At 37.5% G+C, this 121,896-nt stretch overlaps 1 protein-coding gene across 4 annotated transcripts; it reads left to right on the forward strand.

Moving 5' to 3' along the window:
• Positions 1-6,045: 6,045 nt before the first annotated feature.
• On the forward strand, positions 6,046-116,641 carry VPS41 (VPS41 subunit of HOPS complex). 4 transcript variants are annotated; one of them, XM_064705052.1, is made up of 30 exons: positions 6,090-6,156; positions 9,900-9,938; positions 29,138-29,182; positions 29,670-29,777; positions 32,853-32,930; positions 52,754-52,828; positions 58,352-58,414; positions 59,550-59,615; positions 68,760-68,879; positions 72,331-72,477; positions 73,688-73,754; positions 80,296-80,393; positions 82,784-82,913; positions 84,615-84,730; positions 86,143-86,199; positions 88,396-88,457; positions 89,349-89,430; positions 94,776-94,868; positions 95,371-95,498; positions 96,386-96,530; positions 97,760-97,801; positions 97,909-97,959; positions 99,169-99,306; positions 102,174-102,228; positions 103,256-103,396; positions 104,838-104,974; positions 112,306-112,405; positions 113,182-113,226; positions 114,677-114,756; positions 116,283-116,641. In XM_064705052.1, exons 1-30 carry the CDS (start codon positions 6,136-6,138, stop codon positions 116,361-116,363), a joined length of 2,610 nt encoding a protein of 869 aa, XP_064561122.1. In that variant the 5' UTR covers positions 6,090-6,135; the 3' UTR covers positions 116,364-116,641. The 4 variants fall into 4 exon arrangements, with proteins under 4 accessions (XP_064561123.1, XP_064561122.1, XP_064561119.1 ...); XM_064705049.1 differs by lacking the exon at positions 6,090-6,156 and adding an exon at positions 9,556-9,669; XM_064705053.1 differs by lacking the exon at positions 29,138-29,182 and having other exon boundaries at positions 6,046-6,156.
• The last annotated feature ends 5,255 nt before the right edge of the window (positions 116,642-121,896 follow it).

Below are 121,896 nucleotides of genomic sequence, written 5' to 3' on the forward strand. Positions count from 1 at the left end.
CTGAGTGTTTTGGTGTTCTGAGGCAAACCTGTATCATTTGTGTCAAAGTAGGTTCTGGCTCAGGTGGTAAAGAACGTGGAACCTTTTGCACTCTGGGTTGGCATTGGAGACAGATAGCTTTCTGAGTACCTTTCCAGCAAAATTTGTCTTTTGACTGCAACTTTGAGTCTATCAATAAATTCCATGTAGGGTTCATTAGGCCTTTGTCTGATGTCCACAAAGTCCAGGTTAGGGGTACTGTTATTGAGCACCTGCATAAGGGCCTTTCTGGCCACATCCTTGATGTCATTTAGGACAGGTCTAGGGAGGCACACGGCTTGGTCATTGGGTTGGGTGTGTGCCCCTTCTTCTGTGAGGCGATCTAAAGTTAAATTTGCCCATGCTTGGTCCCTAGCATAGTCTACTTTCCTTCCCAAAAGGTGTATTCTGTAGGGGATAACAGCATGGTCATTATGTACTGCATATCATGGGGCATTATGTCATGTGAGGTGAAAGTAGCCCAAATTAAGGTGTTGAAGTAAGGTGATCCCTTCCCATACTCTCTAGCAGCCTTACACAGTTCTTTCACCTGCCCATAGGCCATTGGCTCCTATATTGGGTTCACATTTGCCCTCCTTTAATAGCACACCTTTAAGAGCAATGATAAATTTGGAGACTATATCCTAATTCCCCTCCTTTACTGCAGTCTTCTTGATCCTTTCCCATGGAGCCTCAGCGTCACCAGATCCAGAAAGGCTGAGATTTTCCTCAGAGGAGGAAGATATGAAAAGAAGCAGTCAGGGATGTGTCTTCTAACACCTCTAATTCCATGCCTGTAGATGATAGGATAAGACAAGGGAGTGAAGCTCAGAGGTATATGCTCTCCCCAGACTGCATCCTATCACCAGTATGGAAGACCAAGAGAGATGCAACGCTGCTTTATTTCTTTTGTATTCTTGATTTTTCTAGCAGTGAGTATAACTGCTCTTGAAATGATTTACCAGGAGTGCAGGGACTTTTATGTAGTTGGAAATGTTATGTCAAGGTATGTTTTCTGTTTTAAAAAATGGTACAAAGAATAATTAATTCAGGTAAATCTCATGGCCAATGTTAGGGAGGAGCTCAGATTAAATAACAGCACTATTCCCATCTGGCTTCATAATCTACAGATCTATGACGTTTTCTCACAGCACAATAAATTTTCAATTTCAGACTTGATCCTTCTCTACAAGATCCTTTTTATATTCAACTATAAGTTTTTTAGTAGGATCCCTTACTACCTGCCTTTCCCTTTATAATAGCCCTTGTTTATCTTTAATAAATGGCTTTATGTTGTTTACTGTGCTTCACATTTTTTCATCTTCTTTGTGTGTTCTACACAGCACAAGTAGGTATCTTTCAATAAAGACTGCCTGAGAGCAAAGACAAGGAAAGTGAGCAAAAGAAAGACAGATGGGAGGGAAGGTCAGAGGAAGAAAGAAAAGACTGATGAGAATGTTATTCCTGAAGGATTTGAAAATAATTTACTGCAATTCGAGAAAATCTTTAAATGTCAGGGAATAAAGTTCAACTATTTTAAAGAATTTGTAATAATCTTTCTGATTTTGTTACCACTCTCATTTTAATAAAAATCACTGATCATTTAAACTTAATTTTAACACACTGCAGTGGTGGAACACAGTAGTTATGCATAGTTCCATTTCTTACCTTGCCTTCTTGATGATATTGTAAATTTACACTGGAGTTATCAGTTGAAGAAGGCAGTTACTATGAAGGCAGTTACTATGATGGCAGTTACTATCATGTTACTATGAGTTACATGTTAACTACATGTTACTACTATGTTTTAAATTTATAATTGATTTTTTTAAATAGTCATTGTTAGGATACTTATTTCACAAAGAAATGTTGTAAATAAATTTTAGATATGGATTAAGAAGAAAAAAGTAAGTAACTGCACAACACTATATTGCTAGCAAGTCAAACAGGATTGGTATTAAAGTACAAAGTTCCTGAACATATTCAAGATTCTAATTATGTAAGCTATGGTATAAATTGAAAGTGTCTTACAGAAATAATAATTTCAGTGCAGGGATAAAAAAGAAAAATCCTTGTAAATTTATTTCTACAAACAAACCAACAGAAAGAGGAAAATCTTTGAACTTCCATTGTATTGACAACTTTATCTATGTTTTATACAGCATAGTGTTTTTAAACACTGTTAACTTAGAGACAACACCACCTTTTTTTCTTTTAACTGAAGAAGTGGGGATGAGACAGGTGAGAGATAATCCAGCTGAATATTTTGTTGGATGAATTAGTTTTACTCGAATGCAACTGAGAGCTCTTGGAGACTGAAATACAGTAATATACCAAAGGATACTTGCTACTTCTTATGTTTCACAGTAGTCTCTCACAGAGAAAAAGTGTGTTAAAGCAAGACAGAAAAATTTTAATACTATTTGAACTCTGAATGTTGGTCAAGGTTCAAGCTTCAATGCTAATTCTGATTTCTGTGGCAAAAAAATAAATCAGAAACTCCTGACAGACATAAATTTTTAAAATTCAAACTGGCTGGTATGTCATCATCCTGTTAGAAATGTCCTGCAGAATTCCCATCCACTGGAAGCTGTGCATTAAAATAGGCACTAAGAACATTAAAGGCATTATGGTATGGCTAAAATATTTATTTAGATACTTATGAAGAGCGCTATTTTTGGTGAACCAAGTTAAAACTAAGCGATAAAGTACAGCCACCTATCATTAGATGAATCTGAGCCAAAATGCTCTACCTCAAAGCATCTATAATCTCACCAGATATCGCAAATCTCTACCTCTAGTACAACTAATTTAAGCCAGACTTCAGTTCTATGCTGGCAGACAGAGTGCAAGTAGGCTTTAAGGTTAGGACAGAACATTTACTTCCCTTAGGCAGTGCCATATTTCCCACTTATGCTGAACTATGCTTAAGCTTTTTATCTCCAAAGGTTGACTGTTCTCAGGCCCAAATCTGAAGGATGCTGAGTACTTTGTGGGAGGGGCTGAAAGGTTTTAAAACCTATTGATGGCATTGCTTGTAGATGACTTTCAGCTCTTCTGGAGGGCAGATGTGGAAGGGGTGGCAGAATCAGATGCAAACATGTTAAATTTTCCTAACATAATGAAAACCTATTATAATGGCACATTGAATTCATACCATAAGTCTAAACAACAAAAGAATTAGTTTTACACTATTCTGCCAGAAATGAGCAGCACACTATAAGTAAATCACATTGTTTATACTACTTATTCTGTGTGCAATGAAAACAAGAACAGCTGTTCCTTGACGGCTCAGTTTGTGAAAAATGAGCAAATGTACACCCCTAGCTGTTATAATAGCAAAGTTTACAAGATCTGCAATCCTTTCCCTTACATTCTGTTTTTCTTGGCACTTACAAAGTCAGTTACTAATGTTCTTTCCAGTTAAAAAAGTGCCACAAAATACCTGTTGATGTAGAAAAAAAGGAAAAAAGGGGGGGTACTGGGGAGGGGTTTTGGTCAACCTATTGAGAGGTTTTGGTTTTTCCCCTGAAAGTAGGGAAAAACCTCATTGGCAAAATTTCCTTTTACAAGATATACACAGTGTCAAATAACAGAAAATATAGCTTGTGCATTACATATTAAAGGACTAATCCTGGCTCCACAGACAGCAATAATATATTCTTTCACTTGATCTGAACAGGACTAAGATTCAAGAAGGACTGAATGGGCCTATAATGTGCAGCATTCTGGGTAAGCCACACAGCTGTCAGCAAACACCTCTTACAATCTCTTATTTAAGTTTATTAAGTTTCATCTTGAAATCAGTTAAATTCGTTGCCAGCAAGATTCTTCTGAGGACCATGCATGTCTGACACATGGGAATCTATTTCTCATTTCCAGCCTAAATGTACTGAAAATATGACACTGATTTGATCTCATACCTTTTACTTTAATAGTTCTTCCTCTTCAGATCTCTTTTATTGCCAGACTGAAGTTGCTAAGCCCTTCTTTTTTTCCATCAGACCCTAAAAGTGGTCCTTTGGTCCCTTCCAGTTTCAATCAGGTTTTTTTGTAACAAAGGTGACTCCAAATTTACAATTATATCTCAACAATATTTTGCACAATGTCAAGCAAGCATCTCTTTATCTCTAGATATCCTATGGTTTATATGGCCTGGATGACCATTATACATTTCTTTGCCATGGCACTTTGACAGTCCATAACAAACCATAAAAAAGATAGTTTATTTTATCATTTTCAAATTAAATTTATTCAGGATAGCTATTTTTATATGTTCCTGCACTGAAACTGTAACTTTGATACCTCTCTCTCAACCCTGTGTACCACTTTCAGTGTGACTTTAAAGAACAGTTCTAGCTCTTCTCAGCCAAAATTCTGGCAATTAGTTTCTAAAGGTATAGCAATGATATACATTATTTTCATGACCAAGGTAATAGTCTCTTGCAATTATCTGTATGGCCTTAAGGTTTTGCAGTGTGGTATTATAAGATTTCTCTTTTATTGCCAAAGGTAAACTGCACTGCACATTCTTAAATTCATGGCTTTGAACTCAAGGATGCATAACACTGTAGCTCCACCTTAGATTCTAAATAGCTCCAAAGGCAAAACCCAAACTATAAAAGTTCTGCCTATTGCTTCTTAGCTTTGATTATGTTTTTAACACATAAAGAAAGCCGCTTGCGTACAACAAAGACAGTCAAGTCTTATTTTATGCTTTTAAAAATCAAGATACAGCAGCTTCTAGAATTGTAGAAGACATTTAGGCTTCTGAAATCCTTCTCCTGACATTAGTGTGGGCCATTTCAATACTCATGATTAAGTAAAAAGTACAGAGAGGACCAAAGCTGCTACATGTAGGCTCTGATGGAAACTGGAGGATATAATGGCAACCAGAGCTGTGCTCGACCAAGTGCTACTGAGATGGATGATGTGATAAATAGGTATGATTCATGCTGATAAAAATCGAAACAGTAATCAATATTGACACAGTAATTAATATTTGGGAATAATAAAATAGTTAAAAGTTGTAATGCCAAAGAAGAGAGGGAGAGGAGAGGCTCCACCCCCACTCCCAGCAGATGCTCTCAAGGACCACAGGAAAGAAGCTGAAGATACAGTTGCTAAAAATGAGCAAAACCTAGTTGGGTCCTAGAAAATGCTAATTATAAGGGATTTATTGCATTGTTATGTAGATCTAGTGATATGTTAGTCTTGGCTTACATTGTACTAGCTTGATGCGCATGTGTAACCCAAAGGTGAATTAAAGGACACAGATGAAGACTACGAAATCTTCATCAGACAACCCCCAAAGACTTGTGCGACCACCAAATTGAGTGGTGCCGCATGCATGGTAAAGGTGGTAATGAAGGCGGAGATAGAAGTATGATGAACCGAAAATAGGAGGAGATGGCATTTACACATAGCATAAAAGGGGGGAATCTTTACTTGGCAAGCTTGTACGTGATGTGGCAAGGGTCCAAGAGCCCTGCATTCTGTACCCTGCGGTTATCTTTTGCTTATGCGCTATTATTGGAACCAAATTATCCCTTATTTTAATCAAATTATATTGTATCCAATTTTATATTTTTTATTTTAACTATTCAGTTAAAATTGCTACTACTTTTAATATTGTTTGGGGTTTTTTTATGATGGGATAATTGGGCAAACATAACAATGACAATTAAAGGGCCCGGTCCGGGAGCACTGGCAGTGCTGTACACAACAGTGGCAGCAGGCAGGCTCTCAATGGCTCTTGGCTTCAGCTACACCCGAACCCTGATCGGGCGCCAGCTCATCACGCACTGCGGTGGCTGCCTTCAGTCTCATCACAGCTGGGTGTACCATGGAGCTGCGAGATCATGCTGCTCTCCCTCAGAGAATCGATGGATTTCAGCTTTAAAAAGCGTCTCGCAGCTAGGGAAGGTGGAGAGGAAACTTAGCTGGGGTGCGCCCTCCGTTTTGTACGGCGTCGCCACCACATCTCAGCTGGGCTGAGGAAGGAAAGAGAGCGGGTGAGAGGGAAGGAAACGCTTGCTTCCCGCCGAAACTACATTTCCCAGAGTGCCTCGGCCTCGCCGGCTTCCTGCCCTCACATGACAGCTGCCTGGCTGCGCCATGGCGGAAGCCGGGGAGAAGGTAGAGACTGTCAATGCACTGTGGCCGCAGCGCCGAGGAGCGCGGCTCAGAGCGGGACGGCGGAAGCGCGGCACCGGGGCGGGGGCACCTGGGAGCGGAGGGGCGGAGGGACAGTGGGACAGTGGGACAGTGCCCGTGCCAGGGGCAGAGGCCGGCAGCCAGTCCTGCGGGGTGCGGGGCCGTCGGAGGGAAGATGGAGGCAGCGGAGCCGGGGTCTGCCCGGGAGGGTGGGTTTAGAAGTGCGTCCGACGCCGCTGTGGAGCCAAGAGGGGACATAGAGACATGACCAAGTGCATTTCAACAAGGGAATTTATTTCTGAGAAAAAACCTGAGGATTTTGGTGCTGTTTCCTTAACTGGGTGTTCTCCTAAAGCTCCCCGTCCCTAGATTGCTCTTTCCCAAGAAAAAACTAAAATAAGGGAAAAAGTGCAGTTCCTGGCCTGTTCAGGTACTTTCTAAATGCTTCTTTGCTGAGCCAGTATTTGAACAGACAGCTGAGCTGTGCAATATTTGTCAGTCATAGATGTCTAAAAGTGAGAGAGTCTTGGAAATACTTCAAGGTAACCGGCCGTGAGAAAGTTAGAGCATCTGGTTTCCACCTTCCCTGCTGACAGAGTTTTGTTGGGAGGGCTTGGCTTCCTTGGGGGATAATTTTTTCCCCCGAGATTGATGAGTTTTAACTGTGGCAGCCTTTGGAAGGATGAAACAAACTTGGACAAGTCTTCTCTAACAATACAGTAGATTAAACTAGCCTATGTTTTGCTCTCTTTGGACTGTGATAGGAGTGTTACTTTATTCATTTTGGTTTATTTCCTGTGGGTAGCATGCACACCTCTACTGAAAGGGCTGTGTGTATGTTGTGCATGCGTTTCTGTAAAACTCAACTTTTGTATCTTTCAACTTCTGTCAGGTTTACATTATGAGCCTAAACACATAGTGGATTACATATGGTGTTTGTAAAACCAGGGGAAGGGAAAACCCTATACCCATCATACTGGAAAGCCCACTTTAGAGTATTTTGAGAAGTTATGTTGGATCTTGGATGAGAGATTATAATGGTGAGAGATTACTTCATATTTCTATGGTTTCCTGATCTGTGTTCCCTTACTTCATTCTTGGGCTACTTAAGCAACCGTGTTTGTCAGCTGCCTGAAGTGTACTGCTGATTTTCCCCTAGAGTCTGAGATTGCTAAAGACTGCTATTAGCAGTCTATATATAAAGACTGCTATTCCTACATGATTTTGGATTCTGGTTGTCTACAAATCCCTTTTTAGGGATTTCCTTTCCACAGTTACAAGGCTACTAAAAAGTGGAAGTGGAGGATAATGCTTTCAATTGATGCATTGGGAGGGAAGGCAAAGGAAGCTAACAAAGCCCCAGGGCAATCATAACTACAGTTTACTGTTTAAGTTTGTCTGAATAAGTGGGAAACCCCAGGGAAAAAGCTTTTCATAGTAAGTTGCTACGAAAGTGAGTTTGTAGGTAAGTATCAATTCTAAGCACCTTCAGTTAAGTTCTTGTCAGAGAACAAATACAATATTTGCATTGCTTTCCTAAGCCAAAGCTCCCTCTGATTTTTTCTATGTTATTTTCTGCAGGAAAACATAAATGCCATGAAGCATTTACCTGTATTAGTATGCCATTTATGAAATGTAGTATCTGATATTGCAGTGCCTTGTGAACACAGTAGGGATACCAGGATAGATGTCCTAAATAAAAATAGATAGACGTTTTCTTAGTTCACATGGATTGATTATTGGAATCAACTTCTGGCATGCCCTAATTTTATATGTCAATATCCTCTAGGGATGCCTTGCACGTAACCTGTGGCTGAGTTAAGTGGCTCAGGTGGGTGTGAGGACCAGCTGCTGTCTCAGTAAGTGAGCTGATAACTCCATCCTGCACGTGTGTTGGTCTGACAGCACGGTGTTAGATAGTGAACTCATCCTGAAAGTAAGTTTCTGTTCCTAGACAACCAGAACAACTGGAACCATGAGGGGCAGATGTAGTTGGTATAGCTGCACTAGCAGAAATGTCACTTGCTGTAATTCCTTTGTTTGGGAGAGATTTTTTTTTCCCACTCTTTGTGAATACCACAAAATACCACAACAGTAGTGCTATTAATTTTGATTTATTAAGGATTTGAGTAGGTTGCTCTTGGTATTCAGAAGAGAAAAGCATTGTTTTTTATAAGGAATCTGATGACGCTTTGTGTTGGACTTTGTGTGTTCTAGCTCATCCAGTCAGCTGGCAATAGTAGACCACACTGTTTTAGTTCAGTTCTCACTTGGTTATTGTTAAGATGCACAAAGATTGTATGTAACAAAATTGTAATTTCCTGAAAAGTTACAGCAGCTTGTGATTAGAGACTGGGAGATCAACAGACAAGCAGTTGGGCTTGCAAAGTACAACCTAAACTTCAAAGGATGCCAGGATTTTACTCCATCTTCCCTTGATTCCCATGTACTTTTAACTTGCAATTCCCAATTCATGACACAAGTGTAGACTACACTGATAACCCTTCTATGGGATGTGTATTTTAGAGGTGAGTCTGTCTGTAGTGTGTAAAATGGAGGAAATGGATGTCAGTGATTGTGATAACACCTTGCATGAAGCTTCCAGTAGCTTCCAGTAGTGCTGCTTTGCTTCTGTCCCACCTGCTGTGATGGTCATGATGGGCATCAATGGGAGCCTCCACTAATGAAAAGGAAGCCTTTGCTTTTGGTGTACAGGTCACAATCAGTGCATTATAGAAACATAGAAAAGAAATAAATATGAGAAACAAAAATTTACACTGGTTGTCAGTGCATTAAATTTTCTCCCTTTTCCATTTTTCTCTAAGCTGTTGGTAAGGGTGTAATTTATTTTTTTTTGGTCTGGTTTGGTGGAATTCTGTATCTATTAATCTTACTCTTCAAAGACTCCCTTCATCAGATTTGAAATGCTGCTTTCTGTCTTACTTGTTCTTTGTTGATATCATATTTTATTGTTAAAATGCTTACATTCACTGCTGGTGTATTAGTTGTAATCCTTTATTGCTATTGATAAAGATAAATACGTTAAGTAAATCTTCGTTTTGCTGACTTCTTTGCGGAGGCATTTCATCAGCAGATTTTCTCAGTGAGCAGATGAGAGATGAGCTGGAGTTGACTTAAAAAAATTTTTTTCCAGGGTAGAAAGAATCATCTTGCCAGAGAGATGTTTTAAAGGTACATTTGTTTCGAAGGCAGGAGAAAGCCACATCTTGCATTAACATCACATGAGAAGGAGAAAGTTATTGAATGCTGGATTTCTATGGAAAATGGTTTGAAATTATTAAAGTTTAAAATAAGCCTATTAACAGCTAAATAGTTGAATAGCAGAGGGGGCTTGTGGATAACTTGAAAATGCTGTTCTGCCATGAAAGTCAAGATATGGGCAGTTTCTTTGCAGAATTTACTACTGCTTCTGGAAGAGGGCAAGATAATCACAGGGACAGATTCTCAGATCGCCCAGTCACTCTCCCTTTTAGGGTAAGTGACAGCAGAGTCCCTGCTGCTCCCGAGTCTCACTGCGACACTCAAATGAGAGTGCAAGCACAAATCCAGTATGAATGACAAGGATGGAAACTCTGAACTTTGAGTTGCTTCTGCTTTGTCTTTCATTTCGTAGTAAGGATTTAAAAGTACTTCTTAAAGGGGAATACTGCTCGGTTATGTATATACGTAGCTATTTATGCCTTTGTTTTTTGTGTCCTTTTCAGGAAACCAGGTCTTATGAGGAATCAACGGATGAATCTGAGGTAACCCTTCTTAAAATGTTTCGTACTCGGATTTGTGTCAGTGTGGTCAGTGCTAGTTTTTTTGTCAATATGGAGTGAAAAATACTATTTCACTGGTTGTTTTTAGAAATTTGGCCAGTATTATGTACCAAGGATTGTTACTCTGATCTTAAATTATTAAAAAGAAGCTGTGAGTTGCTATTAGAAGCTTTATATTAAAAAAAAACACATTCACCCTATTACTGTAAAATTAATTATGTTGAGAGATAAGTTGAAGTGCATTTGCTTTGTTTTGGTAAAATGAAAAATTGTAAGTATAATTATATATGCAATAATACTACTTTGTTGTTTTAATAGCTTCACAATCTGAACTTAATCATGTCCTGTAGACGCTCTATTCTTGAGATGATGTTTTGTCAACAATTGTCTCATTTTCTGGAGAGGTCTGCCTACACTGCTGTAGGTGATGGGAAAAGGGGGGCCTGCAGTGAAGAGAGGAAGGAAGCTGGAGAGAGTTAAGAGCTTGTCTCTGAGCAGTAATGTTATAAATAAAGCTCTTAGGAAGATTTTGTTTTTTACCAAGGGACAAATCTCCATGCTGAGTTCAAGCGCTAAGCAGACAGAAATCCTCATTTCTATGACAGTGGATAGTGCAGAGACTGTAGTGGTGGATTCTGAAAAAATCTTTTTGCAGTGGAAGGTGGCTTTGTTTCTTGTGAGGTTTTTTTTTTTCTTTTTGCCATTGAGTGGTTGTCTTCAGTGGCACTGAATGGCAATACTGGTGAGAAGCAGAGGTTTTTGGCCCTTTAACATTGCTCTGTGGAACAGCTGCCCAGGCCAGACTTTTTTTGTCCAGTGTGAAATGCCTTCATTCTGAATAGTGCTTTGTGATGTGGAGATAAACAATCACTGGGCAATGTGTCAGTAGAATAGTAATCCTCTCAAGGCTTGACATTCACAGCATAGTGAGCACAGATACTTACCTGCTGAGGTGCTTTTTTTTATCTTAAAGCTTATTGCAACGAGAAAATGGCACTTTTAGTGGCCTTTCAAGATTTCAGCTTTAGCAAATCATTATTTACAGCGGAATTAATCATAAATGGGCTGCCAGGTTGGTGGAGGTTTACTCATTTTTCCCTTAAGAAAAATAGGCATCATGCATCTTTCACAAAATTTAAAGTCCTAAAATTTCAACTAGACCTATGTTAAAGTTGACATCTATTCTTAATGTTAATTTCACATGCAGAGAGAAGTGAAAAGAAAATTTATATATTGAGAATGCAGATATTGGGTTTAAAGAACACTTGTCATTCTACTGTCTATGAAAATGCTTTGCATTTTCCATCTTTAAGTCTAGTCTTTAGTATCTTGATCATCAGTATGAGAAATGACTCCTCACTTTTAAAAATTTCAAAGGTTCATTAAAAGCTTAACAAAATACAACAAATGAGTGAATAAGGAAGAAGGACAGCGCACTTGGAGTAGGTGACCCAGCAGCCACAGGCTGGCCTACAGAATGGCTGCTCTGTGTTTTACACCCCGGGGGTTGCACTGGACAGCCCTGTCCCCTCTTAAAGTCTGTCAGTCAACTCTTCTTCGCCGTTTGCTGGTGGAGATCACTTTCTTACAACTTGGTTGGAGGTCAGGTGTTGCCATGCCGTGTCTCCTAGTGACAAGCCTGCCCCCCTCCCAAATGCCCCTGCAAGGGGCACAGGCACCTGCCCTCCTTCCACATGTCCCCATTACCAAGGCCGTCCCTTGGCAACAGTACCGGGAGAGGAAGGGGACTACGGGGAGAACAGAGGACATCTAACCAACAAATCACAATAACATATCTATACATCAATAAAACTTCTCGTAACATGCACATAATAGTCATCTCTTTATTGTGAGAGCCACCCATCACATTACCCATCTATACCAATCAGAAAATAGCTAATGGAATGAAACGGATTAGACTGTTTCTAAAGATTGTTCAGATAAAACCAAAATGGTAAAAGCACAAAGTGCAAAAATGTTCTCAGTGCTTGCTTATATTACTTGAGGTATTGTCAGAGCTTAGATCAAACTGATGGCTTCACTCCTAGCTCTTGTGATCATAAAATTGTAATTATTTCTTTTGAATGGCCTATAGTTTGAATAATCAGGATGTATTTTATGGTGGTGGTTCTAGAATCAGACTCTGATTCTTTCAGCCTGTGTTGTTTTAGCTGCTAAAAATATATTTATAGCATGGACTTTATGACATCTTACCATAGCACTAAAAATTTTTACATATACAGTTACTCTTGCAATAAAATTAATTTAAATTCTTTGTATAAAGTTGAATAGTGTTACTAATTATTCCAGAGGGCACATTACACATATCCAACTTACATTGTAGATGTGCTTTCTGTTATGGAGAAATGAAATATTAAAATTTCCAATTTTGAGTAAATTATACCCCTAGATGTGTAAACAAAGTATGGATTTTTTTTTCTGGTGTTTTTACCCTTCTGTGCCATTATTTTAGCAAAGAATCAAATATACATTAATTCTGTTTCATGCAGCAACTCTCTTACTATCATTCCTTTAGCATCTTCTACCAAATAAGATTCTAGTGCTGTTTTGCTACCTGCTTGGTTTATTTTGAAGGACAGACTCTTTAACAATTGCCAGGATGCCCATTTGCACAGACTTGGTGGTAGAGCTTAATAGTAAGCCTCAAATGTGGAAGTCTACAAAAACTGTCTTGAATGTATGTCATCTGAAAGCTCATCAATGTAAGTTTGGTTCCAGCAATGGCTGCACAGGAAATTGAGTTCCTAAGGCTGCCCTGGTGTAAAATACTTCTCAGCTATTTAAGTCAGAGTGTGTAAAATGCAAAGGTATCAATGAGCAGAGATGGTGCATTTGTTTAGATCTTAAGTGGACCTTTCTTTCAATATAGAGATAGCGGAAATTACTAGTAAAATTTGTAGAACTGGTAGCACTTGTAGAAGTGCTATTACATTTCTTTCCTGGTAACTACAGTACAGCTGGCACTTTCCTATCATGTTCTTATATCTGATTTGGGGTATTACATGCTTTTTCTTTTCCCATAGTCAGACTACAATATATTATGCCAGGCTATGATGAGGAAGCTGTATATCTAATAGTCCTTTAATTCTTAGGGGAAAACCTCCTTCTTTTGTGAAGTAATTTTACTCAGTCTTGAAACACAGGTATTTTCTTTTTGTATGTTTGGCTTTAGACATTTGGTTTTGGTGTTTTTTGATGGCGTTTTGGGTTTTTTTGGGTTTTAAATTTTTTTTAAAGTATATTTGCATTACTTATCCCAACCTTGTCTAATCATCACATATGCAGCCAGATTTGAGGGTGGATCTGAGCAGGTTTGTTTGGCTGAAAAATCCTAGTTTCAATGTGGTTTCATTGGCTTACTTAATTTTATTTTATAGCACCTGAAGCTATATGTTTGGACTGTCACATTTGATGAGATCTAAAAAGTAGATAGCAAAGTAATCAGGCTTTTGGCTATTTGGAAACTGTGGAGGGAAAAAATATCCATAAATTATGTACAGCCTGAATCTGAATTTATTTTCAAATTATTTTTCTTCCTTGCAATGCATCTGTTGCTGTAAAATCTTTTCTCAGTTGAGCTGTTTTCTGTCAGACAGATAGTTATGTTTTGCCAACTAATTAGCAAAGAATAAAAGACTTAAAATTTTCTCCTTCATTCTAATTTACCACAGGGATTATTAGCAGATTGTGCTGATCCAGCATGTGACTTTTTTACAGGAAGCACCCTTTCAAGAACAAATGTCCCTGGAATTATAAATGCGTGCTATGTCCCAAGAAAAGGTCCTTGATTATGTAAGGCATAAGTCACTGTTTGTGGTTTTGTTTCTTTTTTGACACTGCACTACAGCAGAAATTTTTTTTTGCAATTGTTTCCTTATTAAACTACAAAAAAAAAAGCCACGTAGGTGCAGATGTTCTGCAAAGAGGTATTAGAATAGTATTTTTTAAAGATGGTACGCTGATATCTGTATTCTTGCGTTTTTGTTAGATACATCAATGTGTTAGTCATCAGTATTGAATATATTTTCATTCTAGAACTTCTATTTTTATATGTCACCTTAACATGTTTTTGCTGTTTTGATCACTGTTACCCTGGGAAAAGGTCATGTTTGTTCCTTTAGTTTCTTGATTAGTTATTTGAACACTATATTAGTAAATTCTATGAGAGTTTGTAGAGAGAAAGGTATTGTAGAAATTCCTGGTTAATCCAGTGCTCAAACTATTTCTGGTGGTTTAGAAATATCCCTCTCTGATACACTTTTACCACTGAGACTAGTGGTGGTTTGTTCTTTAGGGTTTTGAAAACGAATCAGAGCAGGAACACAGCTAGGAAAAATCGTAAGCCTTAAAAAAAGGCAACTAAAAAGCCTTGATATTTTCTTTCTCTTTTCAGTGCACTCCAAGTTTTAGTCTTGTAGATTGGGTCTGGATTAGGTCAAAGCAATTAAATCATTTCGAGTAAATAAAGCATCTGGTGAAAAAGGCTCCTTGTCATATTGTGTTTCCATCAAAGCGTTCTCTTAACATGGGGTGTGGAGCACTGGGCTGGAAGAGGTAAGCTGTTCTGTGGATAGTAGCATTTGAAGGGGCATCAGCATTGCAAGAAAAACGGATGCTTGAAAAGTAGATGTGGCTGCTGTACTTCACTCAGAGTTGCCTTTTTTTGTCTACGGTCTGACCTTTTCCAAAGTAATTATTTTAATCATGCCACTTTTCCTTATTACTGAGTAGTTGTACACTAGATTATTTTTTAAAATGTAAAACGGGAGAAAAATGCTCAAAAAATGTATTCTGTTTCATATATTGGACATCTGAAGAGAGATTGCTTCTCTCTGTATGGCTTTAAATTAAATTGGCCTTTTGGGCAGAATGGAAGGAACCGTTACATAAATTCCAAGTACTAAGTTCTCCTTATTGATGAGGAAATGTATCACGCAAATAATTTATCAATTTGAGTCAGTAGGGTGAGCATAGTAAAATATTTATTGAAGTTTAAATGGAATCTTTTCCTGCATTAATTTGAAAAACAAGTTTGCAATGACTAGTAACTAATATTATAATAAACATTATTAGAGGATTGGCTCGCAGGAAAGAAATGAATTATTGCAATATTCTTTAAAGATGTTCTGGTTTTGAGTGAAAATTAAATACTTCATTTAATGAGCTATTAATATTAACCAGAAGTGCCTGTTCTATTTGTGTTGTGGAATACATAAAAAGTAAAAATGCTGCTGTGCTTCCTACATAAATTAAAAGCAATTGCAAAGCTACTGTGTTAGCAGAGTATGCAGATGTGGCTTTCCCAAAAAATTAAATGTATTTCGCTGTCTGGAATAACACTCCTGGCTGCAAAAAGAAAGTAATGGTGAAATTCAGCTCTTCCCCAGTGGTGGGTAGGTGAGCTTCAAAAACTGCTGTTCTCAAAACCGCACTGTCAGCGTTTCATATGCAGTAGATCACAAGGTGGCAACCGGGTTGCTTGAATAGTGTTCACAGGGGAAACAAATGTTTGCCCAAGTTCCTTACTCAGCAAAAGGACAATAAAAGTAGAAATCCATTGCTTCATTGATATTTGGACTGAGTTTGGATTTTTCTGTGCTGGAATTGGATTTGGACATGGAAGATGAAACAGCCTACCCTGTGCTGCCTCTGTATAGGACACTTGTTGTGGATGGATGTATCCTAAGTTTTTGAACACCGAAGTGGATTTGGAAGTTTCAAGTGTTCTTTTTCATGCACAAAACCATCAGCAAAATAAACTGAGGTAGTTGAAATGAAACCAAATTATATTATATTGACTTTCTACTACTATTTTTTTTAAACATGCCATTTTATGAGGATTGGTCATGTACAAGTATGTCATCTCTGTGTTACTTACGCTTCGAAACTTGGCTGATGCCCAGCTCCTTCAAATCTGTAGGAGTAAATCTTCAGTTGGTGTTGTGCAAAAATAGTCTAATATTCTGTATGTCACAACAGTTTTGTGAAGAAATAAAATGCTCTCTGTTTTGTCTTTCATCTATGTCATTTCATACTGTAAATGCAGCCCATTTTGAGACATTCACAGGCAGCCATATAATCTTAATTCCATGCTCCTGGTGTATATCTGCATTTTCCCAGAGTATTAAATAAATCCCTATGGAAAATGCATGGTGAGAACAGAAAGCTGCTCTGTGAAATTTTACCATCCTAATCCATATATACCAATTTTACAGCTAGGTACTGGAAAAGCGTTGGTGATTGCCTTATGAACAGTTGTAAAGGAATGAGATCAGAGGTTAGTCATGTTTTTCACAGAACTACCATTACTGTATTTTCACCATAGAATTAGGGGAAAATATTTTTAGCAGCATAAGTCACAAAACATGCTGTCATAGTTTAAAAATTTCAGTCTTCGTGCCTTTTTTGTGTACCAATAGTTGCAGATTTCTTGTACAAGTTGAAAACTGTAATGGGTTTCTAGCTTTTATTCACTATTGCTCTATCTCCTTTTGAACCAGTGACTTCAGGATGAAATGCTCTTTGCTATTCTCATTCTTAAACCATTTTTTTTCTACTTTCTTTAAATTTTCCTTTAGGAACAATTTTATTTTAATGAAAGTAATGGAGGAAAAGAGGTTTCTGTTCTCTCAGTGAGCTTCCAGAGGGTCTGGTAAAGTGCTCAGGATTTAAATTCAGCACAATAAATAAAACAACAACTTGCAAAAAAATGGTATTCCAGTTTTGGTATTATCAAGCAGCTGGGTTAAAGGCCTTGGTCTGAGTTTTTCTTGGTATTCTGTTAATGTTAGAGATTTCATTGCATTGATAGAAATTGAGTTAGGATCCTAATTCTGAAAATAGCATAGATAGTCCCTTTATCACTGAGGTAGGAGCTGAAGTCTGGAAACCATATCCTAGGGATGGAGAAACGGTAATGATGAAGCTGCACTTCATAACAGTTACACAGTCTGTTACAATAATTGTCCTTGTGTGTTCTATGGCACTTGATTCTTCAGCAGTGGTGGATATATCATCCAAAATAGTGGGGGATGGAGTGCTTTTTTCTGCTTGGTTCTGGATTTTTTTTCTTCTGAAGGAAGGCGCCAGGTAAGACCTAGAAATGGCCAATCAGGGAAGCTGTGTTTGCATCACTTTAGAAGACAGAACATTTGTTTTTTCTTTTTAAAAAACAAATATGGGGACATCTACTTGAGGAGCTTTAATAAATGAGTTTGAGGTGTGTGATGGGTTGATGCTGGCCAAATGCCAGTGCACCTATGAAAATCATTTATTAATTTTTTTCTGCTATAGTTAAGCAGAGGGAGGGGAAAGAAAACTCAAGGGGTGAGATAAGGATTAGGAGAAAACCCTTTAAGGGCAAAACAGGCTTAAAACTCTAAAAGGTATAAAGGAAGAAAAATTCATTAACAGAATTAAAAGAGGATAATGAGAACTAAAATAAACTTTCAGAACACCTTTCCCCCCATGCACTTAATGAATTACAGGGAAACTTGTATTATTGTCCTCACCACAGCTTTCAGAAGAATTTTACCTCTGACACTTGGAGCACCTCCTCCTCTCCCTCCCTCTTTTTCACCTACCTTAGCGTTCTCATGCTGTCCTCCTGTGTCTTCACTTTTTCCTTTTATCTGACTCAGGAGAGAATTGGTGTTAGTCGGTGTGGTGGGTTTTAGCGCTGGTTAAATAGCAGTGCACTCACTAGAATATACTTACTTATTTCTTGTTCTGAGATAGGATTAGGAGGAAGGCAAAGTAGGCTCAAAACTTGGAAAGGGTATAAAGAAAACTTTATTAACAATAATGAAAAGAAAGAATAATAAGAATCAGAATAAAACTTTTAGAACACTTCCCCTCCCCCCTACAACCTTTTCTTTCTCACTAACAACATATGGAAACAATTTAGTCAGTTTATCACTTCTAGAATAGTCTTTCTTCAGTTCACTTAGGGAGAGAAGTCCCTCTTGTTAATTTATGGAGACTGTTCTACAAGAAAACAGTTCTCTCATGGCTTTTAATTTCCGGAAATCTGCAATTGTGAAGTCCCTCCCATTTTTCACATCTTTCCCTACAGCTAGGTTTATGGGCCATGTCAACTTATGAAGTACTGTTTTAAGGATGAGTTGTTCAAGGGCAAAGGTTCTCTTTATCTGTCTTTGAGATCATCTTCATCTCTGAGAACAGAGGTCTTCTTTCCCTGGGGCAGAGTGTCTTCATCACTTTTTTTTCTCTCTCTGTTCAAACTTCTTGTGGGATCACAGCTACTTCAACATTTGCTTACTTTAGCATAGAGGCTTTTGCTCATATCTACAGTTTGAACACTTAATCTCTCCATACTTGCAATGAGTTACAGGGATAAAGAGTCTGATGTATCAATTACATTCTTCTCTGTAGCTTTACAAGAGGATTTCAGCTTCAAGAGCAAGGCATTTTTTCATCCCTCCCATCTGGGACTTGACTCTTTCTTCACTGACCTTGGTGTCTTCATGTTGTTCTTCTGTGTGTTCTCACTCTGTCCTTTTTTCTCACTTGAGGGAGGATTGAAGGTCTGCGAGTCTTATCTGTGCACTGAAAGAGCTGGGGGCTTGCCTGGGGCCTGCAGATGGTCATGTGAGCCCAGCCAGGCTCGGTAGCTTGCGGCCAGAGCCATGGCTGGGCTGGGCTGGGCTGGGCTGGGGGAGCGGCCAGAGCCATGGCTGGGCTGGGATGGGCTGGGCTGGGCTGGGCTGGGGGAGCGGCCAGAGCCATGGCTGGGCTGGGATGGGCTGGGCTGGGCGGGGGGATGCGGCCCGAGCCATGGCTGGGCTGATGGCTGGGAGCGGTGGGTCTCCGCAGCAGCCAGGCTACTGAGCCTCCGCCGATGGCCTCCCCTGCCCTCCCCCTGCCCAGCACCTGATGGGGCCTGGCCCCGTGGCAGAGCCCACCCAGCCCCGCTCAGCTTAGATGGAGGCCAGGCTGGCCTTGTTTCCTGCTCAGGCCAGAAGCAAAAGAGAACTTCTTGGGATTTTTTTGTCTTTAACATATGTATTCACAGAGGCGCATGTAGCTTACTCACTGGTTTAACAGACTGTCAATTCTTAAAACTAATTACTGATTTTTTTTTGTCAGACACGGAGGAAACTGCTAGCAGCTTTTCTTAGGAAACTGTTGAGGCACTTCTCTGAATGCCTCCAATGCAAAACCAGCACAGCGGTTTCATTTGTTCTCAAGTTCTACCAAATGAAACAGTTTTTGTAGAATTCTGCAGTGCTGAAAGGTTAATCGTGTCCAGGCTGTGCAGTCAGGGAATTGGTTGCTGTGCCTCTCTCTCAGTTGGTCACATGGGCTCTGCCGGCGCTGTGCAAGCCGTGGCGACTGCCAGCTCCATTCTGTGCCTTTTCCTCATTCAGGACTCCAAAAAAGGAAAGGCTGCTGCCACTGCTTTTGTCTTTCTGTCTGCAGCATGGCTGATTAAAAGTTTCCAAGTAAATAAAGTCCATTACAAGCCATGTTGAGAGAGCTGCAGCCATGCCGGGGTCCAGCAGCCCCCTCTGGGAAAGGGGCCCTGTGGCCGTGTTCACAGGGGTCTTAGGATGAGGGAAGAGACGAGGATCTGACTCCATGTTTCAGAAGGCTTGATTTATTATTTTATGATATATTAAAACTATACTAAAAGAATAGAAGAAAGGATTTCATCAGAAGGCTAGATAAGAATAGAATAGGAAAGAATGATATCAAAGGCTTGTGGCTCGGACTCTCTGTCCAAGCCAGCTCACTGTGATTGGCCATTAATTAGAAACAACCAATGTGGGCCAATCACAGATCAACCTGTTGCATTCCACAGTAGCAGATAACCATTGTTTACATTTTCGTTCTGAGGCCTCTCAGCTTCTCAGGAGGAAAAATCCTAAGGAAATAATTTTTCATAAAAGATGTCTGTGACAGGGCCCCAGCTGGCCCCCTACTCAACTGTACAGAGCAGAGAGCAAGAGAGCTTCCTGCGTTTTCTTCATTCTTGAATGTGTTATTATAGAGGCGTTTCCAGCTTTTCTAATCGGCTTAGCATAGTGCCAGTTTTCCAAGTTAGCCAGTGATTGGTTTTGCCAGACCTGGAGGAAGTCACTAGCAGCTCCTCACAGAGAATCACTTCCACGGCTGACTTTTTCCCTCTTCACCAAAAATCAGTTATTGCAAAATCAGCACAAGGTGCTATCTTTTTAAGGACCAAATTAGATTCTAAATTATACTTAATGTATTTCTTGATTGTAAAGAGTAACAATCTTCTAGAGGTTTTATAACAATGAAAATTTAAAAAAAATTAAGTTTTTGTTGTGAATTTCCAGCTATGTTTTCAGAATTAATGATTATTTAAATTATTTCTACACTATAATATGGGTTCCAGTTGGTGTGAGAAGAAGCAGGATTTGGGCTAGGGTTTTTTCCTGACTTCCATGTCAGAATGGCAGGCAACAGGTTGTCTTGTGTGCAGTTTCTTTCAAAAGTGGCAGCATCAGAGGCAAACACCAAAGAAGCCTGACATTACAATGGAAGAACTTTGAGTAAATAGCTGCCTCCTTTACAATGATAGTGTTACATCCTCATTGCTCACCTCAGTAATTTGCATCTTTTGACAATTTTGACTTCGAAAACTTTCCAAAGAAAAACCTTTATCCTACCCCTATATTCTGACCAGTATTGGTCATCATCTTCAAATAGATTTTTCCCAGTGATGCTGAGGAAATATAAGACTCTACTGGTATGCACACGTTATGCAGTTAATAGTGGGTCAGATTAGTTGAAGTTGAACATGTTTGCTTTAAGAGTAGAAGGAAGTGGACAAATGTCCAGAAATATTCCTGGGTTCCTTCTGATAATATACCAATTTAATGTGTAGAGTTCAAAACTTCTACCCCTCATCTTTAAAGTACAAGTTATATTCTGATGCCTGCAGTCATAAGGCAATAGTAGGATTTATAAAGACCAAATGTTTTGTGACTGTTAAATAGGAATATAACAAGGAAGAGGGGGAGGAAGCAAATTTACCTCATCACAGGTGTAACCCAGTTGTTATTGTACTTAACGTTGTGAGCAAGGTAAGCATTTAGTAGGTAAAGATTAGGAGTTTTTCTTCATCTTCATGTTCTTAAAAAACAAACAAAATAACCTATTAATTGGTTTTACCAGGTAGTGCAGGGACTTTGACATGGTCAGGGGTGGAAGTCAAAGGGATCTCCCAACTGTGTTGTGACATGATGATGTCACTTCCTTAAATTCATCTACAGATGTTAGCAATTTGTTACAGCTTGCTGCTTAATATTTTCTGCCTTTGTTAGCCCTCCTGCATGTGTTAAGTCATGTGTTGCACCCATGTGATATTTTCACTTGCAGCAGGTTTTTTTGCTAGATATTTTTATTCATTTGCCGTATTCCCTTGTATTGCAAATGAGCAGTGTGTTCATTTGCAAATGTCAACCTTGAATTAGTAAATAAAATTCCTTTTTTCCTTCCATGTATTATAAGAACATCTGTGTTTTTAATATATGGAAAGAGTTCGTGGAAATACAGGATGATCATTTAATGTGTAGAGTTCAGTTGGAAAATTGAACTTTACACATTAATGGATTTGCATTGCCAAATCCATTTACTCAGTGGTCAGTCTTGATCTCTGTCCTCTGAATGTCTCTGAGCTCTGTGGGTCTGCTGCTGAGATGGGAGCTGTGGCCTGCCCTTTGTAAGAACCACCTATAGTATATTTGGTGAGCTGTTCATGCTGGATTCTGGTGTCCTGTGAACAGCTGTTTCATGTCAGGCTATAAGCAGTCATTAAAAACCCTGTATTGGGAAGCAATAGAGGGTTGCCTGGCTGGAAGTCAGCTTCTGACTGAGGACATGGCAGTTTTGGAGAGGAAGAAGATGGGGTTCCTGGCAGGCACACTGAAAAGTGTTGAAATTGGACTTGTAGTCTTATCTGAGAGGGCTTGATAAAGTATTTGAGGGAAGTTAGGATATCAGCAAAGATCCATCTGAGGATTACAAGGGGATGGAGCAGAGGAGAGTTGTAAGAGGGGGGCTTGGGGAAGACTTGTGAGCCTTCAAGACTCTGCAGTCTTAAAAGTGGCCCTTCATGTGTTTTGTATAATTGGATTATAGGCAGGTTGGATTGACTGGTACTGTGAAGGCAATCCTTCAGTCCTTTAACCTTCATAATATTGTGGTGGGGCAGAGTCACTGTTTTCGTTTTCCATTTGTGTCCCAAAACTGAGAGTAACCCTGTCAGCAGAACCAGTCCTACAGAGCTGTAGTGGAGAGTTGCTCTGCCTGCATCTTGTCTTGTTGTCCAAATCAGCAAAGTTGAAGAATTTGCTCATTGCCCTCGCTGACCAAGGGTGTCTAAACTGAAACGCTATTTCCAGGGTGAAGAAACTGTATGGTTTGTCAATTACTGTCACTAGATACAAGAAAAGTATGGCAAGTCTTAGTTTTTTAGCATACAGCTACTAGAAAATGTTTTGGTGTGAAATGTGGTAAAGAAGGAAGTGAGAAATTATGCACATGGATATTCACGGGGTGATATTGAGAATATAGAGGCTTCTGTCTGATTATCTGGATTACCAGATGGTCTGAGCCACATTTAGCCTGAATATAATGTGGGTAGAGAAAACTAGAGATGACACATAAGTGAACCTGCTTGTCTGAGGGACTTAGTGTTAGATATTTTCCCTGTAGATTTTGGGGAGTGGGATTCAGCAAATGTAAATTCAGATTCATCTGTAAATCCGTATCTCTTTACCTTGAATGAATGGAGATTAGTTGGGTCCTAGCAAAGGTCTGAGGCTGAAAATAGTCACAATTTCTTTATTGGGCCAAAGGAGGCATTATGACCCATTTGGTACAGCTCCCAGATATAGAAATGCTGTGAAGGTTTAAATAAAAAGCTTTATCTGTATCTTTTGTTGGGTAGTACTTGTCTCGTCATGGAAATCTTGTGGCAGTTAACCTTAAGTTTGTAAGGTTCTTGTTGGGCTCCCTTGTCCAAAGTAAGGTTTGCACAGCCATCCTGGGTGCAATCCTGCCTTTCCAAGCCATTCTGATGATGAAAAGGGTTTGCAGAGAGCCAGGGGGTGAGATGTTGGTGTAAAACCTCACTGATGATGTTCCTTTCATAGCAGTCTGGCTAGAAGTCATCCATTCTACTTCTCAGCCGCACACGAGACACTTGGCTAAGTACTCTTTGCTCCCATGTGAAATAGGGCATTTATAGATGAAAGATCATTTCCAGCCAACCTCACAGGCCCTCAAAACTAAAGCTGAGACAATCAGTCAGTGCCCTGATTAAGACATAATCTCGATTAAAAAAATTAGGATTTGGAGGTGGTTGTACCTTGGATCAAGTCAAGATGTCAAAACCAGGAACGTAATAAATGATGTTGGCAACTGTTCTGCTGGGTATTTTGCTGCGCTTTGAGCTTCTGCACATATACAAGAGAAATAAGGAACTATCCCTGGAGACTTCATTTTGGGGCTTGAGGTCTTTTTATGTTGGTTTCTTTTTATGTTTGTCATTGAATTTCTATAAGAAGTGGAGATGCCCCCAGTGGAGCACTAAGGAGGTGTTTATTCATTTTTGCATAACTTAAAATGTTCTGTGAGGTTTTATTTTAATTCAGAAATAATTTGAGTTGGTTTCTTTGGTTCTACTGGAGATTTTCATATAGTGTGTAAACTAGTAATTCTGGAGCTCTAATTAGTTTAATTTTTTTCTTCTCTGTGATAGTGATGACTATTTAAATAAAGTGCTGATGGGGTTTCTCAAGGTGTGACCTGTATTAAATGTCAAGAAAAGTTACTCCCACAAATTGCCAAGTAGTAGTTTCTTCTCACCTTTTTGCAGTAGTATTGGGATTGCACTTTCTGCAGCAGAATGTTTTTTGGTTTGGTTTTTTTTTTTTTTTTTTAATAAGATTTTATAATGTGTCCAAAACATTAAGTGTTCAGACACACAGAGGCAGAGCATTTGAATGACTCAGTAAGCTAGAGGGTGTTGGAATTTAGGAATAGTACTCCTTGCTTTAGGGCTCTCACTGAGACTCTACAAACCACATGCTTCTTGCTTGCTCCCCTCCTCCCCTTCCCCTGGGGTGGGCTGGAGAGGAGGAGACACAAAAGGGAAAGATGATGGGTTGAGATAAGAACAATTTACTGGAAAAAAAATGAGATAAGAAAATGAACAGTAACAGCACAGTACTAATAACTAAAGTGTACAAAAGAGAGAGAGTGATTCACATGTGAAAATACTCACCTGTACTCACCTGCTACTCTGGGTTGGAGCCAGCATTACCCAACCCATCCTCTGATCAACCAGAAGGAATCAGAGAAGGGGTTCCTTCTCCTCAGTGTGGGTTCTCCCCATACTTGGCAATGGCATAAGTGGTGTAGGATAGCCTCTCTGTCCTAGCCATGCCTCCCTGGGTTACTGCAAAAATTAACTCTGTCCTGGCTAGGAGGAAATGAAGTAATTCACCATTTTTCTTATAATCTCTGAAATCAATGTAAACTTGAAAGAAAGCATGTAAAAAAAGAAAATTAACTGTAGAGTTTTTGTTTATCTTGTCTTTTTTTCTTTTTCAGACATAGCCTTTTAAGAAGGCCTATGACACTAGGGCTTTGTTGGAGTAGGGTGTGTGTCCTTTTTGAAATTGCTTCAGTGATGGACTTCAGCTGTCTTTGTATTGGAGTTTAAATGCTTTTCAGGATCAAAACAAGGCTGGAATGGACATTTAGAGTAATTGCAATTTTATCTGGGACCGGACAGAAGATGTGCAGCAAAGGGGAAGGACACTTGCCTTATAATGTATGCAATGTTTATTTCTGTAAAGGCTTTGAAAAACTTCGAGGGCAAATTGTGTGGTAAGGATGACATATTGCTATCAGTACTTGTAACATAATTTGAGTATCTGTAATCAATAGAACAATGTTCATGTGACAGTCTGTCCTGTAGGCAGATCCTCTGCTCCAGGAGCAAATGTGGGCTAATGAAATAACTCTGGGAACTGCCCACAGGTTCCTTCTGGAAATTTTCTTCACAAGGACTGATTTCAGATTTTTTTTCTTTTTTCCTACTCATGGTTCCAGCAGAGCAGTTCCTGTAGGCAAAGCTAGGAAATATGGGGCAGAATATCTGAAGAAGGTTGTGAACCTGAGTTCAGAAAGGCTGGCGAGAGTCCCTTGCAGTGGTACTGGCCTGTTGAGAGAGCTTGTTGCACATGTGTAGCTTTTGTTAGTTTTGTAAATCCGTTCCAGAAGAAGAGTTGTTATTCCATAGGTACTGAGTGAATGAGAAGGAATTTGTTTTCGATTCAGGAGTGTTCAGCAATGACAGCTGGAAGAGCTCTCAGTATGAAGGAGTTTGTATTAGTCTTAGGGGCTAATCAGAGTACTTAATTCAGTTGGAAATGTGCTTTCAGTGAGAAATGTTTATGGATGCCTGTTCTTTACAGCATATTTTAGTGATATGCCCGCTATCTTTAGCTTTAAAAGGCAAGTGAAAAATCAAATGGAGTATGAGTTTCAAGTTAGCATTCCTGTTGTTGAAAAATGGTCATTATTTATTTTATCACATCACAAAGGTACCTTCTTCTTGACAGCTCTTTGGGTCTCCTTGCCTTTCAGAATTTAAGGCTGCCATGTGTGCTTTGCAAAATGTGCTTTACACATTTTGTGCAGTAAATATTTATTTTTCTCTTAAAACATTTGTCAAGAATATCAAAATTTAGTATTGTTATTTCAGATAATTTTAGGCATTAAATATTGAAGTAGTATTAAGTGTTGGTACAAAAAGCAGTGTTACAAAATTTATTTTCAAATTTTTAGAATCCTCTAGGAGGGTTTAATTAAAAGTGTCATACAGTTAGTAGAAATACGTGTAAATTCAGCAATTGATTTTTTTATTATTTTTTCCCTTAAAAAAGGAAAGCTGTGAGTTCCCTTGTATGGGGTAAATTTCACTCTGTTTGTATCTTAGCTTTGCTGCAAGTCAGGACTTGCACTATTCCTCTAGGTTGTCATAGAAACACAGCTAACTGACATCTCAACTCAGGCTGCTCATGGTTTAATTTGTGGGTTTTCAAGATTATTAAAATTTAACAAAAATTATTGATTTGCTTTTATTAACACTGGCTTGTGTTTACTTTAGAAGTTCAAACTGCATAAAAGCTTTTTCTAGTAGAAAAATACCTTTAAAATTATTAAACCCTGATTCTCTAAATAAGAGATCATCAAATTCATTTAATATATCAGAGTCTGAAGCAGTAATCCTGAATTTTTGAAAATCACCTTTTTATTTCATTTTGTTTACAGTTAAGTGCTCCAACCTCATTTCAATTCACCTTTTAGCTTGACTTTTATTTAACATACAAGATACCTGTCAAGAAAGCGTGAAATAAGTACATCATCATGCCTAATATTTGGGAGTTTTCATTTTATTTACTTACTTTGAAGCCATGGCAGAATGCTGGCAGAATGCTTTGGTGCACTGACTTTTGAAAGTATATATTTTTTGGATATGTATGTGCAGAAAAAATTACTTAGTTTTCACTCATAAATAAGACAGGTAAAACTTATTTACAGTAACTTTATTTAATGGTCCATGGATGAATGATTTTATGCAAACTACTCCAGAGACTAGAATTAACTTTTCATGTTGGTTGCACATTGGATGTCCTGGCCTCAGCAACATGTGAGATCTTATAAAAACTAGATGACTGGCGTTCAATTTTTACGTTTATGGATTTATTCAATGATTGCCCATGCATTTCAAGTGTAATCTTTGTAAGCAATGTATAAAATGCAGTAATGTGTTAATTGTTATAATGGACACATACTTCCTTACACTCTCCTTCCATCAAATGTATGCTTTTTACTTGACTTTACCTCCTCCCTCTACCTTGTAGCCATTTATTAACGATCTGTAGGCATGAGGAATTTGACTGATTTATATACAGACCTGTAATTTGACATTGTCATTCTGTCTAGTAACAACTTTGTTCAGTGTTAGATTTACTGAATAAAATTGTTTCTTAGTGGACATTTTGACATCCCACTTCATACTCCTACGTCATGCACTGCTGACATCCCTGTATTAATCTCATTTGTATTCTGTCATAAAACTCTCACGTAACATTTTAAAACACTCTCTTTGCAGCATATTTCTATAAGCAAGGGGCTAGGTATTGGGTGTCTCCATAGGTGTATATGGCTTTTTTGTGTTTTGTATGAGGTTATGTACATGTTACCATATATGATGGTAGCACACATAGTAAATGGCCGTACTATTTAACTTGGAAAAGACTGGCTTTAGTACTGCAAAAGCAATTTTAAAAAATGTGTTTTTTTAACCTGTTAACATGTCTCTCTTCCAAATTTATTTTTTGCATCGTATCTGCAAGAAAGTGCTGCACAAATACAGTTCTGCTGTAGGCTGATACTGTGCATTTTTAAGCATTGTAAGGCAGTGGTTGGTGGGAAGTCAAGGCACTCTTTTAACTAGAGCACTGCACTGGTATATTCTGGTTGCTTAAGAATGAAAGATGTTGTATATGGGAAACATACTTATTGGGGAAGATGAAACAGGAAAACCTTATAAATACAATTGCCTGGCAAAAGATTTTGAGAATATGGAAACTATAAGCAAGGTTGAAATGAAAGAAGCTTTGAGATACCCTAGTTACTGAACAACTGGAAAACAATGGTATGGCCAGATTGGGGGTAATCCCCTTTTGATTGAACAAGACCCTCTACTTGCAGACAGGTCCAAGGCTCAGAGCAGACCCTACTAGCTTGGCAGAAGGGGTCCAAAGAGTAGATTTAGGGTTTAAAATGTAACACAGTATGGTAATGTAATGATTCTTATAGGCTATGTATAAATGCTATAGGATTTGTATGTTGTACTAGATTGGTTAGTGAGAATTAGAATATTCAACACAGAAGAAGATTTATTGTATGGTAGCAGGAACCTCGCTCTTTACCTTCTTCCTCTCTCAGGCCTGCTCTGAGCTGTGGCTGGCAGCTCCCAGCAGGGCCCTGCACCCAGGCCCTTGGCAGTAAACCCCAAGTTCCACAACCTGCCTATGGAGAGCTTTGTGGACAGTTGGTTAGCTGAGAAAGGTCACGTAGACATAATGCCGCTGGTTAAGCTTGAAGGGGACAAGTATAGGAGTCAGTGGTCAGTGTCCAATGACAGGCAAGGACATTGTGCCCTTGGTACAGCAGTAGGATAGGGGAGAGCATCTTTGGCAGGAATACGAAGAAAAGTTTCAATAAAATATCCACAAGAATGCAGAAGTAGGCGTAGTTGCCTGATAAGTAACTAACCAATAGTGAGCTCGCCTTTGCAATATGTATGAGACTCATTAACACCAATATAAAGATGTGTACCTATCAATAAAGTCTGAGATTTGCTGATCACTCGTATTGCGTGCTGCATTTCTCCTGCTGATCCCAACACCTGGCTTCAAGGATCTCTCTTCTCTGTCTGTCCTGACTGTCCTGCCCCCCGTTGCTCCTACACATACTCAGTGTTGATATATTCATTATAGTCAATAGCAAATGTAGGAGAATATTATTGCAGGTACACTGTTTCCCAGTGAGGACCAAGGAATCTGTAAGGGTTTGTGTATGTCTGTGCATGTGTAAGATTAACTGAGACTTACTGAAGCCTGTGGAATCTCTCTGGCATTGTACCTCTGTACACCAGCTGTTGCAGATAGATGCCTATGACCAAAGAGCTGTTTTGCAACTAGGATTTTATTTTCCGAAGATATAAGCATGTGGGTCTTCTTTGAGCAATAAATTTGCTGCTTCGGGGTTTTTTTTGTTTGTTTGGTTGGTTGTTTTTTTTTAGCTTGGATTCCTTTCTCTTCACTCTTTCCCCCATGGTCCTTCCTTGCATTTAAGTAGTGATTGAGTGATAATACCTAACATGCATGAAAAGAGCGGAATGCTTCAGTATTTACCAGAAAAAGATCCTAACATGCAGAAGACAAGGGTGATTCATAGGAGTATAATGTGTCCTGATCCTCTTCCCAAAAAACATATTTATAGTACTTTTTTTTTACCATAAGCCCATTGGTGAATTTTATACAATTAACTTATTCCTAGTGGATTCTTCTTATTTTTGTTCACAGCATTTTGCCTCTATCCTTCCTACAGAGGTGCAGCATCTTGTAAAGGTTGTGAAGTTTCTTGTAATGTGCATGCTTCAGCTTTCAGTTCATTGTGGCTACAGTGGCACACTTTATTTTATCATCCTTCATTATCATATTCATCCTTCTTGTATTTACTTCTAAATTGCAAATTACTAACTTTGTGTAACAAAGTACACATGCACATTTTTTCCTGCTTTTTAGATATCAAGTAAGTGCCACCTACAGCTAAATTGACATGCTGCTATACAGACTTTGCTCTCAGAACTTTGGAGTAAAAAGAAAAACCAGTAACAAAAAAGCACAGCCCAAAGCCCTTCAGATGATTAAACTGTGAAAGTTTGGCTTTTAATTGTAATGGCTGTTGTGAAGAGATCGCAGAGATCCATCTTCGCCTGTTGCTGTGTGACAGTTTTGGGGTATCTTTTAATTTGTTTTTTATCTAAAATAAACTTCTAAGTATTTTTGTTGTTTTTCTCTCTTGCTCCCTTTCCTTATACTCCTAAAAATTTAGGAAGATGAGAGTGAAGAAGAACCTAAGCTCAAGTATGAACGGCTTTCTAATGGAGTGACTGAAATTCTCCAGAAGGATGCAGCCAGCTGCATGACAGTGCATGAAAAGGTATTATGTGACTTTGTGGCTGAGATAGCACTTCTGCTCAGTTTCATATATTTATCTGTCCTTATAGTGCATCAGTGTACTTTTGTGTAGAAGTGATGCCAAATCTAGAGTTGCACTGCAAGGCATCAATGACATAAACAAAATTTACCATTAACCTGTATTGAGAAATCCTCATTTTCTCAGTGATAAAACAAGTAGTTCACATGGTTCAATTAACAGCAGATCTCTCAGAATCAATTCCCTTCTTGTTTGTTTCAAGCATTTTTCAGTGATAAACACATTTTCTCAATGAGGAAATGAGGTGAGAATTCAAGATGCAGAGATTTGTTAGATGAGATGTTTACATAAGCTACTAGAAAAATGCTCACTCAGATTTAATAATGAAAAGTATTAAGAACTGCAATCAAAATACAATCCTAACTTTTCTTTATTCAGAAAGGAAGTTGGCATATACTGTGCTTATTTGTACAGCCATGTCAGCAAAGATCAACTTGATCATGCCAGGAAATTAGCATATTTTTGGCTGTGGAAGACATGTTAATGTGGTGGAGAAGAAAGTAAATATTGTGTTTTTTGTTTGCTTAGGCTTTACTTTTGGGAGGTGTCATACTAACACTTCCCTGTCCCCCTTCCCTGTATGTTAAAAAGAGAGGAACTGCACATGCTAGAGATTTTGGTGTACCAGAGGGATGATAAGGATAAAGACATATCTTAATAGGATGATACGGATAAAGACATATCCTAATAGACAATGCAAAATAAAGAAATTTTTAAAATAATTTATATTTTGTTCTTAAAAGAAATAAACTTCATATGATTCTTTAGTGATTTAAATAATTGCTTTTGTGTTTTATGAGTTTTCTTCTCTTTTATACATACTGTAAAACATGTTAGAATATTGAGGCATTCTGAAGTGCAGCTGAAAATATGAGTTAATGATTTGTCAACTACTAGTATGTAAAACACAGTAGCTATTTTCTGAATATATAATTTTTCACAGCCAGCAGCATCTCCTTAACAGTTATTGTTGAGGGATCTATCTTTATTATTTGGCTATATTTTTAGATTGACTTGTGCTATGTTTCTTTTCCTTAGAGGACTGTTGCTATGGCTCAAGAGGCTCTTAAGATGAAGCTTGTATTTTAACAGTGTGAATGAAAACAATAAGTCTTTTTAAAATGTTTTTGACAACTTAGAATTACACAGATATTTGGAAAATTGGCAAGCATTTCCTCTTTGTCTGTAGCCTGTTTCTGTTACCTTTTATTCCTGCATCTCAGGTAAATTTTGAAAGCCAAGAGTTTAACAGGATTTTTCTATAAGGATGTGCACAGATACAGCTTTTGCTATAGTGTCACAAAGCGTGACAATACAGGAAAACTGTTGAAGTATCCCAGTACTTTCAGTTTTCCAGCAAAATAGATACACTACTTATGAGAAGAATCAATATTGTTAGAAGCCAGGTACTGCAGTCTTTTAGGAATAGGTCTCTTGCAACAGAGAACTTAAAAATGAAGCTGGGTTATAGGTTTTGCAAGGGTATTTCTGTTTCATTCTTGTTGTTTTTTTCAGGATTTTTTTCCTGAACGAACAGGAAAAGCCTTGCTAAATGCTATCATTAGAAAAATTATGCAGTAATATGTAAAATATTGCTCTGATTAAAGCACTTTAACTTTGCTGGGAATCCTGAGATCTGGCTTCTGCATTCAGACTAATTTCCCCCCAGAATTTTTTTTTTTTTTTCATTTTTGCTGCTAAAGCATCATATTTTCACCAGGCTTGCTGTCTGCACTGGATGACTAATCGTCATGGCACCTGGTGCATTCAAGCAGGCCTGTGCAGTGGAATAGTCATACCTAGTTATGTCTGCACACCTGATGTTTTATTAACCAGTATTGATTTTTTTACCCGGGGGACTTTTTTCTTCCTGAAAAAAGGCAACCTTGCAGGAGTGAAAGGCATTGCAGGGAATGAATTTCTAATGAGCCCCTTCTTTCCCTTTCTTGCCTCCTTTTAATGTAGCTTCATATTTTAAGTGCCTGAACAGAAATTTCATTTTAAGCAATTCCATTTTGATAAATCCTTTTAAACCTTGACTTTCTGTAAGGTTATTTTTTAAAGATTGTGCTGCCTGACTGACACGCTTAGCAGTGCCTGTAAATTTGAGCATTTCATTATAGGTTGCAATGAAGCATGCTCACATGCAGTGAAATACAGAGAATTGAGTAGCCTAGACTATTTCAGTAATGCTGAAAGTGGGAGTGTGGGGGAGGGGGCAAATAAAAGAAACCTCTGTCATAAATCAAGTAGTACTGAAATTCTATCTTTTCTGTTTAGGTGTAGTTCACATGGTTCAATTAACAGCAGATCTCTCAGAATCAATTTCCTTCTTGTTTGTATCAAAATAAGTTTGTGATAGTATGGATTTATGTCAAGATTTCTTTATTTTGCTACTATTTTTTAGAATGAAACTGCTGAGATTTCCAAGGAAGTGTACTTGTCTTGGGAGTATTCTATTTAGGAATGTTACTATGTGAAGGAAAGCAATCCCAGGAGTTATCTGTGTACTTAAAGGCACTGTCATAGACCTTCCATAATTCAACTGTATTTTACCAGGGGCTTACAGTTGGCCTTTTGCTGTGTTTGAACACTTTTTTTTTATTTTAATAATCAAGAAGAATTAAAAATAAAGCTCAAAGGAAACATTAGGATTGAAACAAAGCTGCATAAAGGATTTAGGAAGTATTTCAGATCTCTGTTGGTTCTTGCTCTCACGCTGCATTTTTAATTTGCTGCCACAGTCCATCAGCTGGTGTATACAGACTGCAGACCCACCATTAGTTGTCAGTGGATGAGGGTCCTCATGACTCATTCTGACAGCTAACTTGCACTATCACAGCAATATGGGCTTGAAGCCCTGTTTTATTCTTTGGGTGCAGTTAAAATAACCTTTCTCTATAGAAAGTGGTGGGCTTTTTTCTTTTCCCCAGTGTTGCTAATCCTGGAGTTCATTTAGCATTGTAGTATTTCTTGTGGTGTCTTTGTGTTTATGTAATCAATCTCTTTCTTTCACAGTTTTTGGCACTGGGAACACATTATGGCAAAGTTTATTTACTTGATGTCCAGGGGAACATCACACAGAAGTTTGATGTTGTAAGTATGATATTATTCAGAACCCCTTTACAGGCATGTAAAACTGCTGCAATGTACAGTTAACACTCATGCTGCAGTAAGTCAGTTACACGTGCAACTACACTAATGCATTCCATAACATAAAAACCAGTGTATGGTCCTTGCAAAAAGAAGTTATGCTGGATGTCTTTGTGGTGAGCACATCTCAGTTTATATACAGGAAACTTCTTAATGTAGCAGAAGAAGAAATATATATTTATGATTGCAAGTGGCTATTAAAAATGGAATCTGGAAACTCATCACTTCCATAAGGCATGAACCTGTTCATTAGCTGACTACTGTCAGTTATTAGTTTGTGCACTGTCACCTTATCTAGTTGCCACAAATAATTGAAAAGTGATGACCTTGCTGGCTCAGTTTAGCAATTACAAATATATAAAGCTAATATTTTATGTAAATGTTTTGAAGTTTGAATTATTAAGGGGTTGTATAGATTGAAGGAAAAGAAGAAGCTTTTTTCCTTTTTTTTTCCTTATTGTGCTTTGTGGTATCAGACAAATAAAATGCTAAATTTAAAGCTTTGTTCTAGAGTATTAAACGCTCCTTTTTATTGTGGATATTAGTTCATTGTTTCAAATTCCCTGTCTTTCTTGGGGAGTGGAAGGAAAAGAATTAGAATTTTTTTTTCTCCTCAGGTCTTTAAAAATGTTAGTAGCCAAGCACTGTTTTTTCATAGCAGTATAAGTACTAGCCATAGAAACCAGCATAAGATGTGGACATGTTTGCAAAGAGAATACACATTCTAAAGCTGACATAGCTGCATGGAAGGGGTCAAGCGTTTGTTTATATTTTTGAAAAATCTAATTATGAATTGTGCAAGGGAGTAGAGCATAAACTTAGGTATAAACTTAAGGTGCAGCTCTTGAAGGAATTTTTAGATTTAATTTTATTCAGATTGACAGTGACCTTACTGGGGATTCATTAAAGTCAAACAAATTATGAGCTTCTATTTCTTTTAATTTTGTATGTTCATCAGCCCTGCAGCTGAGAATGCTGACTGCGTTTTAGATGAGGAAAAGCTTTTGGTGTCTCCCTTGCAGTTCTTTTTACTTTACATGCATGGTTCTTGATCTAGTTTCTCTGGGAAGTGGGAGAAACTTCTCTATTTCAGGCAGGTCAGATTAAATATACCTGAATTATTCTCTTCCATTGCTGCAGTAGAAAACCGAGTCAGAGACTCACTTTAATGAAGTGGAGATTTTGTATTGAGTCTGGCATTAACTGTCCTAAACTTGTATTTGTTCCATTCAGTATAAGATGCTTGGAAAATTTTAGTTGTAGAACAATCTTCTTCTGTCCACCACCAGTGCATGTTCTCTCACACTGGTTCCAAGAGATGAAATCATCCTAGGTGTAGAGCAAGGAGCAAGGGGACCTGTTACCTGGTAAAGTCTATAAAACAAAATCCCTGCATTCTCTTTATACGCACCCTCCCAAATTTGCTGTTATTTTCTTTGTTTTTCTTTACTGAAAAGTCCTGCCAGCGCCTGCTGGGAGGCTGGTTTCTTATGAAGTTAGTGTTGGACTATAAAGTTACTTTATGCTCAAAGATGTTACTTTTCCAAACTTAGCCTGCTTCAGCATGATTTTTGTGCTGTGTCTCTTGTAAAGATGACAATGATTTCTTTTGAAACTATTGTTAGAGTACAAACTGCTTTTTGAGCTGGAGAATAGGAAAAAGAAATGTTTCTTGGATTCTACTCTTAATATTTTTTTCTCTTTTTGTAATGTACATGTCTCTGCTGCAATAGATTATATCATGGATTAGTTGGAAATGGTGCTTCTTTTTTCTTTTTTTTCCCTCTTTTTTCTAGTTTGAAGAAGAATGATTTTTCTCTAGCACCACTTGTCTTTAAAAGAAAGGTTTCTCAAGGAACTACTAACTGTTGTAGAACAGAACAGGCTGCCTATGTGAGAAGAAAGCAGCTCTATGAAGTACATGGCTGCTTAAGCTGAAAAGTTTTCTGAATTTATAATGTCAGCTGCTGAACCCATAGATAGTTTATTCTGAACTGGCTGCTGTATGCCAAAATATTTTCCTTCTAACCTGAACTTCTCAAGATGTTGAATTTCAGGCTAGAGCCATCACTACAGAACATTCACTGGGGGTCTCAGTTCAGTTCTCTCCTTCTAATGCCTCTTTATTGTGTCCCCTGGGGAATTTGCATTAAAGTATTGCCATGTTATAAATCCCAAATAAAACCTAACCCTTTCTGGAAAAAAAAAGGGAATTACTTCCCGAAGTCACGCAGGGACAAAGCATTTCTTGTAAATGTGCTGGTGAAGACTGTTTTCACTAGTGGTGTTTTTTCTGGTTCTTTTTCTCTGATCCAAAAAGAACAAATTCCTTCTCAGAACCTTTTCATTGGTGAAATGGCATATACAGCTCTATCTTGAAGTTGTTAATAGGGGACGTACCTGTTGTTACTGATTATTGGAAATTAATATTGTATATAATATTTTCTGAATAAAATAGCAGGATTACCACTGAAATATTTTAATTGTTTGCAGTAAACAGTGTACCTGGGGAGTGTCTTTTATGTATTTTTCTTTTTGAAAGGATCTTTTCAGCAGATGTTTTCTGTCTTGTGGCATTGCAGAAATTATAGTAAGGATAGCAATGTGATGCCCTTTGTGCAAAAGAAAACAGTTACATAAAGAACTGTATTTCATCTGAGTCTTTATCTCCATTTTTCAGGGGGTTGTTTTGGTTTTGGGTTTTTTTTAAAGAACAGCTGGGATGTGAAAAAACTAATTTTTTTAATACATCTGTTAAATGTGTAATTAGCAAAAATAAACCATACATGGGAAACTTAAAAAGCTACTAGATCCAAACACTGTTAGTATGTAAAATAAACCAGACTTATGCAAGAGGTTTTTTTTAAGCATTTTTTTAAAAAATTTATTTCAATGCCAAGTGCATATTAAATATTCTTAGAAAATACCATTACTGCTCTCTTAGTCCTCTTGATTTCTGTTTTTCTTTCCTAATTTCAGGAAGCCATGTTAAAAAAAAATATAAATGGTCTTGGAAATTGAAGAAATAAGAATTTTTGCTTTTATAATAAATCCTTTTTTTTCCCCTAATGCATCTGCATTTGAGCCAAATTGTAAAAAGTAAAAAGATACTCATATCAGAGGATTTGCAGCAAAATGAGGGAGAAAATTCACCAGTGTGTTGCATTATCTCCAGAATGGCCAAGTTTTGAATGGCAGCACTCCTTTTCAAGACCGAATGCATGTATCATTTTAATTTGAGCTAAAAACAGCTGTAAGAAACATTAAAATATAAAGCCTGGCGTCCTTAGAAGTTCTGATATTGTAACACACTTTTTGTTTATTGTTTAAAAAACCTATTAGGACTGCACTTCTTGATGTCCATAGCAGCAAATCAATGTGGTTATCCTGGATTACAAATTCTGTAGTGTCTACTCTACTTTGACCAATAAATATTCAAAGAGGCTTCTGTGAAACTTATGTAAAATACTAAAAATTATTTTTAGAATGAAGTCTTACTCTCATCCAGCTCTTCAAGTATCTGATGCAGAATCCTACACCAAGTGAATGACTAGTCTTTTCAGGCTTGCAACTCCTCTAGTCAACAGCAGTGGAAATGTGTGCTTTGAAACTGTTGTAAGATATTTGTGTTTTGGGGTAATTGAGACAGGAGTTGGGAGGCTTTGGCCTTTTGTGTTGCTTGGTATCTCAGCAGTTGTGCTCGTGCACTTGTTATACCTCTTTCCTCTTTGCCTAGCATTTCTGTAGCTCTTGCCAGGGTGGCTTGTTTTTGACAATGTCAGTTGCCTAAGATTAACTGGTGTGCATCCTCAATAATGTATGTTTGACAAACTGGTATTCTCTTGTATTAGGGTTCAGTGCATTGAGTGAGATGAAATGTGTCAAATACACTGAAAATTATTACTAAAAGGCAACAAGAAGAGGGGAGAAAAGCCTGCTAATTCCACTGACAAAGGATGATGCAGGACTGATTCACAGCACGTTAATTCCAAATGTCTCTCCATCTTTCTTTCCTTCTTAGACTGTCTACAATTTATTCATATAATTATTGCCTGAACTGACATCCTGTGGATTAAGGATTTGTAGATATGAAGAAAGCTGTACAAACATGTTTAGTTACGTAACAAATCAAAAAGCTTTCAAAGGGCAAGAAAACCTGTCCCTATTCTGGTCTTCTCATAAACATCAAGCTTAAAGCAAAAGTGGTAAGAGTCTTGGATGGTGCCAGTGATAGCCTTTTAGAAGGGGGAAGATTGCCTATTTTATAAATAACGAGGATTTAAATGTTTAATGCATTGAAGGTGTTTCAGTAGTGATGTATGAGTCTAGAAAATGATCTAAATAGTGGTTTAACGCTTCTCTTAATACAAAGAAATTTTAGCCTGCAACAGCTACTGTGAGCTATTCAAGACTGCTAGAGTTTCAGAAAGAAACCTCCTCACAGCATATCTTTTTACAATGTATTTCTTGCCTTGCCTTGTGGTTATCTTTGTGATTGTCTCACATTGTGTAGCACTAGCTCTTTAATTATAGTTTTTTTATTGGAGTGATAGTAATGCAAAAACGCTACGTCATCTCCACTAGCATGAAGGCTTGAAAGGGAGTTCCTTCTGTGGTGGTATTATTGCCCTTGGGTGTATTGAAGTCACAGCACTCACCAATCTCTGGAGCAAGACCTTGGTTGAAGGTCAGTGTGTGGCCTATTGGTTTTGCTGATAACTCAGCAGGTTGCAAAGAACACCAGAGGTTTCAGTTGACTTGTTGCCTCTTGGCAACAGTTTAATTGTTAACAACAAAAAAAATATTTCTAACAAAGAAACAGCTGTTCTTAAGCACTAAGTGCTGCTGCTAGCAATGATGCAAAACCTGCTAACTGCTGTAGGAGATTAGGCAACATCTTTCAATGGGGAAGGTAACTTACCTTTTCATTGTATAATGAAGTTGCCTTGTATGGAACTTTGCATGAGAGTTTGAGACTAAGATGATGTAAATATCACTTACTTTGACAAGCTACTTAAAAGTCCCTGTTTTTTATCTTTAACGACATCATTGTAATTGTTAGTGTCAGACTATGTAGGAAAACTTAGGAAGTGAAGCAGCAGAATTTAAAGATCTGGGTAGCTCTCTGTTAGGATTTGCATGGTGTTACTGTGCCTGTTAAATTTGAAGCTGAAATCCTGTTTTGTCTATAAAACCAATTAGTCTATTTTAAGTGAGAGTTCCAAAAGCCAAAATAAAAATTATGGTTTTGATAGAAGCAAGTGTCTATTGCAAAGGACAGGTTTCCTTCTCAACCCTGGGACCTCCCAACCAAATGGGTGTTGCATTTTTGTCTTAAATGCTTTATGCCAACTGCTAGCTCTTTCAAATGGAAAAAATTGATACAAATGTCATCTTTTGGGATTTTTGTCTTAAGTCTTGAGTGTCTACACCCAATTTAATATCACTTCTGCTTCTCTCTTTCTGTCTTTTCATTTTAACTGCAAAGGATTTGGAAATCCAAAAGTTTTTACAGTAGTTGTGGGAATAATTCAGATGGCTTTTGAGTCTGGCTTTTTTGTATAAAGGCTTAAAAAGTATGTTTTATATGTTTATTCTGGTACTGTGCTTATTAGGTTGCTTGTGACATGAACTGTTTCCAATGGGAACTGTGGAGCTATTGAAGATTCAGAACCATCTTTGGCAGGAACCATGGTGTACCTGTGGTATCTTGCATAGACTGGCAGAAATTTTGGCGTCATGACCATTATTCCATAGATATAGAAAAGTTTCTTGTCTGACAAAACTGAAATAAGAAAAAAACAACCTCTTGTACATGTTTTGCACCTCATCTTTGTACTATTGTATCTGACTTTCCTTTGAAAGGAGTATTAATGAAATTTTTAGTTAACCAAAAAGATCAAAGGGATATGGAAGGTATTTGATACTAACAGAAATGTTGTTTGGATTATGGATGAAATGTGGGAGTTCTAAACAATTCTAGAATCACTTATAATTGCTTTTTGTAGCTCAAAACTTAGGAAGTATCACCATTTCATTCAATTATTCTTTCAGGACTGTAGTTTCAATAACCGTAGCTTAGTGCAAAATAATGTAAAAATTTTAGCTGGAGGTATGAGTTCAGCTACAGAAAGTCTTGTATGGTACAGTCATTTATTTCTTGAATGTTGTTAACGCATACAAGTCAGATGTGTGCTTGTACTGCAGCAAACAGTAACGTGTATGCTGTCAATCTAATTAATTTCAATTGAAGTATAAAGCCCATGTACTTTAGCAGCTGATTTTGGAATAGCAATTGTTTCTGCCTTCTCTTTTGAACTCTTGACTAGCAACTAGGTTGCCCGTGTCCCTTTTTTGAGAAGGATTACAGCCCCATCTTTAGACCAAATGGTCCTTCTACAACTTCATTACTCTTCAAATGCATATTGTTTTCCTTTTTTTTTTTAACATAGAAGCATTGGAAGAAGTCTCGTTTTTTGTTCTCCAGTACCAATCACTTTACCTCAGACTGGGTATCTTGTTGGTTGTCAGTTGCATTTTATGACCAGCTCTAAATGTATTACATTTAAGGTACCTTAGCAGCCCTCTTTAGGTCACTGACTTCAGTAGAAATCTGTTGTGTCACCTTTTAATGAGGTAAAGGACTGTGTTTACATACTGTTCTGTCACAAGCATCTAGACATATAAAATAGTTCACTTTCTCTTGACTTGGTAGGATGCTGTCATATTCTGCATGGTTTTTCAAAAAAAAAAAACTTTGAATAATCTAGGGTGAAGACATTTGGAAAGGGGAGAATGCAAAACATAAAGGACATTAAGGACATTACTACTGTAGTATTTAATACAGCATTGTTGATCAATGAAAGGGCAAAGCTTCCAATTTGTTTTCTTTTTTTCACCAGACCTTGTTGCCTCTTATTTCTGTGGAGGGTCAAACAGAGGACCTTACTGTAATTCTGCAAAGTAAATTTACATGTGTCACTTTCAGACAGTTTTGAGCAAAATTATTTGTGATATTATTAAGATACATCAAAATCATCAAAACAGGGTTTTTTTTTTTTCGTTTTAGCTCTTTCACCATCCAGGTGTAGTAATATTTGCTGTTTGGATGTGTATCACATCTCAGGACTATTTAGAAAGTGGACCACTGTGCCAAATTGCTCTGGAGTTTTATTGGCACCAATGAAGCAGCAAGTTTCAGGTAGCACTAATTAAGTGTTTTCATAGAAGACTGGTAACTCAGATGTGCATTTTCTAAAATCTAATAACACTTAAAAGCACAGGGAGGATTTGGAGAAGTTTGATTGTAAGAAGCTAGTGTATTGCTGATTCCTAGGGCTGTTTTCCTTTCAAATGGGGTATTATACCTGGATGGTATTTTTGTCCATAGGGAATGCAGGCACTTACGTGCACATATAGAATAATAGTAGTTTGCCTGTCAGAATTATTAAGAGTTCAGGCATTAATAAAATATTATTTACATTAGAAAATGTTTTCCTGGTTAGAAAGACTGAATTCTGGAGGACAATGTTTTTTATACAAGTTGACATTAATGATAGGGCTACAGCCCTTTGTTTCCATTAACAATAAAAATACAGCACTGTTAAAAATAGATAATGACATAACAGGGGCATAATACGATGAGCAAAACATGAAGGCAAAACCAAGTAGTTTTTCCTATGGGGAAGACATAACTGATAATGAACTTAAAAATTCTTATAAAGGTTCCTTTCTGGAGGATGAGACTTATTTGTTTTAAAAGACATGCCAGTGTGTATAGTACTTTATTGCACTTGTGATTGATTATTAAACATGTACAGTCCAGATTTGACCAGTGTCTTGTGATAATACCCTCAGAATGGCTGCTGATAAAAGTATCTACTGTGAAGTGACCATCTCCACTGTGATGGTCTTCACTGTTGAAGAAGTTAGTTTCACTCAGTGTCCTCTGACACAGAGAAATAAAAATATAAGAAACATCAGAAATTGGTATTTTGGTGTTGGAAGGTTCACCACTGTAATCCTAAACTGGCTGCTAGTTGAAGTCTAGTTGTTGAAGGTCTTGGCAGTTTTATGGATAGGAGCTTTGAAATGTCAGCAATGTAAAGATGGAGTGAATGAATGTGTTTGCTTTTTTAATCTACTTTAAATAAAGTTTATGATATGCAATCAAATGTACACTTCACTGGTATTGAAATAGAGCCTCTTTGTATGTAAATGCATTGAGGAACTTGTACAGGATCAATTAATCTTCATATTTAGCCTTTCCTATCGTACTGTCACAATGAGGATATGGCATACGATATACTGCTTACAGTAAATTACAGTGCCCTTCATAATACACAGTTTCTACCAGTGTGAGTACTGTCTATCTCCCTCCATCTTTTTGGTTTGCATATGTTTTTAGGATCCTGACAAGACATCCAATATTGACTGAGTATCTCTGGTGGACTTGTGAGACTTTACCAGATGTTTATAGTTGCAAATAAAGAAAGTTCCAGAGTTAGTGTCCAAAGAGGATACAATGCTTTTGGTAATCAGAAAATGTGTTTATTATTGTATGTGGCTCTGACTTATGCTAGTCTGTATCAGTGTTGATAACTGAAAATTTACATGGAAAATGACACTGTAGCTGTAGGTGTTGGCTGAGTTTGAGCATTGATAACCCAGTGTAATATTTAACTATGCCAGGAGCATAACTACTTATGTTGTTTTCAGCCAGGAAAGGGAATTCATTTCCTTATAATATTTCTGCATCTGTCTGATTCCATCAGTGGAGATATTTTCACTGATTTCACTAGCCACTGGGTTTGGATCATTTTCTGTAGCAGAGTAGTTGACAAGCCAAAATAATTGGGAAAAGTACTTACTGAAATTTTCCATTGCAGGAGCTTACAGAAAAAAAAAAAAAAAAAAAAGAGAGAACTATGAAGAAAATATTGGGCATGTGTGGAGAAACAGTGGCTCCATGGGATGATGTCTTCTATCTTGTGTTAGGTCAGAGATTGGGATGAGCACCATGGCTGTTCAGAAAACCTTCCTGGAAATGATGTTGGCACAACAGTGCATGAGCCCTAAGCAGAATAGTCAACAGCCCCTTTGCTTCTTCAAAAGTTGTTTGGTGGATGCACCTATAAATTAATCTCTAAAAAGAAAATCTCTCCTGACAAGAGCTTTCACTGTATGTCCTGCTTGGCCTTTTTCATTAGTCACATTTCTGAAATGTGGCTTATCATGAGATGGAGTAAAATTTCATACTTTCCACTTCAAGGATGGAATTCTACAAAATTCTGTTAAATACATTAATGACAGTGGTAGTATTCTGTTAGAAACAGGCAGTGAAAGTGCCCCTTAAGTTACATCCTCAGAGTTTTAGATATGTTTTGGGGGCTGTTCTTCAAAGCCCATTTTAATAATTCAGTAGCCTCTCTTGAAAGTTTATATTTAAAGATGAATTCTCACAAGTTCATTGTGTTTGGCAAACTATTCTGAAAAGAAAGCAGTAACAGAAATTGGTGAGGTGAACCTCTACATTGCCTGGAATAGTCTTTCTCCCCAGGGGGTGTTGGGTTTTCCAAGGAAGATCTATCTGTCACCAGCAGACTTTCCTCAGCCCTCCCCCCGTACTTCAGCCTTCTCCATGGCTGTGTGATTGGGAATATTGCTTCATATTCTCAGATGGCTTTAATACACAGGTAGCAACAAGAAGTAGGGAAAGGCTTAGGACATAAAATTGTTGAAGAGCCCTACAGTTATACAGAGGATGGCAAAGGGGATCTGGGGGGAGAAGGAAATGGGAGTAGTTTGCTTACTTTGGCACAGAGTTCCCAGGAGGATATCTCCTTACACTGCAGTGTTTTAATGGAAAAGAGATTTTTCTTTGGATCCATCAGGAATTAGCTAACAGTTTGATTCTGCTAGGAAGTAGTCGAGGCTTTCAGTATAGATTTGGTTTTGGTAATAGTTCCATCAATCGTAAACAAGCATTCTGATTATCTAGTAACTACGAGAGATTTAGGGAGATCCCTTGTTAATATTTTTTTTCCCCTTGGATGTTTTGGTTTTTTTTTCCTTAGTCTCTGCAGTTGACAAATAAGGTTAAGGGATTCACTGATGTGGAAAATATTGAAATCACTGTAGGCTTTTTGTTCTTTCTCACTGTCTTAGACTATATTTGAGAGGCTTCTTGTCCTCATATTCCCTTAGTTTTAGACAAGCTTTTGAGATCCTTGGTTTTTGTAGATAAGGTCTGCCTTCCTGCAAACAAGATAAAAGTTAATGTTGTTATTGTTCTGTGTCCCAGACCTTGTCAGTCCCCTGAGCCTTCCCCCCTCCCTTTTCTTCTAACCAACATAATCTCCCATTTTTCATTTGGAGAAGACAGATTCAAGAGTGTTATAGGAAATACAGTGGAGCAATAGTTCCCACCAGAATTTCATTGCTAATATTGTTGAACTAAACCTCTTCAGTGTGAATATTAGTAAATTTTCAGGAAATGAAACTTTAGATGTTGTAAATATAGAGTATGCTTCTTCATTGCAGGCAGTGGTGAACATCTTTTTCTTTAATTCCTACAGCTGCATTTTCAATTTAGACTTTTGTGTTATTTTGCTTTGTTCCTCAGCTATGTGTAAATACATATGTGTGTACTTCTGTGTTTTTATGGGTAAATCATGGTACAGCATTAGAATTTGGATTTCAAGGTGCTTTTGCCTGTATTGTATCAATGAAACTTTGCAAATATGCAAAATATTTGTGGGTCAGTGCAACACTGCAGCATTTGGAGCAAGAAAAGTGCATGGGTTCAGTTTCTTTTTAAAGACAGTTCCTCAGTACAAGAGATTTCTGGGTATGAGTGTTTTGAAGTCAAAAGAGGTGGGACACAACATATAATACAGTTGTGCTCAACTGTTGCTGAGGATTTGGGATGCTTTTCAAAGCCAGTTCCTCATCCTACATGGAGCAAGGTTTGTGTTTTGTGAGGATCTTAGCTTAGTTATGACAATAACTGAGGTGGTTTGTGTTTGCAAATCAGTATTTTACACTTGGATACCTCCGCCATGGTGGAAATAATACAAACATAATAATGGTAGTCCCTACTCCAGTAAGCTAACCATGTATACAACCAAGTATACCACCGTGGGTTGATTGATCATATTGCTGTACACTGGAGCTTTACATGCTTGTTTATGTGAATGGCATGCAGATGAAACATGCACATTTAGGAGACAGTTTTTTTATTACAATGCAACTTTGTACTTAGTATGGAGAACAGGCAAATTGCATGTACAAAGTTGCATTGTAATAAATCTGTACATAATCATTGTACAGATCCAGACTGATAGTCATGTAGCAGAAAAGACCTTTAGGTGTTTTTCTTCTTTCAGTATATACATATGTATGCATATGCATGGTATCGCGTCCCTCTGAGGGAAACTGCAAGGAGTTCTTTTGGAAATGGATGATTAGGAACTAAATTAAGCCAAACAAGGCAAACGTTGTATCTGAGAACTGTTTATTAGTGATGAAAAAAAAAAGAAAAAGAAAAAACGAAAAGGGGGCTAGAAAAGAAGGAAGGAAAATGGAAAAGGAGGGGAAAGGGCAGGGAGAGAGGGGGGAGAGCAGACAGAGAGGAAAGGAGGGCGTTGCCACCTGCGTGTCCGGGAAGTGCCGCCGGTGTCCGGGCGGTGCGGGGCTGGCTCCGAGCGAGCCGACGCGACTCTCGGGGAGGCTCCACAGCAGACACGCGGGGCAGGCGCTCCGACCGAAGGCTCAGGACCCTGGACAGGGTCGGGGCGAGCAGCGCAGTGCCGGGCTCCATCGCAGCAGCCGGGTTGAACGCAGGTAGATCGGGCAAGGACGCGCGGGCCAAGCGGCAGTGTGGTGGTCAGGGACACGGGGAGGCAGGACCGGCGCCAAGGCAGAAGAGCCAAAAGGCAGGCTGGGGTCAGGGCAAAGGAGGGAGCGAGCAAGGCAACAAGGGCACAGCAGTGAGCAGTGGCGAGCCCCTCAGCAGGCTGAAGCCAAAGGTAAAAAGCAAGTCGCAAAAGCCCCCGGCCACAAGACAAGTCCCCAGAAAGACACAAAAAGCATAAAACCCAAAAGCCCCTCAAAGCAAAAAGCATAGTCTCCAAAGCCCCCACTGCTCGTGGTGAAGTTACTTTTTATACTCTCTGTCTCTTCCCTAAGCCTGCCTGTTGGCTGGAGACCATTGGCCCAGTGTAACCTTCCATGGCAGTCCATTGGTGGTGACCTTTCATTGTCCGATTGAAGAAGCCTCTCTGGGGAGTTCAGTGTCTCCTACTGACTGTCCCTTGGGAGGTGGTGAAGTCCCATGTTGCCAAGTGAAATCCTCCCAGAGACAAGGCTTGCCTCCTACATGTGGCAGATGTGCAACCCCTTCCCCATGTGCCCCTGGCAATCAGTGTTGAGATAAAGCTAAATTGGTTCCTCACACACAGATAAATAATTATGTTTAAATTAATTTAGGAAAAGTTTATGAAAAGTCTTTAAAAAGAGTGGGTGAAAACACTGATTTAAGAGGTTGTAGAAGTGATGGGAACCTCTTGAAGTAAAATGAGCTTTGCTGTAAGTATGATTGAACACTGCTTTGCTTTTCACACTCCTAATGTGCATGTGGTTTGCCTGCAAACCATGGCTAAAAGGCATGAAGTCACAGACAACTATTAAAATGTTTAGATTCCTAGCTTGTAAATATTGCATTTCTCACAGCATTGGAGTGAAATCCAGTCTTATGTTTCATGTTCATCCAGTTCAAATCCATTGGGATGCAGCATTTGTGAAAGAATCAATTATCCATTTGTTAGTCGGGGGAGCTTTACAAATTATACATTAGCAGATTGATTTCTCAGGTTCACCATTGGGGGACTGATTGTATAAGGTGGGTTGATGATGAGTGTCAGGGGAGAAGGAGTTGCCACAAAGAACACAATTAAAAGAAGCTTTCTGAGTGGCCATGAATTTACTCCTAATTGAAGAGCTGGCTTAATCCATAGTAAGAGCATTTATTTCAAGCATTTTACATTAGGTAATTGATTATCACATGAGGTACATTTGCTGCTAGATATTTGATTTTCCTTTCCTTTAAATTTAGGATTTTGCAAAAGTCTGCATTTAGATCTTTATGTGCAAGTGTCTACTAGCTTTCTCTCCTGCTACCTAAACTTCTCTTTCGTCCATTAAGGTAATGGTTTTTTTTGTTCTATAGTGTCAGCTTGAAATTATTGATTTTGAACAGTCAAACTTACTTATGTTGTCCAGAATTCCAAACATGTCTCCATCAGAAAGAAAACTGAAGCTAATGGAAATTCAGCTGAAGGTATTTCTTCCTTTGCTGGTACTTTAAAAGAGTATGAAATTCTGAAGCTATTCCCAGGTAAATAATTTCCATTCCTAACTAACAGGATCCAACTTATTGCCAAACTTGAATTATGATGCTTGAGAAATTAAATGTGTATTATTATCTCTTATACAGTACTGGAAGTATCATTGTGATCACAAAGTTGTTGTGAATTTTTACTTGATTGGCCTAATTGTAGGGGTCCTGATAAGGTACAAAAAAGATTATCCAATGTAGTGCTAATAAAATAATAAATAGTACTTTTACAGCATTTTGTACACAGGTGCCTCTGGTTTTATGACATGAGGCTTAAGATTAGATCATCTCTATTATATGGTCTAAATTTTAGATTCTTTTACATGTTACAGGTTTTTTCCAACAAACATTTAAAATACCTTTACAACAGTCAAGTGACCAAATTCCAGTGTGTATCATGGTTCCAACTGTGTCAGCCCTTCAAATTATGATGAGTTAGTGATGACTTTTGTCTTCTCTAACCTTGAGTGATTCTTCATCTTTTGTAGACATGTAAAGGTAGATCGGGCAGGAGGGGTATTTATTCCTTTACTGTAAAATCCAAAGCCTGTTTTCTTTTGTCAGATAAATAAATTCGTCAGTGTGTTAGCTGGACAAAGCTTTAAAAAAAACACAAGGGAAAGGCAGTTGTAACTTTATGCCTGAGTTTATAACATTTATTAAAAAAAAGAAAAATAAGAGCAAGGTGGAAGAGGGTGACCGACAATATTATATGTGTTCCTCCTTTCTGAAATATGAAAATTATCCACACAGTATTGGATGCAGTTGAACACAATTAATTTTGATGCAATTTAATTTAATTAATTTAATACAATTAAATTTGAAATAGTAAGTAGCTTTGCTGACTGGCACAAAAGTATATTTAAACAAATGATGGTTATGGAAAGAAGAACTGGAACTGATTCTGGAAGAAACACTTTAGTTTAGATAATATATGTACCAATTTTATCTGTGGTCTTTTCTTTCTTATTTCCTGAATAGACTGAGATCTTGATTCTCAAACAGCTTTCCAGTGGAACATAATTCTGAAAATCATAGGCTTGACTGTTATTTAACTCTGAACAAGAAGAGTCTGGTATTAGAGTTCTTCCTGAAACTTTATTTTAAAATAATGCATGTAATATTCAGCCTGGACTATCATCACTTTCTGAGCTCCACAGAAAGTTCTGACTTGTAATGTCAGCAGACAGGCTAATAGTCAATGTGCTAGTTTGACCTGAGTACAGAAAAAAATTTACTCTGTGTTTGCTTTGCCTTGTGTATATCATTTCCTGTCAACACTTAGCAACACTTAGGAGGGTTGTGTAAATGGGCAGGTCTCTTTTAGTTGAGTTCAGTTGTTTTTCCTGATTGTCATCTGTGTATGGTGGAGACAAAGAGGAAAAAATAATAGGAGAAAGAAAAAGTAATAGCAACTGATGAAGGTGTTGGGCATGCAGAAGACTTGTACCAAATTGCTACTTAAAATATATATGCTGTTATGAAATACTGTATCATTGAATTTCTGTTTAGAAATAGAACAAGTCTGGAAGTAATGTGCACTATTTTGAATGTGAGAAAAGTGTAAGTACTCTGCAATCACCCTTTTTTTCCACTGACAACATTCTAGAATCTTAGAATCACAGAATGTTAAGTGCTTAGAATGTAAAGATTACATAGTCCTAATCTTCCCTGCCATGAGCAGGGACACCTCCCCCTAGACGAAGTTGCTCAAGGCCTTATTCAGCCTAACTTTGAACAGTATCAGGGTTGGGATATCCACAACCTCTCTGGGCAACCTGTTTCTTCCTCACATGTAGCCCAAATTTTCCCTTTTTCATTTGTACTCGTTACTCCTTGTCTTATCATTGCAGTTCCTGATGAAGAGTCCCTCTCCAGATTTTCTTGCAGGTCCCTTTCAGGTACTGGAAGTTGGGGTCTCCATGCAACCTTCTTTTCTCCAGCCTGTACAGCCTCAGCTTTCTCAGCCTGTCTTCATAAAAGAGGTACTTCAGTCCTCTTACAAACTTCATGACTCTCCTCTGGACTTGCTCCAACAGTTTCATGTCCTCCTGATGTTGGAGACACCAGAACTGAATGCAGCGCTCCTGTTAGGATCTCACATGTGCAGAGTAGAGGGGCAGAATCACCTCCTTTGACCTGCTGGCATTCCTTGTGATGCAGCCGAGGATTCAATTGTCTTTTTGAGCTATGAGCACACACAGCTGGCTTGTGTGGAGTTTTTCCTCACCTGTAACCCCCAGATCTTTCTTAGTGGGGTTGCTCTCAACCACTTCTCTGCCCAAGCCATTGGTGTGTCTGGGATTTGCAGTGACCCAGGTGTAGTGTCGGCAATTAAGAGAGACAGGGACTCCATGAAATAGTCAAAGAATCCAAATTTTTTGTGAAGTACAACTGCTTATATACTTATTCTAGGAAGACTAGTAATGTTTTACTACCAGGATTAGGTTAATCATCACGTAAACAAACTTATGCATTTTACAACATCTCTTGCATTTTACATCTCTTGCTTGAAGAGTTTGATGTAATTTTCTTTTTCTGGTAAGTCTGTCTGATTTAATCTTCTTGTAATCTTGATTTTATCCTCAAAGTTCTGTTTGCTATTACCAAGGCATCCTGTTATCAAATCTCTTATGCTAACCAGGCCCAAAGTCCATAATCTGTCTTGTGTGTCCCAATAGTGTAGGACCTTGCACTTTGCTTTGCTTCATGAGGTTTGCTTCAGCCCACATCTGTCGAGGTCCCTCTGGATGCCATTATCCCTTCCCTTCATCGTGTCAACTGCACCACACAGACTGGTGTCATCAGTGAACTTGCTGAGGGTGCACTTGGTCCCCCTGTCCATGTCACCAACAAAGATGTTAAACAGTATCGGGCCCAGTATGGACCCTGAGGGACACCAGTCACTGATCTCCATGTGGCAATGAGCCGTTGACCAAAACTCTGTGCACGTGGCCATCCAGCCAGTTCTGTATCCACCGAGTGGTCCATCCATCAAATCCCTGTCTCCAGTCTGCAGACAAGGATGTCCTGCAGGAGTTTGAAATACTCTGCATTTACTCCAGGTAGACAATGTCAGTTGCTCTACCCCTGTCCACCAATGCTGTAGCCCTGTCATAGAAGGTCACCAAATTTGTTAGGCATGATCTTCTTCTCGTAAAACCATTTTAGCTGTTACCAGTGACCTCTTTGTTGGCTGGGTACCTTAGTATAGTTTCCCATAGAATCTGCTGTGTGACCTTGCCTGGCACAGAGCTGAAACTGACTGGACAGTAGTTCCCTGTATCTTTCACTTTTCCCTTTTTAAAAATGAGGATTATATTTCCCTTTTTCCAGTTATCAAGGACTTCACCTGACACAATTTTTCAAAAACAATGGATGGTGGCTCGGCAACTTCATCTCCCAGCTCCCTCAGGACCCACATATAAATCTCGTTGGGTCCCATGGACTTGTGCACATTCAGGTTCCTTAAATGGTCTCGAACCTGATCCTCTCCTACAGGGGGCTCAGGATCTTCATCCTCACAGTCCCTGCATCTGCCTTTCTTGACTTGGGTGGCATTGGAACGCTTGGCAGTGAAAACAGAGCGACAGAAGTCATTGAGAACCCCAGCCTCCTCTTTGTCCAGGGTAGCCTGGTCTCTCCTGTTTTCTTCCCACATCTTTTCTATCCCTGGTCTCTCTTTTGCTTGCCGCATACCTGTAGAAGCCCTTCCTGTTATCCTTAGTATCCTGCAGGAGAGGTTTTGCCTTACTGAGCACTGTTAATTACCTGAATAGGATCATACATTTAATCTCCAAAGTATTGCCATATGGCTTTCACATTACAACAGATAAATTCCCTCCTCCTGATCCTTGTCTTCAACATTTATGTAAAGACAGCTTATGTAGTCCACTTTACCTATTTTCTATGTTTCATTTTTTCAGAATCAAACTTTTTCAAATCAAACTTTTTCAAAGCCATTTGACTGGAAAATAGGAATAGTGTGGACTGTAGGATTGAGCCATCAGCTCCTCTGGTGTGTCCTGGTTTGTGTCATTTTGTCTTAGGTTTTGTTGCAGAGTGTCTCCAACAAGGCCCATCACACTGGAGTGCTGCCAGATCTGCTGTTGCTGTGCTGTCAGTCTGATGGTGGATGTAGGTGCTGGAGTAATGAGAAGAACATGACTAGTTGAACACTGTACCTAAGTGTATGACCCTGTGCCAAGGCTGTACTACTGAAGACAGATGTTTTGTCTTTGCAATTGCAAAATAACAAATGAAGAGAAGAAACTTAGTGGGAAAGTTGTGGCAATGGCAACTTAGATGCAGCCTGGAACAAAAAAACCCATATCACTTCCATGATGAACTCAATTAAACTTTCTATGCTTCTCTTCTCAGAATGCCAGAGGTGTTCCTGGTAGTAGAGGGAATGGTGCAGAAATGCTTTTTCCCAATGGCCACCCCTAGACAGAGGCAAAGTGTTCTCTTGCACCTTGATGAGCAAAACAGAAATTTAGAAAGGCATTTTTCAAGGCAAGGCAGGAATGAAAGTACATGCTGTTTATGAAGATTCTAGAAAGTCAGACTGACAACTGATACAGGATGCCTTACTCAGCATCCTCCAGTCTTGGAATTAGCCAATTCTGTGTGTAATATCTGAGAATAGAGCTTTTACAAGGATGTTGGCCACACAATCAGGTTGATGGGCTTGAGCTGTACTCCTCTGCTGGTACCCTCTAAATGTGACAGAAGGAACACAGCTGGGGAATGTGCACCAGCTGCCTGCCCTGCTAGTCATGCACTGGTGTCTGACCTTGAAATGTAGCAACTCAGCATAACCAGTCTGTGGCAAACAAAAATACTTCTGGAGCACATAAGTCAAGGAAAATTGGTTTAAATTCCCAGTGAACTATTTTGCAAACAACACTCTGTAGCAAGACCACTTTGTAATAGGCAGTAATTTCAATATTTCCAGGTGCCATTTTGTGTCGAGACCAGGAATTATATGTTTTGTACACAAGAAAGCAGGAAAGCAAAAGGGCAGTGTAACTTTCCCAACTCATCAGACAACTATGGCAGTGCAGTGTTCAGTTGTTCAATCAACCTTGATTTTAAAAAAGCTTCTAGAAAATATAATTTAGGCATATGATATTTTCAGAGTGGATGGGAGGAAAGCTTCCCTTTCTCTGAGTTGGAATTTGTTGTGTGTGTGTTAGATTATGGGGGGAAAAACTTTCCAGAGGGTGTGAAAACACCTCAGTTCATCTGCTGTAGAATAGCCCATGTAGAGAGTGTGTTTTTATATACTTATTATATACTTTTGATGCAATTCCAATTGCCATAGCATATATAAGGACCTGTGATACTTCAGACACAGTTGTGTAGCATCTAATGTGATCCCACAACTCTAGTGCTCTTTCAGTGACACTTCGTTTTTACAGAAACATATGATGGAATTTCTTTTATCATGCTCAGAACCACAGGAGTGGTCTAAGTTGTGGTTCAATCCATTCTATTTTTTATGAGAATAAGCAAACTCATTCTTAAAAGTGTAAGAGTCTTACCTGTGGGAAGATCCTTTAGTGATTCTTGAAATGATGAGCTATTTGTTACAGAGAGTGAAATCAGGATCATGGTGCATAAGAAGTTTCTGGTGCCTGAATATAATTGACTTGGTTTTTGTATGCAAGAGGATATGCATCAGGTTATCCAAATGATGTTATGAGTTAGCCCTCCATACCTCAGGTATGAGTAGCTGTTTAAACTAAGTAAACAGTAGCAGATACTGTCTAACCCTGTAGGTTAGAACCAAAAGTATATTTGGATAGGGAAGGGAAGATTTATTAAATTGGGATGGTTTTCAGGCTTTTCTCCGTATTTCTCTAAGAACAAGTTACTCTATGTTGCACTTCAATACCTTCTAATACTTCTGAGAACAGTATTAGAGCCAAAAATGAATGTAAGAGAAGGAATTTGAAAAAACAAATAATTACAGCCTAGCCATCAGACCAAAATAGAAAGTCTCCAGTTGCCCTGATGCCCCTGTGGTCGCCGTATTTTATCCAAAGTTTTGATAGCAAGAACTAATAGCCAATGGTGCTCAGGCACAGATGCTTAAGGTCTGGGAGCCTGGCACTTCATGGGACTTCCAGAGCTCTGAGGCAGGTAACTGCAAAAGGAAAGTCAAAATTTTGGAGTGGGGCAGAAGGCTGGAAAGAAGTCTTTTGGCTTTGTCGTAGAAATACCTGTTCTGTAAGGATTTTTTGATTCATGCAACTAAACATTACTCAGTCGTTAAAACGTAAATCTTTCAAAGTGCAAGGAATGTTAAAGCATGTCCTTGGTGATGTAACTTTAAAAGTATCTTTTCCTTGTTTTCTTTCTCTAGAGCCCAGTGAAGATAAATCAGATCAGCCTGGATGAAAGTGGAGAGCACATGGGTGTTTGCTCAGAAGATGGGAAGGTACAACAAATCTCTTTATATATTTGTTGAGGTAGCAGGTAGTCCTAGTATAATGCTAGGATAATTGTGATAACCTGTGGAGTTGATTCCTGCATTGAGCACCACTACTTTGACCATACATTTTGAGAACTGAACTCACCTTTGAATACTCAAAATTAAAGTCAAATATATTTTGCACAAATATGCTGTAGGAAAAGTAATTACAAGAATGTCAATAATGTAACTGCTATTAAGCTGATTAACAGCTGTGACAGGAGGTCATGTCAACTTAATCATTACTGCTGTGCCAGTTATACTTCAGTGACTACTCTGCTGTTCCTGCAAGACAGTAGTTTAATGCCTTTCTGCTATAAATCCACAAAATTGGATTTTGTGGACATGATTTCTGTGGGCTGGTGGTTTTCATTTTCACACACTTTATGAATGTTTCTCTTGAATTACAGAATCTTTTGATAAACAATCATAGTTTATCAGAAGAACAAAGTGTCTTACAACAGCCACATTAAATAAATGTAAAATCAATATATGTACAGTTTCTTAAAAAACCTGCTTCCTTGACTGAGGACATATATCATTTGTGTAGTGTATAAGTAGCAATTATCAGTGCTTCTCTGGAATGTTGAGCTGTGACATTTAGTGGTTTTGGTGATTGATTTTCCGGTTATAAGAATGTCTTTTTGTTTTTTCAGTATTTGATGATGACAGTATTTTCTAATGTTGGTTTGCAATGATAAAATTCTAATGCACAGTGTGTATTTAAGCTTATTTTTGGTATAATGCCCGTGTACAAATGCAGTGCATTAAAAGTAATCTAAATAATTTCTCAATATCCAACTTACTTCTCAGGAGAACATTTCTTACATAGTAGACTTGGGGGAGGAGGAGTGTTGATAATGCTAATGTTGCATTCAGTTGAAATTCTTTAAATTAAAATACAGCTGGAATTTGCAATGGGAAAAATGGGGAAAGATCCACTTTACACTGTGTGCGTTTGGGTTTTTTCATTCCAAATAGAATTTTTTGTCCCTCAACAGGCAGGCAGCCAGTTTGTGTATCCAGGCCTTTTATTTCTGAGAGATGTCTTATGTCAGTATCTTGGCACAGTAATTAGGATACTAGTGCCTATCAAAGTGGTTATAGAATTTTACATCCTGTGTGAAACCCCACAAGAGTGTCCTGTTTGTCTAAGCAAGATAAGGCAAGGGTCAGTAATTGTGCAAGCTAATAAAAATGTTGAGCTAGCATTGTTGGTTTAGGTTTTCCTATGGTGTTGGGGAGCAAGCACTTACTGTGAGGGCTCCTCAGATATGACTGTGGATGACTGTCAGTAATCCACTGTGCTGCGGTGAGACTGCAAGCCATACACATTTTTTTGTATACTAAGCTAATATTAAATACACTTATTTCATTTCAGATATACTGAAAAACCTATAATCACTACTCTGGTGTGGTTCTATTTGAAAAGACTTCAATACTTTAAATGGTGACTCTGTCTTCATTTAGTGAAATAGCAGTTGTGGATCCCGTGTATGACATTGCACACTATACAAGGCAGTCTAAAATACAGTGCCACAGCCACAGGAACGTATTATGCAATATTCAGCATAGTTGCATTCATAGAGTCCAGGAACATTGATGCTTCATCATATTCTACACTTGTGAAACACTCATCTGGAGATTTGAAAGATGTGGGTATTTTAGAAGTTAGGTTTTCCACATGATCCAGAAAGGCTCATGTCTGTGAAATAATCCACCCCTAAAATTGATTAAAATAAATTTATTAAAATAAACAGTTTTATGTTGTGCTGCTGTATAAGAAAATGGCAGATTCCCAGCCAGATAATGTAGCACTTACAGATTCTGGTCATAAAAAAAGTGTAACTTTTGTTCCTTATAGCTCTTAACTTACTACAGTGGGAGTGTTGATATTGTGAGCAGTTAAAATACTTGTACAAGTAGTTACAAAGTCTGTATTAACTTGATTAAATATGTAAAAGTGGTGACAACCTTTTTTTTTTAAAAAACAAGGGGGGAAAAACAGTAAAGCAGTACAGTAAAACAGTTTTGTTTTCTCAAATCAGTTTTAAACAAAAAAGCAGATGTAAAGAAGAGGCCTGGGAATTTTGAGTCAGCTGCAAGTATATTCTACCAATTAATGAAGATATGTTCTCTTTTGCTATAAGCAGAGTGCATTTTCACATATCAAAGTGGATCCAATATGATAGAGATGGAAGTAATTTATTTTCTTGCAGAAAGGCCTTGTGATGAGAACCTCCTCCTCATATCTGTTCTGCTGGCTGATATATTTTATTTTAGTACTTTTTTTTTCTGACTCTCAAACTAGATTTGATCTAGCTGTATAGACTGACGGGAGAGCACAGAAGAACAGTACAATTTTCTAACCCTCTTCTTGGCAGTCAACATCCAGACCCAATGTCAAAACCTGTCCATGTATGTCATACATGTCCAACAAATGCTTTGGGAGCCACTTGCAGCTTTTCTGTACTAAGCTTTTGGTTCTTTGAAAACCTTCCTTTCTAATGAAGTCAGCTGCAGCTGATTGCCACTGGCATGGAAAGGAGCAGAAATCATAACCAACACCAGCCTTCTAGTCTAGCTGCTGGGTATTGAAATGTTAGGGTATAAGAGAATTTTTGTGCTCAAATAAATAGAACAGGAAGCAGGCTGGCATCCTCAGAATTGTGGAGATTTTTAGATTGTTTGTTTTTTTTTTTTTGTGTTAGTTTTGTATGTAGTTAATTGTATATTATCTTGAAAAACCTGGATATGACTCCCGATTTTGCTAAAGCTTCCATGTCATTACATAAGAAGAGTGTAATTGGCACTCTTATTCTGGCTTCTAACTTTTTTTATATGAAGAAGTAGAAATTATATTGAAAACTCATGTGCTTACATGTTTTAGTGTCATCTCTAATGCCTGTAACAACATTGATGTTAAGGATATCCGTGAATTATATTGATAATTTTTCAAGAAATGTGACTTGATTTCCTGCCTTTGGTCACTGAAGGTTGCTTACTTTTTCCACATGTGAAAGCGAAGAAGCAGCTAAGTCTGGATGCACTGGAGTGGTGGGTTCTGGATATTTAAAATCAGACAGGACTAGCAAAATGTAGTGGAATCATAAAATCCTTTTTCCAGCTGCCTAAGAGCATCGTGAACAGAGTGGACATGGAAAGTAGAAATAGATAAATCCAATATAGGTTTGTAATAGCAAAAGAATCACTTTCTTTCTGAAGAATATGAGACATTAAGAAGTAATAAACTGTTAGATGATGTCCCTGGAGTAAACATGATAGCATGTATTTTTTGTGGAATTGTTTTTTCCTCTTAGCTCACTCCATGTTGTTGTAATACTCCAAAAGAAATATATTGCTGTATTCAGTGATATATTAGGAAAACGTTGAAGGCACTGTTGCTAATTTTGATTAATTACTTTTAATTTGAGAGGGGTATTTTGTAATTTTTGAGGATTCTGCTTTCACAGAATTTGTAGTATGTTTTAACTGTGCATTTTCTTTTTTTTTCTCCTTTCTTTTTTCTGTCTTATTTTCTCTTTCCTCTGTTTCTTACTTTGTGTAGGCTATAGTACTGAATATGATGTGTCAACTGATGAAAACAAAAACCCATAAAGCAAAATCCTCTAGACATCAGCCCAAAGGTTTTCTAGGCTTACAGCCAGGTCCAATTCAAATACAACCCTTTGGCTGGCTTACATAATCACAGCTTTGTGATACATCTCACAGTCTCCAAATATTGATTTTTCTAATCCATTGGAGCAGTAGCTCAGCCCCACACAGTGCATGCAGAAGTATTTTTAAAGTGTGTTGTTAGAGGCAGTATATTCACTAATGAGTAATGGACTGAGCTGATAATGCTTAGGAGATGTATCCAGGAGACAAGCTTGAAAGGAAAATGAGGTGCAGGGAGATGTTTTTAACTTCACGAGACTGCTGAGCTTTGAGGCACTCTAAGGATGTCCTAGTTCCTTGTAGATGGCTTAGTTCCTCTTGTAGTTTCCCTGAAGTTTAATATATTTACTTTGTCTTCTTGACCATCTGCAGGAATTTTGAGTGTTCTTGGGTTCTGAATTGATCTTTATAGAGCAATTAAGCCTCACATTTTGTGGCCCATTACTGATATTTACTGACTTTATTCTTCAGGTCTCTCTCTAAACGGATTTATATTTTCTCATTACTATTATTTTTTTATTTTTCCCCCTGAAGGAATCATGATGGGAAGAAAGAAATAAGGTTAAAAGATCTTTTATAACTTTTGAGTCCAATGCTGAACATGCAGAGCAGAATTACTGAAGGGATTACCTTTTCCAGAAAATTTTCCAGAAAATAATGAGAGCCTATCTGAGAGCATTCTTAAGTAGATTTGCTGTCAGATACATTTCCTCACTAATCACTCCATGGGATGCTCTTTTTTCTCCCTTCCTCCAGTGGTGTTCATCCCTCCTTGGATGAGTTTGTTTCAACAATTTCTGACAGTGGGTGGAAACCTCTTAAAAACATAATGAAAAAACAAACCATTTATTATTCTTCCTGGAAAACATAGTTAGTAAATCAGTTACTAATTTCTGGCCATAAGTCATCAGCCCCATTTTATTCCTAAATTCTGCAGGAACTAGGCGGTCAACTATCTCATCTGAGAGTAAGGAAAGGGAATATTTTTTATTGAATGGGAAGACATGAATCCAAAAGAGGGCTGTACTTAAAATAATCTGGAGGTACCTTATTCTGTAGTCATATCATCTAATAGTATTTCATTAACACTTGATATCTCTGTACTTGTTCTGAATTAAAGGGAAGGAAACATTTTAAAAATCTGTTCATTCTCTTGACAGTAGAAACTTTTTTTTAAATTCAGTGTTGATGTTTCTTCAGATGGATTAATTCTGATAAATATGATTGCCTATGGTTGCAACTCCTTTGCTGACTCTTAAATGTACTGATACCTCGATATAAGTGAGAAGGGAGAAATCTTCAGAGAAAGAAATTTCCAGTGATCATGGAATAAAACAAAACAGCACTGTATGCACTTGGGAGGATGCCTAGAAATATATGGAACTTGGATTTCAGGCTGGTTTTGCTTTATTGTCACAAGTTTCTTTTCTTATGTAAACCCTGTATTGCTTGGAGGGAAAAAAAAAATCCTACCATTCTTTCTCAGAAAGGAAGAATTTTTAATTTATTTTCTCCTGAATGTTATTCTGTTGCTCTTACCATAGTTAGGTTGCTATCTGTTAAACAGATTGGATCAGCCTAAAGCAAAAGGAACTTATTGTTTTTACTGTGATTGTAACAAAAACAAAAAGAGGAAAAATATTCATAAAAGTATTTCTGTACTGCTGCAAATATTAGAGATATGTCACTGTAGAAGACCAGCCATATCAATTAGCTCTGAATTGTCAACTGTGCCTTCCTTTAGGAAAAAAGACGTAATTGTTCAGTGTAAATCATAGTAAATAATTTTCATTTTTCAATATACTTTTTCAGGTACAAGTGTTTGGATTATATTCAGCAGAAGAGTTTCATGAAACATTTGACTGTCCTATTAAAGTAAGTGCTTGTTTTAATCTATAGTAATTGTGGTGGTGTTGTCTTTAATAACAGAAAGGTCACATGCAATATAAATGAAAGAGAGGAATATCACTTCCTTACAATGTTATTCAAGTAAATAGGAAATAGTTTTCTATCTCAATCTAAAAGCTTTTGATCTGGTTAGGTAGGAAGAAAGCCAATCTTGGTTTTGTAAGAAGTATTTATTGAGTTTTTCAAATACAAAAGGAAAGTGAAAGAGAAATTGTCCTCTTTCAGGTGTTACCTGTCTCACCATATTTCTTTGTAGATTTGTGATACAAATTCTGAGGGTTCTGCTAAATGGGGGGTCAATACTTTGCAACCAGTTCATATCCATTAAACCTGCCTCAAAATAAGGCAATGGGCAGTGATACTGATGAGCCCTATCTGAAGGGAAGACTTGAGTTTAACTCTGCTTTAGAAAAGTGTGTCTGTCTGGCTGGTGAAAAAAGGACATCTACTAGGCATATAGCAAAATCCAGTACTTTTTAACAAGAAACATTTCTTGCAGGAGGAAAGGTGATGTGGGCAAATGTTTGCATTTTGCTGCTTGGGGTCTTCCATGTTGCAGCTGCTCTTTAGGGTGTGGGGGAAAGGAATGAGATGGTTAAGTTTTCACACGTGCCAGATGTGACATGCCAGACTTGCCTCCAAGGGCCTTTACTGCTCATACAGCTGGATCTCCACTCTTGACATTGTAACACATAAGGCAAAGAGACTGTGTGAGGTGCTACACAGTGTTGTCCTCTGGCAGGGCTGAGGTGCGTGTGCCCTGCAGGCAGGCCCCAGACCAGATTTAACTGGGGTAGCTTGCTCACAGCAGTCCTGTTCTGATTGGTCCTAATTCTGCAGCTTGCTCTACAAAAAAGTAGCTGTTCAATGCAACATGATGCTCAGTGTCACCCTTGTCCTGCAGCATATAATATGAAGAATTATCTTCTAAGAAAAACAACCAAGTGTCTGAAGCAACTAGGCTTTACTTCAGAGAAAGATCTCAGCTGTAATACTTGATAATTGACAAAGGGTTATCTAGTTTAAAAAGTGATGTGATGCTTCATGTAAACTCTTGTTTAAGCCACAATCCTCTCTTTCCCTTTTCCCCCACCATCCCCAGATTGTTGCTGTTCATCCTCAATTTGTAAGATCCCACTTCAAGCAATTTGTAACAGGAGGAAAAAAGGTAAGCATTCATAATGAACTTTGGCTACCTTTAAATAGCCCTTGATATAGCTCAGAAGGCTATGTATGTGAGTTATAACACCTTGAACAAAGACTTCTGCTTTTTCCTTCTATTTATGCATTGTATTCTAAAACATTGTTAATTAGAAGTGACTTCAGGGGGAAAGAAAGTGCAATTTTTATGTTAAATACATGTCACAACAAGTTGAGATTCAGAGTAGAAATACCATTCTGTCTGGATAGCCTGAAAAAAAAGTAATTTATATGTTCTGGGCCAGATTTTCTCCATTTTAATTTGTTGAAGTTAGACCTTAAAACTGATCATGTTACCTGTGGGTGATTTCTTGGGATGGGGTTTTGTTTCGTTGTTTGGAGTTTTATTTTAAGGAAATAAACCCAAGTATCTTCATCAGCTCTTGGCCATGGTGAGGGGTTTTGTTGGTTTTTTTTTAAATGAACTAAGGGGAGTTCTTGGTATAGTAGAGCACACCCCATTCCAGGCACTTATATCTCTAGGTAGTCTTCTATTTGGATTCAGTCGGTGTTTTAAATGTACATTAAGTGTGTTATTAGTGTAGGATACAATTCTAAGTTCCAGATTGCAGATGTTTCCATGTCCTACAGGTATCTTATATCACATTGCATATTTTCAGTCAAAATACGAAAAGTTTTATTTGGAACAATTTCTTGAATTCCTGGAATTTTATTTGCCTTCTGTTAAGAATTAAGGATGAACAATCCTCACAGATGCATCAAACCAAACACCATTGCACTGCTCTTTACCAGCATGCAAAAACTACAGGCTTCTAGTGCTGAATGCATCTTAAATTTCATTAACAGTTCAGTAAAATGTTTCAAAGCACAGCTGTGCTTTAGTTGTTTAAGTGGTGTGTGTGCTTGACAGATTTTTCTGGCTGGTAGAAGTTGGTGTTGTCCTGAAAATAATGCACAGTCAAGTGTGTCTTTGTCAGCCACCAGTTTGTGAAGCTTTTTAGTGCTGATAAAAGGGGCATGGAAGGAGAGGAGCAAGGAATTAATAGAACAGGCTCCGTCAGGTGGTAAAAGATCTTGCATTAACCTGATGCCAAACAGAAAAAAACATCAGGGAGTTAACACATTCTCTTTGGTTATCTTTGATTACTTGACAGGTTGTTTTATATTCTGTCCTCTGGGGAATGGTATACTCATTCTTAATACATTCATGCTTTGCTGAGGAACTTTCCTCCTCAGAAAAACTTTAATTGACATCTTAACATAAGGTATTTAGCATTGAAGCAAATGTCACTTGACACCTGAAATTTGATTTTATTGGTACAGAAAACCAACGAATAAAGTTTTTAGCCTTGCAGTAGAAGCCTTTCTCCTTCTCTCCTTTCCTCCTAAAGGAGCATATGTACTTCTGTAAAAGCAACCACAAAATGCTTTTTGAAAATTCAGAAAGCTAAATTCCACCTACTAAGAAAGCTACTTTCTTGCTTTTTCTGAACATTTACACCTCTCCTTAACTATAAAGCCAAAGTGTAGTATTGAGGCAGCAGGCAACAGGCTGCTAAGAGTGAGGAGAAGCAGGCTGAAGCATACAGCCTCAGGCTGTGGACCTCACCACTCTCTCCCTGTGTCTGGGGGATTGTGCCTACTTAAGCAATGTCAAGCCACCAAAGTGAGCTCCTTCAAGGAGGGGGACAGTCCTCCTGTGGCTCCTGAGGTCTGTGCACTTTTAGCCTTGGCATGTATACACTAACTTCATCCCTGATAGCTGGCAGTGGTGGGAAGCATGTTGCCTGTTGTCCTCATCCACACCAAGGTAAGAGTAACAGTAAGAGTATCTTCATTTTGGAACAAATGTAAAAGAAAAGCTTTGCTTAAAGCTGTAATGGTATGCTCCTTGCCTGAGCTGCATTAAAAAACATGGTATATATCATGTGAACTCTTAATCCAAAAGCTTGCTGGATCCATTTTTGTTTTTACTTTCTGAGAATGGTGACATAATGTGTGCAAGCAATTTTAAAGTGGAGTGAGTTTTTTTGTTTGCTTTGCCTTCATTTGTTTAGAAAAATATTCTCCATAACGATATAAAATGTGTAAAAAATACATTTTTCAGTTCAAAGATCCACTCAGGGCATCCTGGAAATATTAAGAGATGGAAGTGGGAAAAAGACCCTAGCAACATGCTTCAGGGATGCACATTGCAGGTCCTCAGTTCCCTACACAGGTGGATGTCTGGAACTTGGGTGAATTGCTGTGTAATGCTGGGATTTGCTACATCTTAGAAGCTCAGCCTGACCTAAAGCTGACTTAAGAGCAGTGCTCCCTAGGGTATCTGGGGTAATCATTGTGAGTTGTAAGCTTAACTTTACTGTGCATTTGTTTATATGGTTGCTTAACTTTGCTTAAGTAGGCATATAGAGAAGCTTTTCTCTAAAATGTATTATGAACTAATTGAATTGTTTGCATATTAAAGCATTAGTTTTTAAAAGAAAAGAACTTCTGTTAAAATTGAGATAATATTTTGGGTTGGTAAAGCTTATTTCACCCATTTTCCTAAGTGAATTTATATTATCTGTGCCTGGAAATAAGGCAGGTACTGTGGAAACTGACACTGTTGCAGTGAGAAGCACTAGGTGCCATACTAAAAGGAGGTGCTTCCTTGTTCCCCTCCTCATCTCTGCAATTAACCACAGCACCGTTGTGCTTATTTGGCAGATGATGGTAACCCTGAAATAATAATACTGTATATTGTAAATAATAGGGGATTTCTGTCCAGAGCAGACAATAGAGCTTCAAAGCAAGGGAAAAGACAAATACTGTGTTATTGCAGGCCATAACCTTCTACCTTTTAAAAAAAGGCTCTAATCTCAAAAAATAACAGGGTAAAAGCCAACTAAATGAGAGTGGTAAAGCTGAAAACAAGGTTTTCTTGATTTAACTCTTAGAGTGCTGGTCTTCCCCTATACATCAACTAAATAAATGTTTTTGTGAAGTCCAAGTATCCGTTATGTCATGAGGGTTAAACAGACAGAACTAATAAAGAAAGAAGACTGAAGATTATTTCAGATGCAAAGTCCAGGTATCAGCTACTGTGACTTACGTAAAGACAAGGAGAGCAGGACAAGTTGAGATTCCTCTCTTGGCAGAGACATCATCTCTATTAACATCAATAACTAGATGCAAAGGTTTTTGTAGAGAAACACTTAGGAGAGTGAGTCCTCTGGAGTGATTGAGTCACTCTGCTGAATGTGTGCTAATAAAGGCGTTTTTTGAGTCTTCTCAACCTAGCATGGTAGTGGGGACCCAGCACAAATTAAGCAAATGTATTCTGAAGGATAGGAGTAGAATATTCTGTATCATAGCGGACTGGGTCTCCTCATTTGCCTAGGACATCTATTTTGTATAATAAATATTGATTTGCATGCCCACTCTGAAACATTTTAAGGGCTAGAGAACCAAAATAAAACTGATTTACCCAGTGACTGTCAACAGTGTCATCTCTCTATATCTATCTGTGTCTATAGCTACACAACATATTAATGAGTTTTTATATATATATTTGTTGGAAATATATATATAAACCTTTTTAATAATGTCTGTGTTTCTTTCACTGCAGAAGATACACTATAAGAACTGATCTTCAAATACAGATGTGTCTGATCGTGTTTGTCCCATTTATCCTCCTAGAATTAACGTTTAAATATATCAATGCTTGTGTTTAAATATTAGACTCTTTTTTCTTTTATAAAAGCAGAGAGAACTTATTGTTATCTGGGGGAAATTTCTTATTAAAGAAAAAACAAACAAAAAAACAAACAAACAATAAAAACTATTTCAATGTCAGAATTTTGGACCCATGGTAGCTCTTGCCTGAAATGCAAAACAAGACAATCTAAATTCCTTTCCACTCCAGGTGGAGCAACAACATATACATAGAAAGCATGGTGATTGCAAACAGTTCAGAAGTGGAAAGAGAAAAGCATTGTTGAGGATCTGTGACTGCTGTTAGGGGTAGTGGAATTTCTATGTTAAAGTCAAGGAATGTCTCAGATATTTTTTTTTAATTGTTGCTTTTTAGTGTCAGCAGATGCACTTTGTGTGGTGAGTAAGTAGATGACCTTACCTCTGAACCCTATGATATGTACTTCATAATAACTGAAGTACTTTGACAAATTATTAAATTGTCAGGATGCTGTTTGCAGCACAGTCCATTTTTAGAAAGCAGATAGTCAGCTGTTTGGCATTATGTTGGGTAGAAGACTACCAGACAAGAAAGGCAGATTGCTTTGTAAGCTATAAAATGTCACTCAGTGAATACTCAAAGGTCTGATTTAAGTGAAGAAGGAGTAAATATTGTGGCAATTTCTGTCCATGCATTGGATAATTTACCATAAGTAGGAAACAAACTGTAGCAGCAAGTAAACCACAATACTTCTAGTCTGTTATTTCCTTGCTGCCATGTATAATGCCCAGATGTATCCCATATTATTAAACAGAGGAGACTTGGATATGTAGTGTGTCCTGTTTCCTTATAATAAGCTTTGCTTACATTTCTTCTTTATGGGTATTTGGGTAGGTGTTTCTTCTTTATTACTAAAACAAAAACTCTCCTTGTGCAGCAATAAATTTGGTTTGTGTAAAGGAAATGGATCATAGTCCTATGTGCATGTAATCTATAGTTTTGTGTTTTACAAATGTCTGTGTAGAACCCTTTTTTTCATTGCCTGAGGTGGCAACTGAAGAGGATCTAAGTGTATGAAATGTGTCTCTTCCTGCAAGACGGCAGGATTTGCTTTTCAAGGTGTTAATTCTGTAGCTTTTTTTGAATAAGCAGCAGCTGGAATGTGGCAGTTGAGTTATTAAAAGTGAAGCTTAATAAAAGTCCTGTGGCATTTGTTTGTATTAAACATCTCAAAATGTCTAGCTCCTCTGTCCATGAAGTACAGCAGTAGCTCCTGTTTCATCTCTCACTGTTGCCATCACATACCTCCTGGTACTGCTGTGTGCCTCTGCCTCCTTGCTTGATTTCCCTTGACTGCACTTGCTGCCCTCCTCTCTGTTCACATCCCAGCTCGCTGCACAACATTTTGTGATGAAATCTTGAAAGCTCATCTTCAGCCACGAGCTTGAGGCTTACATTACTCTCTGTCTTGTTTGGGCTCATTCCAGTCCCATCGTCTGTTTCAAATACAAAGTATAATTTTTTATTGTTGCTGTATGTTTTCCTAGGGATGAACTATTAAACAGTAAGTCTTCATGAGGCATGCTGTTCTGTGTTACTCTCTGGTATCTGTTAATCTTGACTGTGCCTGTAAATATTTGTTATATGCTGAAAACAATAAATAGCTGTAGCGATCACTTGTAACCATGGAAATAGCATTTTAGATTTTTGTGGTCTTGCCTGGCTGAGGTGAAAGTGGTGACAGAGGCCCCAAAACACAGGACAAATGCCAAAGGTAGGCTCCTCCTCACACTTAGACAAAGAACGGGACAAGGAAATTACAGGGACTTTTTTCCCGATTTTGATTTTGGGAGATAAAAACTGATCCAACAGTTCTGCAGTAGGGAATGGAAAAGTGGCTCTTCAGTTACAAATTGAAGACTTAAGCCTTTTTTTCTAAACTTCACTTTTTCTTCACTAAATCTTCTTCAAATCTTTACACAGAAGTCACTGTGTTGAAACAAAGTAGTGATGCTAGGCATCATTAAAAGTGTGTTTCCTTTGAAATTTCTGTGAGAACAGACAGATTTTATTTCAGTATATTGAAGCTAGTAAGTGGTAGTGAGAATAAATGAAATTTAATTACTTCACCATGTTGATACTTCCAAAGTTGCAAATCATTCACCTTTTTGTTCAGAGGATTGGGAATTCCTGTACATAGTTTGAGACCAGGATTACATGTAGTTAGTGTTAATGCTAATTGCATGACAGGCTCCATTAAGTCCAAGCATTCATCTATTCTCTTTCCTGGATGCACTCTAAAATAGAATGTTGAGCTCTTTTTGGTGTAGATTAATCTCCTGTTAATAAAATATATGGAGAGATATATTCACTAATCCAAAATATGTATTCATGTATTCACTAATCCAACTTTTTTTTAAAACCAAAAAGTGTCCTGCTCCACCTCTTGTCTCATACATTTCAGTGTCTCATTTTTCTTAATGATCTGGTGGACAATATGCAGTTAAGACTGGCAAAAGAATTAGTGAGCTAACAGAAGATTGCAATGTGCTGTGAAACAATGTGGGTGGGGACCTTGATGCTAAAGGTTATTTTATTTCAGCTGTATTATCAAATTGCAGTGCATGCAAGAAACACTGGAAGAGTGTTCTAAGCACAACTGTATTGTATGTAACAAAAGGCTAGAAAGTTTTATGAGAGCAAATGAAAAACAGGGAAAACAAAATATTGCAGAGAAGCCAAGAAAGTGGAATTTTGGCTGCTGTTGAAATCTAAGTACTGTGAATGCTGACAACCATAATTTAGGATTTATGGCAAATAAAGTCTTAAAATATTTTTCTCCTACCAAAAAGAGAGGGAGGTGGTAGGAAGAGCCCCTCTAGAAACCATGGATTTCTTCTTGCAAGTCTTTTGAAGTTTTAAATTACCTTCTGGTATGATCAACATTTCAATGTGGAGACAGAAAGGAAGGCTAAGAAAGAAATTCGGCTGTTCATTTTGAGAGAGATGCTTTCAGTAGACAGCAGTTCCAAAATAGATAGGAAAGTTCTGAGTTCACAAATTCAATTTCCATGTGCCATTGCTCTAAGAAATAATAAATAAATCACAGTATATATATCATCAGCACACAGATAATTGCACTGAAGATAATTTAGTTAAGCATGTTTTGAGATTGCATTTTTTTTAAAGCCACAGTGTGAAGTGCCCTTTGGCCTCAGTGTTTGACCTATTTCAGTTGCTGATCTGAAGATGGGAATGATAGGGTGTTTCAGTGATTCAATTTCCATCCTTATTATAGCTGATACCAGCCTGTTGTCTTATACTGCCTTGATCTAAAAGCTTGTGTTCTTAGGGTTGAGCATAGATGGAAGCAGGATTTTTCAAATTATCTTCTCTCTTCAGAAGAACTTTCTCAGATCACTTACTTTTCCATGCAGTTTGTTATTCAGAGTTATGAAGAAGCATGATGTTCACAAACCATGAATAACAAAAAAGATGCAAAGTGTCACACCAAGTTTGCTCTGGATTTTGAGTATAATAAATTAATTTAAATCACAATTCAGTCACAAGCAGAAAAAATTCCAAGTACAATTAATATAATTGACATTAGCTAGGTTTAACCTTTCACATCATCCACACCAGCTTTTAGATCTTTGTCCAGTAAGTCTCAATGCAAATACCACGTATTTTGCTGCTGCCTTTATTGTATGGTATAAGCATCCAAGCAGCAGTTCTTCTTCTTCTCCTTAGGAAAAAACTAACTTTAAAGTCTGGATCAGCACAGCACTTTTTTTTTTTTACAGCATCTTTAGCATCTGAGTGAAGATCATTCATTTGGGCTGAGGGCTGCTCCTATGCTTAACATCCACCTACCAATGTTCCAATGGAAATCCGTCCATATGGCAGTGAATTGTCGGTGTAGATGTTATGCTGCTTCCAGTGACTTGCCCTGGTGGCTGCAAAGTAACATGTTCTGTGAGAATTACTCAGTAACCTTTTCATATGTGGGAAAAAAACCCTATACTGTCTAAAAGTTGGACCTTCATGTGACCTATGTAAAGGATGCAAAATCACTTTGCTTGAATTAAAAGATTGATGTCTGCAGTGCAATTCACACAAAAATTTCTTAATAGACTACCCTACCTAATGCTTGCTTTAAACTCTTGGAGAAAATACTTGTCTTCTGGTGCCATCTGGTGGCTTTAGGAGACAGGCAGTCTGATAATTGCCATTAAAATCTTGTATTTTGTTTAAGGATCTTATTTTAAACAACTAATATCTTAACACTTTATGTATTTATCCAAATACAGGTGGTGGGAAACCATATATAAAAAGTGCATACAGCTGGATCTTAGATAGGAAATATTAGCAAGAACAGTACTCCTTTTGGGTTTTAGCATGGTAGAAATCCTTGCAGCCAGCTATTTCACACCTTCCAGTGTGAGGTGTGAGCTCGGGAGCTTGGGTTCAGGTTGTGCATATATTTGTATGTGGGTGTACTCATTTAAAATATAGCAGGACTGTGATCTCAGTAGATGTTTCAGCTTCATACTTAGATATCCCTCCAAGTGCTGCACTTTGCTTCTCTCACAGTGATTCCTAGTAATCTTATTAAATAACTTAATGAGACATACAAAATCAGAGTGTTCTGATTTGGAAGGGACCCACAAGGATCATCGAGTTCAACTCTTGAGTGAATGCCCCATAACTGGATCCAACCTGCAACCTTTACATTATTAGCACCATGCTTCAGCTAACCGATATGGGCTGTCCTTCTGTGTGGACTTTCTGCTTGTACTTGGGTTTTTCTTTGCTGCTGAAAAGCATCCCATAACATCTCTTATGCTTTTAGATATTCTAAAATACCTTCCTTAGAACCTGAGATTACCAGCACACAAGTTTTACAGTCAGCAGCACTTGTGGTATAGTGCAGTTTGCACATGTGGGACTAAACCACAGTATCTCTAGGCCCCTGTGGAATGCTGTGTAGTTCCACATGGAGGCAAGCAAAAGGTCACAGGCCTGGGGATCTTCTAATTTTCTTTGACTGCTTATTTTTTCTGGAGGGAAGGAGCATATAACGAGATTGATGAATGTCGAGATCAGTGAGGTGACCTGGTTTCTTTAACAATTTTCTGAACTGTTGTCACTAGTGCTGTAGACTTAGGTTTGGAAATACCCTTATTTCTTTGTCTTTAAAAGGTGAATAATTATTCTTACTGTTCTTTGGAGAAACTTGATGAAAGGCCTTCTGATTAATATTTTTAAAATTTAACAGGAATTCTGTAATATACAAGATGTTTGATGTAAATATAGTATAGCAAAATGTTTGATGTTTTTTGCTTTTGTTTTGTGATAGGTTTGTATTTTTCATTGCTCTTAAATCCAAACAGAGTAAGGGATAATGAAGAAAAAATAACTTCAATGTCTGCATACAGTACTGTGTCAAATATTTATTGTTGTACTTCTTCATAGTTGCTGTTGTATGAAAGAGGTTGGATGAATAGATGGAAGCCTTCAGTTTTACATGAAGGGGAAGGAAATATAAGAAATATTAAATGGAGAGGGCACCTAATTGCTTGGGCTAATAATATGGTAAGTATTTTTCACTTTCATTACATGTACAAAAAAATCTCTGTGTTACACTGATTACTGACATTTTTCAATGCTAATTGCCAGAATATTCAGGTGAAAAGCTGTGAATTTTTAGAATTGAGTATAAAAGACATTGAAGAATAGTGGTTTATATGTTATTTCTTTCTGGAAATTTCATCTGTTGTTTTCTGCTCATTAGTCAGGGTTCTCCAATATGATTGCCACTTCTGAAGAAATTAGGAAAGTAGCTCTACGTACCACTGTGATGGTCGCTAATGTGCACTGTTATTAATTAAAATTTTGATTAGTGCAATTTATTGAAGCAAACTGAGGAAGGAATGCCTGTGTAATTCCTCTTTATATAAATAATAGAACATCTCCACTCTCTTCCACCCACCCAAAAAAAATAAACTGTCTGGATTTTGTCATTTGTACTGAAATGACATTGTCATATGCACTTTCACTATTGCAGATTATAAAAAAATACAGTAATAATTTCTCATTTTGTTAGGCCACTAGAAGAAAGTTAGACTTAGAAAAAATAGGCCTCTTTTGTTCTAAGTGTAATTTTAAAGGAAACCATTGCATTCATTCTGAGTGTTACATTTCACCTATCACTGTATATTTAATTGATGGGTCAAGCTCTATGTTTTGCAGCTCAGCAGTGAGGGATATGTTTTTAATGTGTATAATGTCTAAGTTCCAAAGTATTTTTTAAAATGTGTTGAAAGTACTTCTGAAATGCTAGCTTTTTTTTCTATTGTTTTCCATCCTAAATGGAAGCATTTATTAAAATATTTTAAACCATTGTTCTTTTTTATATTTCAAAACCAGTTTGATATGAAATTGTTAAAGGTGGACCTTTGTTTATTTGCTTCCCTTTAATAACTCTGTTAGAATGGAAGCTTCACTGAGGGCTTGACTGACATTACATTAGGTTATTTGAAGGTTTTGTTCTTTTCAGATCCATATAATTAAAATATGTATTCTAGGTATCTGCTGGAATGGATAGGACAAGAGCTATCCCTAGAGATGATGTGCCACAACAGAACACAGAGTACTAATAAAACATTGAGAGCCATCTGTCAGAGACAAAAAGCCATGATCAGGGCCTATATTTCAAAGAAAAATGAAATGACATTTGCCCTCCAAAAGATTAATATATTTGTTTATTGCCCTTTCTCTTCCCCTTTTATTTTTTAAACTCCATTCTCTAGCAAGGTTTTGTGTTACACTTCTTTTTTCCCAAATCAGAGAAAATAGCCTTGCTTCTTACTGTGTGTGCAGGCTACCTAGTTTTTTATTTAGGTAAGGTCTAATTCTGCTTTTCTGATGCATAGGTAACCCATGTATTCTGCTTTTCCTTCCCTCTTCTCCTTCCTCCATGGCTAATAGTGTAAGTTTTACAAACTGAGACAGCTAAGGGATAAATCCTTAGAGGCATTTGTCTGCTGGACTCCCATTTGGACAGGTTTTAGCTCATTCATGATGGGAAGTTGACTGTGGAAGGCCTTTCAATTCATGATGCAAATGGCATACCTGTTAGAGGAGAAGCTACTGCTCAGGAATTCTCACACCATTCAAGGAGTCACACAAACACTATCCCACACTTTAACTTCAAGGACTGGAGTCCTTTTTCGGTGGGCAGCTCCAAAGAGCCAACAGGGACCCTTTTGATTCCTTGCTCACTTCTTGTGCACCTGCTCGCAGGCAGAGCATGGGAAATTACATAGCAACAACTAAAATATCAGTGAGCCATCAGCATTATTCTTACAGTAAATCCATAACTCAGCACTGTACCAGCTACTAAAAAGAAAATTAATAACTAATTAGCAGCCAAAAACAACAGGTGTAAGTTCAGAGCTTACCACCCAAGACTTCAAAAAAATCCAGCTACTTATGCTAAGCAAGTAAACCTAAGCAAGCAACATACTATATCGCACAATATTATAACTCTAAGTAGCTTACTCTTATGTAAAACTTATTATATTAATCAACTGTCTCTCAACACTTATAACCAAAGAAGATCCTACACTGTTAGTTTGAAAGCTACTTCAAACAAGAGCTGGTCTATCCCATATAAGATTTGCTGCCATGTAGAAAAACAGAAGGTGTGGTATGAGTCACTAAAAATCATCCTTGGAGACAAAGTGGTAAGATTTATAAAAAGCAACTTTATTAAAATGCAATTCAAGCAAGATTAAAAATTGTATCAGATGAGCTCAGAAAACACAAAGGATAATATTGCTTATGTTACTTAGAGATCTGCGTTCTGTACATTGCAGATGTTTTGGTAAGTTGTTGTTTTTGTTTGTTTGTTTGTTTGTTTGTTTTTGAAACCTTGATGTCTGCTAGCTGATGAGTTGTTAGTGGAAGTGTGTTCCATGCTAACAGTTACTCAGTGACAAAGATCACTGAAAAAAAATCCCACACGCACCCTCATACCAGTTACCTTGTGGTTAAAAAAAGAGGCAAAACCTGGCTTAGACCATGACCCCCCTGGCTTAGACCATGACTTTTAAACAGTTGTATCTGTGTATTTGTACAGCTGAGGACAGAAACTCACAATGGGGGGGACAGAAATAGGCAGGGGAATCTTTTAAATCAGTTTTGTCACTAGGAAAATCCTAACATGGCATGGCATCATGGTTGCTGATCTTTCAAGGTCTTTTCCATCCTCCTTTTCTGTGATTTGAAGACTCACTCTCTAAGACCTACAAAAAAATTTTATTTTTGAGACTTATGTTTTAAATTATGAAGAACAAGTCATTGCTTAATATGAAATTAACCTCCATTTTTCTATTGGAAAGGTTATAGCTTACCTTGTCTAAATGATACAGAAAAGTCTAATTATTGGTTCTTTTTTTCCTCTGTCTCTTGAATGACTTTAATCTTCCTGGGTTTTAATTTCTTGTTCTATTAGTGTAAGAGATTTCCTGAGGAGGGAGTAAAAAAATCACAAAAAGTAAAAAAAATTTTAAAAACCAAACATTGTTTAAATATGCTCACTTTCCTGTTTTCATAAGAGTTTAAATGCATATCTTGAGACTGAATTAGTTTATCTTAATGAGCTGTTGCTTTTCTTTTTCCAAAGTGGAAATTTCTGTGTCTCTGCAGGGACTGTTGTGAAAAAGCTGGGATTCTTTTGATTTCTCCAGGAGTAGCACCAACCTAATAAACCAAACTGGTTCTTGACTGGAATTGCTAGTCTGTCACTCATTCACTTGTTATGTCTTTTTATTTGACATGTGAATCTAAATTACTCTGATCCCTTTTCTCCTTTTGTCACTTCCTGGGTTAGATGGGGTTTTGTATCAACAGTTTTTTCTGGTGGCACACTCAGCCCTGCTCTGAAATTTATGCTGTAAACTGCTCTGACTGCCTTAGCGTACAAAATGGTGAGTAGGAGTTTGTCATACTGAATAAAGTTCTCTTGGTTTTAAACTTTCAGGGCGTGAAGATACTTGATATGATCTCCAAGCAAAGAATTACCAATGTGCCTCGAGATGACATAAGCCTTCGCCCAGATATGTATCCCTGCAGCCTTTGCTGGAAGGATAATTTAACGCTGATTATTGGCTGGGGAAATTCAGTAAAGGTGCAATTACCTGTCTTTGTAATAAATGCTTGCTGTTATAACAGACAAACGGAGGATTGTTTCTGAAAAGTAAAGACAATCGAAAAAAATAGAATTTGGTTTGACCAGTGTTCAGAACTCTTGCTGCCTCAGAAATGTCATTGGACTGACCCTCACAAGGAGGAGGAGTGATAGGCACCCAGCAGTCAGACAGATCTCAGTGTGAGAGCATGCAGTGAATGTATTCCTCAGGGACATTTCACTCCTTGGAGAGATGTTGTCTTTGGAAAGCTTTTAGTGTGCTGTTGAATTCATTTCTTTGGACTAGCATTAAGGAAGAACAACTTACCATGAGGTATTTTTGTGAGGGGATTGGTTTGAGGGCTGAGGAGTTTGCAGCTGCTAAAACAGCCACCTGATTTTGGTCAGCCATGGGGGGGAAAAAAGGGTGAGTGGAAGGACAGGCTGCTTAGGGTTTTGTTATCTTTCAACAGAAAACTGGCATTTCAGACTTGTGTGGTGCAGACTGATTATCATTTGCTCAGACCAGCATATGACATGAGTTTGTTACAAGCCTGTTAGCTGTTTTCTAATAACAGACTGCTGCATCACTGCACAGTGGGAAATTAAAAGTGCCTGATAGGAATAGATGGAAAGGGAGGGTGGAGTGAGGTAGGTGACATGTAAAAAGCTTTTGGAGCGTTAAGCTTAGAGTTTTATAAATGAGGAGGTTTGTCCTAAGTTTGGCATCTGTCTTCCCCCTTCTATTTGCCTTCTAAATGCTTCACAACATTTGGTTATTTGCATTTCTTTGTATATACATACTCCCCTCTTGTAACTGGGAGGAGCAACAGCAAACTTGGTGAACAGGAATCAGGTACCTTGAAAGATAATGAGACACAAAGTGTGAGAAGACACCAAAACCAAACTCATAAATAAACGCCTCTGTGAAGAAACCACAGTGGCATGTATTTTCACATTTCTTTTATGTGGTCCTATGTGGTCCTCTTCTCTCCCAGCGTATTTATAAGGCTGTGAACTACAGCCGCTACTTTTCTGTGTGGTTTTCTTTACTGATGCATCATTACTGTTTCACAGCTTGTGTTTTTCAAAATAAAGAAATCCGTATTGGAGAACTCCCGAAAATTGCTTTTATTATTGAGGTAAAGGTAGTGTCATTTTAGGAATTACAGCTTCCTTATTGTAACAATTCAAATCTCTTGTGTCCTAGATTTGCTCAGTAAAAGAACGGCATGCCAGTGAAATGCGTGACCTACCAAACCGCTACGTGGAAATAGGTATGGTTGTATGAATTCACTCCTTCCCAAAAAGCTTTAGAAATCTTCTACATGCTAGCCAGAACAAAACTGTTACACTTTGGAGGCAACATGTAACGTAAATGTCTCCTCATTTTTAGTTGCTGAGGTTATCATAATGCCCTCTTGCCTAGGTGTGAGGGTTTTTTCTAGAGAACCTTTAAGTTCTGTGATGATGTAATATCAAAGATACTTGTGTGAACAGTGGATAACGTAACTTTCCCTTCATACAGATTCCTTTAGAGAACTTGAGTTTTCATCTTGCCTAAATGATTGATGGTCAGTGTCGCAGTAAAGAGAAAATAGATACTACTTTATTTGATTATATGTTGTTTGACTACACTATTCATAACATTTTTCTCTTTTTTTCCCCCCCCATAAAAATCTCTGGTGTAGTGCTAGGAAATTGATTTTAATTTATTTTTGTTTCCTTTCTTGGCTTGTGAATTTCATATTTTCATTTGCTTTCTTATTTTTCTAGCTAATCTGATGTGAATAAATGTTTATTATTGCTGATTATTGGAAAAGTTCTTGACAAAGTGGAATTCAAAGAAAATTTGGAAGGGAAGTGGGGATGTAAACAAAAAGACACAAGTGTCCCCAGAAGTGTCTGCTGGGGAAAAGATGTATCTAGGAACAGATAGTGCTGGCCCTCAGAAGATAAGCAGGCCCTCTGACTCTGCAGATGAGAGTGGGCAACAGTTTGTAGGCGTTGATGCTCCTTTGACTGTAGTAGCATGAGATTGTAAATAGGGTGTTCAAGCAAGATCCTGAATCATGTCAGTTTGGAATGGTGAATGGCATATGTGTGCATATGCTCTGTTTCCTGATTTCAGGAAGGGACTGTTCTAAAATAGCTTCTGAAAATCATCCAGGAGACTTGTTAAGCTCTGCAGGGAGTCTGAATACTGAGAGATGGGTGGTGTGCCTGAGAATTAACTGAAAACTGAAAGCTATTTCATGTTTAGGATTACATAGTGCAAACAGACTATTTAACTGCAGAATTCTAGGATATTCACAATAATTTTATCAAGGAAAAGTTTGGTCATGGGTTTTAGCCTCAGATCTTGTATATAATATTTTCTGTATCTGTAAATAGCTTTTAGAAAATAACTAAATGAGTTTGGTCACATACTGGCAAGTGAACAGAGGTAACTCCTATTTCATCTGTAATGTGCTTATATGGATAGTGCTAGTTTTAGGTGACTGTCTATTGGAACTTGATTAAAAAGCATAAAAAGTTGTCATTGGGCTATTTAGGTGCAGACATGAAGGATAAAGATTTATGTGGAAGTAACTTTTTCATCTTAAAATTTCTGGCCTGTGGTTTTCTCTGTAGTCCAGAGGACTGGCATTTTATCTCACTTAAGCTGTTAATGATGTGTCTGAGATTTTACTTTCTGGTTTCAAGTCAAAGCACTGAAATTGCTTTGCTAAATGCCGTCCATGTCACTCTAGAACCTGGGAGGATTGGGACGGAAAAGAGAGAGACATTGTTTGTTCAAGTCTCAGTATAAATTAATAGTCTTCATAGAGTCACACTGAAAGTCTTCTTGACTGCAGTATGTCATGCCATAACCTCTATTTCAATTTTACTTCATCATTATTTTTCAAAGGTATTGCCAGAAAATCCGATCTTATATCGGACCTGCAAACAGTATACTTTTTTTGCCAGACCACTAATATCCAAAGTGAATGTATAAATTTATATGCTTGCATAAAGTAAAGAATTTATACAAGACAAGAATACGGTCCTTCAATGCAAGGACAATTGAGTATCCTTCAGATATTTTGACTCATAAGATCTTTTCAACAGACTTACAAAAGGCGAAACCCTTAACACAGTATTACTTTTGTCATGTTTAGTGGTGTGGTGTTTTTAAAATTTTTTTTCTCCCGCTTTTACAATTTTTCACCTGGAAAGAAAACCAGAAATGGAACAGAAAACTTCATAGTTGCTTCTTTGGTCATCAGGGTAATAAATATGGAGTCTATGATAAAACAGTGTCCTGTCACATGTCAACAGTTTCAGATTTATGCTGTTTTAAAGCCATTCTGAGCGCCCCTAGTTCTATAGTGGTATCATAGAAAACTGTGATGGCTTTAGTAGATAATAAATGTTCCTTCAGTACTTTGCAGCCCAGTGAATAAGGAAACAGTATTTCCTGCATTGCAATTTAGGTGCATAGGATTCTGTTTAGCAAAGTACCTCCTCATCTTCTGTTTCTGTCTCAAGAATTAGCTATACTTACTCTAAGGTGGGAAATAATTTCACTATCTGCTGTGATGCCAAACCCCACAATGTGTGAAAGTTACACCGCTGAGCTGTTCTGCATGTTTTATCTTAAAGAAGATAATGCTGTGATTATCTGTAAGAGAAAATAGATGAATTATACAGGTCTCATGCACTGAGATTCATGTGGCATTGCTAATTCAATTTACATCTTTCAGTATATTAGTGGTGCTTTTCTTCAGTAATCTTACTATTGTTTTTGCTACAGTTCATTACCTCTGAGAGTCTTCATTCAGTGTCAAAGATAAACTCCGAGTGTTTCTATTTAGGTTTAAACATATGTTAGCTGAGCAGTTTAGCTCTGTCAGCAACTGCTGTGAAGTAGTGTATTGATTAGAAGGTATTGGTATTGAATTACAGGCTTAACGTGGACTAAATGCCATTGTGATCCTTCTTAAAGAGTGCTTGACCTCTGTGCGCACTCCTGAAGCGTGTACAAAAGCTGTAATGCTGCTGCACAGCTTCTGCTCTGAACAGGGAACCCTTCCTCAACTGGAGCCCAAGAGAAGGCTCGTTGCTAAATAACTAATTAGACTTTCCAGTTAATAGAATACCTTTTCAAAGGAAAATAGAAAATCTAGTCTTCCTTGGCCTTGGCAGGATTTTATATACTTTTATGGAGAAGTACTTTATCTCTGCCTCAGTTACTCAGGTTGTTAATGATAGCAGAAAATAGAGATAAACACCAGAAGTATGAAAAAGACTTCAAGTTGATTAGAGAATTTCAATTCAATTTACTTTTGTCCAGATTTTGTCTGAGGAATCTCAGCTTAATTATAGGTACAAGCCAGGCAGCAATGTCTCTTGAATACTTGTCCCCTTTGCATTCTACCAAATTTCCCACAAAGCAGTTTTCTGGTTAAAAATTACAAGTTTCAAGGTTATGCTTGTAACAACATATCTGTATGTTTTACAAGGGAGTAGCTTCACACCTGCATGGCAAGTTAGCATCATGCATTGAGATTGCACATTTCAATCTGAATACATGGGAATATTTATTTTCTTGTTTGTAAAGTGAGATTAATGGGATCTAATGTGTCAACATATTTCTCTTTATGTAGACAGAATGTAAGGCTTAATTGATAAATGTGATGGTCAGGAAATTTACTTCATAAGGTGATTTATGCAAACATTTCATTTAAGCAAGTCTGCTATACTCTGAGAAGCCAAAAAAAAGAAGAAAAAACCCAAACCTAGTTATATAGTTGATTCTACTTGGACTTTTGTTTATCTGTTTTGCCACAAGCCAAACTTATAATTTATAAATTGCTTCATAAAATGAGTCAAAATTCTTCAAGATTTTGACTTCTTTGTCATCAAACCTTGGAATTTCTAAGCCCCAAAATTCTTCAAGACTGAATATTTTTCCTGTTGGTTAACAAAGTCTTCTTGGTTCAATGGAAAAAAAGAGTTTTTCAGAAAATCGGCTTTGTAGCTTAAGTGATATTTATGTGGGGCCTTTTCTTGTCCTCTAGTTGGAATTGAACTTGCATACTGTTGGGGAAAAAAAAGTTATATTTTACATCAAGTGTAACTCCATGCACAAGATAATAGCTAATCAAATCGTGGCATTTTGTATTCTGTTTTGGTTTGCATAAATTACCTACCTCACTAAAAACATCTGCAGAATTTGTGTTCATTGTTATAGGTCACAATGCACCATACCCTTGAGAGTTTTCAAGATGGTATCCCCACCACCAGTGCTTTTAGGTGGAATCAGAGGTAAAACTCTGACTATAACCAAAGTTTTACTCTTCAAAATCTGCTGTGGTAAAGCAGGGGCTGCTTTTAGAGGTTTGACTAAACAATATTGGCTCCTCTTAGTTTCAGTGTCGCGTACGCGTGGATCTTTAAATCCCAGAGAAAGTGGCTATGCAGTTTAGGTAAATATTATAGCATATATAGTGTCATTTCCGTAGTTTAGTGTATTTCATACATTTCATTTAATGAGCAGCAAAAAAGATTTACAGGTTTCTTCATTTGGCTTCCAGGAAATTTATTTGACATCTGTACATAGATGCTGAACATGGAGTAGATCCACTGTCAGCCTGTCTTCTATCTTCTCTTATGACAGGCATAAACATGTATGACACATGGCCATACCTCAGTCATTTCCATTTACTTCAATACTACATTTGTTTTAATTATTTTAGATCCTTTACAAATTACCAGCATTTCTGCATTGCCTTTATGTTGGATTTCTTTTCCTCCTTGATCACAACACAGTGTCCAGAGAGTAAGTCAATTTAACCTATTATTGTTCTGTGCAGCTGTTACTTCCATCTTCTTTTTTCAGTAAGACTTTTTTGATTAGCAGCATCAAAGGTTTTTATCAGGTCAAGAAGCACTGTCTATGCCAGTTATTCTTTGTTCAAGGCTGTAGCTGCAGAGCTAGAGCATTGTGTTTCAACAACGCCTCTTGAGAAAGATGAGCTAAGAGAAAGCTGATAGTGAAACCAAGGAAACTATATTCTGTTCAAAAACAAAACTTGAGGTGGTGATTCTTATTTGTTTGTTTATTTATGTTTCACATATCATTACTTCTGTTGATCTTAAATACACCATTACATTGGGCATTACAAGCATTTTCACTGGCAAAAGGGACTTAAATTCTAATATAAGACAAAGAAATACACATGGATTTTAAAGCTGTGTCTATAATAATTATAAATGCTAATTCACCTTGCTGTTTTCCTCTTCAAATACAAACCACAGTATTTTACATGCCTTTGAGACCATTCTCCTAGCCGTTCTATAAAGCTGAATTTTAAGTTTCTTTGATAGTATTCTGGATTTCACTTTGTTTTTTCTTTTCCATGTTTTTTCTCCTGCCTTCCATATTCTTTTAAAATGCTAAATACTAAATTTTAAACTGAGAATAAGGTATGTAGTTGGTTTTGAACTGATTTGTTTTAAATCATCACTGAGAGCAACATGTGACACAGTCAAAGTAATCTCATCAGTCTTGTAGGCTAGAGCAAGATAATTATGTACATGGTTACACATGTGAACCTCTTCTCTGTGAATGGATTGAGTGCTCTACCCCTGTGCTATAGTGTGGTCCTTCAGTGATGCCAAAGTGTCAGCAGTCATTAAAAGAGAAACAGTGCTTGGTTATTCCTAGAGAGACAGGTGTCAAATATATACTCCGTTTCATTATATTTTTACTCCTTTTGTGAGAGGACAATTATTTCTCCTGTTCCTTCTTATTATTTTAGCTGAAGAAAATCAGCTTTATTTTTAATGTCATTGTGCTGTATTTTCTGTTTGCCTTGCTAGAAAATTTTAGTAAATATATATATATATATATATATATATATTAGCAGTTTAATATGCTAAACAGTAAGGAAAGAAACTTTTTGTTTCTTACTTATGCTTAGATTCTCCTAAAACCATGTTTTGGGAGAAATTTATGAAGTATCTGATGCTTTTTTAAAAGCTTATAGTTACAAGGCTTGCTAATGTAAGCACTTGGATGATTCTTGTTTTTGTCCCCTGAGAGAGGAGTTCACAAAAAGTGGTGCATTGTAAATCCAGCAGAATAAAAACAAAGAGCTGTTTGTGGCAGAGATCTCATTTATTAAGTCTTTTTGTAAATACAGTTCAGCACTCTGTTTATCATTCTCTTTCTTGAAATAATCTCATGTAACTATCTCGATTTCAATACCAATTTCAGAAAATTATGTTTTCAGTTTTATGAACAAGAAAAGGTACTATGAACTGTTTTTTTCTTTGTAATGATAGTATCTGTAAATTATTCTGTGATGTTTAAAGTGATGATAAATAAATAATGATCTTTGTGTTTTCCTGTATACCAATAGATGTAGCAGGTGCAATTCTCTTATGTCCATATGAACATGCTGTGGATATGCAAACCAATGAAGTTGTACTACTTATTGCTTATTTTATTGAGTTTGATTTTTGTTTTGCTTCCTTTTTCAATGTGATTACTGAAAATCAGACTGCACCTTCATTTCAGATGTTTCATCTCTAACAACCTGAAGCACAAACATTTCCTTTTGCAAACTTTAATGTAATTTAATCTGTTAAATATAGATCTTCATCTGATCCAACTGGGAAATCTCTGGGTTTGTTACATGTGTTGAGTCTTCAGTTCTCTAAAGTGGTGCTGTATGCTGTTGATTGTCTCTGAAAATCGGCGAGTTTTTCTTAGGCAGTAGTTCATACACTTTCATGGTTTTGAGTCTGTTTTTCTTTCCTGTATTTCAGTTTTCCAATTTGACACCGAATTCTACGTCAGTGGACTTGCACCTCTCTGTGACCAGCTTGTTATACTTTCATATGTAAAGGAGATCTCCGAAAAAACGGTAATTTTTTTTATCTCTGAGTTTCTTCACAACATTAATTTGGCCTGTGAGTTGGGCCTTAAACTAGTCATACAAATATGATTACCTGAGAAAAAAACTGTAGTCTGCTGGTAGTCAACAGTGAAACATCTCTGATCCATAAAACAAGGTCAGTGGAGGTGATGTTGAAGACTAATGTACTTACCTCTCAGAAATCATGTTGGGTTCCTTCTTTTCTTGCAGAATGCAGAGAAGGTCTCTAGCTAGTCCTTCTTGCTCTTTTTTTCCTTCCTTCCCCCCCCCCCCCCCGCTTCCTTTTCTCTCCTTTTCTCTCTTCCTGATGTTTCTGCACCAGAAGAAATAAAGAATCTTGTTTGGCCATAAGAGGAGCTTGCTGACACTGCATCTCAAAAGAAATGAGAGTAGGGAAGTTGATCAACTCAAGCATAAGAGTGACTGTGGAGTGGAATGAATGATTGTGAGTGAGTGGCATCATTGTCTCCCGTTCTTCTAAGATCTTTAGTTGCGTACACCCAGATCCATGTGTGGAGAGGTAGAATTCAGAATTCTTGTCAGCCGTTTTTACTGTGCATGGACAAGTGCCGTGTCTGTCTCCGACATTGATTTCGTACTGCCAAATAATAAAAGGCAAGGCAGTGGAGGAAATCCTTGAAGCTGCAGTGTGAGAATGGCAGATGCTCTTGATCATCTCTTTGATAGGCATGTCTGCATTAGACAACCATCACCATAGTAACCTTAAGAAACTGGGTGCACGAGTTGCTAGGCAATGAAATGCTGTAGGTTCAAACAAATGCATGAGCCTTCTGAAATCAGTGGGGTTAGCTTCTAGTTCTACTTCAGGATGTCAGATTATTATTTCTTTATTTATATTAAGGAGAAAAATAGTGTCACAGCGATGTTTCCCAAAAGAGACAGCACAGTGTGGGAGAGTCAGTGAAAGACAAGAAAGCAGACAGATGGGAAAAGGAGCGGGGAGGAAGAGGTGGGTGAAATGCTAGGGAGCAAGGAAATTGGGACACCACTGTTAATGAAAAAGTAGCACAGGAAAGGAGCTAGTGTAAACAAGGTAGTGACTGCTAAAGGTTAAAGTCATTTTAATTGCTTTAGGAAAGAAAGATGAAAAGGGAATTTCAGGTGCTATAATGGTAATTGAACATAGGAAAAAGTTTTTCTCATGTATTTGCTTTTAATTAGCCTTTTAAACAAACTCCAAATGCTGGACTTCACTAACTTCTCAGTTCTCTGGGTAGCTGTAGGAGGAACAGAAGTACAATTGTCCCTGATGGTGCATCTGTGTCCTGTTGTGATGGGAACTCCTTTGTTAGTGTCTTGGTTCACTTGTCTTGTTAGTGTGGAGCCCAAACTGCCTGAGCTTGCAGCAGAATTGCTGCTCACTACAAAAGTGTCCTTTAGTTGCAAGGAATACTTGTCTTCCTACACTTGATTTCACAGCTTGCAAATGACGGCTTCGTACTTATTACAAATTATATCACAATTGAACTTGCTTGGAAAGTTTTTTTTGGTTTGGGTATTTTTTTCCTGGAATAGTTAAATTGAGAAAAGACCCAAGTGGTGCTACTTCCAAATGAGTAAGTTAGAGCTGTTTAAATCCACTTTCTAGATGTTCTTGGTCTTTTATTCTATATTTTGCTATAATTCACAGCCTGAAGTAGAAAGCTTCAGGATTGTCTTGGACCTTGACTTAATTAAAAATACAGCTAGTTGAGGACAGCAGTTTCACTTGAACAGAAGGTGAAAATCCATTATGTCATTTTACCATAGCCACCTACATTGCGCTTGAAAGTTCATTTTACTCTAAGTTCATCAGAACAGCAAAGTTTTTGTATTATGCTCAGATTAATTTTTCCCTGCTGCTGCTGGCTGCCTAAAATCAAATACCAGCTTAAAAAAAAATATATATATATATATATTTTAATACCAGAATACCAGGCTCATAGAGCTCTGTCCTTCAGGGCATGAGCCCAGCTGGGTATGTGATCTAAATTTTCTGTTGCTTGTTGAATGAAGCAGTTAATAATCATCTGTGATGACCCAGAAAACTTCTGTGTCCAAGAGCACAGAAGTGAGCAAACTCAAGGATTGGACCTATGTCTATCTATACCTCCTCCTCCAGACTGATCTCCTTCAAGGAAAGCAATCAAAGAGTAACTTGGGTAACTTGGAGTAACTTCCCTCTGAGTTCTAGATGCAATTGCTCTGTGGAGTGCAGCTTTGCAACTTATATGATTTGCAGCTGAGTAGCCAGTGCAAAGTACTGCATGTTTGTGAATGTTTGCAGCTGTTCAATTTCAGCCTTGTTTCTAGATGACCACCAGTTGGTATTGCTAAGGTAAATCATGCAGGAAGTGACTAAGGTGTCATTTTTCTAGGAAGTGGAGTGTTGTGCAAGGCCTAGACTTGATATTGTACAACCCCTGCCTGAGTCCTGTGAAGAGATCTCTTCTGATGCACTAACAGTACGAGGATTTCAGGAAAATGAATGTCGTGATTATCATTTAGGTAGGTATTCTCAATATTGCTTTGTTTTGTTTTCAGACCTGCTTAAAAAAAGATTTGGGTGTACTTAGCCTCCCTTTTCATTTTTATGTCATTTTTTTGTCATCTCCTTGAACAGCTGTAACTGCTTATGACACTGAAGTGTAGAGTGGAAATCCACAAGAACCAGTCATATGAAAGAAAATAAATGTGTGTATTTAAACATTATGATTTTAATGCCATCTATTAGGTCAGACATACTGGAGAAGGCAGAAGTATATACCTCATGTAATGTCCAGTATTGTCAAAGGCAATATCTTTGAAACAAAAAAACAAAAACAAAACATATGATTCATAGGAGCTCTTTTTACACAAGGTGCTTCAGGAATAATGAAATGAGGGCACAATGTCTGGAAAAGCTGCTCTAGAGGGAAAGATTGAATAAGTATCATTGCAACAGTAAGATGTACATGGGTCAACTTAAAAGGGGCCCATTGATATTTAGCTTCTCTGTACTGACAAAGCTGCCAGTTGTATTACAGACCTCAAATGGTAAAATGGAATTAATAGGAACTGGATTTTGGCAAGCTCCACCTACAGGATAGGTTTAATTATGCAACAGGAAGGGACATTAAGCCCTGCCACAATATATGCTGTCTTTTAAAGATGAGGTAGTTTTCTGATCTATATGTTGTAGCTCAGAAAAATGCATGGCAAAGCTGATGCAGAATTCCTTGGTGAAGATTATGTAGCCTGTCTTATACAGAAGCATTTCTTCTGGCTTTTAAAATCCATTAATCTGAATTTTAAGTATCTCCTCTGCCAGCATTCTTCAAATCATAGGCTTGGCAAACCTCTTTGTGTACATCTATGCCCTTAAGCCACTAGAAATATAGTATATTTCCTCCTGACCTCAAAAACATTAATGCTGCTATCAGTAGAACTGGGGTTTTTTGTACATCTTCCAAAGCAGAACATTGATGTCCACAGCTGTACTTTTATGCTTTATGAATATTCTAGTTTACTTGAAAAGTCTAAATGTTATGTATGTTTTAAGGCAAGCATTATTTTGTGAATTGCTTATCACTTCAGGAGTGTATTTGTATGTGTTTATAGAAACTCATCTGGACAGTGAGTGGTTTTCTTTTCTGTACCTACAAAGTGTTCATGTTTCTTCATGGCTCTGTCCAAATGATAACTATTTAGAGCAGTCATCTTTTGCATTTGATTTGACCTTTTAGTACTTTTTCTTTCAGCTTACTCAAAAATAAAGGCTTATGGTGTAAGAAAATGCATTATACATATAGCCTTATCTTGCAGCATTGTAAATGCATTGCTGTAATGATGTACTGTGTCCCCAGGGGTTATGGCATCTATCATTTATGCTTTTGATGGCCTTGACCTTGATGGGAAGGATAAGTTTATTGCAGGCTGTGTAGTGCAATAGTCCTCTTAGAGTATAATAATGGGTTCTAAATTATCATAAAGTTTGCACATAGTGGATGAATCAGAATTTGCAATAAGTTGTAGTGGTTTTTTAAAATATATTTAGCCATTTAAACCAGTTTTAATTTATTGGAGAATACAGCATCCAAACTAGTGTGTCCTGCAGGAGTAGCCTTGCTGTCTTCCTCTTTGTAAATTCCCCTCAAGGGTATGCTAAAAAGCAGAACTTTACTTAAAGAAAATATAGTAAAAATATTAAAACTGTGTATGCATTTGCAGAGTATTCGGAAGGTGAATCGCTTTTTTATATCATCAGCCCAAGAGATGTGGTTGTGGCCAAAGAGCGGGACCAGGATGATCACATTGACTGGCTTCTTGAAAAGAAGAAATATGAAGTAATTTTTACATCATTCTTTCCTTCAGACTTTCCTTGTTTGGAAATTGGAGTAGGATGATGGAATTTGCTAAGTCATTTGGATTGGATATTTCTGTTCCTACAGCGATTGAGTAAATGCTTGTAAAGGATGGGACTTGACTATGCATTACTCCATCTCTTACAGAGTTAGTCTCACTACTGAAACAACTCATCAAAATTTCACTCAAGTGAGGTAGTTGAACTAGATGCTGAAAATACTGCTCTCATCATCAGTTATAAAATGTATTAGCTGACACTGAAAATTATTAGATCTGGATTTTGGCTTTAGAATAGCAGAAGAGTTAACTAATGAGCTGTGCTTTTAAAAGTAAAATATTATGGTCTTAAACTGTGCCTGCACTTGCTGAAAGTAGTGTTGCTCGCAATAAAGCTCATCCAGTATTAAAAGACAAAGGTATACAGCTCTCTTGGAAAAAAAACAGCTCACCATTTGGTTGTGTAAATACTGATGTTTGAGTATGCATATCTAAACACCTAAAACAGTAATAATAAGTTCTTTCATACCATATGAACACACAGAGTGGTCTGAATTCTAATATCATGTACTTATTGACTTAGAATATTTGTTACGATGCATAAAGTTAACTTGCAAATTCTAATTTATGTTTGTTGTGTGCCCATTAGAAGAAAAAAAATGTGGAAAAGCCATTCAGCATGTATTGCTTTTGCTAATATAATCATGATATTTCTCATGCAGATTTGTTTAATCCTTGTGGATGCTTTTCCATTGGAATAGCAAACTTGTATGATGAGTGTGGTTTTGCAATATATGTAAATCACAGCATTTGGTCCCTGAAGACTCCAGTAATTTGCAAGTGACAGCTGTGTGTGTGCCTTTATGAAAGCCATTCAAGTTAGTAGACAGGCCTGTTATATCTTAAAGGTTTCATTTTTATTTGTAAAAGTGCCTGATTTTTTTCTATACATTCAAAAAAAAAATAGAAGGAGGAGAACAGCAAATGACACTTAAATATAAATCATTCTGACTGAAGAAGACATTTGGGCTGGGGAGCTGGCAGGTAGCTTTCCCCATTCACCCCTTTTCCTGTTTATTTTTTTCACAGGTTTTGGTAGTGAAGAGGTCTCTTTTGAAAATGATCAAATGTGATTGCATTGTGTGGTTTGTTGTGATTTGATCTTAATATAATAATGTGGAGTGAACCCAGATGGAAACAAAAGTAGTTTGCTCTTTGCTTGACTGCTTTTGTTTGGGTAGGAATTCAAAGCTGTTCATCCAACCATGGCATTAAAAATTCTAGTGCTTCCAACACCCTACTATGAAAAACAGTTGATTTATACAGTTCTCGATCTTTCTGTATTGAAAGTTTGTGTATGTGACTGGTATCTTGGTTTTCTCCTTTTTGAATATAGGAAGCTTTGATGGCAGCTGAAATCAGTCAAAAAACCATAAAAAAGCACAAGATTTTGGTAAGTCTCAAAACTTATATTCAAAATATAGTATCCACTTTCTTTTAGAATGCCATAAGATGCAACAAATACATTCCCTGTTTTTTATAACACCAGGAAATAACTGTTAGGCATACTCCAGCTGGCATCCGATTTCTTGGTTTCAGCTGTTAGTCCATAAAACATGAAAGAATCTGCATTTTATGAAGGTGCTATTGGCATTGAAAGGAAGAGAATTCCATTTCTCTGATTACTGATGGGAATTTTTGTTTGCTTTTACTTTTGTTTGAAGTAACACACAGTATTTCACTATTAGAGATTGCAGGCAGGAGTGACAAATTTCTCCTTAACTTTTACCTCATAAATGTGACAGGATTTTGTAAAAAGTTTAAGGGATGCTCCTTTTCTCACATATAGTTATTTCCTATGTTTATAGTGCCTTTCACAGAGCAACAAAGGGTATCAATGTTTAAAACAAAAGGGGAAATGGTGTAATAGACACAAAAGTGTCACTGATTTTATCTTTTGTTTCTTTGCTTTTGTTTAAATTCACTAATACTGATGCTGCTTTAAATTGAAATCTGTACAAAATGTTCAAGATGTGTTTAATTTTTTGGCCAGAGTACTGGTGTTATAAGCATGCTGTATCTCAGTATGTCTTAAAAAGTTTTACTCTTGTGTACTCCAGAAGTTCAATCAAGATTTAAATGGCATGCCATTACCTATCACGGAGTTTGCATTTAACAAAACTACTCTGTGGGCCTTGCAAAAGATGTAAAGAGTTAAAGGGGATCCTGGCAATGCATTAGGAGAAAAAAAAGAAAGCCAGACAGGCAAACACCAAACTAAGTAAAGAAACCCCACAGCTTTTCTTTTGCTTTGCAGAAATTTGCTCTGTAATAAATGATTAAATTCAGTGAAATACAAGCAGTTTTTGAGATTTTGGTCTCTAAAGCAAAAGCCAACAGAATGTGTTGAGGAAACAAAATGTTGACATCAAGTCCTAAGTGAAGGATTAGTGGTACACTGATTTGGAACAACTCATGCTCTCACTGCCTAGTGACACCACATTCAGAGTACCTGACAAGTCTGGTAGCCTTGGGGATTTTTTAGATGGAAGTAATTATCACTGCTCCTCTGCACATCTTGAGCAGAGCACCGAGATCCTGAAACAACCAGATCTACATCTCTTTTCCTTAACCATCTTCTCTGTTCACTGGGAGGCTGGTCCACAGGAGAATGACGATTTCTGTCAGCCTCTTTCTTGAGAATGGTGAAGTTGAAAATACAAAGGTGTTCTTATAGCATAATGACATCCTAAAATCTTGTGTATGTGCATTTTTTTTCTAACTTTGTAGTAGATTGACCAGCTGAAGTTGTTGCATACCCCTATTCATATTCTGCCATGGTCAATTCTTTCCTTGATATGGATCAAAGAAATGTTGTGCCTCAGAAGATGCAAATGTTTAATTTTTTTAAGAAACAAGGGCTTCTTTTTCATTGTGCAGCTTTATTTTTTTCTTTTCTCCTCTTTTTTTTTTTCTTTCTAGAAACAATGTGCTTTTTTTAGTGATGTGATCATAAGCTATGCAATCAGTACACTGGGCTATGTCAAAATGGATATGAGTGTTGAGATTACATTAGGAGGTTCATGCCAAAATTTTAATATATATTAAATGCATATGCATATCGGAAACATTTTACAACTGACCTGTGTGATGAATTTTGAGAAAGAAAATTTGGTATGTCATAACTAATAATCTTTTAAGTTCTCAGTAATTCCTGCACTTTATTGAGCAGCATTAGGATTTATATTCTCAACCAACTTTTTGCCCTCCTCTGCAAATTGTTTTGACAAAGAGCATGTCTTATACAATGACTGGTGTCTTTCTTTTTGAATTAATTCAAGCACAGCAAGATCAAACAATCCTTATGTGTTTCAAACAATCCTTAATAATTAGAGGTGGTAGTCTTCTCAGCATCAGTGAGGTTATGAGAATTATTTAAAGGAGCACCTTTAGTTAATACTGTGAGCAGTCTATGCAAGTATTTTGTATTGACTGTTCTGTGGGCCCTACTGGTAAAGGAGAATCAAGGAATGCACTTAGAGCCTTGAATTTCCAGTTGTGTGCACTACTGTTACAGTAGTTCTGTATAGCAGTCAGGTAGTTCACTTCCAAACTTTTATAGCTAATTCTCTGTTTTCATTTGCTCTAGGACATTGGCTTAGCCTATATAAATCACCTGATGGAGAAAGGAGAGTACGACCTGGCTGCTCGGTAACCTAGTATTAAAGATCTTCCTTGCTGGCTGAAGTGTGTCTGTGTAGGGAAAAGCAAAAACAAACTTTTGATTCTGAAGTATTTGCAGATGTTGAGTTTCTGTGTTCTGGAATTTCTGAAGTTTCAAAACATAGAGATGTATTGCAGTGCCATATATTTTTTTCCCTGTAGTTACCTAAAAGTTGCTGTAAATTTTAACTGGAATTGAGGCATATATTTTTGAAAGTAAACCTTGATTTTTCAATGTCACACTAGATTTTCAAGACTAAGGTTTTCTTTGGATTTTTATAAACTCAGTTTATTAGTGTGTCATTGCACATAAGAGCATCAGAAAATAATTTGATTTTGTGTAGGTATAAACAAAAATGTCAAATATGGGAATCTAAAGTAAGGATCGGAAATTACCCAGGGTTTTTGTTTTCATGTACATGTAAGCATAAGCATATCTTTTTAAGTGTTCAGTTTTTCTCAGGTGAAATTTAAAGACTTTATTTTTAAATTTAATTTAATGTAACTTAATTTAATTTAAGGATATTAAAGACTCATAAAGCTGACCAAGAGGGTGGCATCTCTGTCTATGGTGTATGGATTTCCACTAGATGGTGTTTAAGCTCCCTTCCAATCCAAACCATGCCATGATTCTATGAAAGCTAATATGGCCCTCAGCACTATGGGTGAATGCATAACAAGCAGTTAATCCTCTTGGATGCAACAAAATTTGCAGGAGGAGAGCCTGGCATACTGTACTTAAAGTGGTGGTTGCCAAAATAAGTCACTTTAACAAGTGTTATGATAGGGAGAAGAAAGGAATCCTTGTAAGTAATGCTGTCACATTTGTATTACTTTCTGTACCTACTTTTGTTCTCATCTCTTTCATTTTTCTTGCAGAAAGTGCCAGAAAATCCTTGGCAAAAACACAGAACTCTGGGAATTTGAAGTTTACAAGTTTAAAGAAATAGGTCAGCTTAAAGTAAGTTAATTTCTATGTCTGCACTCAAGTAATTTATATGTTGTACTTACTGTTTGTATTGACCAAGTATCTAAAGCATCACATTTAATGGCCCTGTTCTGGTATTGCTGTCCCAGGTCTCTGTTTGTTTCTAGACAGCTGTCTTTCCGATTGATGTGTAAATTACTAAAACAAGATTGGAGGCATAGTGCTACATATTTTACTTGTTGGCAGTCTCCAACGTGAAAGACCCACCCCAAAGCTTTTACTTGCTAAGATGCTCACAGTTAAATACATCTTTCCCATTTACTTTTCATTCAATTCCAGTATGTCCTAAAAATACTACCCCAGGTATTAAGGAAAATAGACTCTGTGGGTGCCTGTCATTGTGGCAAATCCAGGTCCATTGCAACAGTTACACAGCTTTAAGTGTTAAAGAATTGCAAAGGAGCAGTGAAGACCTGTGCTGTGTGCTAGAAATGGTGGTGAGGAAGAGGAGCAGTCTGCGCTGCCTGGTGTTTTCCCTAGTCACAAGCCAGCTACTACAACAGTACACATTTAATGTGAGAGTCTCAGTTAATAAATTGCACAGGACATAAAACCTAGTACTGTCACTGCTAAACCAATTGAAAACTTTATGCACACTCCCTTTGGTAACATGTGTACATTTACTTCTGAATTTTATGTCTTCCTATTCAAACTCAATGAGCCAAAAAGGACATGCTATTAAGATCTCACAGCATGCAGTCCCTTGCTGGTTTTGAGCTATTTAATTCTCTTCAAAAACCAAAAGTGTTTCAACATTACGAATTTCAGAAATGTCTGACTTCAGTTTCAGAGCCACTCCAGTGCAAAAGCAGCCTTGCCTTTAGTATACCTTTTTTGTGGTTTGGTGCACTCTTTACTACTTGGAAGCTGAAATCCTATGTTTCTGTTCCTTTACTTCAGTCTAATAAAGGGCTTAAATGCAGGAACAGGTGAATTTTTGATACACTGCTTCTTCTTTTGGGTTCATTTTGGTTTTTAGCTGCAAATGTCTGGAAGGGATGTTTGTGTTGTCTCCACTTACATCATTCAGCAGACTGTAAAACAGAAAAATATTTGCAGGTTTGTTGCAAAAGCATCTCACCTCAATTACCGCCTTTCTAAACAATTGGCTGTTTTCAGCCTTTAGAATTTCTCTTTTCTTCTTAGAGCCTAGGCCCAGGTCTAAGAAATACATGAGATGCTGTCCATTACATTATTCAGCTTCAAGTTGCAGTTCTAGAAAATGCCTGCCGTATTTCACTATTTCAGTTGCACATAACTTGTCCTAGATTTCTAAAGATGTCTGAGTATCATAAAGGATGCACTAAATTAGGCCACATCTGAGTGAAGGGGTCCTTGTAATGCTTGGGATCACTGCTACGTAACTAGCAGATATTTAACACCATATTGTAACTGGCCTATAATGGCTTTCAGCCCTGATGAGAAGACTATTGAGATATGGAAACAAAGTTTATTTCAAAACAGAATTGTCTTGGAATAGTTTGCACTGCTTATAAGTTGTTCCCTGAAATCTGGTGTTTCAAATCTAGCATGATTTGCCAATAACTAAGGTGACAGTAAACTAAAGGCTTGAAATTTCCTTCCTGTGCAGAGGAATTAGTGATACCCCAGTGTCAAATTCCATGGGGTGAGTATTGTTGTTTGTGTGTGATTTTAGGGGGGTTTTGATTGTTTTGTATTAAGCAGTCCTGTTTGGCTACCAAAGGTTGCATTTTGATATCTCGGTATCTCTCATCTTCAGTGAATGTCCTCTAGGAAACCTAGTTGTGTCTGTTTCAAGATTCTAGAGCCTTGCAGTGATCTGTTCCTCTACTGCTCCAGCAGTGGTGGCTTGAGGGAGTTACATGCTTGTGTTGCCTTTTACTCAACCTGGAAATGAAACTTGACATAATTTTAGTAAGGAGGTAATATAAAAGAGAATCTTAATTTGAAGGCCTTCAGGAGCAGTTGTGGAAAGGTGTCCACAAAAGTCCACCCCTGCCGGGATGAGTACACATTTAAAGTTTTTAGGAAATTAGCATAATTGATGAAAAGCACCAGTTAGGAGGACAAGTGGTGATGCAATTCCCCCTCAGGTCAAGCCTCTTTGGAGCTCCCCCTTCAGCACTGTGCTGTGCTCTATGAAATGTATCTCAAAGAGTTGTTCTCAGCCTTAGTTCCCAGGAAGAACCAAGAGGGCCTTGTACCTCCTGGGGCTTGGAGCTCTGGAATTTGTTTTGTCTTTTTTGCTGAAGGAAAGGCGATGGAAAAGTACTGGGAAACCTAGTCACTAATACAATAGGTGACAGAGTTACAAATATACATGTGAAGAATACAGAGAACACATGAAAGAAAAGAAGGGGAAACTCAAGTGGCGTCACTTGTGCTCAAGTCACTTCAGTATAAAAATCTAATGTCTCAGCTCAAGCAGCTGAGGAAGGTGGATGGATTCAAAGGAAGATTTCAAACTCTGTGGCTGTTGTGGCCTGAGGGATACCCTCCATTCTCTTTGCTGTGACAGCAGTGACTTTCAGCAGTGGTCCAGGATGATCAGCTAGCAGCAGCAGCACTGGATGGAAGACATTTGAAAGACTTCACCAGACTGTAGTGGGCATTGCAGAGAGAAGCACTATACTGACAGGCTCTGTCATCTCTTAGATAGCCTTTGAGGAATAAATAATTGATGTTCTGGTTATTGGTGAGATGGTTTAGGCTATCTCATGTACAACCTTTATAAGGGTTTTCTTATATATACCTCATCCTTACATTTATTGATGAAAAGTCTGAAAGCAGATCTTGAGAAGAAACAAGGGAAGAAAATATTTCTCTGTGTAGTATCCGTCACTTTACCACATAGTTCAAGAATTGGCACAAAGGCAGTCTGATTCAGAAGCTTTTATTTCTGACCATGCCCCCTAAGTGCAGCTTAAAAATAAAATAGGAAGAGTTTGTAACCTCCAGCATGGGTAGCCTTTGTGTCAAGGCTTAAAAATAACTTCTATGCTTTGTACGTGCTTCTTGTATGCGTTCCTGAGCGGGATGCTCAAACTGCAGGAGGTGGCTGTGTTTTTTCTTCAAAGCAATGGGACACAGGGCAGGAGACATTTCCTTCACAAGGCAGCCTGGCTCACACACAAGGAAACTACAACTCTCTAGAGCTTGCTGTAAGGCCAAACTACAGCCAAGAGTTGCAACAGTCTGTTGAAGAAGGTTGTTCATTCAGAAGGTAGCAGGAAGGCAGAAAGTGGGAGTGAAAACAGCCATTGGAGATTGTCTTCTGCCTTTGAGTATCCAGTTAATGTCTAGCTTCTAGCTTGCTTTCTCTATGGTCAAAAAAGACTTTTTATGAAGGGGTCAGGAATATACCCCATCAAGACTGTACCCTGAGATAACTGATAAATCCTGTGACAGCTAGTGGGAGCTGGGGTTGGCAGCACTACATTTCAAAAACCGGCCACATCCAGACAACACAGGGAGAGGAGAGGTCTAAAATGTAGGAAGATGTTTTTTCTCCTGCTTTGTTCAAACAACTTCAGTAACAAAATGCTGTTGTACCATGTGCCAATAGCGGGCAACAGGCAACATCTCTGAGTGTTTGGAGGAGTTTCACTGGTGTTGGTCCCTCAGCTACAAACCCCAAGTCCCCAGACAGCTAGTAGCAGTGGGATTTATTTTGGCAGGTGGAAATAATCTTGGCCTCTAGTTGCATGGAATAGTAGTGCTAATTAGATGCTGTGCTGAAATTCCAGGATATGAGCTAATTTATTCTGGCAGCTTCTCATCTCTTGCTTGCTGGAATGCAATTCCTTTACACCTTCTATGCAGTAACAGATCACATGCCTTCATCCTTTTCATGGAGAGATACATTTTCAAATTAATTTTCAATTGGGTATGTTAAAATAGCCCTTCATAGAATGTGGTGACCCCAACATAAGTCATAATTCAAAATTACACATATATTGTTCTTGCATGATCAGGTTCTGGTAGTGGGAGTGCTACAGTAGTGGCTTCTGTGAGAAGCTGGCAGAAGCTTCCCCCATGTCCATCAGAGCCAATGCCAGCCAGCTCCAGGATAGACCTACTGCTGGCCGAGATCAAGCCAATCAGGAATGATAGGAACACCTCTGGGATAACAGATATAAAAACAAAGAAAAAAAGTTCTTGCACAGTTGTAACTGTGACCAGAGAAGAACTGAGTTGATAAATATGAGAGAGGAAACAACTTGGCAGACACTAAGGTCAGGGGAGAAGGAGGACGAGGTGGTGATCCAGGCACCAGAGCTGAGATTGCTCTGCAGGCCATGGTGAAGACCATGAAGCAGCAGTGTCCCTGCAGCCCATGGAGGACAAAGGGGATGCAGAGATGCACCTGCAGCACGCGTAGGAGCCCATGCTGGACCGGGCTGTGCCTGAAGGACTGCATCCAATGGAAGAGTGGCCCAGATTGCAGCAGTTCATGGGGAACTGTTGCCCATGGGATGGATTCATGTTAAAGAAGTTTGTGGAGAGCTGTCTCCTGTGGGAGGGACCCCACACTGGAGAAGGGGAGACTTCTCTACCTGAGCAGCAAGAGAAGCAATGTGTGATGCACTGACAATCATTCCCTGTCAATCAATACCCATTCCCTGTCTCGCTGTGTTTTTGGGGTGAAGGAGGTAGAGCCCAGGAAGGAGGAATGGATGAGGGAAGGTGTTTTTGAGATTATTTTACTTCTTATTGTCCTGCTCTGGTTTGGTTATTAAAAAATTCAATTACTATCCAAAATGTGAGTCTGTTTTGCTATGATGGTATTTGGTGAGTGATCCCTGGATCTTATCTTAACCCATGAACCCTTTATTATATTTTTTCTCCTCTGCCCAGTTGTGGAGGGAAGTGAGAAAGTGGCTTTGTGGGTACCTGGTGTCTGGTCAGGGTCAATCCACTCCAACACATTTTTCAGCTAATGAATCCTTATACCTTTTTGCAAGGCTAAGACTTAACAAAATGGATTTTTAAAACATTCTTGTTTTGAGGGGTCTTTTATGGGTTTTGTTTTCTAAATGACCGCTGATCTCTTAAGGACATGGCTGATTCTCCTATTCTAATTAGTATCTTGCCACCTGTCTCTTGATTGATAGTTCTTTCAAGTGAGTTATAAAATTCCAGTGTGTATAATCCTAAAGTAAATAACTTCTGAGTGCTGCTTGCAAGTATGAGTTGATAAGGTTTCTAGTGATTACCAGGGGCCATGTTTTGTGTATAACCTTGTTCTTTTGTTTCATGACTTTTTTTTTTTTTCAGTGTACCAGGACGTTACATGTCATTCACCATCTGACACTTTATTCTCTTTGTTCCTATAGGCAATTAGTCGTTACTTGCCAAGACGAGATCCAGTTTTGAAACCTCTGATCTATGAAATGGTCCTGCATGAATTTTTGGAAAGTGACTATGAGGTATTGCAGCCTGATGTGTTCCACATCAATGTGTCCCATAGTTATTGCCAGCCAAATACCCTTAGCATTGAAGAGTTCTGACAGCAAATTCTCTGATGTATTCAAACAGATTATCAGTGCACAGTTCCACAATAATGACAATATTTAAGTGTTGAATTTTAATTTTAAGAGAATAAATAAATGTTCTTCAAAGCATGTGAATACTGTAAGATTGATTATTTATTAGACTGTTATTTTTAGGTTTTTAAATGTAGCATAAGTGGTTGAGATGATGCACAAAGCCTACCGCACCTGAAAGACACTCAGCTTCATGAATCATAATAACATTGTCCTAAGAAGGAAAAATCTGTGTTCTGCACTGTACATGTCTGTGGGCACATGAAAGTTCCTTAAAGGTTAAGGACAGCAGGTATCATCTCAGAGGCTTAGCTGAAGCTTTGATGTTTTGAAATGCTCCTTAGGCCATTCTTTCTATTTCTTTTACAATCTCTTATACTTTTAGGGGTTTGCAACACTAATAAAAGAATGGCCTGGAGATCTGTACAACAACACAATCATAGTTCAAGCTGTAGTGGATCACCTGAAGAAAGATCCGCAGAACAGGACTTTGCTACGAACACTTGCAGAATTGTGAGTCCAGTTTTAAACTCCTGTTACAAAAGTACACTTAAAATAGTGTACTGCAGTTTATTTGTATTTGTTTAGCTGTCTTCTTTGCTGCATCTACAGAGTGGTGGCTTTCTCTCCTCTCCACTCTGCTGATTGCACAGCTTAGCAATTCTTTACCCTTCCTTGTAATGTTCACATCGAGTATGAAAGCAAATTGTTAAGCATGAGATTGGATTTCCAACTCCTCTTTCCAAAGTAAATAATTAACATTCCTCTACATGCTGTCAGAGGAAACCTCTTTTCTGAGGTGCATATTTCAGAATTACCCATGTAAAAATAAAATGGTGGGGGATTTTGCCCACTATTTAAGAAGTAGCGTGTTTAGGTTTACTGCATGGATGGAAATATGTGACTGGAAAATGTGCCAAAACTGATCTGATTCTTGGTCACTTCGTACAGGGATAAAGCTCTTTGATTTTCTCAGCCTGATCACTGTGTTCTTTTCTCACTGCTTCTTTGAAGAAAGAAGAATTACTATGTTACAATCTGTCCAAAAGTTCTAAGAGAACAATGTTTTTTAAGCTCTGAAGAATGTTCCAGTTGGTTTCCAAGAATTGAAAGGCTAGCATTTTGTGTGTCTTCCCCTGTGAGTTGAAAATGGAGTATGAAAATGTAAAATACTGCAGTCCAAACACAAATGAAGGCCAATATAAACAGAGGTGAAATTAATGTTGCCTGATGTTTATTTTCCCTTACAAAAATGAATCACAGGTCTGTTTAGATATTTATAAATTCAAGTGGTATCCTAACATTTTACATACTAGAGTATGTTTATATTTTCTCTCGTAAGTGATTTTCCTACACTTAAGTATGTAATATTACATGTTTTATAATCCTGTTTCTACCAGGTACACTTACGATCAGCGGTATGGCAGAGCCCTAGAAATCTACCTAACTCTGAGGCACAAAGATGTCTTCCAGTTGATCCACAAGCACAATCTCTTCAGTTCTATTAGAGACAAAATTGTTCTGCTCATGGATTTCGATTCAGAGGTATAGTGATCCTAATGATTTTATATTCACTTTCCTCTAAATACAATTTAACAGATTAAAACTAAATGATCTATAGATGATGTTGGGCTAGAGAATGTGTTTGCTACATCTGGATACATTCTGGGATAAGGAAGATTGTTTGCCTAGATCGCAAAATAATTGACCCAAGGATTATTTTTTTCCTTCATATTTCCATTTGTGTTTCCTTTCCATTTCCATTTGTCACTCTCAGTGAGAAAAGTGAGTGTCCGCATCATTTGAGAACGTTGTTGTGATTCTCAAGTCACAACATTGAATATCATTTCACACAGAGTATCATTTCACCATATTATTCTTTCTGTATTTTGAATCAAATAATGGTATTAATAAGCCAAAGAAAGGAGATAGTGAATTTATTTAAGCATATATTAAATGTACTTGCCATTTCCTTTCACCACAGAAAATTAATCTGCTTCTGAAATTTTACAGGGTTATCTATCTTAATTCCAAAAATCAGAAAGTTTTTATTCCATGCTGAATTCTACCTTCTTTCTTTCCAGCTGGCTGTAAAATCCAAGCAAATTAATTTTGGTGTGATCACTGGGAAGATAACCAAGTAGATCTCCTTTTTCAGTGCAATAGTTGTTTAAGCACTGTAGCTAAAATATGGATCTCTACTGTTGATGATCATCTTTAGTATGCCCATGTTTCTCCACTCATGGAGGGAAAAAAGTATAATTTTTCTTTAATTCAATAGAAGAAGTAGTATCAGGAATCTGTAGTTTGGTATTTTTTGAAAGTGAAGCAAAAGTTTGCTCTTGAAAGAGGAAGCAGAACCTGAATCCTGGTGGCCACTTGACTTACATGATCTTGTCTGCTTGATTAATGGTAGTGGTCTCCAGGTAGTTTGGAGGAATCCAGTTGTGAGGCAGGTTGAATTGTGTGTTTCTTACGTAGCCATCACCCTGCAGTTCTCTTTTGAGATGGAACAAATGGTATTTCTACATCGTTTGGCGATAGCTTTTTGTGACTGATGGTGATTCAGTGGGCATACTTCACCTGCAGTGTAGGTGCACAGCATTTACTGCTATTAATGAGGGAACTTAATGAAGTATTCTGGAAGAATTTCTGTTGCTGAAAAGAGTAGGTCTGTCCATCTGACACCCGTCTGTGAATAAGCATAATACTATATAGAGGGTAAGAAAATATGTGTGCCTGTTACCTACTTGAGTTCTCTTTCTCTGTTGTAGAAAGCAGTAGACATGCTTTTGGATAATGAAGATAAAATTTCCGTGAGTATAACAAATTTATGGCATGGCAGTCCAATGCCAGCTTTTATTACCTGTCCTTTTTCCAGTCTTGTAAATGTGATGTTTATCACAGGTTTGTTTTGTTTCAGATTGACAGAGTTGTTGAAGAGCTAGAAAACAGGCCTGAGTTACAGCATGTGGTAAGTATTCCTGTATTCTGTTGATTTGAAGTTGAGCTGAGTAAACTCTTGGCTGGACTTACCTTTTACAGGTGTGTTTATTTTGTCAAAATGAACCTGACACTGAAATGTCTTAAATCATCAAAGTGGCTGTTCTGCCAATTTCCTATTTAGCATAGCTATACCTTCTTCACAGTAGTTAAATGATCTAAAAATGTGTACCTGTGAGAATTTGATAACGTAATGCAGGCTTATTTACATCTCCTTATAGCATTGTAGGCGCTTGTCTTTCCTGGTCAATTACTTCTTGTTTTTATTCCTCCTTTTTCCCTACCCAAAAATGGGATTGGTTGGTGGGTGCAGATCTAAAATACGTTTTGCTGATCCATAGAGAAAGTGAATTGCTTGTTTTTCTGGAGCTGTAACTTCATACACTGTCGAATTGTTTTTGTTTGTACAGAATAACAAATACAGCCCAAGCCCACATTCACATATTATGTGATTACAGTATCACTGTAATCACATGATATGTGAATGTGGGCTTGGGCTGTATCAGAGAGGGAAGTTTAACTTGCTGCTGATTACAGATAGAGTTCAGGTGTTCATCTGGTGATGAGATGATTTATGAATTAGAGACCTGATTATGGGAAGCAGATCTATGAAAAGTGCAGTCCACAGCCTAAGATCTTTGCAAAGGCAACTGACAGACTGTCAGTTTACAGAAGGGATGCATACAGAGGAAGGCAATGAAGATGGTGAATGGTCTAGAGGAGAAGCCGCACAAAGAGCAGCTGAGTCACTTGGTTTTGTTCTGCCTGGAGAAGAGGAAACTGAGGGGAATCCTTGTAGCATTTACACTTTCTTCACAAGGGAAGTATCAGCAGGCATAATCTCTTCTCCGTTGATTGTGACAGGACCCAAGAGAACAGCATGAAGCTGTGTCAGGGGAGGTTTAGGTTAGATGTTAGGAAAAGCTTTGCCCCCTACAGTGACTGTGCACTGGAACAGTCTTCCACTCTGGGGAAGTGGTCACAGCATCAAGCCTATCTGAGTTCAAGAAGCAATCACACCATGCTCTCAGGAACATGGTGTGATTCCTGGGGCTGTCCTGTGCAGGGCAAGTTGGAATTTGATTATCTATGTGGCTCCCTTCCAACTCAGGAGTTTCTGTTATTCCATTAATAATATTGAATAAGTGAGTTTGAATTCTGATTCTTTTTTGATTCCTAGTATTTACACAAGCTTTTCAAAAGAGACCACCATAAAGGCCAACGATATCATGAGAAACAGATCAGTCTTTATGCTGAATATGATCGACCAAACTTACTTCCATTTCTCAGAGACAGCACACACTGCCCACTGGAGAAGGTAAGCCCCAAAAATCTAAGCATAAGTCCTTGATTTTTATTAAGGTCATGGTCTGTAGCTTGTAGTCTTGTGAATTTCAAGCCGTGTCTGGTACTGCCCTCTACTGCCAATGTGAGGGATCCTTTAAGTTTGTGACCATCACCTGCAGTTTGGTTTGCAGAGCTGATGACACCTGAGACTTTCCTCTCTCAGCTCACAGGGCAGGAATTCATGGGTATTTTTAATGCAGAAGTTCTGACTACAGCTCTGACTACAGTTCTAGCTACAGCATATCTACTCATCAGTGCTTAGCCTCACTGAACAGTAGGTTATTGAAATTGAAATTGACAATCAATTGAAAATAAATTGACAATCATTTTGCCACATCTAAGAGCTGTCAGTGTTAGATCTTGAAAAACCAGTAGCTGTAACTGTAGTTATTCTATCTTTTTATTGTAAGGCCATAAGTTTCTGTTGAATAATATACACAATATACGTCACTGAACTAACAGGGCTAAAAGTGTTTTGTCTTTGTAATTTGGCTAATACACTTGAGGGTTTATAGAGTACCAGGTTTCCATCTTCTAAAATTATTATTTTTTTTTCTGTTTTCCTTCCTTGCTCTTTCTTGTCAAATTACAAAATTCATAAAGGTAAGGCCAATCATGAGTTGTTTCCCCTGCCTGAATTAATGTGAAACAAATGGAAATTTTAAATTTTCTGGTTTAGATGGGTCAGTATTTTATTATTTGTATTTGTTGCTGTTAATGGCTGAGCAGAGCAGACCTTGCCTATCCATATGCAGCTATAATGATGACACAGTTTTCAAGTGTAATATTGTATGTTGTATTACATGGTTAACATTCCAAAGAAAACTAGTACTGTTCCTGGTACCTCTCTTGTTTTGCATGCTTTTGTCTACTGGAAAATACGTTCTTATATTATTATACATTCTCAGATTGGAGAATTGGGATTTGGTGAAACCTATACCTAAAAGTAGATTGACTAGTTTAGGCAGTGAGCCTGAGAGGTTTCCAGCCAGGAACTTTGGTCTACAATATTGGCTTACTTGTTTTTAATTTTACGATTCTTAGTTTCTGCCTTATGTGTTATTCATGTGATCATGGTTTTATGTATAAAACCTTACCTGCATTTTTCTTTAATTTTGAGGCAAATTAATTTTTGTTATTGCATGTCCAGCCTCCTATCTTTAGTGGCAGGTGGTGCAGGAAAGTGCTGTGTGAAACTGATGCTCATTGCTGGCATTGCTTTGCTGAAGATACAGGCTTTGAGCAAGAATAGGTCAGAGACCCGTCAGCTTCTGGAAGGTGTGGTGCAGTAATCACCAAAGTCAAGAGAGAATGTCAGAAAAAATGTGTAATTCTAACCTTAATATTAAAATGTTAACATCTTTCAGTAAGAAGCTAAGGAAAAGACAAAAAGATACTATTAATTCTGTAATTATACTTCTTACCATGCATGCTGTATAATAACACTTCTTGTGACATACAGGTCTTTGTTCTGAGAAATTGAAAAAGGGACTAAGAATTTCCCAGTTACTACTATTTTCACTTCCTGTTAAGTGTATAAATTGCAAAAAGCAATTTCTGTTTGAAAAAAAATCTGCTCTTTTTATTGTTCCAATGAAATTATAAACTCATCAAGAAGAAATAATTTGTGGTCTCTAGAAGTAAGCCACTTTTAGTCAAGTGCAGTTTAGCAAACATTTTAAAAATGAGCTGGAAGAGAAGTAGGAATGTTCCCTGTTTTCCTCTAGAGGGAGCATGACAGTCAGGAAATGGCAGTATCTAGAACTACTGAATACCTGGTGCTTTGCAGTTTAGCTTTTAAGTGGAGAGGAAAAAGAGGGCTGTCAGCTGTGTATATAACTTATTAGTAGTATTCATACCTTCCTTCACCTGAAGTATCTAGTTGGTAATTTGCTTACCCCTAGCCCAAAATTTATTGTCCATACCTCTAATCTTCATAATAATTCTTCTGAAATAATGAGAATTGGAAGGAAAATTAAATTCCTACCTCATCTTTGATTGTAGCTATACTTTATGTATTTAAAACTTTGATTTCCAAGTGTGAAGGTTGGTGGACAGTTGTCTTTACAGGAATGCTATGAATCTTGAGTTTGATTTCTGTTTCCAAATTGCAAACAGACATGGCATTGTTTGTGGCATACCAGCCCTGCTGATTTCCTGTTACTACAAACTTGTTGGTAATCAGTTTGGTAGTTTTTATAATTGTGCTGGTTTCCAACTACACACAGATTCTGTAGCTGCTGAAGATACTTCGCCCTCAGGTCTTTAAACCAAATTTACAAGAAATGCTTTCTCCATATTCTTTCACATTTGTTATTTTGCATTGTCTTCTTGGTACAAAATATGGAGGGCACTCTCTCTCCTGAAACCATTCTGGGTACCCTGAAGAGATTTTCAGCCTTGTGTTATTAATGAATGTCAAGCAGACTTCCATCACTAGAGACTACGTAAGTCCACCCACAGGAAGCAAGGCTTGGTAGTAGATAACTTTAATGTTTTGTATTAACCAACCTTTGGAGGGAGAATAAAGAAGTTACCAGTAGAATTAAAGGCAGAGATTGACATAGTCCAGACTGAAATACCTGTTCTGTCCCCAGATTTATTCAGTCTCAGAGAAGAATTTTAAAGAGAGTCATGGAAGTCACAGAGTTTCTCTTCTTAATTAAGGCCAGAGGACTTGGCAGTGCTTATTAAGGGAGCTGCGTTCTTGTCAAAATGAATAATGGAACTAACATAGAAAAATCACTTCAAGCTTCTTGCAGCATTTGTGATCAATAAAATTTCATGTTGCATGGTTTCCATATATTCTCTTCTCTCTTCTCTTCCCCTACATTCAAGGCTCTTGAGATCTGCCAGCAGAGGAACTTTGTAGAGGAGACAGTCTATCTTCTGAGTAAGTAACTCAGAATAAATAACTGTGATCAATTACAACACTTTTAAACTTGTAATAAAGTTTGTGGTATGAAGATACATTGTCTAATATCTAAACCAAATAACATGACTTAGAAAATAAAACAAAGCACTGGGTGGATATGATGTCTTAACTTCATATATTGTGTTACTATGTTTTTTACTTGGAGTTCTTCTGGGGTTCTGAAAGTGTTGCGGAGGTTATGGGGAGCGAGTTGGGTGGGGAGTTATTCTGATACAATCTCCAAGAGAAGAGTAATACTGTTGGTTTTGAAAAGAGAGGATAAATTAAACAATTGTTTTATTCTAAATACGTCTTAAAAGCTTGGTACTATTTTTTGCTGAGATGAAAGATTTGCTTATATTGCTTTCTATCATTTTTTTCCATTAAGTTAGTTGTAAATTAACTCCTTCAGCTGGCCAAGAAATCTACCTCTGAATGAGAGGCATTGGAACACTTATATGTATGTTTATGTATTAGTCATGAACAGAATAGTAAATATTTTTTTAAACAATCTCTGGTTCAGTAAGAAGAATATTTTGTGGACCATTTCAGTCCAGTGGAGAGTAAGATTTACTAATAAATTTATTTTGGAAGTAGTTCATAATTTCTGCAGCTTCTTCCTGTTTCCTCTTATTTTTCATGGGTGTAAGCTGTGCTATATTTACTGCAAATTAAGAGGGCTCATGTGGGACCTTGAAGCTGGTATTTCATGTTATAGTTTACATCTCTACACATACACACACTCCCCCTCATGTTAGATGTTGCTGCAGTTCAGAACCCCAAATAAGACCCAACACATCCTTGAGAAAGCCTCCAGGTCCCAGTCCAGCAAACTGCTCCAAGCACTTATTCATATTATACTGATTTGCATTCCTGCATCTGAATAGACTAGATTGGGTCTTAGTTGAATTAGTCTGAGTCAACTTCACAGTTAGAAAATTCTTACTGGAAGAGCAATGAACATGGTGAGCAATTAGCATTTATAGTCTCTTATTTTTCCTTCCAGGCAGGATGGGTAATAGCCGCAGTGCCTTGAAGATGATAATGGAAGAATTGCACGATGTAGATAAAGCTATTGAATTTGCCAAGGAGCAGGATGATGGAGAACTTTGGGAAGATCTCATTTTATATTCTATTGACAAACCACGTAAGTGGGATAGTTTCTGGGAAGCTTGCATGTGTGTAATGCTTTTGCAAATAAAGGATTAAATTGTTCACATGTATGTTAGAGAAGGTGTTTTTGTTTGGTCAGGGAAGTTTTCTAGTTTGTGAAGGACAACACAGCTGTCCTACTGTGCATAAAAACTTGCAGTAAGGCAGTGTGAGAGTATGCTACACAATGAGTAAGCTCTGCATAATTATGTGCTTAATGAAAAATCAAGGGGACAGTAGTGCTTTCAGTTTAGCAGAATGAGACTTCATTTCTAGATAGCCTCAAAACACTGTCTGCAGGTTTGATGAGGATTTTGCATACTATTTTATTACAACTTCTTCCCTTCAAGATTCTGAAAATGAAAAGCCTATACCTTTCTTCTTTCAGTAAAACAACTAATTAATTTTTTTTCTGTGTTACAAAGTTAAGATTGGTAATAATGAGTGCATTTTGCCTTTCATTCATTATATGAATAGCTACTCCAAGTTAAAAGGTTAAATGGACTCAGAAATATAAGCATCACTGTTGTCAAGGAGGCAGATTCAAAGTTCAAATGATTAAGAAAACAGAGAATTTTCTTAACTATCTACTCCACTGGTTTTTGCAGCCTCTTCTGGTGCTTTAAATCAAGACTGTAAAGTCTCTCTTGGAACCTCTTTTCTGTAGAATTAGTGTCAGAATATGTATCTTTTCATCCCATGGATGCTAATTTTGAAAGGAAGAAGTGACCAGAATATTTTAAACCTCAAGAAAAATGGCATTCTCAAATTACCCATACTTGAATGCATCACTAAAGTCAGTGACACCTTTAGAGCAAAAGGGATTCAAAACATACAGAATTCTCTCAGTAACTCTATGTAACAGTTTCTGCCTGTGTGTAAAGCAGTTCTACTGATATTCCTCAGTTGTGGGGGTTGAAGGAAAAACACAGCCTTGAGTCATCATTCTAGTGGGTTTTTTACCCAGATGCTCTTCAAAGAGCAAAAGACTTCTATCATGTCGCTCTCATCAATATTTAGAAACACATTGAAATCAGGTTAGGTGCTTGAAAGTTTGTTTTTATACCCTGGAACTGGGAATGGAATTACCACATAAAGTAGTTGTTAGTTAGTAGTTAAACACTATTTGTTTGAGTGCTCTTTTTATTGAATCAAAATGCATTATTTACCTGTGAGTTTGTGCTGGAGACTCAGTTCAGTTACTACTTTGCTGAATATGCTGGAAGTTCTGTAAGTTGCCAGACTGTATCTTCCTCACTTTCCCAAAGGCTTGTGTTCAAGCAAATACAGCTGCAAGAAACATACAAAGACTGTAGAAGAGACTTAGTGTTTTCACTTATTAGAGAACTGTCAAGTAGCTTGTCACCATAGTATCCTTTAATCAGGTATTGTGCTGGATTGTTTTTCTTAATTTCTTTGCCTCTTGTTTTTCACAGCTTTTATTACTGGTTTGCTGAACAATATTGGAACCCATGTTGATCCTATTCTTTTGATCCACCGCATTAAGGAAGGCATGGAGATTCCTAATTTGAGAGACTCACTAGTGAAAATTCTTCAGGACTACAACTTGCAGGTAGATGTTTCATTCTTCATGGGATACTAATTTTCAGAGAGACAGCAAACCATCTTTGTCAGTGAACAGCACAATAAATTGCTGTCAGGATTTGTTCAGTCATTGGTCATGGACATAGTGGGCCCACACAAAACAATGACAGAAATAGTGGAAATTTGCTGAGATTTCTTGATGGCATCTGGCCCTTCTAAATGTCTACCATACTGTCAGAAGCCTGGTGGGTAAGTACAACTGGAAGCATCTTGAGTGATTCAGCCTATTTTACACTGCCCAGCTGTTTAGTATTGGAAAGTTTCATGACCAGTACTTCTTGTTCTGTTTCACATGAGTGCAGAAGCAGAATGGAGGCAGAATGCAACATGCCCTCACTGAAACATTCATCAGGTGTTAGAGTCATATGTTAAGTGTCATACTAACTGAAGGAAAATGAACTTTTAAAATCAAATTCATGTCAGTGGTGCAGAATCATTTGATTGGAGCATGATTCTAATAATGCTGAGGTTGTAGGTTCAATTCCTGTATTATGGACCATTCACTTTAGAGTTAGACTCTAATGCTGCTTCCAACTCAGAATATTCTGTGCCTGTGTTGCTGTTTATGCATTTTTTAAAAACTGGACTGTTCACTGGATTATGGAAGTTCTTGCCCCAGAATAATTGATATGTGCAGTCCCCTGCATGATTGGTTCTAAGATATGTTTGTAAGAGCTTACAAGAAGCATAACTTTCAGTTTTCCCTGTAAGTAGCCAGCAGATTGTGTGGCACTGCATATTTAAATCTCTCTCCTACAAAAGCAGTCATGAACTTGAATTCTCTGTTATGCTGTTCTCCATTGCTCTACTGAAAAAATACAGATGCCTACAGTGTGACTGTGCAGAGTCCAAGAAAATGTAGCTCAGTAGGCTGCTGAAACTCTGATTTTCTGAGCCTCAAACATTTGTTCCCCGTCTGCTGTTAGTCTTTCAACATTTCAAGGAAACAGATGCACTCAATGGTTACATTAAGGTCATGGCTGGTATCTTGCTAGGCCATATCTCCCTTCAGGGCAGGGTTTAAGCCTTTCTAAGGCTTTTCCATTATTTTATTTTTATGTGAACTTCAGATTATGACTTCGGCTATTTCAAAGAAGCATTTTACATTTCTTCATCTCTCAACACTTGTACATAGATACATGTTTGCATATAATGCATGTTTTAACATTACTTCAGGTTTTGACTTCATTGGGTGAAGTCCAAAGCTAGTATCCTTCCAAAATGGGGGACAGCTAAATACCATGCTGCATTTCAACAGTTACATGTTAATCTTGCTGCTGTCAGTACCACCATTGATCCTCCTATTCCTGGATTCTCATTAAATCAAAATGTGTTGTGTTTGCAGGCAAACTGAGAAAGTGCTGTAAGCATAGTTACAGCTTTACACATATACAGAGTACATTGCATGGCTTCAGACAAAGCTGATGACATCAGTATGGTCATATTTTGGGGATGAAAATACAATTTCCATCCCCAAAATATGACAACAATTTTTTTCTTCAAATACCTTTTAACAGAATTACTTTTGGATTAAAAGCATGTATTTAATCTTGAGAATGATATCTAAAATAATTTACTGTTAGCATTGAAATTATTTATGGATTTCAAATTAATTGATTTTGAAGCAGAGTTGGGTAGCTCTAGGGTTAAAATTTAGATTTTATAGGGATAATAGAAATTAGTGAATCTTAATGTAATTTGTGCTTGGCTTTCTTGTATGATAGAAAAAAGTATAGCCCAAAAAAAAGGCAATATTTCATTAGAGACGTGTGAGTTATAGTTTAAAATAAGTCTGTTCCTTAAGTGTTACTGGCAACATGAAATGCACTGTTCATGAGCAGATGGTATGTCTACATTGAAATTTAGAGATCTTATTGCTAGTCTTGCACACTCACCAAAGTAGCCACTTTTATAGAGGAACTCAAATTTTCAAGAGGGACTATTTTTGTTATTGCTGCCTCATTAGCTGTTTTAAAGCTAGTCTTAAGTGTGTTTGTGTGATGTCTGGTCATACCTCTGCACATGTTGTGTAGGTTCATGCTGAGAAGTCACTGGCCTTTATTCTGGCCTGGCAGAACTCTGGCTTTTAGTAGAAATTACTTGATGTGTAGCATGGAGCATATACCAGACATTTTGAACTTACTCAGAAATACAAATTTCATTGGCTAGGATTTTCTATATCTTCATCTTTTTGAATCTCAAGCTCTGTATTCCTATGTTTTATTGCCCTCATTTTCAAAGGCAAAAAGAATCTTGTTCTAGGATCCATGAAGAAGGAGTGCAAGTGGAAAGAGAATCTGTTGCTTGACTTGCAAGTCACTGCCTAACACAAAAACTGTGCTGGTCTTTTCATAATGATGGCTTCCCAAAATATGTTACCACTGTGCCATTATGTTGTTTAGTTGTGGGCTCCTTTTGCAAGCCCTGATAAAATTGTTTTATGCCTATGTAAGCGTGCAGATGCAAATTTCCTATTATGCGCATGAATTTCCATAAACTTTACTTAGGTGTGATGTCAAATACGGGTAGGAGTTAAAAGCAGTGCCTTTGACAGACTTTGTCCTTTTGAGAACAGTCCTTTCCATCCCAGCAAAACCAAATAAATCAAATTGAGCAGCTACCAAAGTATGTGTGACTCACAGTATGCATTAGAGAATCCAACAAGAAAGTCTACTAATGCAAATTTTGTTGTAATTTTTTTTTAATATGGACTCTTCCTTGAATAGTTTTTTAATAATGTTGACAGATTGCAGACTGATGGCTCCACTTAAAAAAACTGCCATCCACTAGATGAAATGCTGCCACTGCTCTATATGTTGCTCTGAGCTAACCTCAGCTTTGTGGTTAACCTTTGAAATCTGATCACTGACAACCAACCAAGCATAGCACTAAAGCAGAATGAGATATTGTTTTGGGCAAAAATAAAACACAGATCATGTACAACTTTTTTCTGCAATTCCGCCATGAGCTTAAAACTGAACACACCTCTAACTATACCCCTAAGCAGAGAAATATTTAAGTGGTTTTTAGAATTGGGATTAAACCTTGAAGTGATTTTTTGTTGGCTTTTTTTACCCATGAAGATAATTAATTTTGATATTTTATCTTTGACGTTGTTTGAGTTAATGTATTAAAACCATAGTACATAATCAAATGACCCTGATTGCAATGATGAAAGTTTATTTACTGCTGAAATGATGCTGATTTTAGTGTTTATATACAGTAACATTCACAAACGACAAAGTTATAGTTCTTTGAATTTTAATAGGATAATATTTTATCACATAAAGTGCAGTCTGAAGCTTTTTTACTGCTTCTGAAATCTACTTTTTTGCTGTCCTAAATATATAGATAAATTAGACAGGTTGTCTTAAAGAGAAACCTACTTACTTATTAGAAATTACACATTCCTAGTACATTTTTTAAGTGCAAATGAATCACCATTCTCCAGGTTTCTAAAGCATTGGATCACATATCTCCCAGAGAAAGCTGATAATAAAATCTCCTTATTTGTAGACTTGTGAATTAATTATTAGCCTGTTATGCTTTCCAAATTGATAAAATAGGTGTCTTTTCAGCTTTGGTTTGTATCTGAATGAAATGTAGGAACTGCTTATGGTATTGGAAGAGTCTTGTTTTAGAAAGAACTGCTTCATCTTTCACCCTTTCTATGTCATTTGTTAAAATAAATCTTTGAAAGATGTTGGTTTTCTAAGACTCCTTTTCCCCTAGCTTTAAAATTCAGAAGCAGTTTGTTTAGATGTAATACTTCGAGATTTTGTGGATTAGCCATTTTACTCAAACATTGACTTACTAGTTTGCACTTTGATTGAACCTGCAGGAACTCTTGATGTGGAACCGACATTAATCCATTCACAGAATTCACATCTATCCATTCATAATAGAGTTTATGAACTAGAAGAACCTAATGACAATACAATGAATCTTGCTTGGAACAGCACCTGAAAAAATTGTTAGGTTCTGAACTTGAACATAACTAAAAACGCTGTTCAGACACTTTGGAGGCACTAGAGGGCAGGTGACAGCTTGCACAGGGGGACATGTGTGTAAAGCCTAAAAATAATGTGGTTTTAGTGTGGCAGTGATGCTATTTGAGAGAATTTAGTTAACTAGCCTTGAGAAACTTGGACTTCTTTGTGGGTTAAGCTGAATCAAGGCCTAAATTAATTCCCATAGTTTTGAGTATTTGCTTTAAAAATAACTCCATACTGCAGTGCTTTTCTTTTAAGATAACGTTAGGCTTGATTTACAAATGTAAATCAAGACTGTTCCAATCAAATAGAATGGTTTATGCCTAATATCTTCCCCAATACAGCCAGAAAACAGACTTTTTTTCACAATAACAGTTTTTATTTTAGCATTCATTTAATGAAAGGCATTATTTCTGCCTAAAACTTCTTTCTGTAGGTGCATCTGATACTGTCATGCTTGTGCTCACAATTACATGCTTTTAAAGGATAAATAAAATTAATTTTCATCCTCAATTCTGTTTCTTCTTGGAAAGTGGTTTCCTCACAGATTTATGCCCAATGTCAGTTTTAACTAGTTCAACTTAACCTTAGGGTGCGCAGTTACCTGTTTCTCTCCCCTTTATTAAAGCTCCCTCTCTCTGGACTCAAATTCCCTTTCTTGTACTTTCTGTAACTCTCAAATTACCCATTTTTGAGGTCTTCATTAAATTTCTACAGAAGTGTTGGGAATTTATTACCTTGAGAATAGATATTTTGCATTCTGCATTGCAATTTTTCCTTTTATATAATAACGGCTGCCTACTGTATTACATTTCTAGCAAGATAAGGTCTGTCAGTCATTAAATGTGGTATGGAAAGATCTTAGTACTGTTTAAATAATGGGAGAAAGTGCATATTTCTTAAAATATACGTTTTATCAGATATTTCTGTTACTCTTGGGTTTTAAGGCATCAAACATTATTGAGGTTTTCCAATGACCTAGTGATGTCTGTTGTTTCCCTCTTCATTGTTCTTTCTTTTCAATGAATTTTTTCTATTAGCACACTACATTTAATTAAGAAATGCAAGGACACACTTCCATCTTCCATTCTTTCTTTGTTCTGCTTCTTTCATTTAACATGGTCACAGCACCAAGGTTATCAGAGTTCAAGAAACATTTTGGACAATGTTCAGAGGCACTTGGTGTGATTCTTGGTGTTGTCCTCTGCAGGGCCAGGAGTTGGACTTGACACAGTCCCATTCAGTTGTCCTTGCTAAAAGTTTCTTGTATTTTTTTCAAGCCTAGCAACATCTTTCTTTATTTAGAACAAAATTTTACATTCTTTGTTGCCTTTGGATAAAGTGGGCAAGGGAAAGACATAGCCAGAATGTTCCTGAGATTATCAACAGATAAAAATTATTCATTTTCTAAGTGTTTGCCTTGTAGATCTGCATTTACTTGCTGGTGCTCTGAGATGTTTTATAGCTCAATGTCTCCAATAATGGAAAAGTCTCATTCGCCCACTGATATGCCCAATTTGAAATGCTCACAGTGTTAGTGTTAATTTTTTTTTAATGTACTTCGGATTTGCAGTCTTATCTGCGTATCATTCTTAGCAGTGCGTCCTTATTTCTTCAGAATGTGTATGTGAAAAGGTAGAGTTTTTGACAGTGTCCACCTGGCTGTAAAATCTATTATTGTATTTCCTCTTAGGTATTTGCATTAGCTGTATTTTGCTCTGTCTTAGAATGCTCGGTATCTCCAGTAATATGAATGAGCTGAAGAAAGGAATGAACATTGCTTCTTTATACCTCTCTTTTAGTAGGGTTGATCACATTATAATTGACTGTGAGTATCTTCGTGAAGCAGTTTTCAAAGGAATTGTTGTCTTGGAAAACAAATTTCCAAACATCAGTTTGGGAGGAGGAAGAAAAAAGTCCAAAATACTTACTAGGATTTGTTGTCTTTCCATACTTGCTCCATTAAGTATTTGTCCAGGTTTAGAGCAAGTTTGGGGAAGAATCCCCCCAAAGGAGCTCCGGTGGGAAAAGCAGATCCAATCGGCCCCTCCCCCCCTCAACTGGTCCGGGAGGAAAGAAAAATACCTCCTTGGAGAAAGGTGGAAAAAAATCCCCTGTTTATTAAACAATAAGACCAAAACAGTATCAAAACAATGAGACCCCTTGCCACTCTAAAAGAGATGACAAACTGAGAAAACCCCGGGTTCAAGCAGCAGCTCACTCAGTCTCTGATCAGTCTCTCAGTGCTGGAATTGTCGCAGGCCAGGGCCGGCCCGGTGGGCCACAGCTGCAGCTGCCGGTGCTCTCCTGGGTGTTCAGTCCAGAGCAGTTCCAAGAGGTCCAAAGAAAAGGGAAAAAAAAAAAAACAGTCCAGGGAACTTCTTTGCCTCAGCTAGCTGACACTAACTAAAAAGCAAAAGAAGAGCTCTCTGTCCCGCTGTCTGTCCGCAGACAACACAGTCAGGAGCAGGAATGTGGAGGAGTGAGTGCAGTGTCTGAAAACAAACTGCGCGCTTCTTCTCTCTCCCCCTTCACTCTCTGTAACACTCTTAAAGGTACAAAACTTATTATTATTCAACATAAACAGAATGAGACGATTGGGGATAAAAGCATCATATAGTCAACCCAGGACAGTATTGTGCAAAAAAGATTCCATATAATTGTTATGCCCTTGCTTCTTCTGTGTTTCAAAACCATTTCAGGCAATGACAGGTCAATCTAATGAAAAATACCAAATAAGTCAAAAGGGAGCTGAGACTTTTGCTGAAGAGGAATGAACTAGGGACCTTTGGTCAGTTGCATAGACATTTAATACTGCTTATTAAATGACTCCTCAGCAGGATATATGTTTGAACAAAATGTATTTTGAATTGCAGTGTTTATGAAGATCTTATGATTATCAAATATCTTTTCTGAAGAAGACAGAAAAGATACAGGAAGAAGAATTTTAAAATTATCTGGAAATTAATTCTGAGGGGCAGTGTAAAAATTCCTCTCTGTTTTTATTTTGTCAACACCATCTCATAGAAAGATGTTCATAATTATAATAATAGTATCTTTGTAAAGAATTCTATTTTTTGATGTTTGTTTTTGTTGTGTAGGGTTTTGGGGTTTTTTTGTGGGCTTTTCATTTAGGTAGAGGTGATACCAACAAAAGGTTCCTCCTTTGCCTCCTTTATAATACCTTGAAAAGTTTTAAACATTCCTTGCACTCACTTTGGCAGCAAAAACAGAGTGGTGACTTGTCAAGATAGTTGATATACCCATCTGTTCAACAACCAGTCTTTTATGTTCTTTGCACCAACAGATCTTGCTGCGGGAAGGATGCAAAAAGATACTTGTTGCTGATTCTCTTTCTTTATTGAAGAAAATGCATCGAACTCAGATGAAGGGTGTTCTAGTGGATGGTGGGTACAGAGGAAACATGATGACTTTCAATATTTTAAAGACTATTTTATATAGACTGTTTATATACCTCCTGACTGTCTGCTTTGGAAGCTGTCCAAAAGCCTGCAATTTTTACCTTATCTGTAGAGTGTAGGAGGATAGTAGATGCTTTTCCCCTTTGCAGAGGAATTACTTGTGTCTCAAAAACTACAAGACCCAGCATGCAGCTGTTTCTCTTGATCAGTCTCTGCCTAGCCAGTGTATTGTGTCCTGCATTTCCTCTGTAAAGGTGAAAATTATGGTTAGTACCAACATGGACAATCAGATGGTAATAATCTGCAACCAAAGCAAAAGATACAAGATGATTGCCAGAAAATATTGAAAATATTTTGCAAGGTGCTAATGATGCGTGTGTACAGCGCTGTAATTCACACCGGCTGAGTGTTAATCGCCAGAGACAGAAGCTGACAGGACAGAGTACCAGAGCTTCTGCTCCAAAATGCTGCAGAGTTAGCAGCCACCCATCCCATGCTCCTTGTTTCAGTTTGCCTTTCATCTCTTCAGCACTGATCCTAAACAGCCTCAATCCTGCAGTTCTACCATCATCAAATCTAAATATTTATCATGTTGTTATTAGAAATGTTACTTCAGTATTGCTCTTCAATTTTTAATAGATTGTTAGGCATCTTAAGTAAATGCTCCATTTCTGTAAGAGCAGTATGTTCATGCCTGCTTTATAAAAAGTAAACATGGAAGTTTTTAACAAAGCCTAATTTTCTTTTGTTTTGTTTTTCAGAGGAGAATATCTGTGAATCATGTCTGTCTCCAATACTTCCTTCAGGTAGGATGCTTTTCGAGGAAAAAAAAAAAAAAAAGAGGTTGTAAAAGTTTTTTTTGGTAAATTTTTTTTAGTAGTATTTTAAGAGAAATTATTCATAAAAATGTGTAATCTCCTTTCGTGATCACTGTATAAATTTCAATCTCCTATACAAAGCTTGCTTTTGAATTCTGGCATGGGAGTGGAGTCTAATTAAACATTTTTTGTTGCAGTAAACCCAGATATTCTTTTTTATTCAACTTTGTCTTCCTTATTTTCTGTTTTGATTACATGGAATTCAAGGCAACTTTTATTTCCATCAGCATACGTCTTCTCAAAGATTATTAGAACCACAAACCTAAGCCACCAAATCTTGTCCACATCTGTTGGCTTATTCACACTGAACTTGTAGACTAAAAATTTTTTGCATGTATTTTTTGTCTGAATGGTGGTGAGTTCTTGGCTTCAGTCATGGTGCCACATTTGCAATGTCTTAAAACCAACTAGCTTTAGACCAAAGTTGGTTTAGCTTAAAACCAACTACTTTCTAAAGTTAGTTGTGAAAATAGAAATTCAGGACGTTATTTCAGAGATGTTCATTCCTCAAGTCCAGAAATATCAATATAGTTGTTGGGTGTCTTAAAAAGAAGTAGTTTTACCAAGAGAATATCTGTTGTGGACTGTTAAAGCAAGAATATATAAGACAAAGCATATGTACAGACATTTGTTTGTTTTCTAGGGGTTAACAGATGGATAGAATCACTTACAGTTAATCTGGTTTCTACCATTTTCCACTTAAATAAATAAATAAAAACATCCATACTGGGATCATATATACAGACAAGGAGACTCTGGCAGAATTGAATGTGCGAGCGCTTTGAAGTATGTGTGTTGAGGTGAAAAGAGCCAAAGTAGAATGCAAATGATGCTTGTGAGTGAGATGGTTATTCTTTAGATATGTGGGTGTTTTGTTAAGGGTTCTAATTTGGCTAAATATTCATTTGAGAATGAAAGCTCACATCTTGCACTTAGGCAGCTTGTTGCGAAATTTCAGGATCATAGCACGCAGTGCAGGCTCTAGAACTGCTCAGTGTTCTCGTTCTCTTCACACTAGTGCAAGAATTTTTCTGCTATCTTTTCTTCAAAGCAGCTGCATTATTTGGTGGTAGTTTACTCTTCTCCTTGCCCAAATTTAGCATGTAGCATATATTGAGATGAAAAATTCCTGATAGGGAGGTATACAGTATCTAAGCCACAGAAAAAAATGTTTTGTAACTCCATCACTGGCTCATGTTTCCTGAAACAATCACTCTTAATGGTTTCTACGAATGAGTCAGAATAATTTTGAAATTATTTTGAGAGATGTTACTCGAAGTTTTTCTGTGTATGACAGAATGTGGGCATATATTGCTGTAGCCACTAAATCATTTGTTTCATAGCTCTGTTGAAATTAATTTATTTTTCTGTTTCCCAGATGCATCCAAGGCCTTCAGTGTGGTAGTGTTCCACTGCAGACACATGTTTCACAGAGAGTGCCTGCCTGTATCTAACACAGTAAGGAATTAGCTTAATATGTCTGACACCTTTGCCAAAGATAAAGTCTCAGCTGTGGAGAAGGGCATGGGTCTATGAGGAATTGTATTATTATAGGCATAACTTCTGATGATACCACATAGTAGTAGTATGTGACCGAGAAAAGGGAGTTTAAGGATATTGCAACTAAAGTTCATCCCATGTAGAAAGAAATCACTACTGTTTGAACAGTATTTTATCACTTTCTGCCATCAGAATATATAATGCAACTCTAAGACATACAGGGAATACAGTCTCTCTAATTTTTTAATTATTTTCCATTCCAGCTTTTACTTTAACTAAACATACTCAAAGATGAGAATAAAGGTATTTTCTCAAGTGAGCCATATTAAATGATTCTGACCTGGAAGACAAAAATCAGTCATTTCAGAGTGAATATTTAAATATCTTTGTAATCATCCTTACGGTCAAAACAGTTTTTTCTTTCTAAGTTATTTGGGGGGTTAGTTTGTTTGTTGAATTAACACAAAGCAAAAAATAACTTCTAGATATAACAGGGTTTAAATATAGGAATGAAAGCATTCAAATGGTAACAAAATCACATAGAAATTTAAATGTAAGTCTTTAAGATTCTGTATCTATCTCTGAACATTAACATGTAGTGAAAAAATAGCTTTAGTGAATCACTTCATCTGTAAGTAAACAAAGTGCTTGTAGCCATATGGTACAGCATAGATACTTAAATATGTTAGGAAAAGCTGAATATATTAAATCATTTGTACAAGAAAGTCCAACAACTAGTAGATATTTCTTCAATATTTACCACAAATTTTATTGTGAGAAATAATCTAAAATTTGTCTAGCATTCTCAATTTTCTGGGGCAAGTGACTGATTAGGTGAAATTTTTAAATGTTACGTAGATATTATATGATATCTATTCATAGACAGTATGTATGAATAGAGGGGTGTGTACATGTAACAGAGCCAAATTTCCCCTGTTACATTGTAGTATGTGGCCTTAGGTGATCCATCATGGTACTGAAATGTAGATAGTGCGTGCACAAAATGCGCACAGGGCTAAACACAGAGTAACAGTAAACACATCTTTGATGTCAGATGACAGTATCTGGGCCCTGATCTCAGTTGTTGGAAATCTGTGGAGCACTACCCAAAGACAGAGCTGTGACTAAGGCATCCAGTGGTTATTGGAGCTCACCGAGTGACTTAAATCTCATCTTTATTTATGAATATAATCAGTGATACTTTTCTTTTTTGATGTGGAGAAAGTTTGACATTACTCTTCTGGCAGGTGGTGGTAATACCCTTGGAGAGAGTGGTGAGTTGTGCTGCCCTCTGACTCCAGAACAGCCTGTTTACTATATTTTTCTATATTGTCTTCCCTCACCTATCCATGACTGTGTTGATTTGGAACAGTCTGACTGTGAGCAGTAATGTTGAGAAGGGCATTAGCACTTTTCATTCATCTTCACACATTCTGATGTGGCTACATTTCTCTGAGAGATTCCTGTTTTCTTTTTTGATTTAGGTATCTTCTGTCCAGTTCTGCAATATATGCAGTGCCAAACACAGGGGGCCAGGAAGTGCAGTCCTGGAGATGAAGAAATAGCAGTGGCCTAGTTCTCCATGTCAGTCAGTGACACCAAATCTGTTAGGACCATAAGAGCCACTGTAATTTTCCATTTCTGTATATAATTTTGATTGTGATTCAAAAGTGGTTCCTGTAGTTTATCCTGTTTATTGAATATTTTGGGTAATGACAAAAATGTGAAAATCTTTGTCTGGTAAGTCTTTGTTATGCAATTCATATGTCATGGTTCCTTTGCTCAGCTAGTTAACTTCATTCTGGAACAGAAAATAAAAATAAAACGTGAAACAAAAAACCCATGCGATTTAGAGATTTGTGTTTGCTATCAGTTAATGTGCGTTCAGTTTGGAGCCACATCAGGCTTATGGTTGGATATTGTAAAGAAAAATGTAATGCCATGAACTCAGCTCACCAGACTACTTCAATCCTGATTTAGTCTATTTACCTTGAGAGAACTTGAAGTTGTGTGCCAACTCATACCTTCAGTTAACAAATTTGTTAACTGTGAATTCCATACGTTGGCAATTTGCCCTTGTTACACTTTCATAGTTCATTAGAAACTGGTTAACTTCTCAATTAATCTTCACAATGTAGTAGTTTAAAGTGAGTTTTTCTCATGTTCAACTCATCCAGAAACTTTATTTTTAAAGTCAGCAGTAGGTCTCTATGCTTATTTTATGTGTGGTTGAAGTGCATGGTTTCATTTAAGTGCAAGAGAAAAAAATGTATCTGACTTTTCAAAGGTAAGATCTCTAGAAGTTTCTTCTGGCGTTAGCAATTTAGCAAGTTAAATAAGTCAACTGGATGTTAACAAAATGATATTTTTCATTTGAACTGCATTCTGTTTTGTTGATCCAAAGGAAGTGATCTTTGAGAATGTCTTCACAGTAATGTAATCTGTTTATAATATATGCTGACTAAATTCAAAATAAGCATCTTTTCCTTAAGAAAAGTAATCAGAACTCCCAAGTTATTTTTCTGGGTTTTAATAACTTGAGTTTGAAAGTAAAAATATATTTTTTTGCCACCAAATTAACTGTTAACTGTTAACTGTTTGAACAAGTTAACGTGGTAACATCCTAAGTTCTAAATCAACAGTATATACTGCAGTCTATCTGCAAAACTGGAAAATATGGTACCTCTAATACAACACCTTCTTCTATAACTTATTCCCATGTAAGTACACCTTAAAATAATTTCTACTGTGGAATCTTGAATTTCTAGTTTACGTATATTCATAATTATCTTTTAAAATCCTCTGGGCAATTGGTATAGCAATCTGAAGAATGATTTTGTGTTGTCCACTGTGCAGCTCTGTATAATACTGGAATAAAAATTTATGTGTTTAGAAATGCTAGGATTTACTCTGCATGATTACATAGGCAAAACAATCACTAAAAGAATAGATCTTCTCAAAAGCATACTAATCTTTTAGGTTAACACAGGCAGTTGAGGGAAAAATAAAAAAAGTTGCAAATTATTAATGAACATAGATTGAGTGGAATAACAGAAGGGTAGGAGGTTTGTAGTGTAGGGAATTGTCTGCATACATCAAGCTTCACCCATAAGAATTTGTGCCTGGCTTTGCAGCTGTTTGTTTTCAGCAGCTAGTACGTATCCTCAGGTATATTGTTCCTTTATCCATTCTTCACTATGCTGATCAGGAAAGCTGCTTTGATTCCTAGTAAATGAAATGTTCCAGTGACCTCGAGGCTTGTTTCACCATGACGCTTGAGTTAATGCATGCCATGCATGTAAAAGTTAAAAAAAAAATTTAAACCCCTCTTCTTCAGTAGCTTTAAAGAGTTTTTCTATGTTCTATCTTAAGAATGCAATAAGCTGTCAGCTTACAGGAGGAAAAAGTCAACCTACTTCCATTCCTGTTCCATACAGGAAAAGTGTCCTGTAGATTAGAGTTACATGATAATTTCAAGAGGGTATATTTTTTTAATTCAGCTTTGCCTTAAATTCACTAAAGCATTTGATCATTCTGTGACTCAGTTTGCTAGTCTGCCATCATCAGCAATCATACTGCATTATAGCCTGGCATATTCTTTGCATTATGCAACTAATTTTAAATCACTGTATGAAAATCTAATCAAAATCTTCACTAAATCCAAAGCTTCTTTCATTTGGGCTTCAGGGACTACCCTTTTCATGTTTCTCAAGTCTAAATTTGCTCATTAAGATTCAGCAGGATATGTGCAGACTTGACTTTGATGCACTCTTCTTCCTAAGAAGCCTTTACATCATAGAAAACATCTGATATTAGAGTCTAAAATATTCAGCTACCCAAGAGCTTTTCTTCTGAAGAAGAACTTTGCCTAAGAATTAACTGTAAAATTGCAGCAGAACATATCAGAAAAATACAGAGTAGCACTTAATGAGTTTCAACTGCACTTTCTTCAGATGCCAAAGCTCTTGTGCTTCTAAGGTAAACTTCAAATAAACTTAAAAGCTATTTTTTCTCTGATACATCCATTTCTGTGTGAGTTCTTGACCAATAAAGGTAACTGAAACGATTTGTGGTGGATCAAGTAAGTATAAATTGGTTTATCGTATCAAAAGAGAGAAAACTATTTTGGCTTGTAAGCAGGACATCTCACCTTCCCCCATAAGAAATTATGTTGTTAACCAATCAGATAACTTAAACAGGACAAGCTGTCTTGTAGAGAGTTATTTTTATGCCTTGGGGTTTATACTGGTCTCCCAACCAGCAAAAACCATCTTGCTGTTGAAGTGAGATCTGACAAAATAGGTTGGATTTCTGACTGACAGACACTCACTTTACAAACTATAAAAGCCATGCTAAACTTTCACAGAGCAGAAATCTTCTATACATTTTCCTGGAAATGTATGGAGCTTTCTCCATGAGTAGGGATGCCTACTTTGCAGTTATTTTCCAGGGGTTAAGTGAAGTAATCTGTGTACATTACTGTCATTTTGGCTGTAAGTTACATTTGACTCCTAATCAATACTATTTCTTTTGGTAGCTTTACTACAGCTACCTTGATATAGTTCAGCATTATGTGTTATGCTCTAATCTAGTAGTTCTTAACCTGTATACTTCGTAGTAAGCAATTCTGATCAAGATTTTTATGTGTTATTTCATGTCTGTTTAATAAATAGTTCATTTTATAAATAGACCTTGATCTGCCATCCTTAGAACTTGCCAAAGTGATTTCTTTAATTTAAACTGTTGTCAAAATCTGAGACTAAGGCAGGGTTTGTTTAAAGCTCCCGCTCATCCTGTGACAGGCTAAAGTGAGTCTTCAGATGATTTTTCACATCTGTCCTTTTATTACTTTAAACCCCCAGTGCTGTGTGATAGGCTTGGTGAAAATGTTGGGCTACACTGAAGATTTTGGGGGGCCCAAGAGAGTGGGGAGCTGGAGGTGCCTACTCAGCATGAGGCTATTTAGTCCTGCTGAGAACCCAGTTAAAGTGGACAGCATCATAATAAAGGTTGACTTCTGCAAAAGGAGGAGTTTTACAGAAGTCAGGCTTTGGATCAGCAATGTATTGAATCAACTGTGTATGACAGTTGGGCAAGAGTCTGCTGCCCACCATGACATGATTCAGTGGGTCAGTTATTGCTTCAAGAAGTTGTTCTTTAGACAGAGGTATGTTTTCTAAAGCTGCTCTACAGGACACCTTGAATACATTGGGTATTGTGTGTTGGAACATGAGGAAGTTCAGTTCCTGACACTGATCTTGTGCTACACAGCAAGGGCAAAGACAAAATGAGTTGCTTCTCCATTTTTGGATGTATGTCATACTCCGTATGGTATCATATTCCATACATTTTGGCTGATAATTGGGTGGAGGTTGTCAGTATTCTGTATAGAATGCACAGGTTGGTCTAGCAAATTTTCATCATAGGAAATTTATTCACTTTCCATCTTAGGCTTAATGTTTATTCAGCTGGAGTCTTTTAAGCAGGCACTGTTCTTTTTTTTGCTATTGAGTAGACTACCACAGTGGTTCAGTGGTTTTCTGCTTGCTGTGTAGAGTTCCTGACTGTAATTCAAGGGAGCTGGAATTGCAGATAATCTCTTGAATAAAAACGTCACAGTGGATTTCCTGCTTCTGAAATGATGTGATTTAGCATTCAAATACTGTATGTCTGCAGTCACCTTGGAAAAACAGTGCCATCTCTGCAGGTTTGTTGCACTAGTCCTTGCCTATGCTTTGGAAAACTACTTGCAGAAAACTTCTTCCCTAATGCTGAACAAGGGTGATTATCTGAATGAAGAAAAATCTCTCTGAGAAGCTAGTTTCCCATCTCCTGTTGTACAGTTTTGGCCTCTTATTCAGGCAGTATAACTTTTACCCCTGTTTGTAAATGCTAGGCATAACATCAGGGTTTCTTCCTCTCTGGAAAGCTTCCCTCTCAAAGATTGTATCTTTGCTAAATACTTGCTGTAAATCAACTGCTGTACTTTCAAAATAACTTAAACAAGGTTAGTAAGAAAATAAGTACCTTATGTAGAGAATGATGCTTTAATTATATACTTTTTATTCTACTGTGCCATGAAAGATTAATTTGCCTTTGGAATTAAAAATATCCATAGATTATGTTTTTTTCTGTTCTTCAAGACAATGTGTGCTTTCTTTTACTGTAATCAAATATTAAATTATGCAGAAAACGGGACATCTGAAGTTTCTGAGGCATCAAATGTAGAAGAGAATAGAGTGTGTGAGAAGTTCTAAGAGAAGTTAATGAGTCATAGTGGGAATGACCTAAATTTAGACTTTAAAGCCTTCCATAAATGGGGATCATAATAAGTTTTTGCAGTAGAGCAGGTCTTAGGCATTATGGTGAGTTCTGACTGTGACATTCACCTGGGAGTCTCTAATGTGAATGGACAAGGCCGCCAGTGCCATCTGCTCCGGGATTGTGCTTAGGACCAGTCATGGTGCAGGAGTCAGAAATGTGCTGAGTGGAGGCTGATACTCCTCCAGCCTGAAGGAGCTGCCAGAGGTGGAGGTGTAGGAGTATAGTTAAGGGCTAGGAAGTGGCAGGAGCTGCAGAGGGCACTTGAATTGTTGGTAGGATTTTCCTGCCCGTGCTTTTAGTCAGATCCCAGTAGAATTTAAATCCAGTTAGATTTATAAGGTAATGATATCTTGGTGTCTGATAGCCATAAAATCCCACTTAGCAAGATGTCCACTGGATGACGTTCCAAATAGTATTCACACAGGATACAGATTTATCGGTTTCTGGTGAGAACGATGGATGGGAGCCACAATAAATAAGTTGAGAATTTTTTAAAAATAATTTTTTAATGTTCTTTAAAATGAGTCATTGTCTCACATTTTATTGTGTTGTGCTTGCAATGAAGTAGTAGCATGGGAGGGTGCAGAGGACGGCAGTGTTTTTATTGTGTAGGACCCATTCAGTAGCAGCCATTTTTGCATGTGCTGGCACAAGAAACACTGAACCACTTTTTGGTGTGTCTAACTCTAGTGTGTCTCTATTGAGTCTTCATCTGGAATTTTTTCAAAGTCATGAAGATCTTTAGTTAAGCAAAGCCAAAACTGGAAAGCATTT

The sequence above is a fragment of the Zonotrichia leucophrys genome, chromosome 2 (assembly GCF_028769735.1).
Source record: "Zonotrichia leucophrys gambelii isolate GWCS_2022_RI chromosome 2, RI_Zleu_2.0, whole genome shotgun sequence".
Classification (NCBI taxonomy): Eukaryota; Metazoa; Chordata; class Aves; order Passeriformes; family Passerellidae; genus Zonotrichia; species Zonotrichia leucophrys.

Bases quoted from the DNA above. Each gene is read 5' to 3' on its own strand.
- VPS41 (XM_064705049.1), top strand. From the start codon at position 9,571: ATGGGCAGTTTCTTTGCAGAATTTACTACTGCTTCTGGAAGAGGGCAA. The intron at 52,829-58,351 runs GTACAACAAATC...ATACTTTTTCAG, and splicing joins TTTGCTCAGAAGATGGGAAG to GTACAAGTGTTTGGATTATA. The intron at 97,802-97,908 runs GTGAGTATAACA...GTTTTGTTTCAG, and splicing joins ATAATGAAGATAAAATTTCC to ATTGACAGAGTTGTTGAAGA.